A 123,233-nucleotide genomic window follows, 5' to 3' on the forward strand; every position below is an offset into this window, starting at 1 on the left:
ACCTTGTGTGCCAAATCCCTCTTCCACAATGTCCAGATTGGAATTTTATTCTGTCTATTAAGTTTTAAATTTGACAGCAATATTTTCTTATTTCAAAGACTTGTAATTATTATTTTTCAAATCTACCTGTTGTTTTTTGTTTGTTTTCTTAGAGTCCCGCTCTGTCGCCCAGGCTGGAGTGCAGTGGTGCAATCTCAGCTCACTGCAACCTCTGCCTCCCAGGTTCAAGCAATTCTCTTGCCTCAGCCTCCTGAGTAGCTGGGATGACAGGTGCCCGCCACCATGCCCGGCTAATTCTTGTATTTTTAGTAGAGACGGGGTTTCACCATCTTGGCCAGGCTAGTCTTGAACTCCTGACCTCGTGATCCACCCACCTCAGCCTCCCAAAGTGCTGGGATTATAGGCATGAGCCACTGCGCCCAGCCAAATCTACCTGTTCTTTTCCCATTTTTGTCTGCTATTTTGTTTCAAAATTTTGTGCACTTCAGATGGAAGTTATTCCTTCATTTACCTCTTTGTACATGCATGCCGAATACTGTTTTTAAAAGTCTTCATCAGCCTTCTTCATATAATTAATTTTATTTTGAGTGAACTCTAGTTCTGATTGTTGATTTTTATTTGCATCCTTTTTCAGTATTAGATCTCTTCATGTGTTTTGAAATTGTGGTTTAATTTTGAACTAGTGAATTGTTTGTATTTTCTTCTTCACTCTTCCACATTTACATGTACATGGTTTCCATAAACCCTGTCTAATCGTTTCATAGCTGCCTCTACTTGCCCTCATTCTTCCCCAGCTCTCAGTCCGGAACTAGAACTTCAAATGGTATTTTGAGGTTCCTGGATGGTGGTTATAACGGGGAAACCACAGATCTAGTCCCCAGGCTAGTTGGCAACTTGGTTGGTTAGGGAGTTGCATGGTGTCCTCCAGTCTCCAGGAAAAGCCATTATCCTAGAGATCAGTCAGCACAATTCTCCTTTGTTAGAGAATGGAGAGGGATAGAGGTGGGGGATGAGGGTTTGAGGCTGACTTTGTCTTTTATTTTCTATCTACCATTGCTATGTTTTGGAGTAGAGTGGGTACATCAAAGCTGCTCTGAAGTCCTAAGTAGCTTTCTTTTTTCTTTCTTTCTTTCTTTCTTTTTTTAGTAGAGATGAGGTTTTACCATGTTGGACAGGCTGGTCTCAAATTCCTGACCTGGTGATCTGCCCACTGTGGCCTCCCAAAGTGCTGGGACCACAGGCGTGAGCCATCATGCCCAGCCCTAAGTAGCTTTCTTATCATGCCACAAATCAAGGTCAGGCCACCATCATCTCTTGCCTCTATGACTGCGACAGCCTCCCAACTGGTCTCCTTGCCTCTAGACTTTCCTCCCTCCAATCCGTTCTTCCTACCACATTCAGAGCGACTGTTACAAAATGTAATTCTGCTCACATCACTACACTGCCTAAAGTCTTTAAATGATTCCCTGTTGTCAAAACCAGTAGCAAAGATGGAGTGAAATCACAAGCCCAACATGGAAATGGAAGGAAGGGGTTTAAGACACTGGTTCCAATTGCTCACAAGCAAAAGAACATTAATTCATGGAGTAACTGGGTAATAATAGAAAACTTCAAATACTCTTTCAACAATTTCTTACTAAATATTTCCTACTGCAAGTCACTATGGGTGTGCAAGAAATACTTTCTACCTTCCAGAACCTTACAAGGTAGTAGGCAAGATCACACATTTCAATGAGTATCAAAACTACTGGCTGAGCGAGGTAGCTTAGGCCTGTAATCCCAGCAATTTGGGAGGTCGAGGCAGGCAAATCACTTGACTCCAAGAGTTCGAGACCAGCCTGGTCAACATGGCGAAACCCCATCTCTACTAAAACAAAATACTGGCCGGGCGCGGTGGCTCAAGCCTGTAATCCCAGCACTTTGGGAGGCCGAGATGGGTGGATCACGAGGTCAGGAGATCGAGACCATCCTGGCCAACGTGGTGAAACCCCCTCTCTACTAAAAAATACAAAAAACTAGTCGGGCGAGGTGGCGGGCGCCTGTAGTCCCAGCTACTCGGGAGGCTGAGGCAGGAGAATGGCGTGAACCCGGGAGGCGGAGCTTGCAGTGAGCTGAGATCCGGCCACTGCACTCCAGCCTGGGCGGCAGAGCGAGACTCCGTCTCAAAAAAAAAAAAAAAGGAATGTGGCCTTATTTGGAAGTGGGCTTGTTGTAGATGTAATTAGTTAGGATGAGGCAATACTAGAGTAGGGTAGGCCTTTAACCCAATATAAGGGGAGAGACAGGAAAGGAGAATTCCACCTGAGGATAGCAGTAGATATTGGGGTGATGCCACTGCCACTGCAGGCCAAGGGAGGCCATGACTAATGGCCACTACCAAAGGCTAAGAAGAAGCAAAGAAGAATTCTCCCCTACGAGTTTCAGAGGGCGCATGGCTGTGTTGGGCTGTTCTTACACTGATATAAAGGAATACCTGAGACTGGGTAATTTATAAAGAAAAGCAGATTAGGCCGGGCGCGGTGGCTCAAGCCTGTAATCCCAGCACTTTGGGAGGCCGAGGCGGGTGGATCACGAGGTCAGGAGATCGAGACCATCCTGGCTAACATGGTGAAACCCCGTCTCTACTAAAAATACAAAAAACTAGCCGGGCGTGGTGGCGGGCGCCTGTAGTCCCAGCTACTCGGAGGCTGAGGCAGGAGAATGGCGTGAACCTGGGAGGCGGAGCTTGCAGTGAGCCAAGATCGCGCCACTGCACTCCAGCCTGGGTGACACAGCGCGAGACTCCGTCTCAAAAAAAAAAAAAAAAAAAAAAAAAAAGAAAAGCAGATTAATTGGCCCACAGCTCTCCAGGCTGTACAGAAAGTATGGGGACAGCATATGCTTCCGGTGAGGCCTCAAGAAATTTCCAATCATGGCAGAAGGGAAAGGGGAGCGAGCGTGTCACATGGCAAGAGAGGGGGCAAGAGAGAGAGTGGGGGAAGGATCAGGCTCTTTTAAACAACCAGATCTCTTATGAACTACTAGAGAAGCAACCCCTTATCCAAGGGGATGGCACTAAACCATTCATGAGGGATCCACCCTCATGATCCAGTACCTTCCTCCAGGTCCCACCTCCAACATTGGGATCACATTTCAACATGGGATTTGGAAGGAACACACATCCAAACCATATCCAATATCCTTGCCAACACTTTGATTTGGGACACCTACCCTCCTAAACTGTGAGACAACAAATTTCTATTATTCCCCTGTTTTGTGGTACTCTGTTATAGTCACCCTAGAAAATGAATGTGACAGTTTTATAGCTGGGTTATAAACAAAATGTCATGAAAGATCATTTCTAACAGCCCTGGGGCTTGTAAAGGACATGGCTTTGTGCTGAGCTCTAGCAGCGTGATTTTGGTAGGTAGAGATGACAGAGGAGAAAGGGCTTTATATTCTTCCATGTCCATTCGAATTGTATGTTGAGGTCTAACCCTCCCAAGCAGCCTCTCTGGCAAACTAGTTGAACCTGAACCACTTGAATGCCCTGAACCTACTGTCGACTAGGCCACTAACTGACAGGACTTTTAAGGCACAAAATCGGGGATAACAGAATCTTTTATACATGCTTTATTACTCAAGCAGCAGTGTGCAGTGATTAAATAATTACTCGCTTTTACTACATTTCTCTGACACTGCAAAGGGAGAAGTCTTCTTCATGCAGACTTTAGCGAGCAGTAGCTAATTTTTTTTTGTCTTTTTTTTTTTTTTTCCTTTTTGTGGAGAATGGGGTCTTGCTATATTACCCAGGCAGGTCTCGAACTCCTGGGCTCAATCTATCCTCCCACCTCTGCCTCCCTGAGAGCTGGGATTACAGGCGTGAGCCACCGCGCCCGGCCAGCAGTAGCTAATTGAAAGCTCAGTGTAGGCCGGGTGTGGGGGCTCACACCTGTAATCTCAGCACTACTTTGGGAGGTGGAGGTGGAGGGGGGTTGGGACTCCTTGAGCCTTGGAGTTCAGGGCCAGCATGGCAACAGGGCGAAACCTAGTTTTTACACAAAATACGAACATTAGCTGGGCATGGTGGTGGGCCTGTAGTCCCGGCTACTCTGGAGGCTGAAGCAGGAGGACTGCTTTAGCCAGGAGGTCGAGGCTTCAGTGAGCCCAGATCGCGCCACTGCACTCCAGCTTGGGCGACAGGGCGAGAAGACCCTGTTTCAAAAAACAAACACAAAAACTCATTCTAACCAAAACTGAATGCTAGTAGCAGGAACTGGTATTAAGACTGCGGTCTGGAATCCCTTCTAATGCGTCTGACCTTGCATTATGAAGTCTTCACAGTGATGTTTCTGGGTTCTATATGATTATCGTCATTGCTTAGCAATCTCAAGTGGTAAATAAATTCTTTAAATTTCCGTAGTCGTTTGCGGGACAAGGAGAGGGCCATTTACATGCTCTTTCCTTCTTGCTACTCAATCTTAAATTTGGGTTACGAATCAAACTGATGGACCCTACACGGCTTCCACCCGAAATTACAGATATCTACCATTCCATCTTCAAGAAACGGAGGGGTTCCGCCAAGATGGACATAAAAATCACAGGAGGAGCCTTCTGACAACGTGCATTCTTCGCACACTGAGTGGGGAATGGCTTTGTCATGTTTGAAACGGTGCCTCAACTACTCAATGTCCCAGGAACCCCAGTGGAGCAAGTTGTGTAGACAGAGGCCCAAGATCCACAAATCAGCTATGAAATCATTTCCATAGTCTCCCTCCCCCAACGCGTCTCGATCCACGAAGACCATCCCCTGTCCCTCTCATCCATCAAGGGCGTGTTTTTCTCCCCTCCTGCCCCGACCTCCCGCGTCCGCCCAGCCTGTCCACATCCAGCCCCGCCACGCCCCATGGGCGGTCCCGAGCCGCGGCCCCGCCCCCTCCCGGCCTCCCCGGCCGCGGAAGCCCCGCCCCCAACAGCGCGGAGACCGGGGGCGGCCCGCGGCCCGCGGCGGGCGGGCGGGCAGGCGGGCGGGGACGGACGCTGGGGGAGGGGGGCCACGGGATGTGGGGTGGGGGCGGGACCTGGCCGGGCGCCGGGACGGGAGGAGTCCCGGCGGCGCCTCGGACTTCTGCTCCCACAAGCCCTGCCTCGGAGGCAGGGGAGCTGGACCAGGAGCCGCCCGGAGCGCCCGAGTCGCCGCCGCCGCCGCCGCCGGGGCTCCCGCGCTCCCCAGAACGGTGGGACGCGGGGCTCGGCAGCCGCCCGCGGAACATGGCGCCCTGGACGCTGTGGCGCTGCTGCCAGCGCGTGGTGGGCTGGGTGCCGGTGCTCTTCATCACCTTCGTGGTCGTCTGGTCCTACTACGCGTACGTGGTGGAGCTCTGCGTGTGTGAGTACCGTCTCCGGGGGCTGCGGCGGGCGCGGGCCGCGGCTCGGGCGCGAGACAGGCCTCGGAGCCCCGCGCCCGCCGCCTCTGTGGAGCCGGCGCCGCACGCCGGGCGTCCGGCCCCGACCGCGCTCGGAAGCGCCGAGGCCGCTGCACCCGCCCTTTGTTCGAGCCTGCGGCGCGGCCTTCGGGCGACCTGGGGCTCCTGAAGCCTCGCGGCGGCTTCCCGGGTGCGGGTCTGGCCCAGGGAGGCCCCAGAGCTTCCTGGTTCCCGCCGACCCGGGAGGTCCACATCCTCCTGGGGAGGAACGTGCAGAACGGGGGTAGTCCAGCTTCTTAGAAGGTGTAGGTTGTGTTTGTGGCCTTTTTGGCTTTTGTTCATTTTTTAAAAAAACCAAACGTGTTCCTCCTGGATTGTTTTTGTTCAAACAGCGCGAGAAGAAACGCCTGTTACCTGTAGAGCCGGCTGCGGCGGGTTGGGGGAAGGGAGGTGTGTCTTTTGGTGGCCTCGGGCTGGAGGCGGGTCAGACCTGGAGGACGAGTGAGCTCCCGCTTTTGATTTTTTGGTGGTACTTGACTCATTGTAAAGTTCATTTATTTCTACTCTGAATCCACCCGACTTTTGCAAAAGATGAAGACAGAAAGAATGGGTGGGAGGAGACGTAACCTGATTATCTTTTTCTTGACTGATTATTAAGGAGGCTTATATTTCTTATATTCATATTTTGGCGTCTTGTTTTCGTTACTTCCATTTCCGTGATTAGTTCTTAGCACAAAATTCTCACCTGATTCCCTGGAAAAAAGGAGTAGCATTGCAGTATACTTCAAGGATTTAACCTACTGGCTTGAATTGGTTGCCTGTAAGATTGAAGGAAATTGGTTGTCATTAATCAAAACACCGTTTAGGGGTGACTGCTATATTTGTGATATTGGGCAATTTCTCCAAGATTGTTTTGTCTTAAGTCAATTGTTCTCAGACTTTGAGTATGTGGATATTTTACACTTAAACCAGCCTCACCTAGGTTGTTCTGTGTACATCCGCTGCCTATATCAATTTTTTATGAAAACCTAGGACCAAATGGTAAGTGGTGTTTGTAAACGTAATCCCTTGTTATTCCAGAATGATCTACTCTTAGTCCTTAGACTGAATCTACCATTTTATGAAGGACTGTTAATAGTATTCTTTGAATAAAGAACCACATGAGCTAGAAACTAATGTTATGAATGAGAAGAATTTGTACCACCCACTCTTGAAAGTGGCAGAATCAAGACTTCAATTATATTTGGATTTGTACAGCTTTCAACTAAGTATTTGGTTAAAGCCTTAGTTCTATACATGGAAGAGAATGCTTTGGTTCAGAAAATTTAAGGGTAAGTTTTAAAATTAAAACATCCACTCTTAAAATTACTTTGTACCTATAGAACGCTTAATTTTGAGACGACTATCCGTGCAGGTAGGCCCAGAATAAATTAGTTGTGGAATGCATTTCCAAATAATATTAATCTTTTCAATATCATTATTTAGTCTCATCCTTTTGGATACCAGAATGTTTACTAAAAATGATGTTTGAGTCTATTAAAATTACTAGATTTAAATATTTCTGGGAGCTGCTTCCAGAAAGTGATAGTGATCATAGGATTCTCATCAACTTATGATGATACCTCCTTTAATCTTCTTATTTACTGTGAAGTGAGCATTTATTCCAAAAGTTATATCATTCCTATTCCGTCAGAAGATTTTTCCTACTCTATTTTAATTCCCATAGTGGTTTTGAAGTAAAGCTGAAGGAGCACTAAAAATGTGCTTTTATGTTGAGATTCCACAGCTTAACCTGTAGATGGTTTTTGTCAAAAATATTAAAAAATGAGATCAAGCAGTGCTGTGGAAAGTCTTAAATTGCTTCTGATTTCTTTCACCTGCTTCAAATAAAGAAAGAGAAATGAACATGAATTGAGAAATGCCATGTGCTAGTGGGATAGAGAGAACATTTCATTCACCCTCTCCTTTAATTCTTTCAGTATGTGAGAGCACAGGTATCTCTACAGGTGGAGGAAGTGAGACTCTGAGGAATAGGTCCTTTTGGTTAGGTCACACAATTGTTGATATTGGAATGTGACCCACATCTTTCTGTTCTTTCATATAACTTGAGTGAGCTATGAGGGTCAATGGAACTGTAATTGTTTGGGCCATAATGGTGTGGGGGGATAAAGGGGTCGGCATATTTTTGGAGATCACTTAGTTAGGCTTGAGACCCATACTGGAGAGATTATACCCTACAGGTTCATTAAGTTAAAACATTCTACAACTATGGCCTGATGCTTGGCAGAATCTTCAAATATTTGGTGGTGAAAGGTCTTATGTAGAGGCTGTATTAAGTTCTGAGTTATCTGATTTTAACTAGAGAGAATTTGGGAGGTCTGCAGTGTCACTGGAGTATAAAACAGTTGAGCATAAAAGTGTATTTACTCGGGCGGGCGCGGTGGCTCACGCCTGTAATCCCAGCACTTTGGGAGGCCGAGGCGGGTGGATCACAAGGTCAGGAGATGGAGACCATGGTGAAACCCCGTCTCTACTAAAAATAGAAAAAATTAGCCGGGCGCAGTGGCGGGCGCCTGTAGTCCCAGCTACTCGGGAGGCTGAGGCAGGAGAATGGCGTGAACCCGGGAGGCGGAGCTTGCAGTGAGCCGAGATCGCGCCACTGCACTCCAGCCTGGGCGACAGAGCAAGACTCCGTCTCAAAAAAAAAAAAGTGTATTTACTCATATTAAAACTATCCTTTAAACTACTTGTATGTATTTGTTTTCGTAAGTACTGACCCTCCCACTGAAATATGTATAGATATATTTATAGGAGGACTTAAATGGAGGGAAGTGTGAGTTTTAATTAAAAGTGCTGTTTTACTAATTTTTATAGGATGTTCTTTTTATTTATATATATTTTTTTTAGTCGGAGTTTCACTCTTGTTGCCCAGGCTGGAGTGCAATGGTGCGTGGGATCTTGGCTCACTGCAACCTCCGCCTCCCAGGTTCAAGCAATTCTCCTGCCTCAGCCTCCCAAGTAGCTGTGATTACAGGCGCCGACCACCACGCCCAGCTAATTATTTTTGTATTTTTGGTAGAGGCGGGGTTTCACCATGTTGGTCAGGCTGGTCTTGAACTTCTGACCTCAGGCAATCCACCCGCCTTGGCCTCCCCAAGTGCTGGGATTACAGGCATGAGCCACTGCACTGGGCCTACAGGATGTTCTTAGATTCTGGTATTCTCTATCAAACTAGGAGGAGAAGATCATAATTATATCTTTACATGTATGTATTCATTTAATCTTAATAATGATTCCCATAAGGTTAATTTGTCTACGGTTATAGAGCCAGTAAGTAGTATGGTAAGAATTGGAATTCAAGCGTTTTGGCTCCAAAGCCCATGCTGTTAACCACTATACAATGAATGACTAATCTATTTGGTGTCCAGATCTGGACACTCAGGGCAGATTTCAGTCCTGTATATAGTATATTTATATAAAGTACTTTTCTTCTAAAAGGCGGTGGCAGAAGATTCCTAAATATCTCAGACAATAAAAATACCTGGCCCACAGTAGGCTGTAAGTTGAACAAATTGTTGATTACCAAGAGGCCCTCATTGCATCTCACCTTCTGTAACTTCCTAATTTTGTAATTAGACACACAACCCCCCCCCCTTCACCAGAAGTAATACTGAGGACAAAATTGAGGAAGAGGGTAATGCATGTAAGATGGCCATCTCACAGGAGTGATAAGCTGAGAAGCAAAGATTAAGTAATTAGTAATATTGGTCCTTGATTTTAAATTAGACAGAAATTCTATGATTTTTTTTCCCCAGGGTTGATATTTAAAGTATGAGTGGATTGAATAACTTCTTCTCTTTGGTCAAGATGGTTATTTTTGAGGAAAGTGCTAATTCTGGTTCCCAAGGTTTTATCAGAATATCTTGTTGTTCGGGTCATCTTGAGCTGTTAGTAGATGTGTATCTCTTCTTTGCATGTAGAGAATCTTAGAACTTAAAGAGATTTTAAAGATAATCTCATTCAGTCCCTTTACTTCTGAGGAAAGTATTGTTCAAAAGAGCTATGTTGTTTGTCCAAGGACAGGTATACCTTTTATATTTTTTCAGACAAATTTGTGGAGCGGACTCTAACCTTTGAGTCTGTACCAAATACTTCCTTGTGTCTCCTGCATAACTTCTTCAAATTTAGAGACAGATTAAGATAAATAACTTAAGCGCTGTCATTGTACACACTAGCTTGACACAGTTGATTCTGAAGTATTTTATTGATCTTGAAAGAACCCGTTTTCTATTTCATTGATTTTTCTCTTTTCTGTTTTGTTGTTTTCCTGTCTGATCTTTACTGTTTCCTTTCTTTTGCTTTGTGTTTAATGTGCTCTTTTTCTAGATTAATATGGAAACCAAGGTCATTGATTTGAGCCCTTTCTTAGTTAGTTAGTCCTATAAATTTACCTCCAAATATTGCTTTAGTTTTATTCTATCAATTTTAGTATGTTGTGTTGTCGTTGTCATTCAATTCAAATTATTTTCTTGGGCTGGGCACAGTGGCTCACGTCTGTACTACCAGCACTTTGGGAGGCTTGATGAAACCCTGTCTCTCTTTTTGTTTTTTTTTTTTTTGAGACGGTGTCTCATTTTGTTGCCCAAACTGGAGTGCAGTGTGGTGATCTTGGATCACTGCAACCTCCTCCTCCTGGGTTCAAGCAATTCTCCTGCCTCAGCCTCTTGAGTAGCTGGGATTATAGGCATGTGCCACCACGCCCGGCTAATTTTTGTGTTTTTAGTAGAGATGAGGTTTTGCCATGTTGGCCAGGCTGGTCTTGAACTCCTGACCTCAAGCGATCCACCCATCTTGGCCTCCCAAAGTGCTGGGATTACAGTTGTGAGCCACCATGCCTGCAAGAAGTCTGTCTCTACAAAAAATACAAAAAATTAGATGGGCATGGTGGCTTGTGTCTGAAGTCCAACCTACTCAGGAGGCTGAGATGGGAGGATCCCATGAGCCCAGGAGTTCAAGGCTGCATTGAGCCATGATTGTGCCATTGTACTCGAGCCTGGGTTACAGAGCAAGACCCTTTCCCAAAGAACAAACAGATCCTTTTCTTTTGTTTTAAGACAGTTTTACTCTTTGCCCAGGCTGGAGTGCAATGGCGCGATCTTGGCTCACTGCAGCTTCCACCCTTCAAAATTCAAATTATTTAATAATTTCACTTTTGATTTCATCTTTGACCCCATGGATTTAGTTTCCATTTATTTGGGGGTTTTCCAGATATCTTTCTGTTATTGATTTCAAATTTCCTTGTGGTTAGAGAACATACTTTGTATGACTTAAATCCTTTAAAATGTATTCAGGCTTGTTTTAGAGCCTAGAATGTGGTCTGTCTGAGTAGTGTTCCATGTGTGCTTATGAAAAATATGTCTGTACTCAGCAATGTATTCTGCTCTTTGTTGCTGGGTGGAGTATTCTGTTATGTCATAATGCTCCATAAATGTCAAATAAGGCAAGTTGGTAGTGTTGTTCAAGTCCTCTATGTTCTTGCTTCTCTGTTTGTTCTCTCAGTTATTAAGAGAGGTATAACTATAATTGTGATTTATTTCTCCTTGTAGTTCTATCAGTTTTTGCCTCATGTATTTTGCATCTCTGTAATTAGGTGCATAAAACATTTAGGATTGTGATATCCTATTGACCAATTGGCTCATTTAACATTACGAAATGACTTTTCTATCCCCGGTGATATTGTTTGCTCTAAAATCTGCTTTGGCAGATATTAACATGGGCACTAATCTTTCTTTTGATTATTGTTAGCATGGTGTATCTTTCTCTGTACTTTTAATGTGTATATGTCTTATATTTAAATTGTGATTCTCGTAAAGAGCATATATTTGGGTCTTTTTAAATCCAGCTTTGAAGAGTCTTTGGTGGGAATGCTGCTGTGCCTACTAAGCTGGAATTCACAATTCAGCGTAAGCCCTCAGCAGCTCCTGTCCCCGCCCAGGTTCCACTTCAGCCCCTCTCCCGCCTCCATCCCAATACTTCGGACTAAAGCTCCTTCTACCAGACTGGGAAACTTTCTTGGCACTTTGGGCAGGGGCTGGGGTTTTGCTGTGGCCAGGACAGTGTAGTGCCCAGGCAGCTGATCCTACGCCTGACCTCCCAAAGAGATTAGCACCAGGATTACAGGCTTGAGCCACCGCGCCCGGCCAAATCTCTGCCTTTTAATGGGGAGTTTTGACCATTTACATTTAATGTGATTATTGATATGGTCTCCTTTATTGGCTTATTACTAGTAATTCTTTTTGTTATTTTATTGATTGCTTTAGGGCTTATAACATGCATCTTTGAGTTATAGTCCACCTTCAAGTTATGTACTGTTTCATATATAATACCTTATAAGAGGCCGGGCGCGGTGGCTCAAGCCTGTAATCCCAGCACTTTGGGAGGCCGAGATGGGCGGATCACGAGGTCAGGAGATCGAGACCACCCTGGCTAACACGGTGAAACCCCGTCTCTACTAAAAAATACAAAAAACTAGCCGGGCGAGGTGGCGGGCGCCTGTAGTCCCAGCTACTCGGGAGGCTGAGACAGGAGAATGGCGGGAACCCGGGAGGCGGAGCTTGCAGTGAGCTGAGATCCGGCCACAGCACTCCAGCCTGGGCAACAGAGCGAGACTCCCTCTCAAAAAAAAAAAAAATAATAATAATAATAATACCTTATAAGAGTATACTTCTATCTCTTCCATCTCTGCCTGTATGCTATTGTTGTGCATTTTATATGTTGTAAACCTCACACTATATTGCTACTGTGTTTAAACGGTTGATTATATTAATAGATTTTAAAGATTTAGTTTTTAAAAACCCCAAATATATACATTTATTCCTATAGTTACCATTTCTAGTTCTCTTCATTTCATTTTATAAATCCATCCAGTGTCATTTCCTTCTGCCTGAAAGGGCCTCTTTTACCGTTTATTGTAGTGCAGGTCAGCTGGACTGAATCATTTCAGTTTTTGTATGTCTGTAAAAGTTTTAATTTTGCCTTTGGTTTTTAAAGACAACTTTATCGAGACATAGTTTGCATATCATAAAATTCACTAATTTAAGATGTACAATGCAGTTATTTTTAGTAAATTTGCCAAGTTTTGCAGTAATCACAACCATCCATTTTTAGAACATTTCTATCACCACATTAAGATCCCTTATGCCCATTTACAGTTAATCCTTCTTCCCACCCCCAGCCCAAGGCAACCACTAATCCATGTTGTCTCCAAATGCCTTTTCTGAATATCCCATACAACTGGAATAATACATGCTTGCAATACATGTACTAAAATTGGAAGGGTACAGAGAAGATTAGCATAAAAACCAAGAAAAATTTTAAAAGGGAAAAAAATAAATGGAATCACACAATAAGTGTTTTTTTGGTTCTTGGTTTTTTTTTTTTTTTTTTTTTGAGACAGAGTCTCGCTCTGTCGCCCAGGCTGGAGTGCAGTGGCGTGATCTCCGCTCACTGCAAGCTCTGCCGCCTCCTGGGTTCACGCCATTCTCCTGCCTCAGCCTCCCTAGAAGCTGGGACTACAGGTGCCCGCCACCACGCCCGGCTAATTTTTTTTTTTTTGGTATTTTTAGTAGAGATGGGGTTTCACCGTGTTCGCCAGGATGGTCTCGATCTCCTGACCTCATGATCTGCCCACCTCGGCCTCCCAAAGTGCTGGGATTACAGGCGTGAGCCACCGCGCCCGGCCCTTTTTTTTTTTTTTTTTTTTTTTTGAGATGGAACTTCACTCTTGTTGCCCAGGGTGGAATGCAGTAGTGTGATCGTGGCTCACTGCAACCTCCGCCTCCTGAGTTCAAGGAATTCTCCTGCCTCAGCCTCTCAAGTAGTTGGGACTACAGGTGTGCGCCGCCATGCCCTGCTAATTTTTTTTATATTTTTGGTAGAGATAAGATTTCACCATGTTGGTCAGGCTAGTCTTGAACTTCTGACCTCAGGTGACCCACCCGTCTCAGCATCCCAAAGTGCTGGGGTTACGGGCATGAGCCACTGCGCCTGGCCAATAAGTGGTCTTTTTTGTCGGGTGTATTTTACATAGCATAACGTTTTTGAGGTTTATCTGTGTATTATGTATCAGTATTTCTCCCCTACTCTTCAGCCTCACATCCTAATTTGTATTTTTCTGTTTTTAAAACATACCCAGTTTTATTTAGGAATATATTTCTAGTAAGCCTCACCACATCATTTGTACATTGAATTAGAATATAAATTTAAAGTATGCACTTTCTTATATTTCTTTATGTACCTGAATAATCCTGCTTACAAGACTTATAGTATAATTGGGTCCTGTTTGTTCTTGTATCCATTAGAGCCTAGTGTTAGTAGACTTTAAATTAATATAACTTGAATTGAATTGAATCATAGTCTTGTAAACTCACTTGAATCATGTTTGAATGTTGGGACACACAAACATCTAGAATAATAATACTAATTATAGTTACAAAACATGTATTTCACAATCTTTAGTGGTAAAGGCTACATGAAATGGTTTATTGGTCCTACATACAGTCTTTGTTTTGGGTTATGAAACAGTGATTCTTTGAAATTATGCCGACATGGTTTAAAAAAACGTGTTTCCCTAAATCTTATTCTCAATGGTTGGCATACTTATAGGAAAAGTTAAATGTGAATTAAAAACAAAAAACTTTTGGCCAGGCATGGTGATTCATGCCTATAATTTCAGTACTTTGGGAAGCACAAGTAGGAGGATCGCTTGAAGCCAGGAATTCAAGGGCAGTTTGGGCAACATAGCAATAGCCTTTACAAAAATAAAATAAAAAATTAGCCAGGCATGGTGGTACCCACCTCTAGTCCCAGCTACTTGGGAGGCTGAAGCAGGAGGATTACTTGAGCCCAGGAGTTCCAGGCTGCCGTGAGCTATGATCACACCACTGCCCTCCAGCCTGAGTGACAGAGTGAGACCCTGTCTCCGAAACAAACACACAAACAAAAAAACCTTTTTATTAATTTTATCTTTTCACATCTATTTTCAGATGTGAGAGTAGTAATTTTCTAGATAACTTGCCTTTGAAAGATAGTGGCCAGAAGACCTATTTATTTGAATTCTGCAGTGACCTTAGCCTTCTCTTTTACTTTTATTATTTTTGAAGAAAAAGTTTTTTTTTTCTCGTGACTACTAGTGAGTTAATCTGTCCTGGTATTATTTTCTGTGTTACCACATAGCAAACTGGTCTGAAAGAGCTCTGTAAATATATATTTTTAAAAACCCTCCTAAACTCAAATGAAAAAAAAGATCTGTTTTATTTCCCCACATAAACTAAACCTTCTTTGGGGCTTCCCTGCTTTCTTGAAAGACAAGAAATGTGGAAGAAAAAGATAGTGGACAACCTGGAAATCAAGTGAGACTGTTGAGAAGAACCTCTGCCCTAGTCATGCAAATAAAAGCCTGGCTGCTTCTCTGCCCACTCCCACCTGCCAGCAGAGAAGTAGCAGTATGTGAACTCCAAACTCTAATCTGTTTACTTGACATCTCTGCTTGGAGATCTAATAGGCATTGTAGACAAAACTCTTGATTTTCTTTTTTTTTTCTCACCTGAACCTGCTGCGCCTAATAGCTCAGTAAATGACAGCTGTATCCTACTTCTTGGGTTGAAAAGTCATTCTACATTTGGTTAATCAGCATGTCCTGTCATTAAATGTATAAAATCCAGCTGCTTCTAACCACTACTACTGCAACTATTATACTCCTTTAAACACCATGATCTCTGCTTAGTGTAAAAGATTGAAAAACATGACTATAATAATCTGCACCAGCTGGGTGCAGTGGCTCACGCCTGTAATCCCAGCACTTTGGGAGGCCGAGGTGGGCAGATCACCTGAGGTCAGTGTCATGCACGTCCGTGCGAAGAGACCACCAAACAGGCTTTGTGTGAGCAACATGGCTGTTTATTTCACCTGGGTGCAGGCGGGCTGAGTCCGAAAAGAGAGTCAGGGAAGGGAGATAAGGGTGGGTCCGTTTTATAGGATTTGGGTGGGTAAAGGAAAATTACAGTCAAAGGGGGGTTGTTCTCTGGCGGGCAGGGGTCGGGGGTCACAAGGTGCTCAGTGGGGGAGGTTTTTGAGCCAGGATGAGCCAGGAAAAGGAATTTCACAAGATAATATCATCGCTTAAGGCAAGGACCGGCCATTTTCACTTCTTTTGTGGTGGAATGTCATCAGTTAAGGCGGGGCAGGGCATTTGCAGTTCTTTTGTGATTCTTCGGTTGCTTCAAGCCATCTGGGCATATACGTGCAAGTCACAGGGGATGCGATGGCTTGGCTTGGGCTCAGAGGCCTGACAGTCAGGAGTTCGAGACCAGCTTCACCAACATGGCAAAACCCCATCTCTACTAAAAATACAAAAATTAGCTGGGGGTCGTGGCACACACTGGTATCCCAGGTACTCAGGAAGCTGAGGCAGGAGAATCGCTTGAATCCGGGAGGCAGAGGTTGCAGTGAGCTGGGATCGTGTCACTGCACTCCAGCTTGGGCGACAGAGTGAGACTCTGTCTCAAAACTAGTAATAATAATAATAATAATAATAATAATAATAATTTGTACCATCTTCCATCAGGAAATAGTCTGTTTACCACCCATTGAATCCGGGCTGGCCTTGTACTTGCTTTGGCCAGTAGAATGTGGTAGATGTGTGAGTGCACCCTCTGTAAAAGAGTGTACCCTCTGTAAAGTAAGTACTTCCTCTTTTACTATTTCCTCACCCTGCATTTTCCCCCTCATTGCACCTGTTATTACTTGACATACAGTTATTTTTGTTTCTCTTCAGAGTCTTATATTCACTGCTGTCTTTCCAGAACCTAATACTTCTGGAACCCAGGCCTCAAGACAGCATACATCTTCTGCCTTAGCTCTTTCGGGACATTCTGGTCATTGTGTAAGGGAGTCCAGACTAGACTGCTGAGTGAGAGACCACGTGGAGTAGAGGCCCGGCCAAGAGAAGCCAAAACCCCTAATTTGTGAACAAGACCATTTTAGACTCCCACCCCATTCGAGCTGCCTGATGACTGCTGTTAGTAGAAAAACGTTCCAGCTGATCAGAGCCCAAACTACTGACCCACACAATTGCAGGAAATAATGAACAGTGGTTGTTTCAAGTAACTAAGTTTTAGGGTGGCTTGTTAATGCCACATTATCACTTATATTGTTGTAGTATCCTTGTAAACCTGTCTTCCTCTACTCCACCCCCACCTTTATTCCATATGTTCTCCAGGAAGCAGTCAGAATGATCTTTTTCAAATTAATATCAGTTTGTTACTCCTATTTTCAGGACCTTGACTGGCTTCCTCTCTTGTTCAGCAAGATATCTAAAAGCCTTAGCATGGCCTTTAAGGCATTATGGACTCATTCCTTCATTACTTCTCTGACATAGTTTCCTTTCCACTCTTCCTCTAACTTTATCTCTAACTTAAGAAATCTATTTTCTATAGACAGAAGTTTGGGAGGGTGTGTTGTCTAAGGGAGGGAGCTCTCCACATCATCACCATGTGAGATTTTAAGATTAATACCTGACACTATTCCTGTAAGCATATAAGCAACACATTTAGATACTGCTTAGCTATGTAGAACATATACTTGAACAGATGGGCATTACACTTAAATAACTGATATAATAAAAAATAAAGGTGACTAGTTTTGTGGAGAATAGATTCCCTTAAATAGAGATGCATAGGTCTTTAAAAATTAAAAAAAAAGGTTTGGTTTTAAAACATCTCTATTTTGGCTTTCCCAGTGCTTCATTTTACTGACTATTGTGAACTTTGAACCACTCATTGGAATCATAGGAAGAGTTAATTTTTATGGACGTACTAATTGAACAGCATATAAAAACAAACACAAACTTATTAAATGTGAAGTCTTCTGGGAAGCTTTTAAAACTAATTGCATGAAGAGGATATCCTTAGCGTCTGAAGGAAATAATACCAAATACACCAAAATATTAACAGTGTATGTTGCTGGGTGAGGGATTATACTGATTTTTTCCTTATGCAATGCACAGGCTCTTAATAGACTTTCGTATTTTCTCCTTCCAGCATATTTTTCCCTTATCCCCCAAAGAGCTAATGAATCTGCTAAAAAAACACAAGTCATGATTATTACTCCTCTGCTCAGCACCCTCCGATGGCTTTCCACTTTGCTTAAAATGAAATTCAAAGTTGAAAATACATAAGGCTCTAGATGCTCTGGCCTGCCACTGCTTCTGACCTAATTTCTTCCTTTGCTCATTCTGCTTCAGCCACAGGCCACCTTTCTTTTCATCTGTCAGGCCACCTGAGGACCCTTGAGCTTCCTGTTCCTTCTGCCTGGAATGCTCTCCTCCCAGATTTCCACATGGCTAGCTCTCACTTCATCTAGATGGCTGTTCAGATAGTCGCCTGTCAGAGAGGCGTTCCTGACTACCCTCTGTAAAAGAAGCACTTCCTCTTTTACTGTCTCCTCACCCTGAATTTTTCCCCCCTCATAGTGCCTGTTATTACTTGACATACCGTTGTTTTTGTTTCTCTCCAGAGTTGTATATTCACTGCTGTCTTCCCAGAACCTGAAGTAGGGTCTGGTATAATATGTTCTCAATAGATGTTTGCTGAGTGAGTGAATTGATTGTGTAGCTGCCAGGTCCCATGCTAGTAGAAGAGGGAGAATTGGAATATTTTCATATAGGAGACAACTTGCAATTATTGATAATTAGTATTATTGGTCATCTTAAAGTTGCCTCTGGATTTCAGGCAGTCTGTTCATTAGGCAGGTGAGGAAACTCTCTTGAATTGTCAGGAGGAAATGTTAATTATAACAGCTGTTATTATTTACTGTATGCCCACTGTGTGTCTGACATGTAGTCTAAGGCGCTTCACTTATGTTAGGTCTTTTTAAATTCTAACTCTATTGGAGAGAGATTATTAGCATTGTTTTATGGATTAAAAACAAAGACTCAGGCCGGGCGCGGTGGCTCAAGCCTGTAATCCCAGCACTTTGGGAGGCCGAGACGGGTGGATCACGAGGTCAGGAGATCGAGACCATCCTGGCTAACACGGTGAGGCTGAGGCCGGAGAATGGCGTGAACCCGGGAGGCGGAGCTTGCAGTGAGCTGAGATGCGGCCACTGCACTCCAGCCTGGGCTACAGAGCGAGACTCCGTCTCAAAAAAAAAAAAAAAAAAAAAAATATTTAATAATTTATAAGCTCTATTTGCAGGCCTTTCATTATATTATAACTAGTCAAATCTTGTGTTTGGGGCATGTAATGCAAATAAAACAAAACCTCTCCCATATATATAAAACATATATGTAAAGTAAGTGTGTGTGTGTGTGTGTGTGTATGTGTTTTGAGACAGCGTCTCACTCTGTCACCAGGCTGGAGTGAAGTGGCATAATCTCAGCTCCCTGAAACCCCTGCCTCCCAGGTTCAAGCAATTCTCCTGCCTCAGCCTCCCAAGTAGCTGGGACTACAGGCACCTGCCACCACACCTGGCTAATTTTTGTATTTTTAGTAGAGATGGGGTCTCACCAAGTTGGCCAGGCTGACTCCTGACCTCAAGTAGTTCTCGTGCCTTGGCCTCCCAAAGTGCAGGAATTACAGATGTGAGCCACTGCATGCAGCCAAAATTATAGAACACAGACTAATTATAAGATGATGTTATCTATAACTATATATGGAAGTTCTAGAAAAATGAGAGTTGGCAGATAATATTTTAAATCCTTCTGAACAATATTGAAGGACCCCAGGAAATAGTAATAATTATCCTTACTATTCATGCATTTAATGCGCTAAGTAATTAAGTGGTCTGTCTATATCTTTTGATCTTTACGGTAATTCTACAAAGGAGATACATATTTTTCTTCAGTTTATAACTTGAGAAGTTGACTTAGTTCCTCAATTCAGACCTTTTCACATATCCTTCTAAAACCCGTACAGATTAGTAAGGGCAAGTAAAATCAACTATATAACCTGGGCCTATGGCATAACTAGGACAGAGAATTTTTTAAACCGCAGTTTATATGTGAGTGGGGAAATAGTCATCTAAGAATAGCCAGATGAACTCTGGTGACTGTATCAGAACTAAGAGTCAGGGACTCTGCAGAGGATACCAGGCTCTTTGTTCATCCTCAGAAGATGAGAACCCTGTCCCGAGTGGGAAATACTGAAAACAGGTTTGAAATCTGGTAGATCAGAGCACGGCAACTGAGAATGCAAAAGAAAAGGCACTTGGAAAAGTGTTTATGACTTGAAATGACAGCCTTAGGGAAAAAACCACCACTTCTAGGGGAGAAGGTAGCACCTTGGAAGTTGAAAGTGTCCCATGAAGTATTAATGTTTAATAGTAAAGAAAGAAGGAAATAGCTGGAGGGACACAGCTGAAACAAGAGTATCAAAGCAATGGAGGATAAAGAAATGCACTATCCATCTAGCAAATAAACTGTACTTCACTGAAGCAACAGAAGAAGGCACTGGTAGAAATAAGAAATTAAGCAAGCCCTTTTGCCACAGAGGGTTTCTTGCTGTGAATGGTCCATGAAAATCAGCGTAACTCAGCATGAACGATAATTAAAAAACAACATCCATGTAGATTTCTCTGATTCAAAAAATGAGAATCAGTGCTTTTCAGTAGATGAAAATACATTAAAAGGCAACAAAGAAGAGAACTAATTCAGCATCCAGACATAAATTAAATATAAATAAATATCTGCTGAATAAAAGAAACTCCAAAGTTTTTTTTTTTTTTTTTTTGAGATGGAGTCTTGCTCTGTTGCCTAGGCTGGAGTCCAGTAGTATGATCTTGGCTCACTGTAACCTCCGCCTCCCAGGTTCAAGCAGTTCTTGTGCCTCAGCCTCCTGAGTAACTGGGATTACAAGCGCATGCCACCACACCCAGCTAATTTTGGTATTTTTAGTAGAGACAGGGTTTCACCATGTTGGCCGGGCTGGTCTTGAACTCCTGACCCCAAGTGATCCACCCGCCTTGGCCTCCCAAAGTGCTGGGATTACAGGCGACGTCAAAAGTTTTTAAAACTCAATGAAAACAGTCAAAGAGCAGGAAGATTTGAAATAAGAGCTGTTCAAACTCAGGAAATAAATGGAAAATAAGACAATATCAGAAATGAAGATTAAACTACAAGATGCCCAAAGGTGAACAGATATGACTGAAGATACAGTGAAGGTATAAAGGATAGAAATGGAAAAAGCTAAGAACCTGTACTCAAGATAAAGGGAAAGGTAAAAGGATTGGAGGAAAAAATAATGGATATACAAAATAGGCTAAGATTCATTATTATAATCCACCATATTAATACATCTTGTAAGAAAAATCATTTCCATATATACCAAAAAAGTATTTGAAAAGTCCAACACATCCATTCTTGATTGATAATAAAATAGGGGTACATAGCATAAACAACATAAACAAAATTTATGTACACACAAAATGCCTGATAAAATTCCACTATAAAACCAGGAATAATGATGCCTATTATGTCTACTACTTGCTAACATTGTATTGACGGAATTAATTACTACTTTCATTCAAGAGAAAATAATCAGGAGTGTGAGACTTTGGAAAAGGGAAAACTATTTCTGTGCGCAGTGTATCTGATGGTGTATGTTGAAAAGGCAAGAGAATAACAACAGAAAACCTAGACAAAAAGAACTGAGTAAAATGGCAGAATAAGGGCTGGGCGCGGTGGCTCACGCCTGTAATCCCAGTACTTTGGGAGGCCGAGGTGGGCAGATCACGAGGTCAGGAGTTCAAGACCAGCCTGGCCAACATGGTGAAATCCCATCTCTACTACAAATACATAAGTTAGCCGGGCATGGTGGCACGTGCCTGTAGTCCCAGCTACTTGGGAGGCTGAGGCAGGAGAATTGCTTGAACCCAGGAGGCGGAGGTTGCAGTGAGCGAAGACTGCGCCACTGCACTCCAGCCTGGGCAACAGAGTGAGACTCCATCTCAAAAAAAAAAAAAAAAAAAAAAAAGGCAGAATAAAATAGCAAACAAAACCCAATACTTTTTATATATACAATAATTTAGCTTGAAAATATAGTGGAAGAGGGCCAGGCGCAGTGGCTCATGCCTGTAATCCCAGCACTTTGGGAGACTAAGGTGGGCAGATCACGAGGTCAGGAGATCAAGACCATCCTGGCTAACACAGTGAAACCCTGTCTCTACTAAAAATGCAAAAAAAAAAAAAAAAAAAAATTAGCTGGGCGTGGTGGCGGGCGCCTGTAGTCCCAGCTACTTTGGGAGGCTGAGGCAAGAGAATGGCGTGAACTCAGGAGGCGGAGCTTGCAGTGAGTGGAGATGGCGCCACTGCACTCCAGCCTGGGCAACAGTGGGAGACTCCGTCTCAGAAAAAAAAAAGAGAAGATACAGTGGAAGAGAACTGTCCATATCCGGTAACATTAAAAAGAGAAAATACCTTAGAAAAAAACAAGAAAAATGTCAAACTCAGAAGAGGAAAACATTCTTAAAAGACCCAAAATGTGACTTGAACAAATGAAAAGACATTTCATACTTTATGTTCATAGACAAAATAATTCAACATTACAAAGATGCCAGTTCTCCCCCAATTAATGTATAAATGAATTCTAATCCCAGTAAACTGTTTTTTTTTTTTTCCCTGGTGCTAGACAAATTGACACCAGAGGTCTTGTGGAAAAATAAGAGAGAATAAGCAACCAGGAAATCTCTGAAAAATAAGATCAATAAGGAGGGGAAATTCCCCAGATTTTAAACCAGAAAGCCTTATAATTAAAACTGGGGGAGCAGGAAGTATATGAGAACTTTCTACTTTCTGCCCACTTTTGCTGTGAACTTAAAACTACTCTAAAAAATAGTCTCTCTCTCTCTTTTTTTTTTTTTTTTTAAACTGTGTGATATGGTGCATGGACAGACGTGTTGACTAATGGAACAGTATATAATGTCCAGAAATAGACTAATAAAGAAATTTAGAATATTGTAAAAATAGCACATCAAATTACAGAAGAAAAGATGGGACAACTGGATACATATTTTGTAAGAGTAAAATCACATCCATACCTCATGCTGTGTTTTAGTGTAAACTACAAATGGATAAAATCTTTCTTTTGTCATATACACGTGCGCACACACACACTTTTTGTTTTTGAGACAGAGTTTTGCTCTTGTCACCGAGGCTGGAGTGCAATGGCGTGATCTCAGCTCACTGCAACCTCAGCCTCCTGGATTGAAGTGATTCTCCTGCCTCAGCCTCCTGAGTAGCTGGGACTACAGGCGTGTGCCCCCATACCTGGCTAATTTTTGTATTTTTACCAGAGACAGGGTTTCACCATGTTGCCCAAGCTGGTCTCAAACTCCTGACCTCAGGTGATCCACCCACCTCGGCCTCCCAAAGTGCTGGGATTACAGGTGTGAGCCAGTGTGTCCGGCGGATCTTATGTTTTTAACTTTTTATTTTAAAATAATTTGATTTGTGAAAAACAGTACAAACAGTTGTCATATAACCTTCACCCACATTTTCTAAGTGTTACTATTTGTCATATGTGCTTTGTCATTCATTCTTTCATTCTCTCTCTGAAATGTATGAGAGTAAGTTGTAGAGCTAATGCCCCTTTACCTATGTTTAGCTTTATTTCCTAAGAACAAGAACATTGTCTTTTTTTTTTCCTGAGAAACAGTCTTACTCTGTCGCCCAGGCTGGAGTGCTGTAGTGCATTCTTGGCTTACTAAAACCTCTGCCTCCTGGCTTTGAGCAATTCTCGTGACTCAGCCTCTGTCTTGTAGCTGGGATTACAGGCGCGTGCCACCACACCTGGATAATTTTTGTGTTTTTAGTAGAGATGGGGTTTCGCCATGTTGGCCAGGCTGGTCTTGAACTTGTGACCTCAGGTGATCCACCCGCCTCAGCCTCCCATATTGCTGGTATTACAGGTGTGAGCCACTGCGCCTGGGAATTAGAATATTATATAACCAGAGATTTGTTAAAATCAATAGATTAGTATTGATTAAATACTACTCTTTAATCTGTAGGCCTATTCAGACTTCATTTGTCCACTCAGTTCCTTGTTCTGCTCCACAGTTCAGTGTAGGATCACACGTTGCAGATGTCATGTCTCTTTAGTGTCCTTATATTTGGAAGAGTTCTTCAGTCTTTGTTTCATAATCATGATTTTTTAAGAGTACAGGTTTGTTTTACTTTGTTTTGTTTTGAGACAGGGTCTCACTCTGTTGCAGTGCAGAGTGCAGGCTGGAGTGTGGTAGTGTAATCGCAGCTCACTGCAGCCTAGACCTCCTGGGCTCAGGCAGTCCTCCTGCCTCAGCCTCTTTAGTAGCTGAGACCACAGGCATATGCCACCATGCCTGGCTAATATTTGAAATTTTTGTAAAAGCAGGGTCCCACTATGCTGCCCAAACTGGTCTCAAGTTCCTGGGCTCAAGCGATCCTCTTGCCTTAGCCTCCTTACGTGTTGGGATTACAGGTGTGAGCCACTGCACTCGGCCAAGGTTTATTTTGTAAATGTTCCTCAATTTAGCTTTATCTGATCTTTCCTCATGATTAGATTCAGAGAATGGCAGGCATGCCTTGGTGGAAAAATTGCGGGTTTGATTTCATATACCACAATAAAGGAAATACCAAAATAAAGCAAATCACACAAGTTTTTGGTTTCCTACTGCATATAAAAGTTATGTTCACCCTGTACTGTAGTCTGTTAAGTGTGCAATAGCATTATGTCTTTAAAAAAATAATTTTTGCTCAAAAATGCTAGCAATTAGCAGTCACCTAAGGCTTCAGCAAGTCTTGATCTTCTTGCTGGTGAAAGGTCTTGCCTCGATGATGATGGCTGCTGACTGATCAGGGAGGTTGCTGCTGAAGGCTGGGGTAGCTGTGACAATTTCTTAAAACAAGACGAGATTAAAGTTTGCCACATCTGTTGACTCTCCTTTCACAATATTTTTCTGTAGCATGTGATGCTGTTTGATAGCATTTTACTCACGGTAGAACTTCTTTCAGAAATCGGAGTCAGTCCTCTCAAACCCTGCTGATACTTTATCAACTAAGTTTATGTAATATTCTAAATCGTTCTTGTCATTTCCTCAGTGTTCACAGTATCTTCACCAGGTGTAGATGCCATGTCAAAAAAAAAGTTTTCTCTTCCATAAAAAGCAACTCCTCATCTGTTCAAGTTTTATCAGGAGGTTGCAGCAATTCCATCACATCTTCAGGCTCTGTTTCTTATTCTGCTTCGCTTGCTGTTTTCACCACATCTGCAGTCCTTTCCTCCACTGAAGTCTTGAACTGTTCAGTGTCATCCATGATTTTGGACTGGAATCAGCTTTTTCTATACTCCTGTTAATGTTGATATTTTGACCTCCTTCCATGAAAAATGAGTGTTCTTAATGGCATCTAGAAATGATGAATCCTTTCCAGAAGGTGATCAATGTACTTTGCCTAGATCCATCAGAGGAATCACTGTGGCATCAATAGCCTTATGAAATGTATTTCTTTTTTTTTTTCCTTTTGAGACGGAGTCTCACTCTGTCGCCCAGGCTGGAGTGCAGTGGTACGATATCGGCTCACTGCAAGCTCCGCCTCCCGGGTTCACACCATTCTCCTGCCTCAGCCTCCCGAGTAGCTGGGACTACAGGCACCGCCTGCCACCATGCCCGGCTAATTTTTTTTGCATTTTTAGTAGAGACGGGGTTTCACCGTGTTAGCCAGGATGGTCTCGATCTCCTGACCTCGTGATCCGCCCGCCTTGGTCTCCCAAAGTGCTGGGATTACAGGCTCACGCCTGTAATCCCAGCACTTTGGGAGGCCGAGGCGGGCGGACCACGAGGTCAGGAGATCGAGACCATCCTGGCCAACACGGTGAAACCCCATCTCTACTAAAAATGCAAAAAATTAACCGGACGTGGCAGCGGGTGCCTGTAGTCCCAGCTACTTGGGAGGCTGAGGCAGGAGAATGGCGGGAACCCGGGAGGCGGAGTTTGCAGTGAGCTTAGAACCGGCCACTGCACTCCAGCCTGGGCGACAGAGCGAGACTCCGCCTCAAAAAAAAAAAAAAAAAAAGACTTGAAAGTTGAAGTGACTCCTTGATCCGTGGGCTGCAGAATAGGTGTGTTAGCAGGCATAAAAACAACATGAATCTCCTTGTACATCTCCATTAGAGCCCTTGGGGTGGCAAGGTGCATTTTCAATGAGCAGTAATATTTTGAAAGGAATCTTTTTTTCTGAACGCAGTAGGTCTCAACAGTGGGCTTAAAATATTCAATAAAGCAGCTGGGTGCGGTCTGTGGCTGATTTGATCCTCTGTCTAGAACACTCGAACTTTTTTCGTATCAGCGTTGTTGCACTTTCTTATTCATCTATTTGCTGGAGTAGTACTTCTATTTTTCTTCAAGAACTTTTCCTTGGCATTCACAGCTTGGCTAACTTTGGCCCAAGAGGCCTAGCATTTCGCCTGTCTCGGTTTTTAACATGTCTTTCTCACTAAGCTTGGTCATTTCTAGCTGTTGATCTAAAGTGACAGGTGTGTGACTCTTCCTTTCACTTGAACACTTAGAGGCCATTGTAGGATTATTAATTGGCTTGATTACAGTATTGTTGAATAGGGAGGCCCGAGGAGAGGGGGAGAGATAGAGGAATGTCTGGTCAATGGAGTGATAGAAAAACCACATTTATTAAGTTTTCCATCTTTTTTTTATTTTTTATTTTTTTGAGATGGAGTCTTACTCTGTCGCTCAGGCTGGAGTGCAGTGGCCGGATCTCAGCTCACTGCAAGCTCCGCCTCCCGGGTTTACGCCATTCTCCTGCCTCAGCCTCCCGAGTAGCTGGAACTACAGGCACCCGCCACGTCGCCCGGCTAGTTTTTTGTATTTTTTAGTAGAGACGGGGTTTCACCGGGTTAGCCAGGATGGTCTCGATCTCCTGACCTCGTGATCTGCCCGTCTCGGCCTCCCAAAGTGCTGGGATTACAGGCTTGAGCCACCGCGCCCGGCAAGTTTTCCATCTTATATGGATGCAGTTGGTGGGACTCCAAAACAATTAAAATAGTAACCTCACAGATCACTGATCACAGAGCACCAGAGCAGATATTATGATAATGAAAAAGGTTGAAATACTGTGAGAATTAACCAAAATGTGACATGGAGACACAAAGTGAGCAGAAAGTGTTGGAAAAATAGCACAGATAGACTTGCTTAATGCAGGGTTGCCACAACCTTCAATTTGTAAAAAACACAATGCCTGCAAAGCACAATAAATTGAAGCACCTTATGAGGTGAGATGTGCCTGTGTGTTTTCAGCAAGAATATCACAGAAGTAATGCTGTGTCATTGTAACATTTTGGAGACCGTTAATGTTGATCAACACCTAAGGTTGTGTGTGTTACGTTTCTCCATTCTGTAAAGGTATAGTTTTTCTTTGTAATTAGTATTCTGTTAGACCACCACCTCACACGGATTCCTTTTTGAGGAAGGACTTGTTGCGTAGTTTTGGTCAGTGCAGTCAGCAGATAGCTTCCAGCACTTTCAGTGTGACTCATATCATCCAGGGTCACACCCTTCCGGGTGCAGCTTGCACACAATGCCTGAGTGAGGTGGGGTGGGACTGCCCACTTCAGAGCTCCCTGCCAGTTGCTGAGGCTAGGCCTACATTGCAGTGAGATTGCTCCCTTAGCCCTCTTATACCTCTTCCCCCTTCCTTTCACATATGCTGGTCCCTAGTAAATACATTGCACCCCAAACTCTGTCTCAACATCTGATTCCAGAGAACCCAACCTGAGTTATTTCTTATTGGGAGACATTTTGAAACACTGTGAATAATCCGTTTGTCATTACTTTCACTTACTTCTTTTAGCATCTATTGAGACTTCTTGCTTGAAACAGTTATTACTGTGCTGGTTGCCAAATGGTGTTTTTCTTTCTTTTTTTTTTTTTTTTTTTTGAGACGGAGTCTCGCTCTGTCTCCCAGGCTGGAGGAGGTGGCGCCGGTCTCGCTCACTGCAAGCTCCGGCCCCGATTCACGCCATTCTCCTGCCTCCTAGCCTCCCGAAAGTAGCTGATTACAGGTGCCCCACCTCACCGTTTTGTATTTTAGTAGAGACGGGTTTCCCACCGTGTTAGCCAGGATGGTCTCGGGATCTCCTGATTCCGATCCGCCTGCCTCGGGCCTCCCAAAGTGCTGATTACAGGCTTGAGCCACCACGCCCGGCCCAAATGTTTTTCTAATTACATGATTCCTTCCTACATTTACTAGTTAGAATTCTACCATATGGAAGATATTATCCTTCCCATTTACTTATATATTGATTCACTCACATATATCAGCATGCACCCAGCAAATTCTGTTTTGTGAGTTATAAACTGATGTGTATTGTATTGTTCAGTTTGTCTCAGATTTGGCCAGTAGGTGTTCTCCGCCAATCTTGTCAAAAAGCTCATGTAACCTCATTGTTGTTTTAGTACTTCCTTTCTTTTCTGGCAACATATTTCAGTGTTGTTTACTTTTCCTGCCCCTGGAATTGGTCATTTCAACAGGGACCAAGAATGAATGTAAAACTGAAAACATTAAACATTAGAAGAACATATATGGGATGATCTTAAGGCAATGGAGCTCTTAACAATATCTCAGAATCACCAAGCCCAATAGAAAAGACAAACAAAACAAAAAGCAATACAGATGTTTCCACAGGGGAAAAAAATGAAAATGACACATAAAGAAAAGATACTGACCCCTCACTTACAAGATGAACACGAAAGTTAAAAATTACTCCCTGCCATACCAAAGTTTGAAAAACTTCATCCAGTAGACTGCAGAGAAACAGTCAGTCTCATTCATTGCTGGTAGAAGTATAAAATGATACAACCCTTATAAAAGTTTTTTTTGCAAAAAGCTAAACACATGGTGGAAAGATTTACTTATGGTTCAGTAATCGCACTATTAGGGAATCTACACTGAAGATAAACTTCCACAAATAAACAGCACATGCACAAGGTTATTTATTGCAACATTGCAGTAGCAAAGGATTGAGCACAACACAATGCCCATCAATAGAAGGCTGATTGTGTAGCTGGAATATCCATACATGGAACGCTGTGCAGTGCTTTAAAAAGAAAGGAATGTCTCTGTGCTAATGGGTAGTGATTTCTAGAATTTGTAGGACATTTCACAAGACATCTGGCCTGATCTTTTCAAAAGTCATCATCATCATATGGATTTAGGGAAGATGATGGTAATAGTGCATTATTTTCTTGAGTCACTCCAAATCACTGCATAAAAACAGAACTTGAACAGTAATCTGTAGCAAAACTGGTTTGCTAGAGAATGAGAGGAGCTTCAGACAACCAAATTGGATCAGAAATACAAATTAAACTCTAATATGAGCATTAAATATTTATTATATTTATTTTCTAGGACCCAAGACTGGACTAAAATGAGGAATAATGTTTGTCAGTGGATAATGTATGCTTTCTGTATGCAGTGTAGATACAGCACAGCCAATAGAGAATGGAGAGAGACTATGTGAAACATTATTCAAACTTTTAAGTAATCCATACATGGCAGTGTTATTGGTGTCACTATCTTGAGATTATTGGGTAAGCAATATGGGATATTACAGTTCTTCATCCCTTGTGTCCTTAAGAACCAGAATTCTCAATGGAAAAAGGAGATACAAATGTGGAGATAGAAGATATAAAACCTCTAAAGCCAGACTTTGATTTTAATTGAAATATCAGTAAACTTACTGTTATGCCCAGACCGCTTGTTCCCCAAAGAAGACCACCAGAGTCCAGAGTCAGAGCCAAGCAAGGATCTTTACTACAAGTTCAACCTGGTGCCTCCATTCCATTGTAGCATACAAGAGGGCCCCGAACAATGCGAAATGCTTGCTTTTATAGCCCAAAGTTACAGGGGAACAAAGGAATTTCTTTTGGTTCCTCAAGGCTTTCAGTAAACTGAACGGCTGCCCCAACAGATTCTCCGGTACAGCCAGCCTGTAAAGCTTATATGAGATATGTGGTGGGATGGTTTGTGTTTGTACTGGGCTTGTTTGCTGGAGTCTGAAGAGGAATGTGCCCGGACTCCCCTTCACTTACTAGGTATTTTATCTTCCTTTTAAAGCCTTGGCATACGCACACACACACACACACACACACACACACACACGGAAGGAAAGGAAAATAAACCCTGTTGATTACTAGTCATTTGTGTAGAAAATCCCAAAGAATCTGCAAAACAAGCTACTAGAACCAAAAGTGAATTTAGCCAGCACAATAAGCAAGGCCATTAAACAAAACTAAAACATTTAAATAGTATTCTATAGCAAATGAGTAATTAAAATTGGAATTTTTAGAAATGCTGTTTATAATAGCACCAAAAACATGAAATATTTTAGGGATAAATCTAACAAAAATATGTGCAAGGTTCTGTGTGTTAGAGAAAACAAAACTGAAGAGCTACGCCACGGTCAGGCAGGAAAATGGCGGAACTCAGAAGGTGGAGGTTTTAGTGAACTGGAGATCACGCCACTGCACTCCAGCCTGGGTGACAGAGCAAGACTCTCTCTCAAAATAATAAAATAAAATATGAAATAAAATGAGAGCAAGACTCTGTCTCAAAAAATAATAAAAATATGAAATGAAATAAAATGAAAATACATTACAGACCTAAATGTAAAAACCTATGAAACTTCTAGAAGAAAACATGTAAGAAACTGTGACTTTCATAGGCTGGCAAAGATTTCCCAGGCATGAATGATAAAAGAAAAAATTGATAAATTAAGACTTCACAAATTAAGAGTTTGTGCTCTTCAGAAGACAATTTAAAATATAAAGAGGCAAGTTATGGACTAGGAGAAAATAAAACATACATAACAAGATTTATATCCAGAATACATAAAGAACCAATAAGCAATACAGTTAAAAGAGGGGCACCATTGAACATACAACTTCACAAATAAGGATAATTGATTGTTAATAAATGCTAAAACACAGCGCATCATTAGTTATTAGGAAAAACACAAAAGCACAATGAAGATACCACTGCATATTTTTTTTGAACAGCTAAATTTTAAAACTGTCAGTTCTAAGCTGCTATGAGGATGTGGAGCAACTGTAACTCTGATCCACCGTGGGCGGAAGTGCTAAACATTTTGTGGCTAAATACAGCCACTTTGAAAACAGTTTGGCTGGTTCCCCGGTAAAGTTCAGCACATGGTTTTTTTTTTTTTTGAGACGGAGTCTTGCTCTTGTCGCCAGGTTGGAGTGCAGTGGCCGGATCTCAGCTCACTGCAAGCCCGGCCTGGTTCCCGCCATTCTTCCTGTCTTCAGTCTCGGAGTAGCTGGACCATTGTATACCGCACTCACCTCGCTAGTTTTTGTATTTTTAGTAGAGACGGGTTTCACCTGTTCGCCAGGATGGTCTCTCGATCTCCTGACCTCGATCCGCCTCGTCTTCGCCTCCCAAAGCTGGGATTACAGGCTTGAGCCACCGCTACCAGCCCCAGCACATGTTTTAACATCAGACCCAGCAATCCCGCTTTTAGATATTTACTTAAGTAATAAAACTGAGTGAGGCGACACAGTCCCACCCCACATCTCGCCTTGAATTGTACCCTGTAATTCCCAAGTATGTGAGTGGGACACAGTGGGAGATCATGTGAGTCATGGAGGTGGTTCCACACTGTTCCTCAGGGTAGTGAATGAGTCTCACGAGATCTGATGGTTTTATCAGGGGTTTCTGCTTTTGCATCTCATTTTCTTTGCCTACCGTGTAAGAAGTGCCTTTTGCCTCCCAGCCATGATTCTGGAGGCCTTCCCAGATATGTGGAACTGTAAAGTCCAATGAAACCTCTTTTTTCCCAGTCTCTCGGCATGTCTTATCAGCAGCTTAAAAATGGACAAGTACAAAATATTATGTCCACCAAGATTTGTGAATACACGAAAATCATAATAGACAAAAGGTGAAATCACTCACGCGGTCTATGAACTGATTATCGGATAAAGAAGTTGTCGCACCTCCTATAACAGATGCTATTGGGCAGTAGGACAACAAGCAGGGACTTCCAGTTCTGAGACAAGATGAAATAGAGACTCTTCTTCCTTTTCTTAGTAAGTACAGCTAAAATCCCTGAAAAATGTACAAGGAAACCAGAAGACTCTTGAAAGCTAGCAAGAAGAAGCCAGATCAGCTAGGGACCTTGCGACCTGAGGAATAACATGGCAGGCGTTCCCTAGATTTATTTTTTTCTTCATATATGTGCTAGAGCAGCTGTCAACCTGGAAACACCAATCAATACAGACCAAAACAAACCCTAGAAAAACCATTTTCATTATTAGTCAAGCCAGGAAAGGGACAACCTAGTAAGACAGAAACTTGTAGACAATAACTGCCCTACTGCAGCCAAAACAGTTATCAAACTGTGCTCCACCCCCCACTCTCACCAACAAAGACTGGAGTATTGAGCTTAAGATCTCCCCACCTTGCCCAGCTGTACAAGACCCCTCCTGTGTCTCTTCCCCAACATTCCTGCTGGGATAGTATCAGAAAAGGTGAAGCTGCTTAGTCAGAGCCTAGATTTTCATTCCCACTAGCAGTAATGATGTGTGCCTTCCATCCCCCACCCCAAACAGTAACAAGTGCCCTCTCATGGTGCCCAATGGGAGGCTATGGGAAGCACTATGAGGCACCCCACCCTTCCTTCCCAGCCAAGATATGTCCGCAGACTTAGCGGGAGCCGGGACTTGTACTCCTGCCTGATGGCAAGGTGGTGTTCTAAGATCTCCACTGTGTGGGAGTCAGAGTGAGGCCTGCAAAACAAATTTAAATAAGATCTAGAGTCTCAAAACATTCAGGGTGCAATTGAAACCATCCATCCTACCAAGAACCAGGAAAACTAAATGAGAAAAGACAATAGATGCTAAACCCAAAGACACTGATGTTGGAATTACCTGACAAGGACTTTAATGAAGAGTTCTTAAAATGATTCAATTTGCAATTGAATCATGAAAAAATATACTCCCAACAAAACAGAAGACGAAGAACTGTAGATGATGGAGATTTTTTAAACTGAAAATACAATAGCCAAAATTTTGAAAAAGTCACAGAACGGAGGGCAGAGGAAAAAATGAATGAACTTGAAGATAAAAACACATTAGAAATTACCTAGTCTGAACAAAAGAGAGAAAATATACTTGAAAAACAAAAATGAACAACCATCAGGGACTTGTGGGACTATTTTAGAAGGTCTAATATTTGTACCATCAGAGTCCTATAGGGAGAAGAAAGACGATATGGTTGAAAAGGTATTCAAAGAAATGATAGTTTAAAATTTTGAACTTGGTGAAGGACATACTCAAGAAGAACTCAAGAAGTTCAGCAAACTCTGAACAGAAAAATCCCAAAGAAATCCACTCCAAACATACATTATAACCAAATTCTGACAACTAAATATAAAATCTTGAAAACAGGAGGACACTTTACCTATAGGGGAAAAAACAGAGTAACAGCAGATTTGTCATCAGAACCATGGAATTTAGAAGGAAGTACACATTTAAAGTACTTATGGAGCAACCGTCAACCCAGAATTCTATATCCAGCATGTAACTGGCCCATCAAGGCCAGAAAGTTGACAGTTGCACATTCAGACAGCCACATCCTCACATTACAAGAATTCAAAGCTAAAACAGGATAAAGGAAATAATAGGAGTTTCTTTGTCACATGCTTCACTTGTTAAGGAGGGCAAACAAATTTTTCCCAGTGACAGTTTCCTCCCTCAAGATGTACCTTTGCAAGAACTGATCCCGTAGCCATAGTAGATACAAGTATACTGATAAAGTGAGCATCTGACATTTTCTTGTGGCTCCACAAGGGAGATGGGCAAGAAGGCAATGAAGTGAAGAATAGGACATAGCCAAATTCTCAATGCTCACAAAGAACCATGAATTAGCCATCTCTAAAATGAGATTAGTGTCATTGACAATATTGAAATACCACATTTACATTTAAAAAATCATGTATAAACATTTAGTATGCCTAATAGGTTTTTGTAAGAAAGAAAGAAAGAAGAAAGAAAGAAAGAAGTTAGTTGTTTTGAGACAGAGTTCAGTTTTTCACTTGTAGGCTGAGCGATATGCCATCTGGTTTCACTGTAACTCCTCTCAGCCTCCCAGGTTCGTTGCTCTCTTGCTCACCTCGGTAGCTGGGACTATAGGCGATGCTGCTGTGTCTGGTAATTTTGTATTTTAGAGATGGGGTTTCACTTCATCTTGGCTGGTGGGCTGGTCTGGAACTTCACTGCGGATTCACCCACCAGCCTTTCCCCAGTGCTGAGATTACGGGCATGGCTCTCACCATGCCCAGCCCCACAGTGTTTTTGTAAGCTTGGTTTTGTCATCAAAAGAATTTTATAAAACATATTTTGGGCTGGGCATGATGGCTCACGCCTGTAATCCCAGCACTTTAGGAATCCAAGGCTGGTGGATCACGAGAGGTCAGGAGATCAAGACCACTTGGCCAACATGGCAAAACCCTGTCTCTACTAAAAATACAAAAATTAGTGAGGCGTGAGTGGCGCACCTGTAATCTCAGCTACTCGGCTGTTGAGGCGGGAGAATTGCTTGAACCCAGGGGGTGGAGGTTGCAGCCACATCACTACTACCCGCCTGGGTGACAAACAAAACTCTGTCTCAAAAACAAACAAAAACAAAGAAAAATATTGGGGATTCCCTTAAAATGGAATAGCCTTACCGGGCGCCGTGGCTCGCCTGTAATCCCAGTACCTAGAGGCCATGGTGGATCACGGTGTCAGGAGATCGAGACCATCCTGGCTAACACGGTGTCCTCACTTACTAAAAGTATCACAAAAACTAGCCGGCGAGGTGGCGATGCCTGTAGTCCCAGCTACTGGAGGCTGAGGCGGAGAATGGGCGGAACCCGGGAGGCGGAGCTTGCAGTGACACCTGCGCCCACTCCCCATTCCCAGCCTGGGCGGCTACAGCCGGTATTCCCGCCCCAAAAAAAAAAAAAATGGAATAGCCTTGTTCCCTTCGCTGTGAGAGGTCTTTACAGATTGCTGTCCCCAGCCATGTCTCTTTGTCTCTATAGTTAGAGTGTGTGCCATTAGCAAATACTGAGAGCTTGTTCCATGCTGTACACTGTTTCAGAGGCTGATGAAAAAGTCATGTCCTGTACCTTCAGGAAAAAAAAATCCTAGAAGGAACTATGAACTGTAAACCAGTAATTATAAGTGTCAGGTGTTATGAAAGGCGCATAAAGTGGTGTGGGAATATGTAACGATTTATTTAACCCATTCTGTGGTCAGGAAAGTCCTCAGAAGAAAACGCATTCAGGCCATTGTTGGTTGAAATAGGTTTTTTTTTGCAACAGAGCTCATTTCTGTTGTCCAGGCTGGAGCGGTAGTGCACCTTGCTCACTGCACCCCTGCCTCTGCTTGTTTCAGCCTCCCAAGTAGGTGTGGATATTGCGCAATATTTCCGGTTAATTTTGCATTTTTTAGTACAGATAGTTCATCGATATTAGGCTGGTTCGGACTCCTGACTAGCGATCCGGGCCTATCTAACCTCCCAAAGGAGATTAGCGTTGAGCCACTGTGCCCGCCTAGCTTTGTGTTTATATGAAGCAATTTTGTTGTTCCCTGAATATCTTAGTGAGAGGCTAAAGGCACAACCACTGGAAACTGTTAGCTAGATGTGATTCTCTACTTGAGGAGAGTGGTGATATCACAGTACATTATCAAGTTTTCATCCTTACCAGTAGTCTGAACAGACTTTTAGTTCAAATCCCTTCTATACTACATATACTAGCTCTTTTGGGTGACCTAGGGAAGGTCATTTAATTGTTTTGAGCCTTAGTTTACTTATCTGTAAATGGAGCTAATGATAACTTGCAGGGCTGTTAACTATTCAAGACGGATTCACTTCAAGGAGATGAACTGCAAGTACAGACATATTGACAAGTAATTGAAAAATAAAAGAGAAATGAGATGGTGTGGTAAAGATGGAAGAGTGATCAGTGGTGATATAAAGGAGTGATCTACTCTGTCTTAAGAGGGACTCCAGGAAGGCTTACAAGGAGCTTAGTAAGGCCGGGCGCCGTGGCTCAAGCCTGTAATCCCAGCACTTTTGTGGGAGGCCGAGACGGGCGATCACAAGGTCAGGAGATCGAGACTATCCTGGCTAACCCGGTGAAACCCTGCCTCTACTAAAAAATACAAAAAACTCAGCCGGGCTTAGGTGGCGGGAGCCTGTAGTCCTGTAGCTACTCTGGAGGCTGAGGCAGGAGAATGGCTTGAACTGGAGCATGGAGCTTGCAGTGAGCTGGAGATCCGGCCACTGCACTCCAGCCTGGGCGACAGAGCGGTGACTCTGTCTCAAAAAAAAAAAAAAAAAAAAAAACAAAGGAGCTAGTATTCAAAACGGGCCTTGAAGGATGAATAGACAAGGTACATGGCACATATGAAACAGCTTGATGCATCTGGGAGACCACAATTGTTTAGAATAATTAGACCAGAAATATGGGCAAATGACAGAAGAAACTAGAGAGGGCCTGGCGCAGTGGCTCACGCCTGTAATCCCAGCACTTTGGTAGGCTGAAGCGGGCGGGTTCACTTGAAGTCAGGAGTTCGAGACCAGCCTGGCCAACATGGTGAAAACCCATCTCTACTAAAAATACAAAAATTAGCCTGACATGGTGGCACGCACCTGTAATCCCAGCTACTCAGGAGGCTGAGGCAGGAGAATCACTTGAACCTGGGAGGTGGAGGTTGCAGTGAGTCGAGATTGCACCACTGCACTCCAGGCTGGGCGACAGAGCAAGACCCTGTCTCAAAAAGAAAAAAAAAAAAAAAAAAAGGAAACTAGAGAGGTAGAGAGATTGTAGATTACAGAGGGCTTGTAGTGTTTGCTACCTACCCTGAAGATTTTGGACTTCATTCCGAAAGTGACTCACAGGTGTTGAAGAGTGCTCATCAGATTTGCTGCTGGTGGTGATGTGTTACACTGACTATGGGAAGATGCCTTAAGCTGTTGCATTTGAGGAAGGCAGTGGGGAGGGATTGGAGAATAGGCAACAGATTATAAACAGACTTAGAGAGTAGAACCAACATGACTCGAGGCCATTGGATTATCCAGAAAGAAAGAGTAAATAGCACTTCCCAGGGTTTCAGGCTTGGTAGACTGAAGTGGTCGTTGGCTTTATTCATCACAAGAGTGATACAAGATGGAAGAAAACATAAGAGAGGTAGACACTGAATTACATTTTCTGTGCATGGTCTGAATTCTTCAGTATTTGATTATTCAGAGAAAAATAAAACACTAAAAATTAGGGTAAGTTCTTCTACTTTTTTCTTTAGAAAAAATGCATTTGTCTTGAGCATAGATTCACAAAGAGGTTGATAAGAGTACATTACAGACTAATAAATAAGTTATGAGGGTCATAGAGGACAGTTCTATTCATTCTGCAGATATCATTAAGGAAAGAGCTAAAGAAAACATTGCAGCTATAACCATGTTGATACACTTAAAATTAATAAAGTTCTGAAAACATTTGGTGTGACTGTAGTGTTAATGATAAAGAATTTGAATTTTAGCATTTTAATGGTTTTGGAGTTTTTTTAGTGCAATTTTGACTTTGCATTAGTGTCGACAATTTATAACTAAATTTTATTTTTTTGAAAATGATATTAAGATGAATATTCAACCTGAAATAAAACTTACATACAAAATGTTTAAAGTATATTTATTCACTGTTTTTTCTTCTATTCTAGTTACTATTTTTGGAAATGAAGAAAATGGTAAGACACTTTTAGTTTCAATTTAAGTTAAATGCTTAATGATATTTTAATTGGAACAGACTATTTATTGATGAATACATGTGTTTTTGTTTTTTAGAAATAAAATCCCTATCTTTAAATTTTAAGTAATTAAAACAAGATCTAGTAATGGGGTTATTTCCAGACCAAAACATTTCATGTATTCTCATTTTGTGTTATTTATGTAAATTAAAGTAGCCATTATTTTGTACAGCACCAAACTTCTTTGTGTATTTATATAAATATTTCTGTCGCGTATGTTCTTCAAAACTTTTTATTTGGATTTTTTAAAATATGAGTTCTAGCTAGCTAGGTTGAGGAGACAATTCTGCTTTCATGATGTCTGAATTTTATTGATGGTTCTCGTTTAGGCATTTGTTAAAATCACACTTTACAATGCACAGATATTTAAGAAAATAACAAGAATGTAAATTTGTAAATTGCATTACCAGTTTAAGGAAGCTAAAGTTTTTATAACAACTAAGTAAAAAAGACAGTGCCTAGAGGGAAAATTGGTTTCTCAGAATTTCAGTGAGATAAAAGCATATTTCATAAGTCTGATGAGATTAAATTTAAACAGAATTTAATTGGACATGCAAAACTCCAGAGGATTTCTAAAATACTTGAACAGTTAGAAATTATTAATATATAGTAATTCCTCTTACTGGAGATAATTAGGCATTAAGTATGTAAATCTTAAATTACCTTTAAATTTAATTTCTCAGTAACAGAATAAATGCAGACTCAATCTTAGTTGGCTTATTTTCTTTCTTTAAATCAAAAATGTTTCCTGTATGTTGGAAGCACAGATACAGAAAGCAAAGAATTTAGAAGTTCTTATAAAAGAACTTTTAACTTATTATCTCTTGGGGCTATTTTTACCATGTCTCTCAAAGAGTCTTTTTTTCTGTTTTTGTTTTTGAGACAGAGTCTTGTTCTGTCGCCCAGGCTGGAGTGCAGTGGTGATCTCAGCTCACTGTAAGCTCCGCCTCCCGGGTTCACGCCATTCTCCTGCCTCAGCCTCCCGAGTAGCTGGGACTACAGGTGCCCGCCACCATACCCAGCTAATTTTTTTTTATTTTTATTTTTTAGTAGAGACGGGGTTTTACTGTGTTAGTCAGGATGGTCTCAATCTCCTGACCTCGTGATCTGCCCGCCTCAGTCTCCCAGGGTGCTGGGATTACAGGCATGAGCCACATTGCCTGGCCAAAGAATCTTTCAATAAAGTCTTTTGTTATTGCTGCTGTTAGCTTGTTTGTTTTTAAATTCAGTTACAGGTGATTTTTGAACTTTTGAACACAGAGTTTGGTATATAGGTCTCAGGTTTTTCTTTCAACTTTGATTTAATTTTCTCGGTTGACTATGATTTTACTTCCTCTATTGTAACCAATAGCAGGTATATGTAACCAGAAGTTTGCCTATTGATAATCACATTAATTTGAATTTAGTGAAAAGCATTGTTTTCTGTTATTCTTTACTTATTATAATTTAATAATACCATCTTTTAAGTACTATATTCTAGGTCTTGTGTTAAGAGCTTTATTTTATCTATTTTTTAACAGAATATATTTTTAAGCAAAACCATTTTGTTTTGTTTTCATGAAGAAAAGAAATATTCTGAAATCATGTTAAATGTTTTTAAAACTATGAAGAGTATATTGTTTTTACATTTAAGGTATCTCAAAGTTACCATCTATCTCAAAGTTACACAATAGTGTATAGATGAGGAACAACAAGCTTGATTTAATATGGAGTCTAGGCAAAAATATTTATAAAGGAAGTAAGCAAAGTGAAGATAACATTGCAGGGTTGTTAAATGGTCTCAGTGTTATCGTAACAGTAGGAAACTAAGTTCTTGCACGCTTTTCCAAAGGAAAAACAAATGAAGCAATTATATATAATACATAAAAATACATATATATAATATGTATTTTTTCTTTTTCTTTCTTTTTTTTTTTTTGAGATGGAGTCTTGCTCTGTTACTCAGGCTAGAGTGCAGTGGCACGATCTCAGCTCACTGCAACCTTTGCCTCCCAGGTTTGGGCGATCCTCCCACCTCAGCCTACGACGTAGCTGAGATTACATGTGTGCACCACCACGCCCAGCTAATTTTTTGTATTAGTAGAGATGGGGTTCTACCATGTTGGCCAGGCTGGTCTTGAACTCCTGACCTCAAGTGATCTGCCCACCCCAGCCTCCCAAAGTGCTGGGAATACAGGCGCGAGCCACAGCACCTGGCCAAAGCAATGGTATTGAGTCCATTGGGTACACCGTGGGGTTCAACCTGAAGGGAACTGACAGGATAGAGAAAGCAGATTTTGAAAAACCAGTTTTTAATGCGCATGACGATCAATGTTAGTGGAAGCAAAAAGAGCACATTTGAAAATAGAAGGAAGTTACGGTTACAATTTTATCTTGGCATCAGATACTTGCTTAGAAGTAGAATATGACCATTAAGATGATGGTTGGAAACGTGGAGGAAACTGTAATTTTAGCTAGGACATAGTGAAAAGAACCTTGGATTTTTGTCAAACAGATATGGGTTTGAATTCTGGCTTCACCATTTAATAACTAAGTGACGTTGGACAAAGTATTAAATTCTCTGAGCCTCACTGCTTACATCTGTAAACTGGAATGATACCTTAGAAGACTTACTGTGAAGGTTAGAAATAAGGCATAGATTATAGTGCCTTCTAGTTGGCTTTTGGTACATAGGAGTGGTGATTTGAGTACCTATAGTCGGTTATGGTGACTGAGTAGTCCCATGGTTTTACTAGGATGCATTGGTAATGAGGTTGCAATTATTTCTTAGGAATTCCGCAGCCAAGAGGGAAAAGAAACTACGAGCAACATATTTTACATCAGCCTCTGAGATGGATTGGAAGCAAAGAGGCCAATTGGCTCTTGCAGCAATCCAAAGAACACAGGCAACAATTTATGAACTATGCACCAGCAGTGAAAATAATGATAATTATTGAAATTTTTGAAAAATAATGAAAATAGTAATAATGAGTTCACTTGGAGAGAAATTTTAGGAGCTAGAATTAGTAGCATTTGCACGGATAAGCTGTGAGATACGAGGAGTCGTTTCAGGCCTGGGTTTCTGCATTGGTCAGCTGTGTGACTGGAGTTTCTGTTCTCTGAGATCAGGCATGAACCCAATACAATTTCAAAAGAAAAGGTTGGGTTGCAACAGGGTTGTCAAATTATTATTATTATTTTATTTGAAAAGAACAAGCACTTTTTAAACCAGAAACATAAGGGAAAATAAACCTCAGACCGAAGGAAGGAGAGTACTTCAAACTGAATACATGTTAGCTTTTACAAAAGCTTCATTGCGTTCTTTTTTTTTTTTTCAGTGCAGACCAGTGAATACTTTATCACTTCTTAAAATTGAGAAACACTGATATAGGGAATGCACAAAAAGGACCAAATTTTGGAGAAAATAATTAAAATGCCTGGATAAGACTAAGTAATAATATTAATAGTCAGTATTTATTGAGGATTTATTGTGTGCCAGGCATTCTTCTAAGTGTTTTGCGTGTATTAGCTCATCAGTATTAAGCAGCTAGCTTTACTGAAATAAGTAATTGAAATCTAAGCAAATTATTTGGAGAGTGCAGTATGAAGAAGTAATGAATTCTGAAAGTAACAGAAAAGACCTTTGTGGAAGGAGTAGCATTTTATCTGAACTTTAAAAATGAGTAGAATTTCAGACTTGTCTATATTTGTTATCTTCAGTGGGTTTATGGTGCTGCATTACAAACTGAAAAAGAGTTTAAGCATCTGGTAGATCTTGCTTCTTAAAGAAATCAGTACTACTTCTTTCAAATATGTAGAATACAACAAAAAGCTTAAAATTATATCAGTGACAATATTTGGAGATAGAGATGTTGGAATGTTACATTAATCTACTTGGGAAATAGTTATGTTAGATATTCAAATGGCCAAAACTTTTTCTTGTTAGCCTGTATTGAACGGGAATGAAATTTAGGGTACTTTTTCTGAACAATACAGGGAATGAGTTATTCAGATGTATTCATCATTTATGGTGATGGTAACTTATTTTATTTACTTTCAGTTGACAGTTCCTTGGATTTAATGTTCATAGTAATAGATTCTGTTTTAAATAATTTTAAGTCATTTAAGATGAACTTTTGGAGAACTTGAAATATAGTGAGTGAAGAAAGTGTTTTAGCTTAAATCTTCAGCAATTTAATATAATCAAATCTCATCTTAAATCTCATCTTATAAACCAGACTGATAATCCTTAAATATAGGAACAGAGTATTTCTTCATATCTAGTAATGTTTCCTCATGCAAGTAAAGTTTATATATTTGATGTTTCAGTACATTTTAATTTGTTTATTGGATTCGGCCTCCTGACCCAATTATTGTGTTTTAATGTAATGCCTTTTGCTGTTTTCACCTGGATTCAATGAACTGTTATTTGTTTTTATTTACCAGGAAAGACCGTTGTTTACCTTGTGGCTTTCCATCTGTTCTTTGTTATGTTTGTATGGTCCTATTGGATGACAATTTTCACATCTCCCGCTTCCCCCTCCAAAGAGGTAAATTTAATGTTGGTAAATTACCAAATGTTTTAACTGATTATGGATTTTTTTTCCCTTGTGTTACCTTTGTTAAAACTTTACATAATGCATGTGTTCTGTTTCCATTCATAAAACTGCTTGGTTGCTCTGTACTGTGAATGTGAGTCATCAGCCTGTTCTCAGATACAGTCCGCTGACATAGCATAGTAAAAGTTCAGCAGTATAGAAATGCTTACTACTTTTCTGCCACGCTATGTTTTCTTAAAGATATACTTTATATTACTGAAATAAAAAGTCTTAAGGAACGGAATTGAGTTAGGAAAGTAGAGTTTATTTTTAGAAACTCTCAACATTTATATTTTCTCAGGCATGAACAGATATGCTGCAATTAAAGAAAGTTTTGTGATGGAAACAAATTGTCTAGGCTATTGCTTGCTGCACTTTAATATGACTAGTGTTTCTTCTAATTGGAGGTTCCATTTGGAAAATAATATAGGTAAACATTTATGTGGAGTAGGTTTTATGACCAGTATGTCTCTCTTACCTCGCCATAGCTGACTGAATTCTTCCTTCACTGAAAATTTCATATAGCAAGGTGGTTAAGAATATATTCTCTAGAGTTAGAGTTGTCTGAGTTTGATCTTTTGCTCTAACAATTTAATCTCTCCAAGCTGCAATTTTCTTATCAAAAAATGGAGCTAACAATTGTGCCTGTCTCCGTAGGATGTTTGTAAAGATTGTGAGATTTATTCAGTTAAAACATGCATTTATTTATTTATTTATCTATCTATCTATCTATCTATTTATTTATTTATTGAGATGGAGTTTCGCTCTTGTCACCCAGGCTGGAGTACAATGGCATGATCTTGGCTCACTGCAACCTCCGCCTCCCAGGTTCAAGCGTTTCTCCTGCCTCAGCCTCCTGAGTAGCTGGGATTACAGGCACGCACCACCATGCCTGGATAATTTTTGTGTTTTTATAGAGACGGATTTCCCCATGTTGGTCAGGCCGGTCTTGAACTCCTGGCCTCAGGTGATCCACCCGCTTCAGCCTCCCAAAGTGCTGGGATTACAGGCGTGAGCCACCATGCCTGGCGTGAGCTTTTAAAATAGTAGTTTACCTGCCACATTGTTAGGACTCAAATATTAGATGATGATGATAATGTAATCGTTTCCCTTTGTGTTAAATTTATCAAAATCATTAAAAATTATAGACCATATGTTTAAAAATAGTATCAACTTCTATTTAACTTTGCAGTGAAGAACATATATACAAAAAGTACGCATATGTGTACACACCTGTGCAACTACTACTCAATTCAAGAAACAGAACATTACCAGAACCCCATCAACCCCTGATGCTTCCTTTCAGTCGTCCACTTCATAAGAAGCCACTCTCTTGCCTTCTAACAGCATAGATTAGTTTTGCCTGTCTTTTGTACTAAATATAAATGGAGTTTTGTAGTAGTGTGTGTATGGTGTGTATGTGTATGTCATAGTCATATGTGTGTATGTGGCTTCTTTCATTAACATTCTATTTGTAAGATTCATCTGTGTTATGTATAGTTGAAGATCATTCTAATTATTGTTTAGTATTCAGTTGTATGTAACACAATTTATTTACTCGGTCTGCTGTTAATGAGCATGTGGGTAGCCTCCAGCTTCGAGCTGTTACAAGTAGGGCTGCTGAAAATGTTCTAGTGCATGTCTCTTGGATAATATATATGTAGTTATTTTGGGTAGATGCCTAGGAGTAGAACTAGTAAATATACATTTAACATTAGCAAGTAATGCCATACAGTTTTTTGCCTGCTTTTTCTATTAGATGCTTTTGTTTTAAAAGGTAAAGTAAACCATAAGTCAGACTTCAGTGTTGCTTCACATATATTCATCAGGCATTTGTTACTAATTAGTCAACCCTTAAAGTTATGTTACAAACTATCATCCATTTCTTAATCTTGAAATTGAAAAGGACTTAATTTGGTTTAATCAATTACTAGTAGTGATGACTATTGAAAACATCGCATGTGTAAAAAGTAAATAATTCTCATTACAGAAAATAAGAAATAGAATAAGAAAAATAATTGGTAGTACTTTTGGGAAGCAGTATAATGTAGAGTTTAAGAATGCAGGCCGGGCGTGGTGGCTCATGCCTGTAATCCAGCACTTTGGAAGGCCGAGGCAGGCAGGTGAAGCGCTTTAGTCCTGGACTTTGACAACAGCCTTGGCAATGTAGCAAACCCCGTCTCTACAAAGAATAAAAAAATTAGCTGGACATGGTGGTGTGCACCTGTAGTCCCAGCTACTCGGGAGGCCGAGGTGGGAGGATCACTGAGCCCGGGGAGGTTGAGCCTGCAGTGAGCCGTGATCATGCCACTGCACTCCAGCCCAGGCGGCAGAGTGAGACCCTGTCTCAGACAGCAACAACAATGGTACCACACAGACTCTGGACTAACACTGCTCAGGTTCAGCTCGTACCTCTGCAACGTACTATCTGTGTTAACTGTGACTTCGGAGACTTTTCTTAGTTGCTGCCTCCTCTGTAAAGTGAGGGTGATATTAGTACCCACCTCATAGGTTAGCTATAAGAATTGAGCAAATTGATAATCTGTGTAATTACTAATAGATACGATGTGGAGTTAATAGTGTATATAAAGAGCTCAGAAGAATGCTTAGCACCTAATAAGTACCATCAAAATGTTATTATTATTATTATTTTTTTGGTGGTTGTTCTAGCATATTGCATCCATTTCGCATTCAGCCCAGAGCTTAAGCCTTCACATCAGCTTCTCCTTCATTCTCCTCTACTGCTTTAAGGTCACCTGTCTGCCCAAGCCTGTATCCAGTGACCTTGCTGTGGCATGCTTCTTTTGCCCTGTCAGAGAACTTATCATCTGGTATTGTAATTGCCTGTTTACTAATATGCATCACATTATTAAATTTTAAATTTTGTGAGGGCGGGGATATTTACATTGCATTCTTCACTAGATCCCTTCCCACACTCTCTGGCACATAGTAGATTTTCAATAATTATTAAATGAACTAATTATTAAATCTTCATGGGCCAGCTAAGCTAAGCTCTAGGGACAACTAAGAACAGGAATTTAAGATTCTCTTTGCCACTGAGCTTACAGTGTGCTGACTGAGGTAGGCCTATATAAGCAATGACAGAGCTGTGAGTTTGGTGCTAATATAACACCAAACTCACAGCTTTTGTTAGGAGGATTCAGTCATCTCAGAGGTTAGAACAGTGCTTGGAGATCCAGGTCTAGGGGAATAGATTGGGTCTAAAAAGCAAAAACTGGGGCCAGACGTGGTGACTCATGCCTATAATCCCAGCACTTTGGGAGGCAGAGGCAGGTAGATCACCTGAGGTCAGGAGTTTGAGACCCGCCTGACCAACATGGTGAAACCCCATCTCTACTAAAAGTACAGAATTAGCCGGGTGTGGTGGTGCATGCCTGTAATCCCAGCTGTTTAGGAGGCTGAGGCAGGAGAATTGCTTGAACCTGGGAGGCAGAGGATGCAGTAAGCCAAGATCACGCTGTTGCATTCCAGCCTGGGCAACAAGAGCGAAACTCTGTCGCAATAATCATTATCATCATCATCATCGTCATCATCATCATCATCAAAAACTATAAATCGTTAAGGAAGTTAAGTTATAAATATGGGTGGGGTGTCTTTTTTTCATTGTTTCAATCAAGTACTTCTTGACCACCCACCGGATATCAGACTGTGCTAGGCTTAAAGGTAGAGACAAACAGTAAACAAATAAAATAATTATAAATTGTGATAAATTTAGAAAAATAACATGGTAATATAATAGAATATAACAAAGTAAAAGCTACTTCAGGGGAGAAAGAGCTACTTTTAGATAGTATAGTCAAATAAATCTCTGAGGAAGTGGCGTTTAAGCTGAGACCTTTATAAGTATCTCTTCCACTAAGCTTTTTGAAGGAAAAATCTTTGTTGTTTATTCCTGTATCCCCAGTAGTTAGAATCAGACCTCGTGTATAACAGGCAGATTGATAAAGACTTAAGAAATGGTGAGGAAGAGGCAGCATGTGAATAGCTGATAAGCATCTCCCATCACCAAGTGTCATCTTTTCTAAAAAGAAAATACGGTCCCATCCCTTCCCTGACTATAATCCTACAGAGTTTGCCAGTTAGCTGTAAGATAAAGCTCATGTTCATTTGCATGGTACATCAAATCCCTTCATGAACTAAAATCTTACTAATTTAATCTTCATTGCTTCTTCATGGAACTCTATAATCAAGCAGTGTGCTAAACTGAATATACTGTACTATTTTCACATCCTTGTGCTTTCTGTATGCTGTTCCCTTTGCCAAGATTTTCTTTTCCTCTCTGTCTTCCTGAAAGATTCCTGTTTATCGTTCAAAACTTAGGTACACTGCGTTCAAGAAACTTTCATTGATAACTCCTACTACCTCCCAAGGGAGCTTTTATCATACCTTGTAATATATTATTAATGTTGTACTTTATGCTGATTCATATTTTGTAATTCTTTGTTTATATGGCTCTCTTACTAGACTATAGAAATATACTTTTTGAAGGCAAGGGTTGTTTTTATTAATCTTTGGATCTCTGATATCCGGGACAACACCTCACTCTTAATTGGCATTTAATATATATTTAAATAGAACTATCTGAACACTGAATTTAAGACAATAATAGCATTTCATAGTTTGAATTCTGTTCACTAGTTTTGAATGAAAAGACAAACTTCTAGAGCTAATTCAAAATTACAATCTGTTTGAATTTTTGTTTTGTTCCATTCCTCATCTAAAATTCTGATGCCTCTTGAAATTTTCATTTGGTTAAGGTTTTCATAATTTTATAACTTTTTTTTTTTTTTTTTTAGACAGAGTCTTACTCTGTCACCAGGCTGGAGTATAGTGGTGTGATCTCACTGCAACCTCCACCTCCCAGGTTCAAACAATTCTCCTGCCTCAGCCTCCCGAGTAGCTGGCACTACAGGCGCATGCCACCACAGCCAGCTAATTTTTGTGTTTTTTTAGTAGAGACAGGGTTTCACCATGTTGACCAGGCTGGTCTTGAATTCGTGATCCACCTGCTTCGGCCTCCCAAAGTGCTAGGATTATAGGCATAAGCCACCTTGCCTGGCCCATAACCTTCATTCTTAAGGATAAGTGATGATGTTGAGTAGCAATAGAGAACCTGAGCTTGAGATGCTACTGCAGACTAGGAATAGAACAGCTCAGAGAAATCTGTTGAAATTTTATAGGGAATCTGTAAAATTTGATCAGAACATCTTCTATTCAAATATATTTAACATGTTACCATGTGATTTTTATACTCTATTATGAATATGTAAGAGACACATCATGTCAGGAAAGAACTTTCTAACAAGTTAAAATTCTCTTAAAGAGAACATGCCATCTTGCAAAATAGGAAAATATTTCTCTGAAAGTATTCAAGAGGGACCCAATCTGTCAGAAATGTCTGAAGACCCCTCTTGTGATGGAAGATTAGATAAGGGACCTCCATTGTCTTTAAGACTTTTTCATCTTTAAGGTTATGTGAGTCTTTCCTGACTTCTTACTGTCCTGTTCATCTGTTCATGTTGCTTCTTGTCCCCTATAAGTAATTTGGAGGTTTCTTGTCCCATCACAATTTGATTGTGGAAGCTGAGCGAGGTAATCTAAATAGACTCTTACATTTCCTAAAGTGTGGTGTTTTAGTCAGGTTAGAGTAACAATCTATAAAAAGCAAAAACATTTATTTTACATTGTAATATAGAGGAAAATGTACCAGAATAGAAAACAGAATACCTGTATTTTACTATTGGCTCTGCCAGTAGTTCTGCAATCTTAGAAAATTGCCTAAGTCTCTTAGAATCACAATTGCCTCAATTCAGAACTCTCTCTACTATGCCAAGCTGTTGCCTTGTTTATAGCAGAATACTGTGTTGTTAAGCTAATACTATTAGCAATGATGGGGCAGCAAGAGGAGGAGACATTTTGGTATTTGAGTTAGCAACTAGACCAAATACTCCTTAAACATGAAAACTCAGGATTCTTTAGGGCTTTTTAAGCAGAACCCTACAAGTAAATAAAAATTGAGGAATTGTATTAAAATAGAAAACACAATGAAGAACAAATCTCAAGCCATTCTTAGTTTTTTTTTTTTTTAAATCTACAAAATAAAGACTGATAGAAACCTATACTTCCTGGTAACATGAAATTTAACATGAGGCATAAAGCTTAGGATCCTTGAGATGTTAGGATGACATATGAAAAGAACAATTAAAAAGTACTCTGAAGGGAAAATGCCATTAAGAGAAATGAACCAGAGGCTGGCCACACATGGGAACAGACACTAAGAAGTGAAAACAAGAAACAGCTCTAGGCCGGGCACGGTGGCTCATGCCTGTAATCACAGCACTTTGGGAGGCTGAGGCAGGCGGATCATGAGGTCAGGAGATCGAGACCATCCTGGCTAACACACCATGAAACCCCGTCTCTACCAAAAATACAAAAAAAAAAAAAAAAAGAAAAATTAGCCAGGCTTGGTGGCGGGTGCCTGTAGTCCCAGCTACTCGGGAGGCTGAGGCGGGAGAATGGCGTGAACCCGGGAGGCGGAGCTTGCAGTGAGCCGAGATCGCACCACTGCACTCCAGCCTGGGGGACAGAGGGAGATTCCATCTCAAAAAAAAAAACCAGCTCTGTAAAGGACGCTCTACTTGAAGAGGCCACTATGCTTGCCTTGACAATCTGTCATAATTCTGGTGAAAGTAGTCCTATTGGTTAGCTTTTTAAAATCTAAAAATGGTTGGTTTGCTTTTTTTTTAAATGACTCATTGCCCTTCTTGAGACATTTGGCTAGAAATTAGTGGGACCCCATGACTGTGATTTAGCCTTTCACCCAAAGCAAGTAAATCTTTGGACATTTTTCCAAAAATTAAAAATCTCTTGACAGTAACTTTTGCGCAACTAAAATTTTTACTAATGGAGACTATATATTAAGCCTTTCTTGTGTAGAAATTTAATTTTATTTGTGAAAAACAAAGATGGAAAAATATTTAGTTCATGTTCTTTGCCATCTGGTGTGGAGAGCAAATCTTTTCTATGCCAAAGGTATGTAGTTTTTGTTAAAATGTCCTTGATTTATCTACTTAGCAGTTAAGTTTGAAGACAAGTTTTGTCTTCATAAAATAGTTTTTGGTTTTCTTTTTCTGTTCCAGATAAAACTTTTTCTGAGCATGATAATTAACATCATGGGATTTAAAAAATTTAATAGTCCTCTTTTCTTTTATAGTTCTACTTGTCCAATTCTGAAAAGGAACGTTATGAAAAAGAATTCAGCCAAGAAAGACAACAAGAAATTTTGAGAAGAGCGGCAAGAGTTTTACCTATCTATACCACATCAGCTTCAAAAAGTAAGAAAAAGAATAAGTGTTCCTTTTCTAATGATTTTAAAAATATGCTTATTCCTGCCAGGATATATTTGCATGGTTTGACTATTAAATGGATACTGTGATTGCCATAAATAATATCTGTAGCTACAAGACTTTCCTGTTTTCTCGTTGTGGTATTTCAGATGCAGAAATAGATAAATAGATAAAAACATCAATATAAATTGTTTAAGGGGCTCACTTTAATATGAATCTCTTCTGTACTTGTTTTTTCCCCCAACTCAACTTTCATGGCTAAAAATTTTAATTATTATTCTTAGTAAACTGTCATTTGGAAGTCTGAATTTGAGTATTACATGTCATCACTGAGTAATAAAAAAAAAAATCTAATAGTGTGCTGAGAATGGGGAAACAGTAAAAGACACAAATAGGAAGAAAGTTGTTCAGACGTACACGGCTAATACTCTGAGAGTCAGGCTGTGAACTCAGGTTTGTCTAGCTCCAAAGCCCTGGGTGTTTCCTGTGTACTGATGCCTCCACTGAGATCCATGACCATAACAGCAGCTTCCTGTTCCTAGGTTGTAATCTTACGACAGGGAAGAGTCTGTGAGTGGCAGTCATTTAAATACAGGGAATTGTTTTATTTTGTTTATTTAAAAAAATTTTTTTGTTGTTTTTTAGGAAATTGTTTTATGTATTATGTACCTCATTAATTGGTTTAAACACCAGGTAATGATGCAGCTTAACAGTTATTCTGTTTACATGTACGAACTCATTTAGACCTCACAACAGCCTTATGAAGTGTAGACTATAGTTTCCATTTTACGGATGAGGAAACTAAGACACAGTGAGGCTAAGTAACTTGTTCCAAGTCATACAGCTAGTATAAAAAACAACAGGATTTTAAGTCCAGGTGCTCTGCCTCTTCAACCCACTAAGTTTCTAAACTCCAATGGGAAATTACCTTTGTGTAGCTGTGTACAAACTGTGACTCAAGAAAATTTAAAGTGTCTACAAGATTTTAGGAGGGGATATTCGACTGACTGTCCTTTTTGCATAACTAATATAGTATAGAATGAAAACGTGGATTACAGATCAAACCCTAGCTTTTCCCTTACTAATACGGCGCGAGTCACTTAAACTTTCTAAGCACTAACTTTCTCGTTTTAAGGTGATGATAATAATATTTACATGACTGAGTTAGTGGAAGTATTAAAAGAGACAATAGATGTAAAGTACTTAGTATAGCTCTTTGCATAGAATAATAAATTTCCAGTAATTTTTTTTTCTTTTTTTTTTTTTTTGGAAATGGAGTCTCACTCTGTTGCCCAGGCTTGAGTGCAATGGTGCAATCTCAGCTCACTGCAACTTCCACCCCCGGGGTTCAAGCGATCTCCTGCCTCAGCCTCCTGAGTAGCTGGTATTACAGGCACATGCCACCACACTTGGCTAACTTTTGTATTTTTGTGTTTTTAGTAGAGATGGGTTGGCCAGGCTGGTCTCGAATTCCTAGCCTCAAGTGATCCACCCGCTTTGGCCTCCCAAAGTGCTGGGATTACAGGCGTGAGCCACCGTGCCTGGCCTATTGTTTTATTACATTTGCCTTTGATTATAGGTCTTTTAGGTGGTCTATATCCAGGGCCTCACTTCCTTCTAGTGAATTCCAGGCAGCGGGCTTTCATTCTCCCTTCCAGGATCAGTGGCGTTTTGTCATTCTGTCTTCTTGGAACGCTTTCGTCTTTGTGTTTTTCTGTAGTTTTATACTTCTGCGTTTGTGTCCTTGTATGATTGTTCTTCTTCATCCCACGTTTGTTGTTTTCTCCTATATCTTAACCTCACAATGGTGCCTTACCCCATTTTTTCTGTACTGTCCTTTCAGCTGTTACTTTTAGCCTTGGAATTCTAATACCACAATATTGTGATCGTTTGCTTATTGTGCTGCATAATTTGTTTTCTTTAATAGTTTTCAGGAATTAGTTACCTTCTTAATAGAAACTACAGCAGATTCAAGGATATTAACATACTAGCACTCACCTACACTCCAAACGCTTTCTTGTGTGCCAGGCACAGGGGTAGATTTGCAGCTGCATACAGGGATTGCACGTCTACAGAGTGGTCTGCGATCTAGCTGCACCCTGGGATGCAGCGCCCTTCCTGTTATGTCAGAGGAGGGAGCTGCAGACCTCTGCCTCTGCCAGTCATCACCATCAAGCCTTCATCATTTCACCTTGGCATGTGCCCTTCAATTCAGCATTTCTGGCTCTCACTAGAGCTCCCCTTGTGTATTTGCAGCTTCCAAAGGATAGCTGTACTTGAATGGCCTCTTATCCAAAGCTTTAAGCTCCTACAATACTGGATTCATCATTTAAAACCTAAAATCTTGGGGGAGGAGCCAAAAGTCTGCCTCATTCACTTTTATATTCCCTGCATCTAGCAGTGTTTGTCACCTGGTAGAAATTCTAAGTATTTGTCAATGAAAAACACTACCCTTACCCAGACTCAGCTCTGTTTCTATCCTTGGCACCACCATTCTTCTAGCCACCCTAGAAACTCAGGTTTCCTTTGATTGCTACTTTTGAGTTCAGTCTGCTTAGTCATGAAGCCTCCTTTTCCTACAAGGTGTGTTTGGTTTAATCCCATCTCAGAGCCTAGGTAATTTCACAGCCTTTGCAATGTCAGAATGTTGAGTGGAGAAGGGCAGGGGAAAGAGAAAAGAAGATACTCATTCCTGATGTTACCACTTGCTTAGCCATTCAACCTTCGAGAGATGACTGTCTAACCTTTGGGTGTCTTTGATCTGTAAAATGGAGAGATTGAACTAGGAAATCTCTAAGGTCCTTTATAGCTCTACTTTTTCAACATTACATGGTTTTACCTCCCTAGTGTCGGTAACCCAGGCAAGGTGTTATAGAAGGCCCTCAATAAAACATAACATACTCGGTCAATCAGGGCAAGATGGCCAAATAGGAACAGCTCCAGTCTGCAGCTCCCAGTGAGACCAACGCAGAAGGCAGGTGATTTCTGCATTTCCAACTGAGGTACCTGGTTCATCTCACTGGGACTGGCTAGACAGTGGGTGAAGCCCACAGAGGGCGAGCAGAAGCAGGGTGGGGCGTCGCCTTACCCAGGAAGCACAAAGGGTTCAGGGAACTCCCTCCCCTAGCTGAGGGAAGCCATGAGGGACTGTGCTGTGAGGGACGGTGCTATTCGGCCCAGATGCTATGCTTTTCCCACGGTCTTCGCAACCCACAGACCAGGAGATTTCCTCGGGTGCCTCCACCACCAGGGCTCTGCGTTTCAAGCACAAAATTGGGTGGCCATTTGGGCAGACACTGAGCTAGCTACAGGAGTTTTTTTCATACCCCAGTGGCACTTGGCATGGAGCAAGACAGAGCTGTTCATTCTCCTGGAAAGGGGGCTGAAGCCAGGGAGCCGAGTGGTCTTGCTCAGCAGATGCCACCTCCACAGACCCTAACAAGCTAGGATCCACTGGCTTGAAATTCTCGCTGCTAGCACAGCAGTCTAAAGTTGACCTGGGACGCTGGAGCTTGGTGTAGGGAGGGGCTTCTGCCATTACTGAGGCTTGAGTAGGTGGATTTCCCCCTCACAGTGTAAACAAAGCTGCCAGGAAGTTCCAGCTGGAACTCTGCAAAGGCGCTGTAGCCAGATTGCCTCTCTTGATTTCTCCTCTCTGGGCAGGGCATCTCCGAAAGAAAGGCAGCAGCCCCACTCGGGGGCTTGTAGATCAAACTCCCATCTCCCTGGGACAGAGCACCTGGGGGGAGAGGAGGGTGTGGGCGCAGTTTCAGCAGACTTACACCTTCCTGTCTGCCGGCTCTGAAGAGAGCAGCGGATCTCCCAGCACAGCGCTCGAGCTCTGCTAAGGGACAAACTGCCTCAAGTGGGTCGCTGACCCCCATGCCTCCTGACTGGGAGACACCTCATACAGGAGAGCTGCAGCTGACGTCCGGCGGGTGCCCCCTGGGAGGAAGCTTCCAGAGGAAGGAGCAGGCAGCAGTCTTTGCTGCTCTGCAGCCTCCACTGGTAATACCCAGGCAAACAGAGTCTGGAGTAGACTTCCAGCAAACTCCAGGAGACCTACAGAAGAGGGCCCTGACTGTTAGAAGGAACACTAACAAACAGAAAGCAGTAGCATCAACATCAACAAAAAGGATGACCACAAAAAAACCCCATCCGAAAGTCACCAACATGAAAGACCAAAGGTAGATAAATCCCCAAAGATGAGGAAAAACCAGCGCAAAAAGGCTGAAAATTCCAAAACCAGAATAGAATGCCTCTCCTCCTCCAAAGGGTCACAACTCCTCGCCAGAAAGGGAACAAAACTGGACCGAGAATGAGTTTGACAAATTGACAGTAGTAGGCTTCAGAAGGTGGATAATAAATTCCGCTGAGCTAAAGGAGCATGTTCTAACCAAATGCAAGGAAGCTAAGAACCTTGATATAAGCATACAGGAACTGCTAACTAGAATAACCAGTTTAGAGAAGAACATTTGACCTGATGGAGCTGAAAAACACAGCATGAGAACTTTGTGAAGCATACACAAGTATCAATAGCTGGATCGATCAAGCAGAAGAAAGGATATCAGTGATTGAAGATCAACTTAATGAAATAAAGCATGAAGACAAGATTAGATAAAAAAGAATGAAAAGGAATGAACAAAGCCTCCAAGAAATATGGGACTATGTGAAAAGGCCAAACCTATGTTTGATTGGTGTACCTGAAAGTGACAGGGAGAATGGAACTAAGTTGGGAAACACACTTCAGGATATTATCCAGGAGAACTTCCCCAACCTAGCAAAACAGGCCAACATTCAAATTCAGGAAATACAGAGAACACTGCAAAGATACTCCTCAAGAAGAGCAACTCCAAGATGCATAATCATCAGATTCCCCAAGGTTGAAATGAAGGAAAAAATGGTAAGGGCAGCCAGAGAGAAAGGTTGGGTTACCCACAAAGGGGGAAACCCATCAGATTAACAACAGATCTCTCTGTAGAAACCCTGCCAGCCAGAAGAGAGTGGGGGCCAATATTCAACATTCTTAAAGCAAAGAATTTTCAACCCAGAATTTCATATCCAGCCAAACTAAGCTTCATAAGTGAAGGAGAAATAAAACCCTTTACAGACAAGCAAATGCTGAGGGATTTTGTCACCACCAGACCTGCCTTACAAGAGCTCCTGAAGGAAGCACTACATATGGAAAGGAAAAACTGGTATCCGCCACTGCAAAAATGTACCAAAATGTAAAGACCATCGACACTACAAAGAAACTGCAACAGCTAATGGGCAAAATAACCAGCTAGCATTATAATGACAGGATCAGATTCACACATAATAATAATAACCTTAAATGTAAATGGGCTAAATGCCTCAATTAGAAGACACAGACTGGCAAATTGGACAAGGAGTCAAAACCCATCAGTGTGCTGTATTCAGGAGACCCATCTCACGTGCAAAGACACACACAGGCTCAAAATAAAGGGATGAAGGAAGATTTACCAAGCAAATGGAAACTAAAAAAGCATGAGTTGCAATCCTAGTCTCTGATAAAACACTTTAAACCAACAAAGATCAAAAAAGACAAAGAAGGGCATTACATAACGGTAAAGCGATCAATGCAACAAGAAGAGCTAACTATTTTAACTATATATATACACCCAGTATTCATAAAGCAAGTTCTTCTACAAAGAGACTGAGACTCCTGCACAATAATAATGGGAGACTTTAACACCCCACTGTCAATATTAGATCAATGAGACAGAAAAATAACAAGGATGTTCAGGACTTGAACACAGCTCTGGACCAAGGAGACCTAATAGACATCTACAGAACTCTCCACCCCAAATCAACAGAATCTGCATTCCTTTCAGCACCACATTGCACTTATTCTAAAATTGACCACATAATTGGAAGTAAAACACTCCTCAGCAAATGCAAAAGAACATAAATCGTAACAAACAGTCTCTCAGACCACAGTGCAATCAAATCGGAACTAGGATTAAGAATCTCACTCAAAACCACACAACTGCATGGAAACTGAACAACCTGCTCCTGAATGACTACTGGTTAAATAACAAAAGGCATAAATAAATAAGTTATTTGAAACCAATGAGAACGAAGACACAATGTACCAGAATCTCTGGGACACAGCTCAAGCAGTGTTTAGAGGGAAATTTATATTACTAAATACCCACAGGAGAAAGTGGGAAAGATCTAAAATTGACACCCTAATACCACAATTAAAAGAACTAGAGAAGGAAGAGCAAACAAATTCAAAAGCCAGCAAAAGACAAGAAATAACTAAGAGCAGAACTGAAGGAGATAGAGAAACAAAAAATCCTTCAAAAAATCTGTGAATCCAGGTGCTGGTTTTTTTTTTTTTTTTTTTTTTTTAAAAGATTAACAAAATAGACCACTAGCCAGACTAATAAAGAATAAAAAAGAAGAATCAAATGACACAATAAAAAAATGATAAAGGGGATTCACCACTGATCCCACAGAAATACAAACTACCATCAGAGAATACCATTGGATCAGTGAGGTCAATAAACACCTCTCCACAGATAAACTAGAAAATCTAGAAGAAATGGATAAATTCCTGGACACATACACCCTCCCAAAACTAAACCAGGAAGAAGTCGAATCCCTGAATTGACCAATAACAAGTTCTGAAATTGAGGCAGTAATTAATAGCCTATCAACCAAAAAAAGCCCAGGACCAGATGGATTCACAGCCACATTCTACCAGAGGTACAAAGAGGAGCTAGTACCGTTCCTTCTGAAACTATTCCAAACAACAGAAAAAGGGGGACTCCTCCCTAACTCATTTTATGAGGCCAACATCATCATGATACCAAAACCTGGCAGAGATGTGGCAAAAAAAGAAAATTTCAGGCCAGTGTCCCTGATGAACATCAATGTGAAAATCCTCAATAAAATACTGGTAAACGGAATCCAGCAGCACATTAAAAAGCTTATCCACTGTGATCAAGTGGGCTTCATCCCTGGGATGCAAGGCTGGTTCAACATACACAAATCAATAAGTGTAATCCATCACATAGAACCGATGACAAAAACCACATAATTATCTCAATAGATGCAGAAAAGGCCTTCAATAAAATTCAACACCCCTTCATGCTAAAAACACTCAATAAACTAGGTATTGATGGAACGCATCTCAAAATAATAAGAGCTATTTATGACAAACCCACAGCCAGTATCATACTGAATGGGCAGAAACTGGAAGCATTCCCTTTGAAAACCAGCACAAGACAAGGATGCCCTCTCTCACCACTCCTATTCAACATAGTATTGGAAGTTCTGGCCAGGGCAGTAAGGCAAGAGAAAGAAATAAAGGGTATTCAAATAGGAAGAGAGGAAGTCAAATTATCTGTGCAGATGACATGATTGTATATTTAGAAAATCCCATCATCCCAGCCCCAAAACTCCTTAAGCTGATAAGCAACTTCAGCAAAGTCTCAGGATACAAAACCGATGTGCAAAAATCACAAGCATTCCTGTACAGCAATAATAAACAGAGAGCCAAATCATGAGTGAACTCCCATTCACAGTTGCTACAAAGATAATAAAATACCTAGGAATACAGCTTACAAAGGATGTGAAGGAGCTCTTCAAAGAGAACTACAAACCACTGCCCAAGGAAATAAAAGAGGACACAAACAAATGGAGGAACATCCATGCTCATGGTTAGGGAGAATCAATATCGTGAAAATGGCCATACTGCCAAAGTAACTTATACATTCAGTGCTGTTCCCATCAAGCTACCATTGACTTTCTTCACAGAGTTAGAAAAAAATACTTTAAATTTCATATGGAACCAAAAAAAGAGCCTCTATAGCCAAGACAATCCTAAGCAAAAAGAACAAAGATGGAGGCATCACGTTACCTGACTTCAAACTATACTGCAAGGCTACAGTAACGAAAACAGCGTGGTACTTGTGCCAAAACAGAGATATAGACCAATGGAACAGAACAGAGGCCTCAGAAATAACACCACACATCTACAACCATTTGATCTTCGACAAACCTGACAAAAACAAACAATGGGGAAAGGATTCCCTATTTAATAAATTGTGTTGGGAAAACTGACTAGCCACATGCAGAACACTGAAACTGGATCCCTTCCTTACACCTTATACAAAAATTGACTCAAGATGGATTAACGATTTAAATGTAAGACCTAAAACCATACAAACCCTAGAAGAAAATCCAGGCAACACTATTCAGGATATATGCATGGGCAAAGACTTAAGGACTAAAACACCAAAAGCAATTGCAACAAAAGCCAAAATTGACAATTGGCATCTAATTAAACTAAAGAGCTTCTGCACAGCAAAAGAAGCTATCGTTAGAGTGAACAGGCAACCTACAGAATGGGAGAAAATTTTTGCAATCTATCCCTCTGACAAAGGGCTACTCTCCATAATCTATAAGGAACTTACATTTCCAAAAAAAAAATAACCTCATCAAAATGTGGGTGAAGGAGATGAACAGACACTTTTCAAAAGAAGACATTTATGTGACCAACAAACATTTTAAAAAGCTCATCATCACTGGTCATTAGAGAGATGCAAATCAAAACCACAATGAGATACCATCTCACGCCAATTAGAATGGTGATTATTAAAAAGTCAAGAAACAAACCAGGTGTGGTGGCTCACACCTATAATCCCAGCACTTTGGGAAGCCGAGGCAGGTGGATCATGAGGTCAGGAGTTCGAGAGCAGCCTGACCAGCATGGTGAAACCCCGTCTCTACTTTAAAAAAAAAAAAAAAAATTAGCTGGACCTGGTGGTGGGCGCCTGTAATCCCAGCTACTCAAGAGGCTGAGGCAGGAGAATTGCTTGAACCTGGGAGACAGAGGTTGCAGTGAACCAAGATCGTGCCACTGCACTACAGCCTGGGCGACAGAGAAATAGGAACACTTTACACTGTTGGTGGGAGTGTAAATTAGCTCAACGATTGTGGAAGACAGTGCAGCAATTCCTCAGGGATCTAGAACCAGAAATACCATTTGACCCAGCAATCCCATTACTGGGTATATATCCAAAGGCTTATAAATCATTCTATAAAGACACATGGACTTGTATGTTTATTGCAGCTCTGTTCACAATAGCAAAGACTTGGAACCAACCCAAATGCCCATCAATGATAGGCTGGATAAAGAAAATGTGGCACATATACACCGTGGAATACTATGCAGCCATAAAAAAGAATTAGTTCATGTCCTTTGCAGGGACGTGGATGAAGCTGGAACCCATCATTTTCGGCAAACTAACACAGGAGCAGAAAACCGAACACCGCATGTTCTCATTTATAAGTGGGAGTTGAACAATGAGATCATATGGGCATGGAGGGGAACATCACACAGTGGGGTCTGTCGTGGGGTGGAGGGGAAGAGGAGGGAGAGCATTGGGAGAAATACCTAATATAGATGATGGGTTGATAGGTGCAGCAAACCACCATGGCACATGTATACCTGTGTAACAAACCTGCATGTTCTACACATCTATTTCAGAACATAAAGTATAATAATAATTAAAAAAAAAATAGAAAAGCACAAATAACAGAAACCCAGTTGAAATGCTTAACTAGAGTCAGTTAGATGTGCAGGAGTAGTATAAGAAGAATCAAGTCCGGGAGTGATCGGGAAATGAGTATTAAACAGTATTTGAAAAAGAGAACATGTCCCAGGGCCCAAAAGTCGGAAGGGCCCCACCAGCCAGGCAGGTTGCTTAGATGCTGTAAGTCGGTGTAGCCGAGGGAAGCCAGGAGGATTTGATACATGGCAGCAGGGATTTGTAGCTGCCAGGGGGAAATAACTGGTCAAGCGTTGGGCTTTCAGTTAAGATCTAATTTAATTTCCTTTCCCTCATTCTGCAGTAATCAGAATACACAGTCTTCACCACTCGGTCCTCAGTGGTTTTGTTCCATTTTAGGTGGGATGTTTTCACTGCCTCACAGAGTCCATTTCACATGTTTTGGCTGAAAGGGCTTTTTGCATTTGCATGCTCTGCATTCAGATCCTGCTGGTGCACCCAAGCGTTATGGACACAGGAACTTACCTTAGCTCTTCCGATAGAGTGATGAGGGATTCTGCTTTTAAAATTTGTAGCATTTATCTTTTTATACAAGGTTTTCATTTACAGTTGAATAGGTCTCCATGTTTTTCCATCATTATACAAATACTAAAATGGACTAAATAATTTTAAGCGATAGTGGAGGAGAGGGGGTACAGATTTCCTTCTTAGAGAATGTCAAAGAATATGCTCCCAGTAGTGGAAAAGGAAGATTTTCAGTCTAGTGGCTAAGTACCTCCTACACAATTCTCATCAATCAGAAAACAGGTGCACTAAAGGCACCCTGAGAACTCATATTGTAATTTCAACACACCCAAAATCAAGGGCCCAGATGCCAGCAGCAGCAGCAAACAGGTTTTTCCTCCCTGTTGGTCCAGACAGGTGAGCGAGACGGAACTTGGCTTTTTCTTACGTGATGCGGTATCTTGTGACTTGTGTCTTTTTCCCTAATGTGCTAGAGGGAAAAAAAATAGCTGAGCTTTCTAAAACGGTAGCTCTCTATTTTTAAATGAATTTGAAAAGTCGATTAAATTATGTATTTTATTGCCTCTGTATAATATTAAATGAATATTTTATTTTAAAGGCTTAAATAAATGAAAATTATTTTTGTTAAAAAACATTTAGTAAGTAGATGTTTGTGTAAATTCCCTTTGTTCTAAGGAAATTCTTATTTACATTATACAAGTAATACATGCCCATTATTTAAAAAAAAAATTTTAGGGGCACCAAAAAAAGACTGAGTCTACACACGTCATCCATGACACCACTCAGCAGATGCTATCACCTTTTCTTGTGTATCCTAGCAGAAATGTTTTATATGTAACAGAGTATTGTAGAACTATATGCAGTTGACAATCAAATAGCTAAATATTAACTAATACAAATTTGGTTACCTGGATACAGCTTTCTATGAGCTATAGCTTCTAACATTGCTTCAAAATATACTCTGTCTCCCTGTTATATGTATTAATTGACGTCTGAAAATGTATGCATTTTATTGGGATAGGGTATATAGTTACAACATGAAAATATATATTCTTTTCCCTTTGGAGATGGGAGCTCTCTGTATATACTAACTTGTATGAATTGCTTTTTTTTTTTTTCTGAGATGGAGTCTTGCCGTGTTGCCCAGGCTGGAGTGCCCTGGCACAATCTCAGCTCACTGCAAGCTCCGCCTCCCGGGTTCACGCCATTCTCCTGCCTCAGCCTTCCGAGGTAGCTGGGACTACAGGCGCCCGCCACCACGCCTGGCTAATTTTTTGTATTTTTTTAGTAGAGATGGGGTTTCACCGTGTTAGCCAGGATGGTCTCGATCTCCTGACCTCATGATCCGTCCGCCTCAGCCTCCCAGAGTGCTCAGATTATAGGCGTGAGCCACCGCACCTAGCCCTGAATTGCTTTTTTCCATGTAACATCCTTGTATTTTTCCATATTAGGGCTGTCAAAAAACAAAATTTCAATAAATTGAGTTTGAAAGATCTAATTGCCTTTTATTAATGATTTATGAACTATGCAGTCTACAAAATAGAAAAGAGCTCCAATGAGCTGGACAGGGGAAGTCGGCTTTAGAAAAAGGCTGAAGAAAGTGGAAACAAAGAACAGAAAGCAGATTGGTTATTTTCAACTTGCTTTCCTCGTAGGGGCATAAGCAAAATTTTGTTTTAATGGGATTTGGCTATCATCTCTCTCCAGATTTCTCAGAAGCTCAACTCTTACAAGTAAACAACTTAGGTTTCAGGTTGGTGAAGTGGAGCCTTAGCATGAATGATTCCATTTTGGGCCTGCTGTCTTGTCTTGTCTTCTTTTCTTTTCTTATTTATTTAGAGACAGGGTCTCACTGTTGCCCAGGCTGTAGTGCAGTGGCGCCATCTTGGCTCATTGCAGCCTCCGCCTCCTGGGTTCAAGTGATTCTCCTGCCTCTGCCAGCCGAGTAGCTGAGATTACAGGCATGCACCACCACACCTGGCTAATTTTTGTATTTTTAGTAGAGACAGCGTTTCACCATGTTGGTCAGGCTGGTCTCAAACTTCTAAGCTCAAGTGATCTGCCTGCCTCAGCCTCCCAAAGTGCTGGGATTACAGACATGAGCCACCATGCTTGGCCTGCTGTCTTTTCTTTAACAAGATATAAATGTTTTGTTTTGTTTGAGATGGAGTCTCGCTCTGTCACCCAGGCTGGAGTGCAGTAGCACGATCTTGGCTCACTGCAACCGCTGCCTCCCGGGTTCAAGTGATTCTTCTGCCTCAGCCTCCGGAGTAGCTGGGACTAAAGGCATGCGCCACCACACCTGGCTAATTTTTGTATTTTTAGTAGAGATGGGCTTTCACCATACTGGCCAGGCTGGTCTCGATCTCCTGATCTTGTGATCCACCCTCCTTGGCCCCGCAAAGTGCTGGGATTACAGGTGTGAGCCACCGCGCCCGGTCATAAATGTATTTTGTATGGAAAATTTTTGTTAAAGTCTGCATAGTATTTCACTGGATATACCATAAGATGGCTAACTATTTTTATAATTCAAATTATTCCTAGTGTTTTAGTAAAAACAATGCTGTAATGAACATCACTCTTCTTCACTAATCCTTGAACACGCCAAGCATACTCACACCTCAGAGTCCATTCTCTGATTAGAATCCTCATTCTCCCGCCAGGACGGTGCCTCAAGCCTGTAATCCCAGCACTTTGGGAGGCCGAGGTGGGTGAATCACCTGAGGTCAGGAGTTTGAGACCAGCCTGACCAATATGGTGAAACCCCGTCTCTACTAAAAATACAAAAATTACCTGGGCATGGTGGTGCACACCTGTTGTCCCAGCTACTCAGGAGGCTGAGGCAGGAGAATTGCTTGAACCCAGGAGGCGGATGTTGCGGTGAGCCGAGATCGTGCAACTGCACTCCAGCCTGGGTGGCGGAGCAACACTCCGTCCGCTCCCCCTACCCAAAAAAAAAAAAACAAAAAAACCAACCTCTTTCTCCCTGATAGACTTGTCTCACTAACTTGCTGCTTTCAATTTCATTTTTCTCATATGTTTCTAAAATTACAACTCCCCAATGTTTCCTTCCTTGCTATCTATACTATCACTGTCTAATACATTGTTTATTTTGTTAACTTGTTTATTATTACTCCCCATTGCTTCCTGTACAATGAAAGGTCCATGAAGGCATGAACAATATCTGGCATCTAGCAGGTGTTCCATACGTTTTAAATGAACATGTGTATTGAGCAACAATCGTATATATTAGGATCCAGTGGAAAACATTTCAGAGTTTTTATTCAAAAATACATTCCCAATTTTATTGTTTATCTGGGGTATGGATGGCAGATAAAAGGTGTTTTTTTTTTTTTTCTTAATAAAGCTATTTCAGAATTTCAAAAACAATCCCATAGGATGCCTTAAAAGTCTAAATTTTGATATTGCTATAGGCATTGTGGTATAATGGAAAAAAACACTAGACTTGGGACTTACTAAAGTCTTGAGTTCTGGTCTAGTTCTGCTACTCACCCTGGTGTTTGACCTTGTATGAGTCATTTATTTGCTTTGTATCTACTTTTCACCTAAAAATTGCTGAGCAAACTACATTCTGATGGTCTCTTTTATCTCTTGACATTTTGATTTGAGAAGCTAAGTATAATACATTTTGGTATTGTTTTAAAATTATTAGTTATCAATTACCCAGAGTTGTTTATTTTTTTAAAAAAGCAAGTTTTAATGTCACATTAGTTAAGTTGGTACATCCTTCAACATCTTCCTTTTACTTCTTTCATGTAGCTATCAGATATTGTGAAAAATGTCAGCTGATTAAACCTGATCGGGCACATCACTGCTCAGCATGTGACTCGTAAGTGTTACTCACACATACGCTTACTATCTAGCACTGGAAATCAGTGATGGGAAGAGTGCAAGGGGAAGGAACATTTTATATGCTTTACACTTGACAACAACACTTCATCCTCTCCCATTATTTGCTGTGCATACAGGTGAGACAAAAAATTGCTAAAAGCTGGAATATACTCACAAGTTATCTTTGATAACAGTTCCTATACCAGTGAATAGAATTTTCTCGAACTTTATGCTATCTGTGCTTGTGCTTAATATAAGTCCTTGTGCACATGCAAGGAGATAATATGTTGAGGGAAAGATCACTAGTTTGGGAATCTCATCTAATCCGTGACTTTTAGTAACACAGTTTCTTAACTTTCTAAGTATTAGATTACTCATTTTGTTATATTATTTAAGATGATCTGTGGTCTAACTTCATATAAATATAGAACACATATTCTAGTAGGGAGGCAAATGTGGGGTTTGGTTTTTTTTTTCCTTATTACAAAAAAACAGTAGTGCTTATGCATGGGGTAACATTTTATAGACTATGTGGAAAAATAACCATCTCCGAGCCCATCAATGTTAATATTTTGGCTTATTTCCTTCTAAACTTTTGTTTTTATGACCTGCATGTGTTTAAAATAACATATGGGCCATCTGTATTGCATTTTATCTCCTTCAGCTAATTTGTTAGCTGGATCTATCTTACGTACCAAGTACTGTGCACAAGATCTGAATTTTGTTTTTTTCAGAATAGGGTCTCACTATGTCAGCCAAGCTGGTCTTAAACTCCTGACCTCAAATGATCCTACCATCTCCACCTTCCAAAGTGCTGGAATTAATTACACACATGAGCCACCGTGCCCAGCCCAGATCTAAGTATTACAGTATCATTTGATGTGGTCTAAGGCAGCTGAATATGTTCAGCTGAATTCCCAGTATAAAAACCATGACTTTTTACCTATGAACATTTTTGTGGAAGCGTCAGAAATTATCTCTAACCTGGTTTCTGGGTTGATTCTCTTAAGATGTAGTTGTAAAGAGAAAATTTTAAGTCAAGTAAAAGAAAGTTATGAGAAGTTAGAATTAGAAGAATTTTTCTGCATGGATTTTCTTATGCTTGTTTGTTTCCTAGATGTATTCTTAAGATGGATCATCACTGTCCTTGGTATGTATAAAAAAACAGAAGAAATTGCATTGGTGGTGGGAAAGAGAGAATTTAGAGTAACTTCAGTGTTCCTAAATTTTGAAGGCCAGCTTACTCATAGATATTAAGATTGATCTCTTTACATATATGCATATATTTGTATGTACACAATTATATTAAATGGTTTCTATTAAAAATATCTGCTGACATTAACCCAAATAACAATGTATTAAGAATTAACATTAAAATTCCACATTCTTATAGAATTTATTAAATACATACCTTCACAATTAAGACACCACTCTCAACTTCCCAGATGACCCATTTCTAGGTAATAATGATTAAGTTTTCTGATTTGTCTTTTTTTGTGTTTCTTTGTTTTATTTTATTTTATTTTTGAAACAGGGTCTCTGGTTGCCCAGGCTGGAGTACAGTGGCATGATCTTGGCTCACTGCAGCCTCGACCTTCTGGGCTCAGGTGATTCTTCCACCTCAGTCTCTCAAGCAGCTGGGACTGCAAGCATGCACCACCACGCCTGGCTAATTTATTGTATTTTTAATAGAGGTGGGGTTTCGCCATGTTGCCCAGGCTGGTCTTAAACTCCTGGACTCAAGTAATCCCCCTGCCTTGGCCTCCCAAAGTGCTAGGATTACAGGCATGAGCCACTGCACTCGGCCCAATTTATTTTTTTAAAATCATTACTTTTTAATTGTTTTAAAAAACATCTAAGAGGTCAGGAGTTCAAGACCAGTCTGGGCAACATGGTGAAACCCCATCTCTATTAAAAATACAAAAATTAGCTGGGTGTTGTGGTGGGCACCTGTAAGTGCCAGCTACTTGGGAGGCTGAGGCAGGAGAATCGCTTGAACCTGGGAGGCAGAGGTTGCAGTGAGCCGAGATCACGCCACTGCACTCCAACCTGGGCAACAGAGCGAGACTCCCATAAGGTGTACCATCTTAACCATTTCTTAGGGTACAGTTCAGTAGTGTTAAGTATGTTTAAATTATTGTGCAATTAATCTCCAGAACTTTTTCATCCTGCAAAAGTGAAATTTTGTTCTCATTAAAGAACTCCCCTTCCCCACACCACACCAGCCCCTGGCAACCTCCATCCTACTTTCTATTTCTGTGAATTTGATTTGTCTTACTTTTATAATGTGGCTTTCTTTATTTTTCCAGGGTGAATAACTGTGTGGGATTTTCTAATTACAAATTCTTCCTGCTGTTTTTATTGTATTCCCTATTATATTGCCTTTTCGTGGCTGCAACAGTTTTAGAGTACTTCATAAAATTTTGGACGGTAAGTCTTTTTTTCTATCTTGAAACATGTATTTGAGACTTTAAGATACTATCTTTCTAATAAATTACTTCATTTTTTGTGACAAGTAGATATACTTTAATTTTACAAGTTAGAGTTTTATAAATGACTCAGAGGACAGATAGAGCTACAATTTACTTTCATATACACATGTTTATTTGTAAATAAATGTATATTAAGCAGGATATAGTGAGCGTTTTTTAGTGATCCAAATTATTTTCACCCACATTCTAACAAAAACATATTAATTTTAGGGAGGTAAATTGCTTTTCTTTGAGTCGGTGAGACTTATTGCAATTTTTATAGTAATAAAATCTATAAAGACATTAAGCAGTTTAGTGGTTGCCTCAGCCCCAGGCAGCCACTAAACTGCTTCCTGTCTTTACAGATTTTACAGCATTTCTTAAAATGGCAAATGAATGAAAACAATTAAATGTCTTTTCAGCTGAGGTTTCCTTAAACTATGATACATCTATACAAAGGAATGCAATGCAGCTTAAGAAAGAATAAGGAAGCTCTTTATAACAAATGATGTGAAGTGATCTTTGAGATCTATTATTAACGTGAAAAAAACAAGGCATGGAAGAATGCATATACTATGCTGCCATTTCTACAGCAAAATAACGTGTATATATTTATATATGTCTTATCTGGAAGAATGCAGTAAAAATTTCTTAACAGTGGTTGCCTCTGGGGAGGGCACTTAGAAGGGAGACATGCTTTTTACAGTTATCCTTTGGATTTTGTGTAACGTGGACAAATAGTAATGTATTCAAAACAGATAAATATAGCTTTAAAATTTTTTTAGTATATCTTTTTTGGGGAAAAACTACCAAAAACATTGAAAGTAACTGCCTCTTGGAAGTGGGAGAACTGCTGTTTTTCATTAATAGCTTTTTAGCATTATTTTAATTTTCTCTGTGCATGTACCATTTTAAAAAAATTTAGAAATTATTTTGTTGTTTTATTTTTTATTTTTATTTTATTTTATTTTATTTTATTTTATTTTTATTTGAGATGGAGTCTTGCTCGGTCACCCAGGCTGGAGTGCAGTGGCGTGATCTCATCTTACTATAACCTTTGCCTTCCGGGTTCAAGCGATTCTCCTGCCTCAGCCTCCCCAGTAGCTGGGATTACAGGTGCCCCGCCACAATGCCCGGCTAATTTTTGTATTTTAAGTAGAGATAGGATTTCACCATTTTGGCCAGGCTGGTCTCGAGCTCCTGACTTCAAGTGATTTGCCCGCCTCAGCCACCCAAAGTGCTGGGATTTCAAGTGTGAGCCACTGTGCCTGGCCGAAATAATTTCAAAATAAATGAAAATTTTCTCCTTCATTTGAACTCTTCTCTTTAAGTTTCAAGATAATATTCATTCCTTTTTCTTTCCCCTTCAGCCCTTTAAATGTAGGTTCAGTCCTGGGCTGTCTCCCTCTCGGTTCTTTCTACTGGTTTTCTGTGTTATTGCATGTACCCCGTGGCATTCACAGTTCTGTTCCTAGCCCTAGCGCTTACATGGGCTGAGCCCAGTCCCGTTTCCAGCTGCTATTTATTGAACCAGCAGACATGAGGAAGACACCATAAAAATCAGCACTTCTCAAACCACCCTCATTTTCTTTTCACTGTTCTTTCTATGTTTATCTGATTGGGAACAAAATCTTTACAAATCTATCAGTTTCCAAGCTAGAAAAATTAATAGCGTCTTGTAATTATTGTTATTCCCTGTGAAACTGAGGTATAGAATCAGGGTGGTATACTAGGGAAAAAAAATGAGCTTTCTTTACATGTAAATGCCATGTATGTATTTATTTGCCAGAATCTAAGCTCCATGGGAGCACAAATATTTATTTCTTTTGTTTGTTTATGTTTCTTCATCACCCAGTAGTTGTTCAGTAAATATTTGCTGAGTGAATAGCCAGAATCAAGATACTTAAACTTTAGACTCTTTGTTCTTTCATTTTTAAAATGGAGGTAATAACTTACAGGATTTATATAAAGATTTAAATAAAGAGTGTAAATACATGGAAAGCAGTCAGTAGATGTTTATTTTGTTCTTTCCAACTCTGTGCCTCAAATCATTCCTATTCCTAATGTCACAGGCATGGTTTAGACCCTCCATCTCCTAGTTTCCTGTCTTTATTCTCTCCTTTCTTAAGTACAATCCCTGCCAATTTATGAGCAGAGAAAAATTTTTTTTTTTTTGCCTTTTCTTAAGAGGATACGCTTGCTAGTCACTGACATGTCTTTTTTGTGAAATTTCTATTGTGTTCTCTGCCCATTTCTAGTACGTTTTTATATTTACACATGAAGGAGTTTGTCTTATGTTAAAGATACTCATCTTTTTTGTTGTCGTTTTGTTTTTTGAGATAGGGTCCCACTCTGTCTCCCAGGCTGGAGTGCAGTGGTGCAATCATGGCTCACTTTAGTTTCAGTCTCCCAGGCTCAAGCAATCCTCCTGCCTCAAGCCCCCAAGTAGCTGGGACCATGGGCGGGCACCACCATGCCTGGCTAATTTTTGTATTTTTTGTAGAGACGGGGTTTCACCATGTGGCCCAGGCTGGTCTATAAGTCCTGATCTCAAACAGTCCTCCCACCTCAACCTCCCAAAGTGCTGGGATTACAGGTGTGACCCACTGAGCCTAGCCACTAATCTTTATTCTTGACCTTGAGTTAGATGAGGATTTCTTTTTTTTTTTTTTTTTGAGATGGAGTTTTGCTCTTGTCACCCAGGCTAGAGTGTGATGGCACAGTCTCGGCTCGCTGCAACCTCTGCTTCCTGGGTTCAAGTGATTCTCTAGCAGAGACAGTTTTACCATGTTGGCCAGGCTAGTCTTGAACTCCTGACCTCAGGTGATCTGTCCGCCTCGGTCTCCCAAAATGCTGGGATTACAGGCACGAGCCACCGCGCCCAGCCCAAATGAGAATTTCTTACGTTGAACATAGCAATGACCATAAAAGAAAAGATCAATAAATTGGGCTTCATTAAAATAAAGAACTTTTTATAAAAAGGTGACTTTTGGAGTGAAAAAGCAAGCTACTGACTGGGAGAAGATATTTACAATGCATATAATCTCACAAAGGACTCCTATCCAGAATATGTGAGACACTCCTAAAAGATAATTCTTTTTCTGTCATGGGCTGCAAATGCTTTTTCTGCATTTTCTGGGTTTTGTTTTTGTTTTTTTTCAGACAGAGTCTCACTCTGTCACCCAGGCTGGAGTTCAGTGGCACAATCTCAGCTCACTGCAACCTTCACCTCCCTGATTCAAGCGATTTTGCTGCCTTCACCTCCTGAGTAGCCGGGACCACTATGCCCGGCTAATTTTTGTATTTTTAGTAGAGACAGGGTTTCGCCATGTTGGCCAGGTTGGTGTTGAACTCCTGACCTCAGGTGATCCACCCACCTTGGCCTCCTAAGGTACTGGGATAATAGGTGTGAGCCACCACGCCTGGCCCACGTTTTCTGTTTATGTCTTATATTCCTGCTTTCTTTTGTTTTTGTCACATCAAAGTTTTACATTTTTAAAGCAGTTCTTTTTATATATGATACCTGTCTGTTGTCTATTCCATATAAATTTATACAGATATTGTCCTATTTTTTCCTCTGGTACTTTTGTTGTTTTTGTTTTTACCTTAAATCTCTGATTTTGGAGGAGGGATTATTGTGGTTGAAAAGTACTTTCACATCTACTCTTTCTAAAAAGCTTGTGAAGGTGTTTTACAATGTAGGTTTTGTTATTATTCAGGTATGGTGAGGCCAATAGATCAGGAGGCAATTACCACTGAAAAGATAGGTTGTTACAGTGCCAAGAGAAAGGGGCCCCAGGGTAGGAAGCACCATGTGGGATCCAGAGCCTTTATTGTGGTTCCTGTGGGGAAGGCAGGGTAAGCAGATTTTGGATTGGCTGGCTCCAGGAATTGCAGAGGACTCAGGTGTCGGGGCTATCTCGAGTTGTCTTATACCTGGTCCTGGGACAATGAAGGCAGAGGACTGCTGCCTTCTGGAGTATAAAAGGCAGAAGAGGTGGTTCTCAGTGTGGGATCTGGAATGTTTAGTTTGTGTATGAAAGATGTGCTCCTGGGTGAGTGGTTTGCTGTCTCTTAAGAGCTGGCTAGCCCGGGGAGGGGCAGTTTCTCCCCAGTTAGTGAGGCCCCAGATGCCAGAGCATCAGGAATATAGAAAATAAGAAAATAGGCTTGGGTGTGGTGGCTTATGCCTGTAATGCCAGCACTTTGGGAGGCCAAAGTGGGCGGATCTTGAGGTCAGGAGATTGAGACCATCCTGGCCAACAATGGTGAAACCCCATCTCTACTAAAAATATGAAATAAGCCGGGCATGGTGGCACGTAACTGTAGTCCCAGCTACTCGGGAGGCTGAGGCAGGAGAATTGCTTGAACCAAGGAGGTGGAGGTTGCAGTGAGCCAAGATCACAGATCACGCCACTGCACTCCAGCCTGGCAACAGAGCAAGACTCTGTCTCAAAATAAAAGAAAAGAAGAAAATATGGTTGATATAGAAGGGTGCCATTATTATTTCAGTTTTCAGAGTTGGAAACAAATTGGAGAAATTATGCAACTACCTAAGGTCACATACTTAATAACATAGGAATAATTTAGGCTGGGAGCGGTGGCTCACGCCGGTAAACCCAGCACTTTGGGAGGCCGAGGCGGGCGGATTATGAGGTCAGGAGACCGAGTACCATCCTGGCTAACACGGTGAAGCTCCATCTCTACTAAAAATATAAAAAATTAGCCAGGCGTGGTGGCAGGCGCCTGTGGTCCCAGTTACTCTGGAGGCTGAGGCAGGAGAATGGCGTAAACCCGGGAGGCGGAGCTTGCAGTGAGCTGAGATTGCGCCACTGCACTTCAGCCTGGGCGACAGATGGAGACTGAGTCTCAAAAAAAAAAAAAAAAAAAAAAAAAAGGAAGAATTTAAACTAAAATCTGGCTATTCCAGCATCCAGCTACTTTCCACTATAACTTGCTACTCATAGTTGGGAAGAATATAATTAAAGCCCTGAGTCATCAAGCACAATTCTATTTCTAGGTGATACCTACTACGTTTTAGAAGGATTTAAACATCATTAGATGATTTATTAACGAATAACTTTTTTGGATTTTGAGTAAAAAAATACTAGTAAACGTAAATCTACCTTTTTCTTCATTCATTCAGGAAATATGTATTTAGTACCTACTATATGGCAGGTAGTACTCTAGAGACTTGTAGTGTATCTCTGAAAAAATGGGCAGAGTTCTGTCCTTGCAGAGCTGCTTTTGAGAAGGAGGGGACAAGTAATAAACAATGAGCAGGGTGAGAGATGTAAGTATTGGGCGGTGGCGTGATAGGGCAGATGTCAGTATTGAATAGCACAATCAGGGGAGACCTCATTTAGAAGGGAATTGATGGATATCTGAGATAAGAGCATTCAGGCCCAGAGAACATGGTACGTGTCCTTGCCATGTTTCAGTAACACAAGAAGGCTACTGTGGCTGGGGTAGAATGAGCGGAAAGGAGACTGAAAGGAATGGACCAAGAGGGGGCCAAAATGACAGAGGGCCTTGGAGAGTGTTGAAATGACTGTGGCTTTTACTAGCAGCCCGGTGGGGACATGATCTGAGTTGTGCAAGGCTCACTCTGACTGCTGAGCTGAGAATAGATGGGATAGGACGTGTGCCAATACACAGGCTCACATGGTAGAGGCTGTTGCAGCATCCCGGCCAGAATAAGGTAGAAGCAGTGAAGGTGGTTATGAAGTCATCAGATCTAGTTTTTGGAAACTACTAGTCAGAAGTTAGTTTGTTTTCAATATTGGCTAAAAAGATTTTATTTTATTCTTCCCCAGACACAAATCTTTGTTGTAAAACCTCACTGGAAAAGTGTATATTTAAAGGATACTTGAAACGTGTCTGCAGGCGCAGCACAGGTGACTCATGCCTGTAGTCCAGCCCTTTGGGAGGCCAAGGCGGGAGGATCTCTTAAGGCCAGGAGTTCAAGACTAGCCCTAGCTCTGGTGCCTTAGTGAGACTTTGTATCTTTTTTTTTCTGTGACTCGCTGTGTCACCCAGGCTGGAGTGCGGCAGTGCGATCTCAGCTCCCTGCAACCTCCACCTCCAGGGTTAAGTGATTCTCCTGCCTCAGCCTCCCAGGTAGCTGGGATCACAGGCGTGCACCACCATGCCCGGCTAAGTTTTGCGTTTTTAGTGGAGATGGAGTTTCACTATGTTGGCCAGGCTCTTGACCTCAGGTGGTCTGCCCACCTCGGCCTCCCAAAGTACTGGGATTACAGGTGTGAGCCTCCGCGCCCAGCCAAGACCTTGTGTCTTTTTTTTTTTTTAAAAAAAAAGGAAATGTGCTCGAAGAGCTACATGTTCTTGTCTATTTTCTCTTTTGTATTTCTTGAGAAAATGTTGTAGACGGCCATTAGAAAGCAACATCTTAGTGTTCCTTCGACAGGATTCATAAAACTAGTGTTTAGGGTAATTTTGCATAAAAGTTGGTTTCTTAATGTATTGTCTCTATTTGCACAAGCTTTGCCACAGGAAATCTACAGAGAGTTGTCCGAAGGTAAAATACATCATTACCACGACATTCTCATGATACCTTTTGTGACATTTATAGTGAATATGTTTAACAAAAATTCACTTCACAAGACGGTCAGATGGAAGGCTCACTTGATATGTTTGAAACGTTTGAAACATATGTTGGTTACTCTGGAAGAAAAGAGAAAAAGATCAATGTCAAAATAACCTAATGCTAATAGCCTCCTTTTAGTCTGTAATACTTTTAAAATCAAGCAGAACAGAACAGCTTCGTGTTCTGGTGGAGTAGGTGCTTTGCCTATATGGTTTATTTTAAGAGCTAACATTTAAAGGCCTCCTCCTCCTATTAAAGATACGAATTTCTTCTAGGCTCTAGTTTGCGTCTGTTAAAATGTATATAGCCATAAGAAGGGATACCAGAGAAGCTGTTTTCATTCATTAATACCTTGTGGTAAATGTATTTATCAAAATGGCTAACTATGCACAAAGGCACTATAGACATACAGATGAAACAAGTAGGAATTGAAGCACCTGAAGGCATGGGCAGTCCGAAAATAGAGATTAGAGAAGTTCAAAAATATTTCACAATTAGTTTTTAGTTAGCAGTAAATCTAAATAAAATAGTCAAATATTTTAGTATAGATATGGGGAGCTTATATATGTTGGATGTTGGAGAAAGCTTGAATATATACATAAAGTACAAAAGAAAACGTGTTGGATATAAGAGTTGATCTTTTCACTTTATTACTGAAAGTATTGCTTTTTTTTTTTTTTTTTTTTAATGAGACGGGGTCTCACTGTGTTGCCCAGGATGGCCTAGAACTCCTAGGCTCAGGTGATCCTCCTGTCTCAGTCTCCCCAATAACTGGGATTACAGGTACACACCACCATGCCAAGCTAAAATTAAAAAAAATTTAAGAACAGTATTTTAAATAACTCTTCCTGAACTCCTAGATAGGCAAGTTGCTTTTTGATAATACCAATTCTTTGCTTTTGCAGTTGTTGCATTGGGATATATTAAGTAATTTATTATTTTTCAAATATGGCAAGTATTTTGACATATTCAACGATCTTTAGGCAGAACTAACTTATAAATTATATTTTGGAGGTTGACTCTCCTCAAAATTAACTTCTTTTTTTCCTCCTCAGAATGAACTGACAGATACACGTGCAAAATTCCACGTACTTTTTCTTTTCTTTGTGTCTGCAATGTTCTTCATCAGCGTCCTCTCACTTTTCAGCTACCACTGCTGGCTAGTTGGAAAAAATAGGACAACAATAGGTAAGTAGGTTAAAATAAATTATAATTGCTTAGGACAATGACTATAAATAAATATGAAATCTAGAGAAGGACAGGGTCAGATGATAGAGAAGTGTAAGACAATTCTGAATCCGGAATTGGTGGCATGTGCCTAATAATCCCAGCTACTCAGGAGACAGAGGCGGGAGAAGCCCCTGAGCCCTGGAGAACAGCCGAGACAACATAGGGAGACCCAGTCTCTAAAAAGTAAAAATAATAAAATAATTCTGTAGTAAAATTAATTTTTACTGGATGGGAACAATGGTTTTATAATAAAGTTCATTATTTTGGAGAAGGTTGAGGAAATGAGATTGACTTTTTAACATATTTTCAGTAACGTGTTATGTGGAGAACTATTTTATAAATTTTAATAAATAAAAACTTTCCTGCGTTTATACAGTGTCATTTCAAAAATTAATCTGTGAGAGATTGGGCACAGTGGCTCACACCCGTAATCCCAGCACTTTGGGAGGCCAAGGTGGGTGGATTGCTTGAGTCCAGGAGTTCGAGACCAGCCTGGGTGACGTGGAGAAACCCTGTCTCTACTAATAATACAAAAAAAACTAGCTGCAGTCAGGCAAAATTGCATCGTTGCATTCCAGCCTGGGCAATGAGAGTAAGACCCTGTCTCAAAAAAAATTAATCTATGAGAGATAGACAGTAGATTTACGTGCTTTAAGGAAGTTTGTTCTCAAACAAGAAAACCCTCACATCCTCAATTACAGCTTATCTTTTAGCTAAAACATAACAGTGTATTTCATGTATATTCTTTTTTTTTGAGACAGAGTCTCACTCTGTTGCCCTGGCTAGAGTGCAGTCGTGCCATCACAGCTCACTGCAACCTTGACCTCCTGGACTTAAGCAGTGTTCCCACCTCAGCCTCCCAAGTCGCTGGGTCTACAGGTGTGTGCTACCACACCCGGGTAATTTATTTATTTCTATGGAGATGGGGTCTTGCTATGTTGCCCAGGTTGGTCTCAAACTCCTGGGCTCGAGTGGTCCTCCCACTTAAGCCTCCCAGAATGCTAGGATTACAGATGCAAGTCACCCTGCCCAGCCCATATATATTCTTTACTTTTCCCCCACAGTTAAACACATTTAACTGGCATATGTTCCATGACTGAAGCTAAGGAGTAGTGCTTTTGACATACCTCATTATTTCCATCTTTGTGTCAGTTGTCAGTGAGACTTATGTATTGTATCACTAGTATTAGCATTTATTTCTCTTTTTGTTTGATCATTTTAAAAAATGAACATATAGGGGGAAAAGTAAGGTATTCAAGTAATTGGACAAACATTCCCTAAACAACAGTGGTGGCATTGCTCACTGAACTGTTGACATTAGAAGCCCTGCTATGCTATAATTGAAATATTCATGTATCTGCTAACATACCAAGACACAGAATAAGGATTTTTATGGTAATGTTTTGTAAAAAGTTAAAATCCACCTGCTAGATTAGAGCCGTATATCTGCCAGGTAAGTTGGAGGGAAACAGTTTTTAATTATAGAAAGAATAAGGGATTTGGGGTGAGACATGTAGATGCTTTAGTATTGGATCATTTTAATGTTGTGTTACTGAGCTGTCTTGTAAGTTATGGTGGGCTTCCAGTGTGAGGATTTGTTCCTTCTCTTCCAGTTCCATCATGCCTTCATCCCTTTTCCATGTCAACAAAATTTCTTTTTTTTTTTTTTTTTTTTTTTTTTTGAGACGGAGTCTCGCTCTGTCACCCAGGCTGGAGTGCAGTGGCCGGATCTCTGCTCGCTGCAAGCTCCGCCTCCCGGGTTTACGCCATTCTCCTGGCTCAGCCTCCCGAGTAGCTGGGACTACAGGCGCTCGCCACCTCGCCCGGCTAGTTTTTTGTACTTTTTAGTAGAGACGGGGTTTCACCGTGTTAGCCAGGATGGTCTCGATCTCCTGACCTTGTGATCCGCCCGTCTCGGCCTCCCAAAGTGCTAGGATTACAGGCTTGAGCCACCGCGCCCGGCCAAAATTTCTTATCCCTATTAACTAATTTTTTTTTGGTCATCTTTGTAGAATATTCTGCTATCTCTTTACCTTTAATTGAAAATGACAGAAAGGCAGCCTACAGGCAAAGTGCAGCCCTTAAGTTCTCCCCAACCAATAAGATCTATGTGAGCGATTTCACAAAGAAGACCAGATTTCTTCTGTTCAAAACTGATGAATCTAGTGGTAGCAGGCCCATTTTCCCACTCGGCATCAGTGAAACGGAGCTAAGCAGGGGTGGACTGCGCAAGATAGGGCATGGATTTAGATAGGGTGTGGACACTGTCTTGCCAGTCGTGCCTTTTCTGTTTCCTGCCCAGCCCCCGTAGGTATGTGAGAGACTGGCATTTCTAGGGAACCTGCTGTTGTCTTAAACAATCTTTTTCAAACTTTTTTTTTTTGCCAGTGGCCACAGTAAGAAATGTAGCATTTCGTATCGTGACTTAGAACTTGCACAAATATTTATAAAATTATATAAATAAGCAAAAGTTTCACAAAACCTGTTTAATCTCTACTATATGCAGTGTATTCTGATATTTTCTTCTCTAGTTTCTTAAAAGGAAATGCAGGTTGCAAGTCATTCAGTTGATTTTGTGGTCTGTTAAGGTGTTTTAACCCACACTTTGAAAAAACATTGCTTAGCACACCACTTTTTTACAGCTTCATCTCCCACAGCCCTGGTCTTTAGCTAGTTCTCCACTGCTACATTCGGATGTTTGTTCTTGGATCTTTTGAGGGTGTCTTATTCTGCTGCATCACCTCTATCTTCTTCATAACCGTCACCTACCCACCTTGAGATCGTTTACCCTCATTTAGTGAGTTCCTGCATTTAAGCTAATTTCATTATCGCAAACAGGCAAGCTAGTCCCTTTGATTCTGAGCTTTTTTATTGCTTAGAACTGAAGGGCCTCTGAAAATGAAATTTTAAACTTGAATATGTTATTCTCTGTTTATTGTATTCTAATGTGCTTCCTGAGTCTTCTATTCTCCAACAGTTTTCTCCTAAGTTTTTCTTTCCCTTCTGGTTTTATTTCTCACCCATGTCCATTCTAGATCCTATGATAAATGACTTTAACAGCTCTCGACAAAAACAGCTCCTTACATCTTTGGTGCCTAGACTTTCTCCCATTATTCCTTTGCTAATTCATGGCTCTGGTTACCCAGCCGTCCTCTTTATCCCTGTGCACAGTGGGGCTGTTGAAAGCTGTTGAAGGGTGTCTTCCTCCGTAAGGTTTGCTATAGCTACAGATTTAAGATGTTAGGCCTCATTGAGGGCCTTAGCTCTGTTTGGCAGTAATGTCACATGTTTCTGGTCAGGTCCCTCACCTACTACCCAAGACGGTTATTCCAGATTTTCATAATTCTCCCACTCTCCTTACCTATTTTATGAGTCCCTAGTAGAAAAATTAGAAGGAGTCACAAGTAAACTCTCATCTTCACATCTTTATAGCCTCATACAAACATTTCTTCTTTCACACCTATCACTCTCACCTGTCTCTACTTCTGAGGAAGAAAGATGTCTTTTCTGGTATTCAAGGTGAATCTTTACAACTTTTCTAGACTCCTTCCCATCTCTTCTAGGATTCCTTCTTCAGTTTTTAGTTCACTTGTTTATATCAGCAATCCCTCCCAATGCCCTGGGTTCTTATCCTTAGCTTATAAAACACACTGAAGTGCATTCTATTTTTAAATTAAACATTTTTTGTGAAGCCTGTATCTTTCTCCAGACCTCACTCTACATCACTTAACAACCAAGCTTGGAATAATGGTCTGGTCACCCTCAGCTTGCTCACCTTTCCCTACAAGCACCCCCAAAGCACATATATGCCCCCCATCGAGACAAAATTAGCTTCCTTCACCTTGTGCTCCCAGTACAACATGGCTATGTTAGCACTTATTACACTGTAATTTTGCTAGACTCTAGGTTCTTCAATAGGAATTTTATCTAATTTATCTTTGAATCCCAAATATCTGGTACAAAGCTATCAGGAACATAGTAGGAAATTCATAAATAATGAGTGAAGTTGAAGCCAAGAGATAGTGGAGCACACAACACTAGATTTTCAGTAGTATTTGATAATTATTTTGACATGTTACTTTATAAGGTTGATGAAATATTAAATGTGTTATTTTTTCCCAAAAAAAGTTTCAGAAATTTATCTTTTAATTGCAACCAATGTATTATTTATTTTAAATTATATTTATAATTTTTGATGTCAAAGATATAAGCAAGAAAATTGGTACTTTCCATCCCTTCTATAATTTTTAAACAGATTAATTAGTTTATATATGTATGTATATTTAACAGAATCATTCCGCGCACCCACGTTTTCATACGGGCCTGATGGAAATGGTTTCTCTCTTGGATACAGTAAAAATTGGAGGCAAGTCTTTGGTGATGAAAAGAAGTATTGGCTACTTCCAATATTTTCAAGGTAATTTATAAAATGTGGGTCTCAGGGATTATGGCATCTGTGGTGGTCTTTTTCTGGTTAAATGTCTTCAGATTTAGAGAATATAATATATAATGATATTCTTATAGACTTTGAGAATGAAAACTCAATTTTTTATACATAAAATATTTTATTTTTCATTTTTTAATTAGATAATGTTAAGGAGAGTTTATATATTTGAATGGAAAGTAGAAGAAAAAGATGATTTGCTAAGAAAATGAGATTTTTTCCTTCAAAATGCAAATAAGTTGTTTGAAATAAAGAATTATGAAAATGTATGGTTATTAGCCACAACTTCAAAGATCCTATCACAGAAATGAATTACATATTCTGTTGTGTCCTGAATCAGAGAAGACCAACGACGTATTGCAATTTTACCCCAAATGTAAATGAGAGTGTATTCTTGAGATGATTGATAGTTTCCATTTCTTTCCCATTTCCATCCATTTTAGGCCAGCTCTGTATCAAAGTCATCATAAAGAAGGAAAAAATATTTGAAGATTGAGTGACATATTTGTAAGAGTTACGGGTTTTTTTCCCTAGATTAACTGAATTGCCTTTTTTTGGTCTGAAAATGACTTATTTGCTTTCATTTTTTAAAGACATTTTTGCTTGGTATAAAATTCTAGATGTTGGCCAGGCACAGTGGGTCATGCCTGTAATGCCAGCACTTTGGGAGACTGAGGCAGGTGAATCACTTGGGGCCAGGAGTTCAAGACCAGCCTGGCCAACATGGCGAAACCTGGTCTCTACTAAAAATACAAAAATTAGCTGGGTATGGTGGCACACACCTGTAGTCCCAGCTACTTGGGAGGCTGAGGCACAAGAATCGCTTGAACCTGGGAGACAGAGGTTGCAGTGAGCTGAGATGGCACCACCACATTGCAGCCTGGGCAACAGAGCAAGACTCTGTCTCAAAAACAAAACAAAACAAAAAATTTTAGATGTTGCTAAATGTTATGTTTCTGGGTTGCATTTTTATAATGAAAAATTGTGATAACTTATTTTTGTTAGTCTATATATAATGTTTTTTTCTATGGCTACTTTTAAGACTATCACTACTTCATGCAATTTGATTATGATATATTGATCTAGTTTTCTAGTTTCTTGTGCTTGGGTTTAGTTGAACTTTTTGGATCTCTGGTTTTAGAGCTTTAATCAAATTTGGAAAATATTGTTAACCATTATTTCTTTTGTCATCTCCTTCCCCTGTTACTGTGGGGACTCCAATTACACGTGTCACTCACAGTCCTCCCACAGCTCACTGGTGCGCTGGTCATTTTTTGTCTGTTTTCTGTGTTTCATTTTGTATAGATCCTATTGCTATATCTTCAAGTTCATTGATCTCTTTTGTATACTTTATCCATTCTCATGTATTCAAGATTTTCCCCCTCCCATTGGTTGGAACACAGATTACTTGTTTTGAAGTTATTTTCTCTAAACAGAAATTTTGAAGTTATTTTCTGTAAACAGCGAATTATAAGTCGATAGGATTTTGTTGTTATTTTTAGTTGTCTTTCCTTTAAAGATGTTCCATTATCTTCCGGTCTGCATTGTTTCTAATGAAAAGTCAGCCTGACTTTAATTTCTTTATTTCATTGTTTGTAAATTACTATCCTTTCCCCTCCTGTAGCTACTTTTAAGATTTTATCCGTATCAGCTGGGCGCGGTGGCTCACGCCTGTAATCCCAGCACTTTGGGAGGCCGAGGCGGGCCGATCACAAGGTCAGGAGATCGAGACCTTCCTGGCTAATAGGATGAAACCCCGTCTCTACTAAAAATACAAAAAATTAGCCGGGCATAGTGGCAGGTGCCTGTAGTCCCAGCTACTTGGGAGGCTGAGGAAGGAGAATGGTGTGAACCCGGGAGGCGGAGCTTGCATTGAGCCAAGATTTCGCCACTGTGCTCCAACCTGGATGACAGAGAAAAAAAGATTTTATCCTTGTCATTGGTTTTGAGCAGTTTGATGAGTTCCTTGGTGTTTATCCTCCTTGGGGTTCATTAGGCTTCTTGGATCTGTAAGTTTATAGTTTTCATCAGATTTGAATAATTTTCATCAATTATGTCTTTATTTTTTTCTGCCTATTCCCCTTTTTCCACCTCCTCCCTGACCAGCTTTTCTGGTACTCTCATGTACACATACGTTAAATTGCTTGATAGTGACCCACAGGCCATTGCTATTTTGTCCTTCTCTGCCATCTTCTTTTCTCTGTTGGCTTCATTTTGGTTAATTTCTACTGCTAATATCCGTAAGTTCACTGATCTCTTCTATAATGTCTAGCCTGCTGGTAAGATTTTCCAATGAATCTTTCATGTAAGATTTTAAAAATATTTATTTATTTATTTAGAGACGGTGTCTTGCTCTGTCACCCAGGCTGGAGTGCAGTGGCGCGATCTAGGCTCACTGCAACCTGTGTCCCCTGGGTTCAAGCAATTCTCCTGCCTCAGCCTCCAAAGAAGCTGGGATTACAGGTGCGTGCCACCACACCTGGCTAAGTTTTGTATTTTTAGTAGAGACAGGGTTTCACCATGTTGGCCAGACTGGTCTCAAACTCCTGACCTCAAGCAATCCACCCACCTCATCCTCCCAAAGTGCTAGTATTATAGGCATGAACCACCGCGCCTGGCCCAGATGTATTTTTCAGCTCTAGAAGTTCAGTTTGGTTTTTTAAATATCTTACATTTATCTTTTCATTATATCTATTTTTCCTTTTAATTCACAGGTACATTGATAATTTTTAAAAAGTCTTGTTTGCTAATTTTCACTGAAATTGCTAAGTTTCTGATTTTTTTCTATTAACTTTTTTTTTCTTAGCTATAGATCACATCTGTGCTACTTTTCATGTCCAGTAATTTTTGATTGGGTGGTGGACATTTTGAATGCTACTTTGCTGCCTGTCTAGATTGGCCTCCCGAAGGGCTAGGATTAGAGGCATTACTACTGCACTTGGCCTGAGGCTTGTTTTAAGCTTTATTACGTTGAGTCCAGAGTAGTACTTTCTCTAGGGCTAGTTGAGCACTCCAGTAAATGTGGAGTTTTTACCAAATCCATGTGTTCAGTGAGATCGCCCCAGTCAAGCTGGGCAAATGTGAATGCTTCCCAGTGCTGTGAATTATTCATCGTTCATTATTCCCAGTTGTTCTTTTCCTGGATTCACAAGTGCAGCTTAGTATTTATCAGAAGACTCAGGTACACCACAGTGCAGATTTCTGTAGCCATTTCTCTGCATATCTTGCTCTCTCTCAACTCTGTCCCATAGATTTAAGCCACCTCAGCCCCTCTTTTCTTAGACAGAGTCTCACTGTCTCTCAAAGTGAGACAGGCTGAGTGCCCAGGCTGGAGTACAGTGCTGCAATCTTGACTCACTGCAACCTCCGCCTCCCGGGTTCTAGTGATTCTCGTGCCTCAGCCTCACTAGTAGCTGGGATTACAGGCGCATGCGACCACACCCAGCTAGTTTTTGTATTTTTAGTAGAGATGGCATTTCACCATGTTGGCCAGGATGGTCTTGAACTCCTGACCTCAAGTGATCCACCTGCCTCAGCCTCCCAAAGTGCTGGGATTACAGATGTGAGCCGCCGCACCCAGCCCACCTCAGCCTCAAAACTCCCACCTCTGTCATCTCAATTCAGTGAAACTACCTTGTTCTGCTTGTTTCCCACCCCCGTAGTGCCAGGGCCCTGGTTTCCCACCCCCGTAGTGCCAGGGCCCTGGTTTCCCACCCCCATAGTGCCAGGGCCCTGGTTTCCCACCCCCCGTAGTGCCAGGGCCCTGGTTTCCCACCCCCCGTAGTGCCAGGGCCCTGGTTTCCCACCCCTGTAGTGCCACGGTCCTGGCAGAAAGCTGTGCCTTGCTTGGTTTTGTTTTCTTTTTTTCTGAGACCACAGTTCTCTGCTGCCCATTTTTTAAAAAAATAATTTTGTACTGTTCAGTTTCTGACTGTACAGTTTACCAGTTACTCCATCTTGGTGAGAAGTAAAAGCCTCTGTAGTACACAATTTTGATGTGTTTAGATAATATGAAAATAAGGCATAAGTGTGCTCTTTTTAGACCGTAAGCTTCTTGAAGGCAGAAAGTTTCTTCTCTTTTGTTCACTATTTCTTTTTTTTTTTTTTTGAGACGGAGTCTCGCTCTGCCGCCCAGGCTGGAGTGCAGTGGCGTGATCTTGGCTCACTGCAAGCTCCGCCTCCCGGGTTCATGCCATTCTCCTGCCTCAGCCTCCCGAGTAGCTGGGACTACAGGCGCCCGCCACCTCGCCCGGCCAGTTTTTTTGTATTTTTTAGTAGAGACGGGGTTTCACCGTGTCAGCCAGGATGGTCTCGATCTCCTGACCTCGTGATCCGCCCGTCTCGGCCTCCCAAAGTGCTGGGATTACAGGCTTGAGCCACCGCGCCCGGCCTCTTGTTCACTATTTCCTATATCCGTAGTACTTAAAATAGTACCTAGAACATCATAGGCATTCAGTAAATATTTGTTTAATGAATATTGTTGAATAAATAAATATGTGGAACTTACATCATGAATTTCAGTTTGAGCCTGAATGATCTCATAAATGATTACGATAAGCAGGTCAGTTACTCAAATACTTGAATACCTATGCTTGGGGTGCTATACTAGGCATCCGAATCTTAATAGGCACAGAAGACATTGTTTCTCAATGTATGTAAATTATAAAAGAAAAGGGCTTGTGTCTGCAATGGAGGTATTAGTCTGTTCTCACACTGCTAGTGAAGACATACCGGACACTGGGTAATTCTAAAGGAAAGACGTTTAGTTGACTCACATATGGCTGGGGAGGCCTCACAATCATAGTGGAAGGCAAGGAGAAGCAAAGTCACATTTTATATGGTGGCAGACACAAGAGTATGTGCCAGGGGAACTCCCGTTTATAAAACCATCAGATCTCGTGAGACTTACCCATTTTCACAAGAACAGCACAGGAAAAACCCACCCCCACGGTTCAGTTACCTCCCACTGGGTGTCTCCCCTGACACATGGGAATTATGGGAGCTACAATTCAAGATGAGATATGGGTGAGGACACAGCCAAACCATATCAAGGTAATAACACCTAAATTAGAAATCTTAGGAATTACTTCCTTATATGACAAGTTATGATAATTTATGCCATGTCTCTGAAAAATGGGTGTTAAATTTGACCATTTTGATTTAATTTAACATTATTTAAATTATTACTATTTTTCATTATGCAGCTTGGGTGATGGTTGCAGTTTTCCAACTCGCCTTGTGGGGATGGATCCAGAACAAGCTTCTGTTACAAACCAGAATGAGTACGCCAGAAGGTGTGCTTCTTGTTCTTACGCTTTTCCATATTCATCATAAAGCAAACCGTGTACATGTGTTGTGTGTACATCTTATGAGTAAATACAGTAGTGATTTAGTAAACCAGCATAGTTAGGGAAAGAGAAATTTAAATTTTTTAACTGTGGGTTAATAAAGGTATATGTGCTAATAACCATAATTTTTTATTATCTAAACCAGAACACTTAAGAGTAGGAAAGAGAATGCTTGTTTATTAATAGTTAAACCAGGATAATCGCATAAAGCTGGAAATGTCTGGGCAAGCTGGGAAGCAACTAAGACCTTTCAAGATTTGATTAAATTGGATGTCAGTTATGTTTTTTCAAATAAATTAGTCATTATACTAATCACCATTTTATTTTGATAAACAAATTTTAATATACTATCAAAATAATAAGAATTCAAAAATACAATTTTTTTTTTCATGACTTCATCTTAGAGGAAATTTTCCCATAATATTTGCGTGGCAAGTAAACTTTCATACATTCAGTGTAATAGTTCATTTTAAATGAAATTTTAAAGAAGCTAGAGATACTTCTGTCCAAGTAAAACATTCATAATTTATTCATTACAGAAATAAGTTGTAGGAGAAGAGGAATGATAAGTTCTAAACTAGCATATTAATATTGGAAGAACCCTAAGTCTTAGAATGTAGCTTAAAGCCTTAGATCTTTGAGCTCTAACATTTGTTAGGGTTCTGGCCCAGTCACTTAAATTATGAGCCTCAGTTTCCACCTCTATGAAATCGGGATAATGATACTCACCACCGAAGGTTATTTGGAGCGCTGAGATAATGTATATAAGGTGCCTGGCATCGTGTCTGGTCCATAATAGGGAACCAACAAATATTAGTTTCCTTTTCCTCTTCCTTTCCTTCCTCCATTCCCTCCCTCCCTGGATCTTTTAGCTAGAAAAATAAGTCTACGCTAAATCACTGAATCATTTTTTCCCCTTAGATCTAAACTGCAGAGGTAGAAAGCAGAAAACTTGGGAAATGACAGGTAATTGTTTTGTACTGGCCACAGACATAGATCCCCACCTGTCCTTGCACTGCCTATGGCTCCCGATTAACATATTAAGAACAGTTCAGACTGGCCTCTGAAGCTTTTTAGATTTTGACTAATTGTTTTCATTGGCAGCGTTGGAATACAGATTCTTGGGTCTAGAGAGCCATTTAATGGGGGGTTGTGGGCATATTTTTATTTTGAAGGTAGTTTTTTCAGAGTACTAAGATCTCATGAGTTGCCCTCACATATTTAGGAGAAGGAATACTAATTTGCTGCTTATTAATTTATTAAGTATCCACCGTTGAGCATTAAGCTATTTATTAAGTTGTTTGCTCTTCTTTTCAGTAGTGGCTCAAATCAGCCTTTTCCTATCAAACCACTTAGTGAATCAAAAAACCGTTTGTTGGACAGTGAATCTCAGTGGCTGGAGAATGGAGCTGAAGAAGGCATCGTCAAATCAGGTAATAGTTCTCATCTGAAACACTGCTTTGGTTCAAATGAAAAGCATGAGATATGATACATGTGGAAAACTCAAAATGATGTAACATTTAAAAAATACTAAAATATGTGAAATTTTTAAATACATGCTGAAGCGGTGGCTCCGCGGCAAGTAATCCCAGCACTTTGGGAGAGCGAGGGGCAGAAAGGTAGATCCGCGGGTTAGGAGATGAGACCATCTGGCTAACGGTGAAACCCTGTCTGTACTACAAATATAAAAACTCAGCCAGGCTGGCGGTGGCCTGTAGTCCCAACTCCTCGGAGGCACCGGCAGGAGAATGGCCGGGGAACCCGAGTGAGGCTTGCAGGAGCGAGATAGGCGCCCTCACTCCAGCCGGGCACTTGAAGCTGAACTCGTCTCAAAATAAATAAATAAATAAATAAAATAATTAAGACAAAATATATAAAAGGTGTTTGTAAGTTTTTGAGGTGAGTCTGCAGCTCCTGACAACCTGGAAGTGCAGTGGCATGGGATCTCGGCTCACTCAACTCCCGCCTCCCGAGTTCCCGCCATTCTCTGCCTCAGCCTCAGTAACTGGGACCCTGGCTCCCTTGTGTCTGCATTAGTTTTTATTTTGTGTTTGTGGAATGGGATCTCATTGTTACCTAGGCTTGTCTTGAACTCCTGGGCTCAAGCAATCCCTCGTGCCTCAGCCTCCCAAAGCGATGGGATTACAGACATAGTACCCTGCCCAACTCTTCATTATAAAGATTGACCTCAGTAAATTTCCATTTCTGTCTCCTAAGTGAGGGTCTTGATTAATATCTGTCGCCCCTTCAGTTTGTTACTGTCTCTTGGCTTTTTTTTTTTTTTTTTTTTTTTTTTTGAGGCGGGTCTTGCTCTGTAGCCCAGGCTGGAGTGCAGTGGCGGATCTGGCTGTGCCGCTCCGCCTCCCGGAGTTGGCGCCATTCTCCTGCCTCAGCCTCCAGAGTAGCTTCAGGGACTGCAGGCGCCCGCCACCTCGCCCGACTGTTTTCTATTTTTAGTAGAGACGGGGTTTCACGTGTTAACCAGGATGGTCTTGATCTCCTGACCTCGTGATCCGCCCGTCTCGGCCTCCCAAAGTGCTGGGATTACAGGCTTGAGCCACCGCCCGGCCGTGTTTGTGGTTCTTAGTAGCTTCTATGAGGAAGGGATAGAGCGAGGAGAGTATAGTGGCTCATGTTTTTTTCTGTGCAACTGCAGGTTTTTGTTAACCCGGCCACATACTTCCCCACACAGATGTGGAAAGTTCTTTTGGCATTGGCTGTTCTGAATAAGCAACGTTATTCTTTTTTTTTGAGATGGAATCTCGCTTTGTCACCAGGCTTGAGTGCAGTGGCACAATCTCTGCTCACTGCAACCCCCACCTCCCGGGTTCAAGCGATTCCCCTGCCTTAGCCTCCCAGGTAGCTGGGACTACAGGCGCCTGCCACTGCGCCCGCTAATGTTTTTTGTATTTTAGTAGAGACGGAGTTTCACCATGTTGGCCAGGATGGTCTTGATCTCCTGCCCTCATGATCCGCCCACCTCAGCCTCCCTCAGTGCTGGGATTATAGGCATGAGCCACCGCGTCTGGCCAGCAATGTTATTCTTTAGGGTCCCAGCTTTTGCTTAGTTGACAAGAATTCTTGAAAAGCATTGCATTCTTTGCTGCCTTAGTTTAAAAAGAGCACACTGGCCAGGCGCGGTGACTCACGCCTGTAATCCCAGCACTTTGGGAGGCCAAGGTGGGCAGATCACACGGTCAAGAGTTAGAGACCAGCCTGGCCAACATGGTGAAACCCCATCTCTACTAAGAATACAAAAATTAGCCGGGTGTGGTAGCACATGCCTGTAATCCCAGCTACTCGGGAGGCCGAGGCAGGAGAATTGCTTGAACCCGGGAGGTGGAGGTTACAGTGAGCCGAGATGGCATGCCTGCACTCCAGCCTGGGCGACAGAGTGAGACTCCATCTTGGGGAAGAAAGAAAAAAAAGAGCACACTGAATATATTTTAACCTTTTTAAGGTGACTCTTAATCATTTATGAATTGAGGATTCAGGTATGGAATAGTCAGCAAAATTGAAGTGGGAATTTTCATCAGACCTGGGTTTAAAATATTGTCTGGCTACTTAACTAGCATTACAGCCTAAAACACATCTGAGATAATTTTTATTGATAATAGTAATAACACTGTGATTATCTCCTTGCACTATAGAGAAGTGGTTTTGGGTCAGGCACAGTGGCTCACACCTGTAATCCCAGCACTTTAGGAGGCTGAGGCAGGAGGATCACTTGAGCTCAGGAGTTGGAGACCAGCCTGGGCCAAACAGCCTATCTCTACCAAAAACTTTGGGAAAAAATTTTTCTAGGCCTGATGGCATGTGCCTGTAGTCCCAGCTACTCAGGAGGCTGAGGCGAGAGGGTTGCTTGAACCTGGGAGATTGAAGCTACAGTGAGCTATGATCATGCCACTGTACTTCAGCCTGGATGACAGAGCAAGACCCTGTCTCAAAAAAAAAAAGGAAAAAGAAAAACGATTCCAGACATTTAGCTCCATTTGTACTAACTGTAGCAAATACCCTAAATACCCTTAAAAACACGGTTAGAATTTCTGAAGTTTTTTTGTTGTCTTGACTTTTAGCAGCATTTAAGACATTCTCTTAAATTAGTATTTTTAGGATCTTCCTTAGGATCATTACACCTTTTGTATAAGGTCAAGGAAAAATCCCGAAGTTTAAGGCCAGCCTAGGCAATACTATTGAGGCCCATCTCTAAAAAATAAAGCTCTAGGGAAAAGTTCATTTTGCGAACTTCTTAATTATTGCTGTTTAACATCTTTAAAGCCAGTGGGTATTTCCACAGGATAAACATAAAATCAAACTTTTGACTCCTAATGTTAGCTTTTTACTTCTGGGTTCTATAAGAAGACAAATGGTTGACACCATAAGCCTATTTTGTATTTACATAATAGTCATTTTTGCTGTAATCAATTTTTACCATTTAGCCAGAAACTTAATACTTCTTTTTTTTTTTGTCATGTCATACACAATTATGTGCTTACAGGGACAAATAACCATGTAACAGTGGCAATAGAAAATTGAGTACCACTTGTTCATAACTAACCATTTGAATAAGAATAAGGTAAGACAGTGTAAAGGTAATCCTTGAATAAATGCAGCTTATTTTCATATTTCATAATCTTTAAAGAATTTGCAGTTCTTTTTTTTAGTCTTTTTAATTGTATCAGCAAAATTAGGCAGTACAGGAAAGACTGGAATGTAACATCTGCCAAAATCTCATTTTCTTTATTCCTTATAGCACAATCTTAGTAACTATTTGTTGGTAAATTAATGAAGAAACTAATAAAAATAGTTTAGGACTGGTATGTGGACCACTGGCCTTTTCAGTAAACAGTACCTTATTAATTAAAGAAAAAAAGGTGGCCAGGCAAGGTGGCTCACACCTCTAATTCCAGCACTTTGGGAGGTCAAGGTGGGAGGATCACTTAAGCCCAGGAGTGAGAGACCAGCCTGGGTGAGATACTTAAATTTGTATAGTGAGACCTCATCTCTACAAAAAATAATTAGCCAGGTTTGTGTTGATGCACACATGCAGTCCCAGCTACTTGGGAGGCCGAAGTGGGAGGATCACTTGAGCCCAGAAGGTCGAGGCTGCAGTGAGCCAAGATGGCACCACTGCACTCCAGCCTGGGTAACAGAGCAAGGTCCCGTCTCAAAAAAAAAGAAAAAAAAAAAAAACGACTTTTGTCCACTATTGAGGAAATTCAACCCAGAGAAAAATGACCAAAGACTCTAAAAAAGAATTAAGAGGTTTATTTATGTTATATGGTTTGTAAAAGACACAGCAAGAGAAGATTGCTAAGTAGTAAATTACCACAAACATGGAGCTTATCACATTTATCATCCTGTTCCTGTATAACAGAGTTTGTTTTTCTAAAGGCGTCTTATCTGGAGTGTCAGCTAGAGGAGCATCTGTTTCCTCACTTGTGGGCTTGTCCTCAGCAGTTAGGCCCTTGCAGAGGACCTTGAGCCTGCGTGCATCTGCAGCCAGAGCCTAAGACCCAGGACAGAGTCAGATCACAGGCACTCAGGGTGGAGGTCACATTGGGCAGAGTGGCTGCAGTCAGGAGAGGAGCTGTATGACCCGCATGTGGTGATCGTAAGCCAGGTCCATGTCACCGAGAGCTGGAGCTGTGGAGTGCTTGGTGTCCAGACAAGCCCGCAGTCCGAGGTCCACGTTTCTTCTTAATGTGGGCGGAATAATTGCTGATGCTTGTGGTGGTTGAGAATCCTCAGCTGCAGTTCCTTTAACAGTTGCTGTGGGAAGTTTTCTACATCTCGCACCAGTCTTAGGACAGGTGTAGGTGACCAGATGTCTTCTCAAATGATGTCCAAGTTAGCAGTCTGGGAGTACTGTAAGATTCTCCCTTTTAAGATACTCTTTTGATTGATTCAGGGGAAGAAAGTAATACCCGCTCATTTACTGCTACAAAAATCTTTATTATTATAATATTAGTAGTGTTAAGGACTTACTTATATTCCATCTTGTTATATTAGTTGCTTTGTACCTTAGCCCACAGAACCATTTAGTAAATATTTTCAGAAATAAAAAAATCAAGTTTTAACCAACAATTTGTTTCTTTTTTTGTAGGTGTATGAAAACATTATAGACTGATATTTTCAATTTTCATTTGGAAGAAAATGATCAATGGAATGAAATAATTGAAGTATAACAGAAGATGTATTTTTTAAAAAAGAAAGCCTTTGTACAGTTCCTGGGATCCACAGACGCACTGCTCCAGAGCGGAACGATGCCTTAATCTTGTGTCCATTTGTGCAGCACTGACTTAGAGCTACAAAAGTGACTTAATGTTATTCTGGAAATAATACTTACCTGTTATGAGATGCTATAATACGAGCTGTCATCACATTTTAACATGCATATGTATTTTTTGATACCTGAATTACATTATTAGAATTAGTATCCATATACATTTTCACTCTAAAAACACAAGCTTAAAAACTTGAAAGTAAAGTACATCTAGGACAAATGGTGGCTGAAAGTGAATAATATTCAAATTACTGTTGCTTGTACTGTATAAGGAAAATGCTTTTTTAAATTGGGTATTTGCTAATTTATAATTACTATTTTATACTTTTCAATATTTTTAATAACTTTTATTGTTGGCCATAACAGAAGGATTCAGATATCTAAATATCATTTAGAACATAGAACACATTGGTCTAATTCATCGAAAGCTTAGTTATAAGCATTAATACAACCATGTAGTGGAACAAGTGCCCAAGGCTTAAAGGGAACTCGGCAGGATAAGAACTATTTTGGGTTCTCTCTGCTATTTTATAACTTTTGTTGTTGAACTTTCAGGGGTGTGTACATGGGCAGAGAAACACAGAGGTACATGTGCTGGAGAAGCACTGGACACAGTAGGAAGAAGTGTAAGTGTCCAGAAGAAAAGCTAAGAGGAATATTGTAATCTGTTAAAAAAAGAATAGTTTGAGTTTTAACAGTAGTTAGACTAAAGCATGCTGTTGACTTGACTTTCAAATTTCAGGGTAGGTAATGACTAAAAATTACTTTGAAACTTTTTTACAGTAATACTGTAACAACTTAAACAGTGACTTAAAATGCAATTCAAACTAGGCAAAAAAACTTTTAAGTTTTCCTCCTGGCTCTCAGTTGGAGAGTCTAACCTGAGTGGTCATTTTACATTCCCAGTCTCTGAGAAGTGGATTCTACTCTTAGATGCACAGTCTCAAGTCTGACTTTCTAACAGTAACCCTTATGCCTAGAAACATTTCTCCTTTTTCCTTTTAAATCTAATCTAAGCGACAGGAGTTGTTGCATTAACTCCAAAGAAAAGTACAGAATAAACAATGTCGAAATGTTACTCCTCCTTTACACCTTTTAGTCAGACACACACACCACCACCACACACCCACCCCAAAATAATCGATTGCTTCCCGTTGGTGGGTGGAGATGAATCTCAGCAGCATCTGTGAGTACTACAGGTTGGAGTTTCCTGTCTGTAAAATGGGACTGCAGGGGAGGGGTGTTGTGAATGAGTTGGACTGGATGACTTCTAACATTCTGCGATGCCTAATTTTGCAAAATCACTTTTCATTCACCCAGTAAATTTTTTTCTTCTTTTTTCCAGGCAGTCTTGCTCTGTCTCTCAGGCAGGAGTGCAGTGGTGGGATCTTGGCTCGCTGCAACCTCCACCTCCCGGGTTCAAGAGTCTCCTGCCTCAGACTCTCAAGTAGCTGGGATTACAGGCTCATGCCACCAGGCCCGGCTAATTTTTACATTTTTAGAAGAGACAAGGTTTTACCATGTTGACCAGGCTGGTCACGAACTCCTGACCTCAAATAATCCACCCACCTCTGCTTCCCAAAGTGCTGGGATTACAGGCATGAGCCACCACGCCCAGCCCCAGTAAATTTTTTGGAGTACCTTCTATATGCTAAACAATACACTAGGAATAGCTCTGTCATTTCCTAGTACAGCATAAATTTTATGGTTGCTACTGTAGGTTTATAATTTGTTGTTTATAATTTGGTCTAATTTCCATCAGCCATACTAATATTAGATTTTAAAAGGAGGCAACTATTTTTCTCTTTGAACCAAAGGAATGAGTTAGCTTTGAAAACATAGTTTGGAATACTATAGTATGGATTCTTCTACCTTTGTTTCAACTCCTTAGTCTTAATAATCTCGATTCTAGCAAACTAGAATGAGAGTTAAGAGATAATCAATTATTGCTGGGCATGGTGGCTCATGCCTGTAATCCCAGCACTTTGGGAGGCCGAGGGTGGTGGATCACCTGAGGTCAGGGGTTTGAGATTAGCCTGGTCAAAATGGCAAAACCCTCTCTCTACTAAAAATAAAAAAAAAAAAACCCAAAAACTGTCCAGGCATGGTGGGACACTCCTGTATTCCCAGCTACTCGGGAGGTGGAGGCAAGAGAATCACTTAAACCCAGGAGGCGGAGGTTGCAGTGAGCCAAGAGTCTGGTGCACTCCAGTCTGGGTGACAAGAGTGAAACTCCATCTCAAAAAAAAATATATATCAACTACCAACTAAAAACATAACTTCAGTTTGGCAGTTTGCATATTATAAGGAGATAAATGTTTAAACATACGTGACTACTTTCAGAAATGTTCTGGTACTTTCTGTGAGTATTTCTACATTCAGATCGAAAGATTTGCATGTACCTGGCTAACGCCAAGGAAACTTTATTTTCTTCTTCACTATTACGCACTTTCATGGTAGTATAGTCTTTCTCAGTTCTTTTAATTTTTGTTATTTAACATCTTTAATATAATAGCACAGCAAACATCTTTTCAGAAATTTTCAGTTAAAGCCTTTGAATTATTTATCTTTGGTTTAATTTACAGCCAGCATTTTGCCAGATTCTAAATAATATTTAGCTGAACTGATTCATACGTATTAATGACCATTCTAGCAAAGGCCTACAAGTGGTGTGGGAATCAGGGAAAGGCTGCCTCTTTGGTATTTCAACTGGTATTGATTATTGCTATCAACTATTTGGGGAGAAAAAATCAAAATGAAGCCCTGTCAAATTTTATAAGTACTATCTTTGGTCCTTCAAACACTTGAACATTTGTGATGACACCTTAAGAAAAATGAAGTTCAGGTCTTACCATTGCCATTAAAAACAAATTAGGAGACGTGGTTTACCTGGGAACAAATTTACTTGAATATTCAGTACCTGAAACCATGCCAAACCAAAGAGCAGCTGCAGTACATTAGTTATTTTAAATGAACAAGTTTACAAAGTTTATTTTCATCTATACATAAGGATGATTTTTTAAAAACTTTTTACATATTAGTGGTTATGATCCAATGTGTCATGAGTGAATTTAACGGTAAGGTGGTTTAAATCAAATATGCAATGTTTACTTGAATTGTATTTCTATTAGCAGATTTTGACTATGTTTACAGGACTGTTTAAATTAAGGATTATCAGGCATGTGAGATCTCTTTTCAGTTACCTTTAAAACAGATGTATATTAAGGGCTTAGAGTTAGGATCTACATATTCTGGGCAGTGAATAGGCAGTAACTTACAAATAAGTTTTGCTTACCTTTTGTTCTAGGGACTAGCACTGCTATCAATGGAAAGTATTTTTAACTAATCTGTTATTAAGAAAGTCATATTTTTGCATTTCAGCCAAAATAAAGACCATCTCTGATAATCTGTTAGAAACAGATAATACATGTCTGAAATCCATATGTTTCATATGATCTAAACTGTATTTTCCAGTTTAAATTAAAATGTAATATAGATTCAGAAAGGTTCATATTTTTCTAATGACTTCATTCTATATTATTTTGTTAGGTTGCATAAAGAAGCAAGGAATTGCACTTGTATTAAAAGATGAAGAAAGCTATTAGGTATATTTGTACATGACTGCAAATGAGTCTATGCCTGTTTAAAAGAAAAGATGGACACTATTTTAAAGTGAGCTTTAATATGCTTTTATATAAACAAATTTGAAGTACAGTTTAGTTTGGTTGTGTTTACCTAACAAGTACTGTAAGCCGTGTATTTGTTCTTATTTGTATAATCCTAGCCTGTGACTTAATGTTGACGCTTTGCTTTGTCTTTTGGCTGGCCTAACCTACATTGACATGTACGCAGAACATTTTACAACTTTTTTTTTTCAAAAGTCATAATGAATTACTTTATTAATAAACAAATAAAGTCTTGTATTTGAAGTGTTTTCTTTGTTATAAAGTGGTATTTACCAAATGAGAGAATAACCATTATTTTTATCAACTTGAAAATCTGGTAAAATAGTGCTTAGAGAAAGAGATTGGCTAATAGTTTAGGAAAACCACCTTTAAGATAGGTATTATTTTAGTGCAACAAAATTGTAGTTTACTTAGGTTTATTCAAAACCTAAAGAGTTTAGCGGCTTTTAACTGAACATAATTTAATTTCAGAAGTCATTTAGGACCTTGAGGACCTTCAGATCACTGTAAGTTGTTGAATTGTGATTGTTAAAATGCTGAATAATTAATAGATTTCATTATGTAGAATTCTTTTATGGCATCTGTGTTCCAATGCCCTTCCAAAGAGGCCAAGTTTGTTACTGAAGCCAATTAAAGATTTCATGTAGCTATATTTGTAAAAATTGAAGTATCTCCATGAGAAAGGAAAGATCTTGAAGACAGGTAAATATATCAAATTGCAGGCTGGGTGCAGTGGCTCACGCCTGTAATTCCAACACTTTGGGAGGCCAAGGTGGGTGGATCACTTGACGTTAGGAGTTTGAGACCAGCCTGGCCAATATGGTGAAACCCTGTCTCTACTAAAAATATAAAAATTAGCCAGGTGTGGTGGTGGGTGCCTGTAATCCCAGCTACTCGGGAAGCTGAGGCAGAAAAATCACTTGAACCCAGGAGGCAGAGGTTGCAGTGACCCGAGATCACGCCACTGCCCTCTGGCCTGGGTGACAGCAAGCCTCTGTCTCCAAAAAAAAAAAAAAAAAAAAAAAGTCGAATTGCCGAAATCTGCAATCTGCATATAATGTGATCCCACTTACGAGTTTTACAGTGTCCATGCTGTGTACCTGTGTGTTCAAACTCAGCCTATTAATCGAGTATTAATTACACTATTGTAATGTTCTCATATCCACCTCCTGTTCCCTTTGCAGTGAGCTCCAGTGTTGCGGGTATCCACTTAAAACACCAGGCGATGCCCATCATCTCCACAGGAGGAGTTTGTCTTGCCGGTAAATCATGTTTCACAGTGAAAGTGATCTCATGGTACTCATGTAGTTTTCTTTTTAAAATTATTTATATGAGGCATAGTAGGTACATATTTATAAAATACCTGAGATATTTTGATAGAGGCATACAATCAATGCATAATAATTACATCAGGGTAAATGTATTCCTCACCTCAAACATCATTTCTTCGAGTTACAAAGCTTACGATTATACTGTTTTATGTTTAAATGTACACTAAATTAATGATGACTGTAGTCACCCTGTTGTGCTATCAAGTAGTAGATCTTATTCATTTTATCTAACTATATATTTTTTTTACCCATTAACCATCCTCACTTACCCCCAACCCCCACTACCCTTCCCAACCTCTGGTAACCTTCATTCAATTCTCTGTGTTCATGAGTTTCATTGTTTTAATTTTTTGCTCCCATAAACGAGTGAGAAGTCTTTCTGTGCCTGGCTTATTTCCCTGGACATAATGACCTCTAGTTCCTTCATTGTTGTTGCAAATGCAGTATCTCATTCTTTTCTATGGTTGAATAGTGCTCCATTGTGTGTACGTATGTGCGTGTGTGTGTATTGTGTGTGTGTGTATATATATATACATAATCTTCTTTATCTATTTGCCTGTTGATGGTCACATAGCTGGCTTCCAAATCTTGGCTATTGTGAATAGTGCTGCAGTAAACTTGGAAGTACCAATTATCTCTTGCACATACTGATTTCCATTCTTTTGGATAAATACCCAAATGCTCTCTTTAACATCTTTCCACACTGGATCCATCATATAATTGTGCATAATAGCAGCTGGAACTGACAGATATATAGAAATAATGCTGCTTTTCTCAAACTGCTGAGCCACCTCTTCACAATACTTGGCTATAGCATCTGCCTCTCCTGATGGGGTACAGGAGCAAAGACTGTTAAAGGGGGATTGCTGGATCATACGGCAGTTTTTTTAGTTTTTTGAGGAAGCTCCACGCTGTTCTCCATAGCGGTTTTACTAATCTACATTCCTAACAACAGTGTATGAGGGTTCCCTCTTCTCTGTATCCTTGCCAGCGTTTGTTGTTGCTTGTCTTTTGTATCAAAGCCCTTTCTAGTGGGGTGAGGTGTTATCTCATTGTAGTTTTGATTTGCATTTCCTTGATGATCAATGATGTTGAGCACCTTTCTATATACCTATTTGCCATTTGTATGCCACTGTGTGCCTGTTTGCCATTTCTTCTTTTGAGAAATGTCTATTGAGATATTTTGCCCATTTTAAAATCAGACTATTAGATTTTTTTTTCCTATTGAGTGGTTTGATCTCCTTATATATTCTGGTTATTAATCTCTTGTCAGATGGATAGTTTGCAAATATTTTCCCCCATTCTGTGGGTTATCTCCTGACTTTGTTGGTTGTCTCCTTTGCTGTGTAGAAGCTTTTGAGTTTGACATGATCCTATTTGTCTATTTTTGCTCTGGTTGCTTGTGCTTCAGGGGTATTACTCAAGAAATCTTTGCTCAGACCAATGTTCTGAAGTTTCCCAAGTGTTCTCTTTCAGTAGATTCATAGTTCGACATCTTAGACTTAGGTCTGTAATGCATTTGATTTTTGTGTGTGATGAGAGACAGGGGTCTGATTTCATCTTCTAAACATGGATATCCAGTTTTCACAGCCCCATTAATTGAAAACACTGTCTTGTCACCAAGGTATGTTCTTGGTATTGTTGTTGAAGTGAGTTCCCTGTAGATGTATGAATTTATTTCTGGCCTCTCTATTATGTTGTACTGGTCCATGTGTCTTTTTTTATGCCAGTTACCATGCTGCTTTGGTTAGTCATAGCTCTGTAGTATAATTTTAAGTCAGGTTATGTAATTCCTTCAGTTTTGTTCTGCTCAGAATGACTTTGGCTGTTCTGGGTGTTTTCTGATTCCATCAGAAAATTTTAGGATTATTATTTCTATTTCTGTGAAGATATCATTGGTATGTTGATAGGGACTTCATTGACTGTGGATTGCTTTGGGTAGGATGGACATTTTAACAATATGGATTCTTGCAATCCATGAAAATGGAATATCTTCAATTTTGTCTCCTATTCCATTTCTTGAATCAATGTTTTATAGTTCTCACTGTAGAGGTCTTTCACTTCTTAGGTGAAGTGTATTCCTACATATCTTATTTTGTTTGAGCTATTGTAAATGACAATAGTTTGTGATTTCTTTTTCAGATTGTTCAATGTTGGTATACACAAAGGTTACTGATTTTGTATGTTTATTTTTTTATCCTGCAACTTTACTGAATTTGTTTATCAGTTCTTAGGGGGAGTGTTTAGGTTTTCCAAATATAAAATTATATCATCTTCAAACACGGGTAATTTTACTTTTTCCTTTCCAAATAGATCCCCTGCTCTAGCTAGGACTTCTTGTATTTTTCATCATGTTTAGTTTAATAGTGTAAATCATAGAACCCAAAGAAAGTACCACTAGCGATGCATAAAGTGCTTCCAAGAAGGAGAGAAATAACATTCTAAGAAAAAGCTGATTTGCTTGATATGTACCACAGTTTGAGATCTGTATCTTTGCCTGCATTTTCAGACAGATGATTCATCTCAGAAACACATGAAGTAAACTTACGGTATTGATAAATTCAGTGCAGTACTGTAAATATACTTTATATCTTCCTTATAATTTTTTTAACATCTCCTTTTCTCTAGCTTACTTTTGTAAGGGTAACAGTAAGCAGTCTATCATGAAAAGTATTTGATTTTTAATCTAAGTAAAATGTATGTATTATGAAAGTATTTGTGACTGGGGTATAACGAACTAATCTATTACACATAGGAAATATTTAGGAGAAGAGCTTTTGGAAGAAAAGAAAATAATAACATTAGTAGTTTCTTAGTTCAAGTCATGTAAAACTGTACATTATACATAGTGTTAATGAAAGATAATATAAGATTCCTCCAATAAAGGCTCCCTTTATCTGATACTGAGTTATTCTACAAGGCCTGTCTGATGATGCTATTGTCATTTACTAATTTTATAAAGCCTATCGATGAGGTTTTTGTCACAGAAACGGTATGGAAAACTGTCTCTCAAACTATTCCTAAACCTGTCAGGAAAAAATGTCTTTATACCTAAAATCTGTGAAGGTATTGGATATCATATCATTATCACCACAAAGTATCTACTATTTCAGTATAGCAATATTAATTGTATTTTTATCAGATTAATCCAAACCACATAACACATATGTTCTCTATTATCTAAACTTAAAATAAGGAATTTTATTTATGGAGGTTTTTTTATTTAAGCAATTCTCAAGTTCGATCTAGCCTCTGAAATTTTTTTTTTTTTTTTTTTTTTTTTTTTGAGACGGAGTCTTGCTCTGTCGCCCGGGCTGGAGTGCAGTGGCCGAATCTCAGCTCACTGCAAGCTCCGCCTCCCGGGTTTACGCCATTCTCCTGCCTCAGCCTCCTGAGTAGCTGGGACTACAGGCGCCTGCCACCTCGCCCGGCTAGTTTTTTGTATTTTTTTAGTAGAGACGGGGTTTCACCGTGTTAGCCAGGATGGTCTCGATCTCCTGACCTCGTGATCCGCCCTTCTCGGCCTCCCAAAGTGCTGGGATTACAGGCTTGAGCCACCGTGCCCGGCCGCCTCTGAAATTTTTATATGAAAGACTTAATAAATGATGTATCATTCTCAAAATAATGTCTCTGGTTTAACTTAAACATTATAAATAATATTTTACATATTACAGATGCAGCAGGAGTTGCAAGACAGTACAACTACAGAGATACAAAAAGGTATGTTACCAATGTTTATTAATTAAATTAAATTCATTGATTTCTGAAATAAACTATAAATAGTAAATGGCATCCCTTTCTATTGTTTGGTTTATAGATGTTAAATATTTTTTCATACATACCACTAATGAAAGATGTGAAAGCATTAACATTTATACTGAAAAGTATACTTAACCCGTCGTTAATTCATCATGTTCCATAGCTTCAGAGAAATCTCGAGAAGTCTGTGTATCCTTTTTCCTCTGGCTCTACATTTTCTTCACTTCTGCCATCCCTATGGACCTGCCAGCCAGCACACTGAAACTGTTCTCAGAAAACAAAGGAATCATCGACTTCCTGGGTTTATGGTGGTGATTTAAGGCCAAGAGACAGACTCCAGGCTCATCTAGTAAGACTCAGGCTACTCCAGTTCAAAGGCAGCCACATGACAGGTGACATTTTAAATCTCCAGTCATTTACTTTGTCATTGGTTTACTTTTGCCCCCAGGAAAGGTTCCAGATTCCTAGCATGGAGGAAAAAACACCCAAATCAGTTTGGCTCCTGTCAAGTTATTCAGCCTCATCTCTCATCACTTGCCATACTCTGCCCCTTCACTCTAGCATCTCGCCAAAGTCGGCTACGCAGAACACAGGGACCTTCCTCAGCTCCAGCTCTCTGTATGTGTTCTTCCCGCCATCAGAAAAATAAACTAATCTCTAAGAAGAGATTCAGGTCTCCTAATTTTTTTATCATCTCCTATCCTGCTCGTTCTTTTATCTCCCTTTTATATTCTTCAAATTGTTCACTTCCCACCATATTTCTTTTCATATGACTTCTGAGATTTACTATTACTTTCTCCAACTTCTTTTTAAGCTTCTGAAATTTTTCATGTTTCTTCTGCATTGTTTTCATAGATAATGACTCTTGGTGAAGAATTTGATTTTAGAAAAGTGAGCAGTATGGTGGTTTTAAAATACATCTACTAATTGGTTGACATATTTCTCCCTTGAATTTCCCTCTGTTGAATATGAGCTGGCCTTAGTAAGTAGCTTCTGGTGAATATAATACAATGGAATTATATTATATATAGAAGTTATATATATAATTATATATAATATTATATATATTATATATAGAAGTGCGGTGTCACTTCTAAAGATTAGGCTAGAAAATGTAATACAGCTTCCAGCTTACTTTCTCTCTTTATAGAAGCTTGTCCTTAGAATACAGCCACCATATATCCTGAGGAAGCCCAAGCCACATGGTGAATCCTTACGTAGCTATTCCAGCTGACAGTCCCAGCTAAAGTCTCAGCCAAAAGCCAGCTTCAGCTGCCACAAATGTGAGTAAAAAAACCCTTAGATAATTCTAGTCCTCAGCTTCAAGTGACCATAGCTATTGCCAAGGGAAGAGAAATGAGCTGGCCCCATGGAGCCTTGCCTAGAACTGCAGGTTCAGAACAAAGTAAGTGTTGTTTTGAGACACTGAATTTTGAGGTGGCTTATTATAAGGCAATAGATAACAGATACAAATACTAAATACGGGTTGCTTCCATGAAAAAAATCAATAATAAGAAGTACTGAAAGAAGTAGGATAGCTTTGTGCCAGCAGGTAGTCAGAGGCTGAAAAAAAGAACCTGGAGAAGAACAAGAATGAAATCCAAAGAGCTTCAAAGAGACTGTAAGTAGAAGCTTGGTGGCCCTTGAGCAGAAACCTTACATGCCATATGGAAAGTAGGTGATACACTTGAAGTGCTGAAAGAAAAAGGCTGTGTGCCTAGAATATAATACCCAGCAAAGCTACTCTTCAAAAAGGAATGGGAAATAAAGTTTTCTCAGACAAGCAAGAACCAAGGGAATTCACGTGTAGGCCAGCTCTGGAAGAAATGAGGGTCCTAAATCTGAAAAATGAAGAGACAATATCTACCATTATGAAAATACACAAAAGTCTAAAACTGACTGGTAGAACAGATACACAACTGAAAAAGAGACAAGAATCCAGTGTTACCACTACAGAAAACCATTAACTCATATAGATAAACAATATAAAGTGAGAAAGGACCAAAAGATACACAAAACAAACATTAAACAATTAACAAAGTGACAGGAGTAACTCTTTAGCCATCAATACAACATTGAGTGTAAATGGCTTAAATTCTCCAATTAAAAGATACAGCCTGGATGAGTGAATCAAAAAACAAGACCCAAGAAACTCACTTCACCTGAGTGCCAACAAAAAACTCACTTCACCTGTAAAGACACACACAGACACACACAGAAAGTTAAGGGATGGAAAAAATATTCAATACAAATTGAAACCTTTTGAAAGCATGCAGTAGTAACTGTACCTACACCAGGCAAAATAGACTAAGTCATAAAAACATAAAAAGAGACAAAGAAGATCATTATATAATGAAAAAGCGATCCATTCAGCATGAGGATATAACAGTTATAAATGTAAATACACCCAACACTTGAGCACCCAGATCAATAAGGAAAATGTCATTATAGCTAAAGAGAAAGGCATACCCTAATGCAATAGTCACTGGATCCTTCAACAGCCCATGTTTAGAAGGCAACAGCACATCTAAAGAGAAGATTAACAAAGAAACATCAGACAGAACCTGCTCTATAGACCAAATGAACCTAAGAGAAATACACAGAACATTTCTTCAAACAACTGCAGAATACACATCCTTCTTATGAGCACATAGGACATTCTCTATGATGGACCATATGTTAGGCCATAGTAAAGTGCTCTATAAATTTTAAAACCTCAACATCATATAGAGTATCTTCTGTGACCACAAGAGAATTATAGGTATCAATAACAAGAGAAACTTTAGAAACTATACAGTGACATGGAAATTAAACATGCTCATGAATGAATACTGGGTCAATGGAGAAACAAAGAAGAAAATTTAAAAATGTCTTCAATGAAAGCAAATAAAAATGAAACACAAAATACCAAAACCTATGGCATACAGCAAGAGCAGTGTTAAGAGGAAAATTTATATCAACACCTATATCAAAAAGCTAGAAAGGCTTCAAATAAACACAGATCACCTGAGGTCAGGAGTTCGAGACCAGCCTGACCAACATGGAGAAACCCTGTCTCTACTAAAAATATAAAATTAGCCGGGCATGGTGACACATGACTGTAATGCCAGCTACTTGGGAGGCTGAGGCAGGACAATCACTTGAACATGGGAGGCGGAGGTTGCAGTGAGCCGAGATCATGCCATTGTACTCCAGCCTGAGCAACAGGAACGAAACTCTGTCTCAAAAAAAAGAACAAAGTGAACTCAAAATTTGTAGAAGGAAAGACATAGTAAACATAAGAGCAGAACTCAATGAAATAGAGGCAAACAAAAAATACAAAGGCTAAACAGTTTTTCAAAAGATAAAGAAAACTGGTAAACTGCTACTTATACTAAACATACTAAACAAGAAAAACAGAAGAGACCCAAGTAAATAAAACCATAAACAAAACAGGAGATTTTGCAGCTGATACCACAGAAGTAGAAATGATTATTAGGGACATTTATGAAAAACTATATGACAACCAATTGGAAAACCTAGAGGAAACAGATAAATTCCCCGACACATGTAACTTACAGGATTTCACAAGGAAAATCTAGAAGACCTGGACAGAGCAATAACAGGTAACAAGCTTGAAACAGTAATAAGTTCACAAAAAAGTCCCAAACCAGATATCTTTACCGCCAAATTCTAATTATTTACATTAAAACTAATACCAATTCTTCTCAAACTATTCCCACAAAAAAAAAAAAAAAAAAAAAAGGAAAAAAGAAAACTACAGGCCTATATCCCTGGTGAACATAGATGCAAAAAACCTCCACAAAATACTAGCAAACCGAATCCAATAGCACAAAAAAGTTAATACACCACGATAAGTTGGGACTTACTTCTTCCTGGGATGTAAGGATGGCTCAATATATTCAAATTAATACATCTGCTAAATCTCATTTACAGAATAAAGGGGAAAACACACAGAAGTATCTCAACAAATGGAGAAAAGCATGTGATAAGAGTCAACATACTTTCATGAGAAAAACTCTCACAAATCAGGCATACAAGGAACATCCCTCAACATAATAAAGGTCACGTATGACAAAGCCACAACCTACATCTATTGAATAGGGAAAAGCTGAAAGCCTTTCTTCTAAGAACTGGAACAAGACAAGGATACCCACTTTCATCATTCGTATGCAACACAGTACTAGAAGTCCTAGCCAGAGCAAGTGGGCGAGAGAAAGAAATAAAGGGCATCCACATTGGAAAAAAAGTCAAATGGTCCCTCTTCGTAGATGACCTCATCTTACAGAAAAATAAACCTAAAGACTCTATCAAAAGAGATTTAGAACAGATACACAGATTAGCAAAGTTGCAGGATACTAAATCAGCATACAAAAATCAATAGTGTTTCTATACACCAATAATGAACTAGCCAAACAACTATCAAGAAAGCACTCCCACTTAAAATAGCAACAAAAGATCAAATATCTAGTAATAAATTTAACCAAGGAGGAGAAAGACCTCTACAGGGAACACTAAACAATACTAATAAAAGGAATTGGAAAAGATACAAACAAATGGACAGACATCCCATGGCCATGAATTGGAAGAAATCATATTGTTAAAATAACCATACAACCCAAAGCAATCTACAGATTAAATGCAACCCTTATCAGAATAATGTTGTTTTTCTCAGAAATGGAAAAAAACAATCCTAAAATTTGTATGGAACCTAAAAATGATTCCGAATAGCCAAACCGCTCCTGAGCAAAAAGAAAGAAGCTGAAGAAATCACATTACCTGACTTCGAAATATATTAGGAGGCCACATACTCAAAACAGCAGTGTTGATATGAAAACAGATACATCAGTGAAACAGAACTGAAAACTGAGAAATAAATCCACGTATTTACAGCCAACTGATTTTCAACAAAGGTGCCAAGAAGATACACTTGGGAAAGAACACTGTTTTCAATAAATGGTGCTGGGAAAACTGGATATCCATAGGCAGAATAATGAAACTGGGTTCTTACCTCTCACCATATATAAAATGCACTCTGAATGGGTGCATTCAACATTATAAAATTACTAGAAGAAAACTCAGGATAAATGCTTCAGAACATTGGTCTAGGCAATGATTTTATGGCTAAGACTTCAAAAGCATATGCAAAACTTCCCAAATAGACCATTGAGACTATAGTGAAAAACCTGCAAACAAAGGAAACAACCAACGGAGTGAAGAGGCAATCTGAAGAACAGGCGTAAGTATTTTCAAATGAGTCATCTAACAAGGGACTAACATCCAGAATATACAAGAATCTCAAACAGCAACAAAAAACAAATAATCTAATTAAAGATTAAATCAAAGATCTGAAGGACATTTGTACAAAGAACACGCACAGATGGCTAACAAATGGATGAAAAAATATTCAACATCACTAATTGTCAGGGAAATGCAAATCAAAACCACTATGAGATACCATCTCACATGTGTCAGAATAGCTATCATTGAAAAGTAAAAAAATAACAGGTTCTGGTGAGGCTACAGAAAAAAAGGGAATGCTTACACACTACTTGTGAGAATATAAGTTTAGCCACAATGAAAAGCAGTCTGGTGATTTCTCAAAGAACTTAGAACTACCATTTGACCCAGCAATCTCATTACTAGGTATATACCCAAAAGAAAATAAATTGTTCTACTATAAAGACACATGTATGTTCCTTGCAGCACTATTCACAATAGCAAAGACAGAAAATCAATCTAAATGCCCATCAATGGCAGAGTGGATAAAGAAAATGTGGTACCATGAAACCCTTTGCAGCCATTACGAACAATGAGATAATGCTCTTCACAGCAACATGGATGGAGATGGAGGCCATTATTCTCAGTGAACTCACACAGGAGAAGAAAACCAAACATCGCATGTTCTCACCTCTAAGTGGGAGCTAAACACTGAGTACATATGGTCAAAAAGAAAGGAACAACAGACACCGGGGCCTACTTGAGGCTGGAGGCTGAGATGAGGGTAAGGATTGAAAACCTACCTATTAAATTCTATGCTTATTACCTAGGTGACAAAATAATCTGTACATCAAATCCCTCAGCACAGAATTTATCTGTAGAACCAACCTGCACATGTACCACTGAAAGGAAAATAAGAGATAAAAGATTATATTTTAAAAAGAGGCCCCAGGAGCCTAGCTCCCCAGGTATATTTTATCCAGGTGGTCTTCACTTCTGTCTGTAGGTTTGTGTAGATTTGGCTACAAATGGCCAGAGCAGGCTTACTCAAGAATGGGTAGACTTCAGCATCTGGGCCCATGTGTCTGACCCTGAAGGCCCCAGTAACCGTCAGTACAGATCTCCATGGCCTGGCTGTCCTACCTTCCCAGCATCAAGTTCTGTCTCCCACACGTGCAATGTCCCCAACATACCCTGAGGACTCAGACCAAGCCTTGCTGCCTCTCCACTGTCTGCCCCACCATTAGTGTCCAATAGAAAACCACCTCTCCTGACTTACAGGTTCAGGATAGGTGGACAGCTTTCCCACCAAGGAATGTTGGCCCTTTGGCTTGGTCTGTTTGAAATTGCTGGCCTGCTCTTTGCCAGGGGAATGTGGTCACATAGAACTTGCCAGGAAGAACTCCAGCGGCCTTTCGTTCTCACTTCTGTTACAGGAGGGGACCCAAAGCCCGGCCAGAAAGCTTGCAGAGCTCCAGACCTCAGGCCAGATGTTTGGCCTGTGGCCTCAGTATCTCTAAGGCTTTCATGTGCACAACACACATCCATCGTGCTGAAGCCACCCCACCACACAAGGTGGGCACTGGTTTTCACAATGGGATCGTCCATCCACCTGGACAGGCAGTGTCCCAACAGTCTGCTTTAGACATGGGGTATTAAACTTTTGTAATTAGTATACAACTATAGTCTTAATTATTTCTGTTAATTACCACCTTTATTTAAAATAACTAACTCTTGTTTTCTTCAGACACAGAGAAAACTCAAGACAGGAATCTAAGGACTGCCTAGATGATATTTACAAGTACACACTTTAGATTACGTTACTGATGTTAAGATAACAAAACAAGTGCATATTAAAAATCAGCCAAAACCTTTGGCCACTCTGCTGATATGTAAGTCATTTGATAATGTATAAGAATAGGAAAAAATTGATGTAGCAGAAGCAGCCATCATCCCCCTAGAACATAACTCCACTGACCTGGGAACCACACCCCCATCTGCCACAGTGGCTGCAGCAAGCACCATCCAAGGAGAGTCTGAGCTCAGACCCACCTAACTGTGCCCTCGCCTGATGGTTTTTCTCTACCCGTCCCAATAGCCAAAGATAAATGACATAAACTCTTGGGAGCTCCATGGCCCCACCCATCACCTGAGAAACCCGAGTACTTATCCTGGCCAATCCAGGGCAAGTTTACATCTCCCTTCTCCTGCTGCAGCTGGTGCTCTCTTGCAAGTGCCACCTGCCGGCTGAAGGCCAACCAACTCAAGCTATTACAGCAACTCCTCCCAGAACAATCCTGCTCCAAAGAAGCTAACCAGAAATGTGTCCACAAGGCAGCTTCACTCTTAGCATAACCAGCGTTCAAGAAAGCCAGTGCACTAAACAAAACTACAACCAAGGACTCCCACAGAGTCCACTTCACTCCCCTGCCACCTCCACTGAAGCAGGTGCTGGTATCCACGGGTGGGAGACGCAAAGACAAATCACATCACAGGACTGTTAGCAGACATCCCCAGTACCACCCTGGAGGCTGGTAGCACTGCTGGGTAGCTAGACCCAGAAAGGCAATAACAATCACTGAAGTCTGGCTCTCAAGAATCTCCATCCCTAGAAAAAGGAGGAGAATACCACATCAAGGGATCACCTCATGGGGAAAAAAAATCTGAACAACCGCCCTTGAGTTCCAGATCATTTCACTGAAACAGTCTACCCAAATAAAAAGAAATCAGAAAAGTAATTCTGGTAATATGACAAATCAAGTTTTCTATAACACACCAAAAAGATCACACTAGCTCTCTAGCAGTGGACACAAACCAAGACAAAATCTTTGAATTGCCAGAAAAAGAATTCAGAAAGTTAATTATTAAGCTACTCAAGGAGGCACCAGAGAAAGGTGAAAACCAACTTAAATTTTAAAAATAAGCTCTGAGGGGAAAAATGGCAGATGGGAAGCAGGACAGAGAGAGCAGTGTGTGGAGACTTGCATCAAGAATTTTTGCTGCAGAACTACTGCAGGAAGAATTCACAAAAGTCAAGAAAATCCACGGACCTTCTGAAGAAGTGGATTGCTCCCGCAGGTCCTGCACGACCCGGGAAACAGCCCAAATACTGTGAGTGCCCAAGCCGTGAAAGTGAGAAAGGGGGAGCATCTGCCCCTGAATGCATACCCTCACTGGGAAACCTGAAGGTCTAGATCATAGGAGGATCCGATCTTACCTGAAGCTGAGTCAGTTTAGAGATCTGAGCAAAACATGGGTAGAGGAAGCAGCAGAAAACGCCCTGTGGGCTCTCTGGGTCCCCCGGGAAGCTATTTCATGCCTGTCTCACAGGAGTCCTTGGGGAGAGCTGCCAGAGGTACTGGGAAAAGACCACAGTGAGAGGGAAACCTCCAGCCGAATGTTGTAACAATTCCAACTGAATGTGAAGTCTCCTGGCCAAAACTTGGGGGAGGGCATGAATCCTGTGTGCAGACTCAACAGGTGGGGAAGCACGAAAGCCCTGCTTGCTTTTGCACCTGGGAGGCTGGAAGCCTGGGGCAAGTTCTCAGCCTTGCTCACCCCCTGCCTGGAAGCAGACTTAGAGCTGTTGGTGGGGGTGCACAGTGGGAGTGAGACCGGCCTTTTGGGTTGTGTGGGAGCTGGGTGAGGCCTGTGACTGACAGCGTTCCCCAACTTCCCTGATAACCTGCATGACACAGCAGAGGCAACCACAGTCCTCCTAGGAACATAACTCCATGGACCTGGGAACCACACCTTCATCTCCCAGAGCAGTTGCAGCAAGACCTGCCCAAGGAGAGTCTGAGCCCAGACCTGCCTAGCCCTGCCCCCACCTGATGGTCCTTCCCTACCCACTCTGGTAGCTGAAGATAAAGGATATGTACTTGGGAGTTCTAGGGCCCCACCCACTGTCTATTCTTACACTACCACAACTGTTGCTCTCTTGAAAACGTCACCTGGCAAGAGGCCAACCAGGACAAAAATAGTGCATTAAACAACCAAAACTAAGGACCCTCACATAATCCATTTTACTCTCCTGCCACCTTCACCAGAGCAGGTGCTGGTGGTATCCATGGCTGAGACCTGCAGACAGTCCACATCTCAGGACTCTGTACAGGCACCCCCTAGTACCAGTGTGGAACCTGGCAGCCCTGTTGGGTGGCTAGATCCAGAAGAGAGCACCCTGTTGGGTGGCTAGATCCATCACTACAACTCGGCTCTCAGGAAGCCACATCCCTAGGAAAAAAGGGAGAGTACTACATCACAGGAATAGCCTGTGGGACAAAAGAATCTGAACAGCAGCCTTGAGCCCTAGATCTTCCCTCTGACATAGCCTACCCAAATGAGAAGGAAACAGATAAACAATTCTGGTAATATGACAAAACGAAGTTCTTTTTAACACCTCCAAAAAATCACTAGTTCAACAGCAATGGATCCAAACCAAGAAGAAATCCCTGATTTACCTGAAAAAGAATTCAGAAGTTCAGTTATTAAGCTAATTAAGGAGGCACCAGAAAAAGGTGAAGTCCAATTTAAGGATATCCAAAAAATGATACAAGAAACGAGGGGAGATATCTTCAGTGAAATAGATAGCATAAATAAAAAAACAATCACAGCTTCAGGAAATAAAGGATGTACTTCGAGAAATGAAAAATGTTCTGAAAACTCTCAGCAATAGAATCAAGCAGATGAAAGAATTTCAGAGCTCGAAGACAAAGTTATTGAATTAACCCAATCCAACAAAGACAATGAAAAAAGAATAAAAAAATGATCAAAGCCTCCAAGAAGTTTGGGATTATGTTAAGTAACCAAACCTAAGAATGACTGGCATTCCTGAGGAAGAACAGAAATCTACAAGTTTGGAAAACATATTTTGGGAAATAATCAAGGAACACTTCCCCAGCCTTGCTAGAGGCCTACACATTCAAATAAAATAAGCTAAAAGGACATCTGGGAAATTCATCACAAAAAGATCATCACCTAGGCACATTGTCATCAGGTTATCTAAAGTCAAGATGAAGGAAATAATCCTAAGAGCTGTGAGGCAAAAGCGCCAGGTAACCTATAAAGAAAAATATATCAGATTAACAGATTTCTCAGCAGAAACCCTACAAGCTAGAAGTCATTGGGGCCCTATCTTCACCTTCCTTAAACAAAACAATTACCAGCCAAAAATTTTGTATAAGGTGGACCAGATGGCTATTATCTTGCCATGTCTAAGTTGGATCAGATGGCTCTTGCTTTGTAGCTTCATAAATGAAGGAAAGATATAGTCCTTTTCAGACAAACAAATGCTGAGAAAATTTGCCACTACCAAGCCAGCACTACAAGAACTGCAAAAGGAGCTCTAAATCTTGAAACAAATCCTGAAAACACATAAAAACAGAAACTCTTTAAAGCATAAATCTCCCAGGATGACCATAGACATGGCAAGGCAAGAGCCATCTGGTCGACCTTAGACATGGCAAGGCAATAGCCCATTGTCTGAGTTCAACCAGATGGCTCTCGCTTTGCCATGTCTAAGGTCGACCAGATGGCTCTCGCCTTGCCATGGCTAAGGTCGACCAGATGGCTTCTGTGTGCCTATGTCTAAGGTCAATCAGATGGCTCTTGCCTTGTTCTGTGTAAGGTCAACTAGACGGCTCTCACTTTTCCACGTCTCACAGGACCTATAAAAATATAACACAATGAAAAAAAAACCATGGTATACAGGCAACAAATAGCATGATGAATGGAATAGTACCTCACATCTCAATATTAACGCTGAATGTTAATGGTCTAAATGCTCTGCTTAAAAGATACAGAATTGTAGAATGGATAAGAATTCACCAACCATCTGCCTGCTGCCTTCAAGAAACTCACCTAACACATAAGGACTCATATAACTTAACTAAGTAAAGGGGTGGAAAAAAACATTCCATGCAAATGGACACCAAAAGTAACCAGGAGTATCTATTCTTACATCAGACAGAAAAAACTTGAAAGCAAGAGCAGTTAAAAAAGATGAAGAGGCGGCACGCCCAAGATGACCGAATAGGAACAGCTCCAGCCTCCAGCTCCCAGCGTGAGTGACACAGAAGATGGGTGATTTCTGCATTTTCAACTGAGGTACCGGGTTCATCTCACTGGGGCATGTTGTGTCGGACAGTTGGTGCTGGTCTGCGGGTGCAGCCCGACCAGCGAGAGCTGAAGCAGGGCAAGGCATCGCCTCACCAGGGAAGCGTAAGGGGGAAGGGGATTCCTTTTCCTAGCCAAAGGAAACTGAGACACACACACCTGGAAAATCGGGTCACTCCCACCCTAATACTGCGCTTTACCAAGGGTCTTAGCAAACGGCACACCAGGAGATTATATCCCACACCTGGCCCAGAGGGTCCCACACCCACGTAGCTCCCTCATTGCTAGCACAGGAGTCTGAGATCTAACTGCAAGGCAGCAGCGAGGCTGAGGGCGGGGTGCCCACCATTGCTGAGGCTTAAGTAGGTAAACAAAGCCGCTGGGAAGCTCGAATTGGGTGGAGCCCACCACAGCTCAAGGCGGCCAGCTTGCCTCTGTAGACTCCTCCTCTGGGGACGGGACATAGCTGAACAAAAAGCAGCAGAAACTTCTTCAGCAGACTTAAATGCCCCTGTCTGATAGCTTTGAAGAGAGCAGTGGACCTCCCAGCATGGATTGAGATCTGAGAACGGACAGACTGCCTGCTCAAGTGGGTTGCTGACCCCTGAGTAGCCTAACTGGGAGACATCCCCCACTAGGTGCAGACTGACACCTCAAACCTCACATGACGGGGTACACCCCTGAGATGAAGCTTCCAGAGCAAGAATCAGACAGCAACACTCGCTGTTCAGCAATATTCTATCTTCTGCAGCCTCTGCTGCTGATACTCAGGTAAACAGGGTCTGGAGTGGACCTGAAGCAAACTCTAACAGACCTACAGCTGAAGGTCCTGACTGTTAGAAGGAAAACCAACAAACAGAAAGGACACCCACACCAAAACCCCATCAGTACGTCACCATCCTCAAACACCAAAGGCAAATAAAACCACAAAGATGGGGAAAAAGCAGTGCAGAAAAGCTGGAAATTCAAACAATCAGAGCACATCTCCCCCTCCAAAGGAACGCAGCTCATTGCCAGCAACGGAACAAAGCTGGACGGAGAATGACTTTGACGAGTTGAGAGAAGAAGGCTTCAGTCGATCAAACTTCTCAGAGCTAGAGGAACTACGTAACCAGCGCAAAGAAACTAAAAACCTTGAAAAAAGAATGGATGAATGGATAACTAGAATAATCAATGCAGAGAAGACCTTAAAAGAACTGATAGAGATGAAAACCATAACACGAGAAATACATGACAAATGCACAAGCTTCATTAACCGACTCGATCAACTGCAAGAAAGAGTATCAGCGATTGAAGATCAAATGAATGAAATGAAGTGAGAAGAGAAGTGTAGACAAAAAAGAGTAAAAAGAAATGAACAAAGCCTCCAAGAAGTATGGGATTACGTGAGGAAGACCAAAATCGTGTCTGACTGATGTGCCTGAAAGTGAGGAGGAAAATGGAACCAAGTTGGAAAACACTCTGCAGGACATCATCCAGGAGAACTTCCCCAAACTAGTAAGGCAGGCCAACATCCAAATTCAGGAAATACAGAGAATTCCACAAAGATACTCCTCAAGAAGAGCAACTCCAAGACACATAATTGTCAGATTCACCAAAGATGAAATGAATGAAAAAATATTAAGAGCAGCCAGAGAGAAAGGTCGGGTTACACACAAAGGGAAGCCTATCAGACTAACAGCAGATCTCTTGGCAGAAACACTCCAAGCCAGAAGAGAGTGGGGGCCAATATTCAACATTCTTAAAGAAAGGAATTTTACACCCAGAATTTCATATCCAGCCAAACTAAGTTTCATAAGTGAAGGAGAAATAAAATCCTTTACAGACAAGGAAATGCTTAGAGATTTTGTCACCACCAGGCCTGCCCTACAAACAACAGGTACCAGCCATTGCAAAAACATGTCAAAATGTAAAGTCCATCAATGCTAGGAAGAAACTGCAAGCAAAATAACCAGCTAATATCATAATGACAGGATCAAGTTCACACATAACAATATTAACCTTAAATATAAATGGACTAAATGGTCCAATTAAAAGACACAGACTGGCAAATTGGATAAAGAGTCAAGACCCATCAGTTTGCTATATTCAGGAGACCCATCTCACATGCAGAGATACACATAGACTCAAAATAAAGGGATGGAGGAAGATTTACTAAGCAAATGGAAAACAAAAAAAAGCAGGGGTTGCAATCCTAGTCTCTGATAAAACAGACTTTAAACCAACAAAGATCAAAAGAGACAAAGAAGGCCATTACATAATGGTAAAGGGATCAATTCATCAGGAGGAGCTAACTATCCTAAATATATATGCACCCAATACAGGAGCACCCAGATTCATAAAGCAAGTCCTTAGAGACTTACAAAGAGACTTAGACTCCCATACAACAATAATGGGAGACTTTAAAACCCCACTGTCAACATCAGACAGATCAACGAGACAGAAAGTTAACAAGGATATCCAGGAATTGAACTCAACTCTGCACCAAGCAGACCTAATAGACATCTACAGAACTCTCCACCCCAAATCAACAGAATACACATTCTTCTCAGCACTACATCACACTTATTCCAAAATTGACCACATAGTTGGAAGTAAAGCACTGCTCAGCAAATGTAAAAGAACAGAAATTATAACAAACTGTCTCTCAGACCACAGTGCCATCAAACTAGAACTCAGGATAAGAATCAAAACCACTCAACTACATGGAAACTGAACAACCTGCTCCTGAATGACTACTGGGCACATAACGAAATGAAGGCAGAAATAAAGATGTTCTTTGAAACCAATGAGAACAAAGATACAACATACAGAATCTCTGGGACACATTTAAAGCAGTGTGTAGAGGGAAATTTATAACACTCAGTGCCCACAAGAGAAAGCAGGAAAGATCTAAAATTGACACCCTAACATCACAATTAAAAGAACCAGAGAAGCAAGAGTAAACACATTCAAAAGCTAGCAGAAGGCAAGAAATAACTTAAGATCAGAGCAGAACTGAAGGAGATAGAGACACAAAAAACCCTCCAAAAAATCAATGAATCCAGGAGCTGGTTTTTTGAAAAGCTCAACAAAATTGATAGACTGCTAGCGAGACTAATAAAGAAGAAAAGAGAGAAGAATCAAATAGATGCAATAAAAAATGATAAAGGGGATATCACCACCGACCCCACAGAAATACAAACTACCATCAGAGAATACTATAAACACCTCTACGCAAATAAACTGGAAAACCTAGAAGAAATGGATAATTTCCTGGACACTTACACTCTTCCAAGACTAAACCAGGAAGAAGTTGAATCCCTGAATAGACCAATAGCAGGCTCTGAAATTGAGGTAATAATTAATAGCCTACCAACCAAAAAAAGTCCAGGACCAGACGGATTCACAGCCAAATTCTACCAGAGGTACAGTGAGGATCTGGTACTATTGGTTCTGAAACTATTCCAGTAGAAAAAGAGGGAATCCTCCCTAACTCATTTTATGAGGCCAACAGCAACCTGATACCAAAGCCTGAAAGAGATACAACAAAAAAAGAGAATTTTAGACCAATATCCCTGATGAACATCGATGCAAAATCCTCAATAAAATACTGGCAAACCGAATCCAGCAGCACATCAGAAAGCTTATCCACCATGATCAAGTGGGCTTCATCCCTGGGATGCAAGGCTGGTTCAACATACACGTAATCCAGCATATAAACAGAACCAAAGACAAAAACCACATGATTATCTCAATAGATGCAGAAAAGGCCTTTGACAAAATTCAACAGCGCTTTATGCTAAAAACTCAATAAATTCAGTATTGATGGAATATATCTCCAAATAATAAGAGCTATTTATGACAAACCCTCATCAGTCATTTGCACAACTGTGAAAAAGAAATTGTTCAGAGAAGAGCAAAGTGTTTTTCCATGAGCCAAAGGTCAGCCAAGGTATGCTAATGAGGAGGACTGGAGAGAGCGCGTCACAGACACTGATAAGGAGCACTGGGCAGCCACAAGGAGCGTCCTGGCACCAGACGCTCAGGGAACTGAAGGCTGGCAGGGGCCCGCCCAGTAGTCTCTTGCCCACTGCATGCCTTTCGGCTACAGCCTCCCAGGCCCTGTGGCCTCTCCCCTCCCCCTTGCCACATAGGGAGGATGCTGACCCTGAGAATGGTGCAACCATCTGCCTGCCCCTGGCCACCTCTCACCAGCACGTGAAGGCTCTTGGGCTCAGTTCTGTCTCTGCAGTAGGAGGGTGTTCAGCCACATGAGAGAGTCTCACCATTGGACATTTTATGTCTTTCAGTCAGTCTGTCAAAGATCTAGAACCTACTGTGATAGAATTTAAAAGTTTACTTTCAACTGGGCAAGACTGCCCATGCCTGTAATCTCAGCACTCTGGGAGGCCGAGGCAGATGGATCACTTGAGGTCGGGAGTTGAAGACCAGCCTGGCCAACATTGTGAAACCCCGTCTCTACTAAAAATACAAAAATTAGCCAGATGTGGTGGCACACGCCTGTCGTCCCAGTTACTCGGGAGGCTGAGGCAGGAGAACTGCTTGAATCCAGAAGGCAGAGGTTGAAGTGAGCGAAGATTGTGTCATTACACTCCAGCCTGGGTGACAGAGGGAGAATTCATCTAAAAAAAAAAAAAAAAAAGAGTTTACCTTTTCCTATTTATGTGCATACAGGTATTTGGGTACCACATTTATAATTTACAGTTAGTTTGAAAGATAGAAATTGTAACAGTGTGGTTGGGAGTCTGGTATGTAAGCCATTTGCTGGTGGGCATGTTTTGAACATGTATTGGGCCATTCTATGTATGATCTCTGTGATCCCATCACTGCTGTTCATTTCTTCCAGCAGAGGAATGACACACTTCTCCCTTTAATTGCCAAATTATCTCCAATTCTGAATTAGTGGAATATAATTTAATATGATTTTACTATAATTAATTCGGAGTCATTCTCTGCCAGGTACTGCTGGGCTAGGATAAAATGAGATCTGAATTACATTAAAATAATTAATTTTTCCAAGAGAAGAGGTGACAGAATGTTTTCAGTGGGTGTATAATGTAGATAACCTAGATGCAGTAAGCTGAATAAAAGCATTTAATCCAGCACGTTCATATTTTAACTTGATCATCAGCAATAGGAGTTTGAAACCCTTTGCAGCTGCAGGTCCTGCACAACTGAATTCAGTTCCTTGTGCACAGCAGTGTTCGCTAGAGGTGCCTGGAGGTCTGAAGGTGTGCCCTTTTATAGGCAGGAATTCCACCAGGATGGTATAGCTTGTTTTTTTAAAAGGCTTGGGACTGGATACGATTGCCCAAGGAGACAGCGTAGACAGCGAGGAGGGCTGAGCATGAATGGGATAAGCCAGCGGCACAAAAACGGCAGGCAGGAAGGCAGTAAAGAAACGAGCAGGGCCCAAACCAGCAGACTGTGGCATGCCATGATGGAGACTGAACACAAGCAAAACCACAGGCGACTGTAGTTTGTTCCCTGTTGAAGGACAGACTATTATGGAAGACCTGGACTTCAGTTCGGTTCAGGTTCCTTAGCAAAGGACGAAATGGGGAGAGAAGACAGGGAAGCGGGGAAGAAAAACTCACTCACTATGTGAGCCAAACATCGCATGCAGTTGTACCAACCAACTAAACATGGTCAACGACAAAGAACTGTGGTTTCCGCTGCTCTCAAACCACTACTGAGATCACCAAGTTTTAAGCTTATTTCAAGATTATTTATAGGTGATTCCCTAATTGGGAAAGTCATTTCTGAATCTCTTCTCTTCTAATAGATCCAGAAAAATTAACAAACTTTATTCCAGTAAGAAAGTTTGGGATGTGCTGCTTCAGCCCCTGTCCTAAGGGAATTATCAAGCCCGGAGGGTGGGGTGCTATCAACTGCCTGCGCCCATGTTACCTTCTGACATCCAGAAGCTTCCCTGTGCCAGATGGAGCCACCCATGTGGGGAGGAGAGCACAAAGGGCAGAGGATCCACAGAAGCCACACCTGCAGGGAGCAGACACCGTCACACCCCACTGCTGTCCACGCAAACGCGTTGACCTAGTCACTCTTACCATCTCCCTCCATGTGCTGAATCTATTCTGGGGTGAGACAAGCTCCCAGACTTACCTGCTATGTTTAATAAAAACAATTTTGGCTTTCAATGGTAAAGGAAGAATCAGGGCTATTAAAATACTCAAGAGTGAGAAAGTTGAAAAAAGACGTAGATTGTGTTTGGCCTGTCTTCTCCCCACCGTAAGAGGTTGCCACTCAGCTAGAGGCCTCCTGGTTCGTGTAGGCCAGCCCTCAACACCTCAGTGACCAAACTAAATATAACCCGCACTAGGGCTTCCTGTACTTGGCAAGACCCAGGGGTAGACCTGGGCTACCAAACAAAACCTTGTGTTCTTAGAGCACGGTAACAAGAGCTTTGGCAGTTTCCTCAGAGCTGTATTCCGCAGCAGTAGCATTATTTTCACCTACCTGCAGCCATTACTGCATTGACCTCTGGAAATGTCACATCAGCTGCTCTCGAGACAAAATACCATTTGCTATTTTTTTTTTTTTCTCTAGGCCCTGTCCCTTTGATGTTGAGCGGTGGATGGAGTTGGCGGGATTTGCCTGTGGCTTGCGGCATACCCAGTGGATTGTATCAAATCCAGAATTCAAGTTCTTTCCATGTCTGGAAAACAGGTAGGATTTATCAGAACCTTTATGAATGTTGTGAAAAATGAAGGTGAGTAAACACCTGTGTTTCTAGCATCTAGTATACATCTTAAAATCTGAGATAAGAACTTCTCTGTTTTGACTGTAAAAAGAAAGAGAACAGTAACCCAGAAACTTCGTGTCCCAAATAGAGCACAGACACCTTATCTGTTACTCATAGTAATCCTCCCTTAAATTTGTGTAACATGTAAAGTTCTACAAAGTACTTATACCTCCCTTATCTAATTCAATCTTCATAACCACCCTGGGCAATACTAATACTATAAACCAGTCTCCAGCCTCAAGGTTGGTGCTCTTGCCACTGCCCAGGTGAAGCTGCAGAGCTGCAGCCCCCTCTCTCCATGGTTGCCTCTGTCTGGCTGTCTCAGGCCTCAGCTCTGCCCCATCCGCATCCTAAGAGTTAACCAAGCATGGAATTGGGGGGTGTTACCTGAGCATCAGTCAGTTTCGCCAGGAGACCTGGTACTTGTCCTTGTTTCTGTTGGTCTCTTTAGGGAAAGCTGGGGATGCATCCTTCCAGGACTTGCTGGTTTTAGCACTCTTGTCTGGATTTGCCTGTGTAAATATACCTGTGCTATGCAGCTGTGCGGGTGTCCCCAGAAGAGGGATTGCTGCAGTCTTTGATTGCCCTTTTGTCTTCTAGGAATAACGGCCTTATATTCTGGAGTGAAACCTACTATGATTCGAGCATTCCCTGCCAATGGAGTACTCTTTTTGGCCTACGAGTATAGCAGGAAGTCAATGATGAGCCAGTTGGATGCATACTAAGTGTCCTGGAGGGCCTGAGCCAAGCACAGGTGTTTGAGGACTACAGTTCATCTCAGGGTTTCTTGGAGTACAAGACCAGCGTGAAGTTATTCTGATTTCTTGGGAATTTTGCTTTTCTGTCTTCCCTTATACCCTACATCTTAAATTGTATGGAAGAACCTCTATTTTGCATCATATCATTTCTGCCCATAATTGTACTGAAATAGAGAAGTCACTGCTCTTTCCCTTGGTAAAATAGAGAGTGGTCAGCAGCCTTCTGCACCTAATTCAAAAGGCTGAGTATAGCTCTGTCAGGGCCTTTACATAAACCTCTACTTGCACATGCAATTTGGACAGTTATGTGTTGAGGGAAACACAGTTTGGTTCCATGTTTGTTTCAAATATTACCAGAAAAACCCAGAGGTGATCATTTCCTCATGAAGATGCTTGTAAATGGTTGCTTAACCCATTCTAGATGTAGGATCTGCTTAACGTGTGTACTATTCTAAGCGGTTGATTTTTTTTTTTTTTTTTTTAGTATGGAGTCTTGCTCTCTTGCCCAGGCTGGAGTGCAGTGGTGCAATCTCAGCTCACTGCAACCTCTGCCTCCTGGGTTCAAGCAATTCTCCCACCTCAGCGTCCCGAATAAGTGGGATTACAGGGGTGTGCTACCACACCGAGCTAATTTTTGTATTTTTAGTACAGACGGGGGTTTCACCATGTTGGTCAGGCTGGCCTCGAACTCCTGACCTCGTGATCCACCTGCCTTGGCCTCCCAAAGTGCTGGGATTACAGGCGTGAGCCACCAAACCCAGCCAAATAAAACATATTTGTAACCAACAAAAATTAAGGACAAAGAAGGGCATTCCTTATAGAATGATAAAGGCACAATTCAACCAGAAGACTTAGTCTAAATATGTGCGCACCCAACACTGGAGCACCCAAATTCATAAAACAAGCTTTTCCTGGCCTACAAAAAGATTCAGACACACAATAACAGCAGGAGACTTCAACAACCCACTGAAAGCAATTGACAGATCACTGAGGTCGAAAACTAACAAACTCTGTACTTACACTTGACAGTTGACCAATTGGACCTGACAGACATCTACAGAACACTTTGCCCAACAAACATTCTCATGTGCACACAGAACATATTCTAAGATCAACCACACTGTTGGCCATAAAGCAAGCTTCAATAAATTCAAAAAGTTTGAAATCATACCAGGCACACACACTGACCACAGTGTGAGAAAAGCAGAAATCAGTATCAAGAAGATCTCTCAAAACTACATAAATACATGGAAATGATATAATTTGCTCCTGAATAACTCCGGGGTGAAAATCTGAATTGCACTTAAGGAACTAGAAAAAAAAAATAACCCCAAAGCTGGCAGAAGAGAAATAACTAAAATTAGAGAAGCACTGAGTGAAGTGCTTTTTGAAGTGCTGTTTTTTTTTTTAAGACAAGATACAAAAATCCACACAAAAGATCAATGAAACCAATAGTTAGTTTTTGCAAAAAATAAACAAGATCGATAGCCTGATAGCTAAACAAAGAAAAAAAGAGAAGAGCCAAATAAGTACAATCATAAATGAGAGATGACATTACAGCCAATCCCACAGAAATACAAAAGATCCTCAGAGAATACTATAAACAACTCTATGCAAACAAATGAGATAATCTAGAGGAAACGTTTAAATTCCTGGAAATATACAATCTCCCAAGATTGAATTAGAAAGAGATTGAAACCTTAAATAGACAAATGTCGAGTTCCAAAATCAAATCATTAATAAAAAATCTACCAACCAGGAAAAGCCCTGGACCAGATGAAGCAAGAGCTGAATTCTACCAGATGTACAGAGAACTGGAACTAGTTCTATTGAAACTGTTCTGAAGAACTGAGGATGAGGGGCTCCTCCCTAACTCATTCTATGAAGCCAGTATCAGCCTAATACGAAAATCTGGCAGAGAAACACACAAAAAGAAAACTTCAGGCCAATTACTCTGATTAACATAGACACAAAAATTCTTAACAAAATACTAGGAAACAGAACAGAAACAGCAGCACATCAGTAAGTTAATATAACCACAATCGAGAAGGCTTCAATCCAGGGATGCAAGGCTGGTTCAACATATTCAAATCAATAAATGTGATTCACCACATAAACAGAACTAAAAGCAAAAACCATATGATCATCTCAATAGATGCAGAAACAGCTTTTGATAAAATCCAACATCGCTTCACGTTAAAAACCTCAACAGACTAGGCATCAAGGGAACATACCTCAAAATAATAAGAGCCATCTATGACAAACCCACAGCCGCCAACCTACGGAATGGGCAAAAGCTGGAACCAATCCCCATGAGAAATGGAACAAGACAATGATGCCCACTCTCCCCACTCCTATTCAACATAGCACTGGAAGTCCTACCTAGAGAACTCAGGCAGGAGAAAGAATAGGCATCCAAATAGGAAAAGAAGAAGTCAAACTATCTCAATTTGCTGATGATATGATTCTCTATCCAGAAAACCAAAGACTCACCAAAAGGCTACTAGAACTGATAAACCAGTTTAGCAGTTTCAGGATAAAAAATCAATGTATAAAAATCAACAGCATTTCTATACACCAATAATGTCCAGGCTGAGGGTTAAATCAAGAACAGAATCCCATTTACAGTAGCCACAAAGAAAACGAAATACATACGAATACAGCTAACAAAAGATGTGAAAGATCTCTACAAGAGCTACCAAACGCTGCGGAAAGAAATCAGAGAAAACACAATTAAATGGAAAAACATTCCATGCTCATGGACTGGAAGAATCAGTATCGTTCAAATAGCCATACTGCCCAAAGCAATTGACAGATTCAGTGCTATTTCCATCAAACTACCAATGTCATTTTTCACAGACTTAGAAAAAAGTATTCTAAAATTCATGTGAAACCAAAATAGGGCCTCAATAGCCAAAGCAAATCTAAGCAAAAGGGCAAAGCCGGAGGCTTCAAACTATAAGGCTATAGTATCCAAAACAGCATGGTACTGGTACAAAAGCAGACATATAAACCAATGGAACAGAGTAGAAAACCCAGAAAGTCTTACACTTACAACCATCTGATATCGCAAGGCTGACAGAAACAAGCAATGTGGGGAGGACTCCCTATTCAATAAATGGTGTTGGAGTAACTGGCTAGCTATATGTAGAATAATGATACTGGACCCATACCTTTCATGAGATACAAAAATTAACTGGAGATAGATGAGAGATTGAAATGTAAGACCTCAAGTGATAAAAATCCTAGAAGAAAACCTCAGAAATACCCTTCTTGACACTGGCCTTGGGAAATAATTTTTCACTAAGTCCCCAAAAGCAATTGCAATAAAAACAAAGATTGACAAGTGGGACCTAATAAAACTAAAGTGCTTTAGCACAGCAAGAGAAACGATCGACAGAGTCAACAGACTGTCTACAGAACAGGAGAGAACATTTGCAAACTATGCATCCAACAAAGGTCTAATATCCAGATTGTCAGAGAAGTGCAAATCAAAACCACAATGAGATATCCTCTCGCACTGGTCAGAATGGCTATTAATAAAAGGTAAAAAACAACAGATGCTGGCAAGGCAGCAGAGAAAAGGGAATGTTTATACACTGTTGGTGGGAGTGTACATTAGTTCAGCCACTGTGGAAAGCAGTCTGGAGATTTCTCAAAGAACTTAAAACAGAGCTACCATTTGACCCAGTAATCCCATTATTGGATATATACCCAAATGAATAAAGACCATTCTACCAAAAGACACACACACTGGTAAGTTCATTGCTGTGCTAGTCACAATAGCAAAGATATGGAATCAACCTAGGTGCCCATCAGTGTTGGACTGGATAAAGAAAATGTGGTACATACACACCGTGGAATTCTACACAGCCAAAAACATGAGTGAAATCATGTCTTTTGTGGCAACATAGATGCAAATTAATGCAGGAACAGAAAACCAAATACCACATGTTGTCACTTATGAGCTAAACAACAGGTGCTCTTGGACATAAGGATGGGAACAGTAGACACTGTGGACTACTAGAGGGGGGTGGAGGGAGAGGGATGCGGGTTGAAGAACCACCTGTTGGGCACTGTGCTCACTAACGGGGTGCAATATACTGATGTAACAAACTTGCACACATACCCCCATATGTAAAATTAAAGTTAAAACATTTAAAACATGAGTATCATTCTGATCTAAGTTTCCTGAGTTGTTCAAAGAATCATTCATTTTGTATTATAAGAAAGCAATACCCAAAGAGGCCTTAAACAAGTTTTCCTTGAATAAACAAAAGCAGAATAGTGTGACAACTCATAATTTCCACAAATTGTGATGGGTCTTGGAGGTCTGGGGAAGAGAAACCTTAATGGTAATCTCCTTATTTCAAAAAGTGAAATTCTTAAAATAAAAAAGGGTGTTTCCTTCCTTCCTGTATTTCTAGTACTGAAAAAGACAGACTTTAATCTTCACTGAGCCAGCTAAGTATTTTCCTCCCTATTCACCTAAACCCAGGACCTAATCTGCCCTCTGTAGACTATTGCTGTGTGAATTCTAAAGGAAATAGTATAACCTATGTTATGCCTACACATGTTTCTGTCATATGAATGGCAGGGTTTAATATTAACATGAAAGGAATTTGAAAGTATGTTCTATGATCTTTTCCTCAAAGGGGAGCCAAATCAGGGGGAATAAAGGAAAAAGGCCTTTAGTTAGGCTGCTGCACTGGCAGTTGGAACTTTTTTTGGAATATTTAGAGGAGAAAAAAATCACCTGCAGTGAGGCCGCTCACCAGCCTAGTGGGGCTCCTGGCTCCTGGCAGGTTGCTGCCTTCCATGCCTACCATGGCTCAGGGCTCTCCTCTCCTCTGTGCCACTCTGGTACTCACAGCCCTTACAGCAAGTATTTTTCTACTTCCACTCAAAAATTAAAAAGCTCCTATGGCAAACTCCAGACACTGAGCTGCTGACGTGGGTGGTCCGAGTGGTTAGTGTGCTGGTTACAAAGTTGCTATGCTGGAGAGATTTGCCCTGAACTCTCAAACCCTGTATTTTCATGAACTGCTGCTTCTTTTGGTGCTTCCTGTAGAGTGCGGGGTTTTTCAGAAATGAGTATATCGTGTGTTAGCAGTGACACTTGTCTTACCAGTTGTTACCTTTCATTTCCTGATGAACTCACCTTGGTCTAGATTGTTGAGGGCCTTGCCAATAAAAGGAAAATCATTCAAATAAGAATAATGTCAATAAAGCCAAAATAGAACATTTTCAAGGACAATCACGGCCTGAAGATACAGTGGCAAAAAAGGTATTTTGAATAAAGTAACACCCACAGGCTGGGCGTGGTGGCTCATGCCTGTAATACCAGCACTTTGGGAGGCTGAAGCAGGCAGATTGCTTGAGTTCAGGAATTTGAGCCCAGCTTGGGCAACAATGGCAAAACCTCGTCTCTACTAAAAATACAAAAAATTAGCCGGGTGTGCTGGCATGCGCCTATGTGCTCCCAGCTACTCGGGAGGCTGAGGTGGGAGAATCACCTGAGCCTGGGAAGTTGAGGCTGCAGTGAACCAAGATCACACCACTGCACTCCAGTCTCGACAATCAGAGTGAGATGCTGTCTCAAAAAATAAAAAATACAAATAAAAAATTTGTTAAAGTAGCATCCAGCACCAAAGAGGAAATAATAGTGGTTTCCTGTAGATATAAGGCTAACCAGTGTTTGTAACAAAAAGGTTAACTCCCTTCAGAGTTCCCCAAGCTTAGGTGAAGCTGGTTGTGAGCAGGAGTAGTGGATTTCAAAATAATACACCTAGATTACTCTAAGAACACATATTTCTTTTGACTTCACTTACAATTTTATACAAAAGCAGAAGTTACCAAAGATTACTTATCCTTCATATTTACCACAATCTTCTTACCCCAACCCCTGTGTCTGTGTGTAATTAAGGCAAGCTTGTTAAGTAAGCTACCTATTGAATGTCTGGAAAGAGAGAGGGTGTGCTGGGAGGTGGGGCATTTCTCTCTTCCGGATTTAAAACTTCGTCTTTGTTGCCAATCT

General features: G+C 40.7%; 1 protein-coding gene across 14 annotated transcripts; it reads left to right on the forward strand.

The window, feature by feature from the left end:
* Window positions 1-5,049: 5,049 nt before the first annotated feature.
* ZDHHC20 (zinc finger DHHC-type palmitoyltransferase 20) lies at window positions 5,050-99,006 on the forward strand. Of its 14 annotated transcripts, XM_017951125.2 has the most exons (18): window positions 5,051-5,368; window positions 37,224-37,250; window positions 41,736-41,839; window positions 49,122-49,242; window positions 63,105-63,174; window positions 64,294-64,326; window positions 65,486-65,606; window positions 73,310-73,442; window positions 77,775-77,901; window positions 83,133-83,222; window positions 84,594-84,709; window positions 87,775-87,852; window positions 89,383-89,592; window positions 90,118-90,188; window positions 93,112-93,754; window positions 94,433-94,510; window positions 98,254-98,299; window positions 98,502-99,006. In XM_017951125.2, exons 1-12 carry the CDS (start codon window positions 5,251-5,253, stop codon window positions 87,810-87,812), a joined length of 1,098 nt encoding a protein of 365 aa, XP_017806614.1. In that variant the 5' UTR covers window positions 5,051-5,250; the 3' UTR covers window positions 87,813-87,852; window positions 89,383-89,592; window positions 90,118-90,188; window positions 93,112-93,754; window positions 94,433-94,510; window positions 98,254-98,299; window positions 98,502-99,006. The 14 variants fall into 14 exon arrangements, with proteins under 14 accessions (XP_003913712.1, XP_017806614.1, XP_021785177.1 ...); XM_021929485.2 differs by lacking the exon at window positions 90,118-90,188; XM_017951123.3 differs by having other exon boundaries at window positions 90,118-93,754; window positions 98,502-99,004.
* Window positions 99,007-123,233: the final 24,227 nt, after the last annotated feature.

The sequence above is a fragment of the Papio anubis genome, chromosome 15 (assembly GCF_008728515.1).
Source record: "Papio anubis isolate 15944 chromosome 15, Panubis1.0, whole genome shotgun sequence".
NCBI classification, from domain to species: domain Eukaryota; kingdom Metazoa; phylum Chordata; class Mammalia; order Primates; family Cercopithecidae; genus Papio; species Papio anubis.

Coding starts and splice junctions, on each gene's coding strand:
- ZDHHC20 (XM_017951125.2), top strand. CDS start 5,251: ATGGCGCCCTGGACGCTGTGGCGCTGCTGCCAGCGCGTGGTGGGCTGG. Junction 5,369..37,223: donor CGTGGTGGAGCTCTGCGTGT/GTGAGTACCGTC, acceptor CTTCTATTCTAG/TTACTATTTTTGGAAATGAA. Junction 65,607..73,309: donor ACTTCATAAAATTTTGGACG/GTAAGTCTTTTT, acceptor TTTCCTCCTCAG/AATGAACTGACAGATACACG.